The 143,434-nt window shown below is 44.7% G+C and overlaps 2 protein-coding genes across 2 annotated transcripts; one reads left to right on the top strand and one right to left on the bottom strand.

Moving 5' to 3' along the window:
• Nucleotides 1-30,496: 30,496 nt before the first annotated feature.
• On the top strand, nucleotides 30,497-126,981 carry MAML3 (mastermind like transcriptional coactivator 3; the record flags this gene model as incomplete). The annotated part of the gene is made up of 5 exons (XM_082051207.1): nucleotides 30,497-30,538; nucleotides 32,351-33,844; nucleotides 116,703-116,945; nucleotides 119,821-119,908; nucleotides 123,168-126,981. 5 exons carry the CDS (start codon nucleotides 30,497-30,499, stop codon nucleotides 124,157-124,159), a joined length of 2,859 nt encoding a protein of 952 aa, XP_081907333.1. The 3' UTR covers nucleotides 124,160-126,981.
• A 3,304-nt stretch (nucleotides 126,982-130,285) lies between these two features.
• On the bottom strand, nucleotides 130,286-141,513 carry MGST2 (microsomal glutathione S-transferase 2). The gene is made up of 5 exons (XM_082050559.1): nucleotides 141,443-141,513; nucleotides 136,529-136,628; nucleotides 135,296-135,366; nucleotides 133,355-133,436; nucleotides 130,286-130,653 (listed from the first exon to the last, which is right to left on the bottom strand). The coding sequence occupies exons 1-5, from the start codon at nucleotides 141,498-141,500 to the stop codon at nucleotides 130,521-130,523; spliced, it is 444 nt and encodes a 147-aa protein (XP_081906685.1). The 5' UTR covers nucleotides 141,501-141,513; the 3' UTR covers nucleotides 130,286-130,520.
• Nucleotides 141,514-143,434: the final 1,921 nt, after the last annotated feature.

Raw genomic sequence — 143,434 nt, 5'->3', positions numbered from 1 at the left:
ACTTCCACAGGCTACACAAAAATGTCCACCTGATTGCAGGGTGCTGGGAGGTCTGTCAAGCAAGTGCCAGGTTGCCCCTGTTGCTGTGCTAGAGCTTTACAAGCTTATTATCTTCATGATGGGTAAACTGAGTCCCCATGAAGAAGATCAGCATAAACCTGTTGGTCAGAGGCAAATTTCAGGTTCTGTAAAGAAAGGTGGATGTTTACACTGTAGCTGAGGTGTCAAAGAGAAGAGGCAGATTTGAAGTGGGAACCAAGTTAAAGGGTACCAGTACCTTTCTGGACAGCTTACTTATCCCTGTCCACTATACAGGGAGCTATATTCACTATACGTTGCTGCACCAATGCCTTGGTTAAGTGGTGATGGTGTTCACTGCAAAGCCATAATTTCTCATCTTTCTTTATCTTTAAAAAATATTTACATCCATGGCAAAGTGAAAGATTCACTATGTATTTTATTAGGTTTTGTGGGTATGTTTTGCTACATAAATAATTCTACCTTTCATAATTACAGAATTATGATTTTCAGCTGTGATGTGTACTTGCATTGAAGCTGGTCCAAATTTGCAATTCTTGGGATTAGGACAAAGGAAAATGGATAGGATTGGTTGTTTTTATGGTTATTTTTCTGGTATCTTGGACTGAAAGCAGCTGCAAGGAGGAAAAAAAACCCAACAATCTAAACTTGACTAATTTGATACAATTACTGGCCTTGTCTTTTAATAAATTAACTAATGGAAGCTTGTTTCTAATCCTCCAGCACTTCTATCAGAGTGCTGCATGGGCCAGGGGTTTCGGGGTGCGATAGGGGTTCCCCATGGGGGTCTGTCAGGGCCAGAGGTGTCGGAAGGAGCGGTATGGGCACTGCAGTGGATGTGCCAGTGGGGCACACCAGCCCTGCCGAGCAGCAGCCCCAAACTGGAGGGAATGGGGGGAGTGCTTACGCAGCTCGGCTGCTCAAGCCCAGGCTACGTGGGGTGGCCGCCCTTGCCTTGTTCCACTCCGGGTCTGGCATTTGTAAGCAGATGGTGGTGGATGTGCACAGTGTGGGACAGGGCTGGGTCTGAATGTCACTGCAGGAAACTCAGATCTTGCCTCCAGTCAGGAGAGCTCACGGCCCTGCTCTTAGCACAGCTTTTAAATCACCGCTGGGATTTGCAAGGAGCTCACAGCAGCACAGCTATCAAATCATGCCTCCGGATTGATCCTGTAGGCTGGGATGTCGGACCCTGGCCGGGGAAGCTATCGATTCTACGCAAACAGCCTGGCAGGACAGGGACGAGGTGTGATCTGTACTGTTGTGCTCTTTTCTCACTCGCACACGTTACGACCATCACGACACAGGCATCCAGCAGCTCCATGACATCAAATGCTTCATCATAGCTGGATGTGTTATTCAGCTCCCTGCACGGGGAGGCACACGCAGGGGTGAACTTTGGATGAGGAGAATCCGGTCAGTGAATGCCTGAGAGGCCGAGTCCTCTCTGTGAAAGCACCTGGGTACAGAGGAATGCGCTTCCCTCCTCTTCTTCCTCGCGCTCTGCTCTTCTGCAAGGATCTCTCTTGCAAAAATGCTGACACTTAAGCGTTCCTTGCCATTATTTATAGATTAAATCTGTAATTGGTTGCAGCTCTTTAGAGACACATTCAGGTGCCAGTGCTTTTTCAGTGTTCGTTATTTGGATGCTGTGTAGTGCCTACATTAATCTTAGATAAAGTGACCCCAGGACTTTTTGTTCTAATATACGTATGCCTACTAGCATTGGAAATACTACCCAAATAAGGAAAATCAGGGAAGTTTATTTAATTCCAAGCAAGGTTTCAAAGTATAATGAACAGCTTGTTTTGTAGGTTTTCTTTGAATTTGTGTCACTTAGCATCCATCACTGGTATTATAACTCAAATATTAAAATGGAAAAATACAACCTGAGGAGAAATGGAAACTTCTGCTACCTGGGCAACTTTTCACGTGCATTGTCACAAGTTACTGTAGAAAAGCTTTTCCAGAGAGATGGGCTTTTTCTGGTGGAGTGGTAAGAAAATCTTCATTTGGTTCTTTCAGTTTTCTAAAAAATGGTTCAGCATAATCTTGGGAGTTGGAGGAAACAACAACTCATGTGGCTTTGTTCTGTTTGTTTCAGCTGCTTATTCTAGACAGAAGGGCAACTTGGAGATGAGGGCTGGACAAGTTCTGCTTGTAAAACTGAAAGCAAGTTGTTATTACATAATCTCAGTTAAAGAGGTGCTTTTTATGCCTGTCCTGGTTCATTAATATTTTTGCTTTTGCACAGAGTGTTTTAAGAATCAGGTGTAGACATTTAAAATCTGCATGTATTAGTTTACATTCTGGTCCCTCAAAGGCCTGACAAGCTGGGGACCTGAAATTTGTGGTGGTGTTTCTAGTTCTATTAATAATTTCCAGGATATTTTCAGGCACTGCATTGTTCATCTAGCTTTAAATTGCTGCTCAGAAATAAACAAATACAAACCAAAAATTACTCTTGGAGTTAAACTGCGGAGAAGTCCACAAAGCTGCTGGAAGAACAGCCCAGCCACCCCGAATGAGCCAATAGCAGGGAAAGAAATCTCATACTTGTCGTGTGAAAGGCGCTCTCCTTCGCTCTTCGCATGCGTCAGCCACAAAAATAGCAACATCGGGAACAAAGCTCTATTGGTTAATGAAAAAGGAGGAAAAAGGTGAGGCTGCTCCAAGTTGTGCTAATCACGTTCTTTCCCATGATAGCCGGGTTACCTTGGTAGTTGTTGCTGCAGAAATGCAAAGTTTGAGTCTGCACCTCCTGATGTTTCTGTGTCTGTTTCTTCTCATTGCCTGCTTGCATTGGCTTTGTGGTCACTTTTAGCCATGTCAGCACATCGAAAATTGCTGACAGTAAACACCGAAGGCATGCATGCATGCTACTGAAAAAAACCACAAGGAAAACAGCCCTGGGTAAATGGTGGATTTGCTCACTGTTACATGTTCACAGCTTCCTGGCACAGCCTCTTACAAAATACAGGGTTTGAAATTTTGTTTTTAAAGGGAATTGATACAGGCTATGAAGTTACTCACTTTTCCATGTGAGTTTTGGTATGTGCAGTAGGAGAGAGGTTTGTCGTGCATCATACTGTACAGAACAGAGAAATATTAAGGCTTCCAAGCACAGCAGCAGCCATAGGCGTGCAGGGTCCTGGGGTATGAGTCAGGTAACTCAGCTGTCCCTGAAACAGTGTGAGGATCAAAGAGGGGACTCACAGGTCCAACGTTATGTGTCATTGTTGCCATGTCCTCCTTTAGGAAGGCAAACGCTGTAGAAACTGTGCAGTGTGCTGATCAGTAAGTACTGTGTACTGCAGCAGGCTTGCATTTTACACAGATTAAAAGAGGGCAGAGAAAAGTACAGTGTTGGGGTCATCTGGGGCTGGATTTTCCTGGGAGCCTGTTGCTATTTTTATAGTTTACCCAGCTGCTTGGGAGCTGTCACAGCCGTCTGAAGCAGTTGTAGTGCACACCTTGCTGGAAACGCTCATCCTGCCCAGTGGTGTGCTACCTCGGGGCCAAGTACACCTCTCCAGCTGCTCTCGCCCAAAAGAAGCCGCTGCACCGGGAGCCCCGCAATGGAGGGTGGCCCAGGAGCTTCCTTCCTCTGCCCTTTCCGCTGCAGAGGTGGAGCACAAACACAAAGATAAAAAACACAGGCCAGAATCTCCTTGCTCTGGAGTAACAGGACAATTTCTTTGTGGAAATTATTAATTATTCTGCCTTCAACTAATGTGGTTAAGATCATAACTTGGAACTGATATATTTTAAGAATGTCTATTTAAGAAGACCATTTCAAAACTCAGTTTAAACTTGGTGTGGTGTCATTCATGCCAGCCAGGCTGCATTTTAGTATGAGCTAGCATGAGCTGGCTTAAATCTCCGCTTTAGACCGAATTAAACAAAGACAACCCAAAGCTGATGGGAGTCTTTACTGCTTTGGCAGCTCAAGGTAAAATGCCACAAGAAACAGCTGCTGAAAGCTGGGAAAGAGATGGATGTTGGGGTAAAAGTCAAGGGATTTGTCTACCCTTTGTGCTGAGTGTGTGCTGCTGCCTGCTCAAGCCGTGGGGCCTGGCAGAGGCTGCATCTTCCTGCCAGAGTGCAGGGCCTGCCCTGCTCCGAGCGCCGTGTAGGCAATAAGTAAACAAACCAAAATTGATTGTTTCTTGACACCAGAGATTTCACCGAATCCCTGTTGTAAAGCTCCCTGCATTAAAACCCAAAATATTTTTAAAGAATTCCTAGGAGGGTGCTGGCATATAATGACTAATTTTGTAAAACTTGCATTAAAAAGGGGGTTGTACATTGGAGAGATTTCTGCTATATTTAGAATAAAACTTCATGCTCCTGCTGTCAGGATGTGAGCTTAATTACAGCATGCTGCAAACTTTGCTTTTGTGAAGGATATTTTTCTGCACTGCTTGCTTCAAAAAGCAGAGTTTTGCTGCTATTTTTATGATGCTTTTGTAACAGCGGCAGGAGTTGAAATGGGTTCGGTGAAACCTGAGAAGGATTCTCTGACAAAACCAGTGATAGTAGTTTTGCAGTTCCCAGCTCATAACTTCTCACCAGCTGAAATGAATCAATGTCAGGAGAAAGGCAGAGCTGGGTGCTGTTGGTTTTTTCTCTTTCTGTCTTTCTTTCTGTCTTTCTTTCTTTCTTTACTGCTATCTTCTTACAGGACTTGCCAAGCTGTAAGGAGACTTTCACCTTTATCATGGGATCAGGATGTGGTTTGCAGAGGCTGGCACGCTCTGCTCCAGAGAACAGCAGAGGTGTGGTGGCAGAGAGCTTGTGGTGTGGCTGTGTCGTACCTGAACAGCAAAGGGTCTAAAGGCTGCAAAGGAAAATGTTTAGAAATCGGAAAACTTCAAATATTTGGGGGCTGGTGGTGCGTGTGTGTTTTCTTAAGGCCTGTTTCCCTCATTCAGTGGAGTGGTTTTCTGTTCCCTTGCACTTTGTGTGCATAGAAGGTAACTCATGTGGTACGTGTAGGGAAAGAATTTTAATTTAGGCAGCGTAAAAAACCTTGACCTGTCCCCAGACTGTGTTATGTGGAGGGATATACGTTTCTTATTCAGGTGGCACAACTCGCATATCCTGAACATTGTTGATTACACTCTGAAATACCTCTGTTGCTGCGAAGGGCAGCTGGCACCTTTCAGAAAGTTCCCACGTGCACTGCAGGACTGAGTTCCCACTAAAGTTACTCTGAGAAAACTGCATTGCTGTAAACATTCTGCTCCAGGAGAGGGTTTTGGTGCTTTGCACCGGCCAGATGGTGGATGCTTCTCACTAAGTCACTAAGTCCTGAAGACTTGAGCCCTTGGTACCTCTGAGTAGTTTGCTCTCTGTGAAGTCCTCAACCATAGGGCACCTACAGAGATGTGAAAAATTCCTTAAAGAATCGAAGTAATTCAAAGTAAGCAGCATCTGCCTTTTTTTTTTTTTTTAAAGATTGATTGGAGCTGTCATAAAGTGGGAAAAAACCCAACGCCACATTTTTTTTTTTAATAGTAGTGGAGAAGTTTTCTGTAAAATATTTAATTTGTCAACACGTTACACTAGAAAGTAAATATGACATAACTTGTGGGAAGAAACATTATTTCCACTTTCGCAAACAGTAATGTAATTGTTAAATTTGCTTTTATTTCCCTACCTTGCTTTTTAAAAGGAAAATAAAATAATTGGCCAGATGTCTTTGAGATTTGATGATAGATTACACAGTACAGAAGCTTGACACCTGGTAGAAAGTCTTCTTTCTGCAAAGCTTTTCTAATGTAACAATATAAATTCATGTATCTAAAGTAAACTGTTTTCCTACCCCATGGGACTCACATGAATTTCTCCTATTAGCGCAGTGCAAGGATTCTACTGAGACTGCTCACCTGATGAGCAGAAATTTACACAAGTGGCATTTGCAAAATCCCAACAGAGATAAGCTCTCATTGGAAATAATAATAATTGAAAACATTTTTAATTTAGACAGGACCATGCTCAAAGACATTCCAGCATCTTACTAGGAAATTACTGCTACAATAGTAAACAACCTGATGGCTGGGGGTGGATACAATAATTCTAGAACATGAGGTGGTATTTTGCCCATGTGCAGTGTTTCTTGGCTTTGTTTTAACAGTATGGTGGCAGCCCTGCCCTGAGGAGGGTGCCCGTTTCCAATGTAAAGGATGAAAAGCTCCCTGACTTTCTGAAACGCTGCAGGTCATTCTGTTTACAGAAACTTGCTGGAGTAGCACTGCTATCTGAGAGCTGAGCAAATAAACCTCACTTGTCCCCACTCTCCCTGGGATTTTGAACTGTTGGCTCAAACCATACTTACCACTGTGAAGAAAGAATTTGTTGAGCTGAATTTATTAATTATGGGCCCAATATCTGTGCTCCGATTCTGAACTTGCCTATTCTAAGACAATGTAAAAACAGAGTCAAGACCTTTGTAATTCTGGTTTTACTTTATTGACAATGTGCCAGAACAACAACAACAACAGAATATTTTGCCTACAACAACTTAGGTATGTTTATCTGTTTCTTTAAACGTAATCCAAGACATTTAAAAAAACCCCTTTGTCACTGAGAACTAAGCATTAGTCTCTGGGCAATTCTTACTGCAATTAAGAATTACATAACAATCTGATTGTTATGAGTCAAAATAATAAACTAGTAAGGATTGATAGAGTATTTGGCTAGGAAAAAAAGAGAGACTGAGAGTCTTGTCTTTCTGTGGGCTGTGTAGAGTAAAGCTCTTCCACGGAGGACCAAAGCGTTTGGAAGAGAAGGAACTGAGATGGATGATTTAAGATACCTTCATGGAAGAAGTGTTTTGACTAATACCTTGCTCAGAACATTAGCAAGAAAATTATCTGCTTTGCCGTTTACTTAAACATTGTCCTATTTGCATGAAGGTCCTTCTTCTATGAACTGAGCTGGTTGATGCTGAGAAATATTGACTTACGGATACAGACTGGGCAGAGGGTTTCATAGCAGAACGTTTTAACATCCTGTTGGTCTCTTTCCATCCCTTCTCCACTATTTAAAGGCTTCTGTAGCATCTCTGCATAAGAGATAGTTTTAAGTGAGAATGCTGTGGGTTTTTTCCTGAAAGAAATAAAATTTCCTTACTCCTAGTCCCAGTATCAGTGCATGGTGCTTCAAGTAGAGTTGTATTAATGCTACTCGTTGTCTCTTTAATGTATTGCTCCTTCATTGCAAGGTTACTGCTGGCACCTCAGAGCAGGAATGGCCAAGTGGAAAAGAGGCACCTTGGGACTTTCTGTCCTCTGGCTCCCTGGAGAAGCATAGGTGTGTGGAGAGGAAGAACAGGGAAGCACTGGAGAGAACGATGGTCCCTCTGCCTCCTTCCTGCTGTAAGCGATAGTGCTGGAAGCTTCAGGCTGTTTAGGGCGTAAGTCTTCCCATCAGAGACCAAAATCTAAAGTCAGAAGTCACTTCTGTAGCCTTCTCTCCTCAGACCCTAATGCAGGGACAGCAAGGCTCTGGTTTCACCGCACACCCAGGATGGACCTTGGGAAGCAGAGAAGTGTGAAAGGTCAAGAGCCACCGGTTCCAATAATACATTTATCAGACCCAAAGTCTGATTGGGCAAATTAAATCAAGCAAATGTTTACCAGGCGTAGGGTGCCTGGCCTGTAAACATCCAGGAGTATATGATATATGACAGGGTAAACCACCTATAGCTGGCCAAAGGCCCAGCAAATGCAAGTGCAACAGTGCAGGGCATTCACTCCTCTGACCTGGGTACTGTCTCCTTGGCACAGCCCCAGTGGGCGAGGGGCAGCCAGGATGGGGAGGTCCCTGGCCTCGTGAACTACATGGGGAAGAGAAGACAAGGACATTCCCATTTCTGTGCTGCCTTAAAATCAACACTGGGTGATGTTTCTGTTACTTCTGACATGTTTCAGAAATAAACATCAGTAGGGGCTAGAGAAGCAGAGCTAGCACCGGCACAGTCTTTGTGTGCTTTTGCTCCATGGGGTTTCCTCTTCCCTCCTGTCAGTTATTCTTTTGAGGAGACTTTTTCTGACTAAAACAATAGCAGCCTCCTTTGCTACTGGCTCTCTTTGTGTCAGCTCAACAGCAGGGGATGCTTTGTAAGCCAGAATGAAGATAAAGTCCCGGAAGACCAAGTAATCAAAATGAGGCAAGGGATGGGGCGGGGGTGGTGCTACCCACAAAGTACAACTCAAGTTTTCTCTAATTTTGTGGCATTCGCAGCTGGGTTGTGGTCACGGCTGACACAAGACGACTGGTTCCTGGTGGATCTGAGTTTTCACCACTGCGTGTGACTTGCAAAATCTGCCAACTTCCTGAGGTCATTCTGACCGGCAAGGAGTGCATAGGCAGGGGCTGCCCTAGGAATTGGTTGCCAAAATCAGGCAGCCCAAAAGCTGCCTCCTTGGCTTACCTATTATGCCTGTCTTGGTTTTGATTTGCAGCTGTTACCCAGGTAGGGGATATATGTGACGTGCAGATCAGAATCTAGAATTATATTCAGCACAGGAATATTTCAATTCTGGGAGTTCTGGTTCAGAGCGATCAGTCGTTCAAATTGCAAAAAAATAATCCTGCAGCTTTCATTGGAAGGACTTCCAGGGAAGGCCTTGAACAGATTTATACTGTTTCTTTCAATCTGTACAACAGTGCTGCTGCTAGAATCTGTGTGCTTGCTTCCAAAGGAGAATGGGAGGCAACACAACACCTACATACAATGCAAAACTTGTCACTTCCATAGGCAGAACTATCAACCTGGCTGCTAATATATAAGTGCCAAGAGAAACATTATTTTTGTCTGGATTTTTTTTTTCCTTGAATCTTTCTACCTTATCTCCTTGCGCAGAACAGATGCAAAGCAAATGTACAGCTGAACAGATGCGAATCAGGTAACTAGCAGAGATATGGAATGTGTTGTGAACTTTCTCACACTTCCATATACTTCACTCTGCACTGAGAGGGACGAGACTGTTAGGAATGAAGATATATGTGATGGTGTTTCCTATATAAAAAGAGCATCCTGGCAGCGTTTGCTGGGAAGCTTAAGTTGGAGTTCTCTCAGCCACTGTGGGGCCTGAGTGACTGGAAGGGAGTTGGATACCTGTATGAAAGCTGGGATAGGTTTGCCGAGAGCATCACTGTTAGTTGTCTGAGAATAGCACAGCCTTCAAACAATGATTTTGAGATCTGAGTTTCAGGCTGGTATCTGAATTTTGATCCCAAAGAAGTTACCATTGCCAGTTCATGAAATTGCATTACTCTGAGCAGTTCAGTAGTATTGATATAGTGTTCAACGTTGATAACAATTTCTCTGATCGTCTACACGTGAAGTAGAGAAAAGAGAAAGTATGTGCTTCTAGATGACCTTAAATTTACATTGCAGGATTGATAAAGCCTGGTGTCTCAGGTCAAGCAGGACAGTTGTTCCATTCAGTAGGTAGAAAAATGCCTGGTACCCTGATCAGCCACAATCCTTTTCATAACTGCCAGTCCTATCAATCAACTATCAGTTCTCCAAACACCAGGAATATGCTGAAAATACCGCATACCTAGTAATTTGTTAGTCCTGCTGACAAGGGCACCAAGGAAAACACCTTGCGGGACACATCCAGTCCTTATGCCATGAACTGGCCATCCCCAGTCCCTAGAGTCACTGCAAGTGAAACATTTTGGCTCTGTCACCCACACTTCATTTGGGGAAGCACCAGAATCCATTTTGGAAATGAGGCTGAGGACTGTGCTAGAGAAGCAAAGGTCTCTTGTTTTTGAAATGGCTGACAGAGCTGTCACAGAGGCACCTGACAGCCTTGTCAGTCAGGCCCTCAGCTACTTCCAGAGAGCCACTTTAAGGTAAACCTAGCACAGCTTTTGGTTAAACACTGTACCGTGAATTATGGGGATCTTAGGAGGTGGTTGAGGCGCAGCACAAAGGTTCCAGTGTGGGACACAGCAAATGACCAAAAGTGGGATGTTTTCAGCTCTGAAACCTAACTAACGTCCCTTGTGTGTCAGTGTCCCGAAGCCCCTCAGTCCCTTGTGTGCTTTCCAAATTCTGCCCTATGGGTCACTATCAGGGTGTTCTGCAAAGTGCTTTCTGCTACAAACAGCATCCAATTTGACCCTGTTCTTCAGGCTTCCTGAAGAGCCCAACTGAAAGCAAATGTAGTCAGCAGCTTCTGGTGTAAGTTTATTAATGTTTGGGCATATAACAATATTACCATTATGTACCTTCCTTGAAATAAAGTTCACCTGATGACTGTTCTGCCATTTTTGTGCACTGTTTTGTGGTAGATTTGTGTGGTTAGTGATAGTAAATGCCAGTCTGAGACTGCAGATTTCAAGGCAATGACTGTTTATGTGAACTGATAGAACAGAAAATATTGTGTCTTTCAGTTTTGGGGTACCTGTATGTGCCAAAGGCCTGATATTCAGAGATCCAATGCTTGACATTTTTCAAAATCTGGGTCCTTTATATGTGCAATTGAGGCACCCTTAGTATTTGTACTGTTTTGGAAATGAAAAGATGGTGGGTCTTTTGTTTGTTTGGGGTTTTTTGTTTGTTTGGGTCGATTTTCTTGGTTTCCCCTCTCCTGTTTCTGTGACTGACAACCTGAAATTCCACCCCCAGTAGTGAGAGCCACCAGTCCTCACTCTTCATGTCACCAGTTCCTCTTGCTCCTCTTCCACTTTCTGCTGCTGCTTCAGGGAGGCAGAGCCAACCCACTGCTGCTGGTAGCAGGGTACTGCCCTTGGAGGCCCGGAACTGCAAACAAAACATTTAGTCTACATTTGGTTGTTGGGATTTCTAATCTGATGGAACCTTGCTTCAGATTCTCCCTAGAGGAAATGAAGCAGGAAATGGCATTTTCTCCGTTTCCTGTACCTCAGCGTCACCCTGTGCATCAGCTGATGCGATGATACTATGCTTGAGAAACACGGTTTGTTGGGGGGTGTGTGTGTTGTTTGCCTTTTCTTTTTCTCCACCCTAAGTTTTTCTCCTGACAAATGTATGCTCTGTCAATCCTTCCATTTATTTCTCTTGAAAGTATGAATTATAAGAATGTTCAGGGGTTTTTTAATCTAAGAAGATTACAGACATTGGATGTACAGACATCAATTTATTACGCTTTTCTTCCACAATATTGATTAATAGGAAACTATCTCCATTGTGTAGACCTAGGTTCTGCAAAAGGCTGTTTTAATCTCAGGAATGATCCACTCAAACTGTAAATGCATAACTATCCTATCATGGTGCATTTTAGTCAAAGAGGATAGGAAGGAGGAAAATCTTGCTGCTTAAAACCTTACTGTGTTTTTTTGCGTATCTCCTTTAGTCAGATCTCAAAGACAGAAACAAATTGGTCCCTTCTGAGGTACCATTTTAAATCAAAGAGTTAAATATGTTTTAAACAAGTAGAAGGTGTGTAATGTATGTCTTCAAGTAACTGAATATTAAAAAATGGGTAATTATTTCATCCTGAAATGAAAATTTCACTATGAGTAGATCTTCAGGGTCCCTGTCTACACATCTGATTTGTTTCTTGTCTTGGCCCGTGGCAGGGTCCAGGGGTGCCCAAGTTGATTCTGGTCTGAAGGGAACAAGCAAGAACTGGAAGTCCCTGAACTCAATAGAGAGCTGGGAGGAGATAGACCTTGAAGAAGCTGAAGGAACCATTGGGTCCCTTCCCTGAGTCCTAAAATATCAGCTTAGTCATTCCCCACCAACAGGTGGGAAGACAATGGGTGGCAGATCCTCTACTCACTGTGCTGGAGTCAAGAGTGAAAATAATATCTGAGCCACCTTCCACTGTTTAAAAGTCTAGTCTGTCTTTTATGGTATAGCTCTCTGTGCATCTCAAAGCTGAGTGTATGGGTTGTGTCAGGACTTGAAGGCTGTCAGCTCACCAGCCTGGTGGGATCAGGAGAAAGGAAAGTCTGTTATGGTGTTCAGGAATGAACAATATATGCTAGGATGTAAAAGAAGAAACAAAAGAGCCTTGTTCCACCTATAGGTGATTGGAAGAGCACGAAGCCCTTCTCTGGCTGGAGCAAATGCTGATACTCCTTGTGGGATGCTGTGGCTGGACCTTCCTACGGGAGTCTCTCTGCAACTTCCTCTTGTTACTGAATGGAAGTGGGAAATCTACCTTTCTTGTCAATCAGAGCTTCCCCAAGTAACAGCAGAGGGACAAAATTGGCAGGATTCTTGTCAGTTTTGCTGCTACCCATAGGGTACTGATTATCATTAATGAGTCTTATTGATTTCACTGTGCTGCTTCTTGGGAACAACAGGAGAAGCCTGTCTGCAGACTCAGAAACACAGCACTGCAGTGGGTCGTATTTGGAAAGTTATCTGTGCAATCGCAAGGGCTGGATATTTTTTTTTTCCTCCTTCAAATTAAAGGCTAGATTCTGCAGAAGCTGATGATTTTGAGAGCCACATCCTTCCCCAGTGTCATTGGGAAATCATTCCACTTACCGCTGGTGAGTAGGTGAGTGGGTTTCTTGAGGCCTCACAGAAGCCGTATTCTCAGCTTCAAGAGAGGGAAGGAGTTATAATGTGATGAGAGTCTTTTGGGGATCTCTAGGTTGGATGCTTTCAAGACAGCCCAGTTTTTGTTTGGTTTGGTATTGGTTAGCTCCGGCTGCTGCACTGCTCCACCCATGAGGATGGTGCTCTTTGCCCCGTCTTCTTAGTAGTGATCCTTGTTGTGAGGTGCTTTCTGTGGAAATTAAATCTCCAGATTCAAAGCCCTGACTGAAGGGCAGTGTGTGTGTGTGGAAGGATTCCCCCTTTACCTAGACATTATGTCTCCAGCTCATCCTTCCCCTGCCCCCCAGCCCTGGCAAGGAATGCCAGCAAAAACAAGTGCTGTTTGTTTGTTTGCATTTTTCTAAAACTGAAAATAGGAAAGTTACTGTGCCTTTTTTTTTTTTTTTTTTTTTTTTTTTGACAAAACAGATGTTTCACAACAATTTTTCCCTCTTGGTTGAAAGCCCCTATTTCTGTCAAAACACCCGTCAGCGGTCACTCCTTAACTAGCTGTATTCCACCCACCAGTGGCATCCTGTTGCCTGCACCAAGTTTTGCATCCACAGGGGGTTTGCAGCTTGAAGAGTAACTCCAGCATGCAGAAGGTGAGATCTTGGGATTAACTCCATCCTCTCCCACATGTTGTTCTCTTAAATTGTAAAAAAAATCAGACAGTGGTACTGTGCTTCCTCTCCCTGCCCTCTGTGTAGTTGCAAATGGCAGCGTCTCCAGACAGGAGTGATGGCAGCCCGGTGACATTTATCCTTCAGTAATCAGTTAATTGGCACAGCCCTCTACCTTTCAGCCTGCACTTCTTAGGATCACACTGGATTTCTGACCTGTGATAACTGTGCTGTGAAGGGACAGCTTGATCCTTAAGCCCATTAGCCAGATGCCAGCCCTGGCTGGGGCGATGACGGGTGGCTCTGGCCATGGGCAGCTGCCAGGTGTGCACTGGTGCCTGCAGCCTTCCGTGGGACTGGGGACTGGGCTCTGAGGAGGGCAGGTTCCCCCTCGAAGATATCTCCTCTAATTCCCAGCTGTACCCGCAATCCTGCACAGAGGAGGAGGGAGCGGGGTTTTAGCCCCCGCCACAGCCAGAGGTGTGGGACAGGGCTGGGGGCACGGTGATGGCCAGATCTGGTGCAGAACATCCCCTTCTGGGTTCCTGGTGGTAGCTGTGGCCATGGCAAGTGCTCAGAGAACTTTCCACGTTATTAGCAAAGCTTCCCTCGGAGTGAGGTCATCTTGTAGAATCTGTTTAAAATTTAGAAAAAAAAAAGCATAAAATGGAAACAGCCCCTCACTCCCCCATCTCCCTGTCTCTCACTTAAAAGTAAAGGAAGTAGAACATTTTAAAGCAGCTTTGTTTCTATGGATTAAATGAATTGAAATACAGCTTCTTTCTCCCTTGATTTTTTTGCCCTTGGCCAGGTAAAGAGCTGGTCTGTTGAAATATTGACTATCATTAGTCTGAGATTTGGATTTTTTTCTCTCTCGATGAAGCACACAGATCTTTTTTTGGTTACCATAACCCCCCTGTCATAGATGTTCTCGTGTAATGCTTCTCCTTTGATATGACAATGACTTTGTACAGAGGAAGGACCTTTACCAGAAGAAGAATTGTTTCAAGAATTGATGAAGGGTGAAAAGAAATTGGTAGCATATCATTTAAAAAAGAAAGAAGGGGAAAAAAAAGACAGCCTTGTCTTGCACACCTTGGCATGGAGAAGCCGGGGAGGGAGGCGGCTCTGAAGGCAGCAGCAGAGCATTGCTAAGAGGCCGACTTAAAGCCTTCCTGACAACGCGCAGTTGCTCTCTCCAGCTCGTCCATTGATTTCCTCCTGCCCTCCGCAGGCCTGGCTGCAGCTAAACCTTCTGTCCTCCACGTGATGCTGAACCGAATCAGATTTTGCTTTTAGTTGTTCGATCAAATTTTCCTTCCTTGAGCTTAGAAGGCACACTTGGGACTTTATCGTAATTGCCTCCCCACGCTGAACTGCTGATACCTTTATTGGATTGGCGTAGGGTTTCAGAGGACTGTGTTTAACATGCAGTGAGCCGCAGCAATGCAAACAGCTCCGGTGTTTAAACAAGCATCCATTAGGCCAGGAAACAAGACAGTGCCAGCCCATTTGGTGCTCTTTAGTGCTGGCAGCTGAAGGGGAATGGTGCAGCAGGGCTTGCTGGGCTGGGGGGGCACGGTGGGGGAGACACAAACGCAGTGTCAGGAAAACAAGCAAAGCATCTCTGTAGGTTTGTGAGAAATGAGCTGGGGGGTGGGAGCAGGGACTGTTGCGACAGGGGACATGTGCAAAGCTCATTAATATCTCATTATGTTCGAATTGCAGTCTCCCAGCAGATTGGCATTAACATGTGATGTGTTAGAGGAAGGGGCTACAGGAGAGCAGCAGGGATATTTTAAGCAAGCTATTTTTTTTTTCTTTTTTCCTTTACATTGAAGAAGCGGAAAAAATAGCATGCGAGGGCAAGGTGCCAGCAAACCATGATGTTTTGTGCATCAACCCAATACAGTACGCTTCATCAAACAAGAACAGGGCTCAGTTAGGCTTATCATAGTACCCACTACTATCTTTCAGTATGTCTAATAAACCTCCTTTATTTTCAGGAGTACTTAACTCAGCTGTAAAATTTGGCTGAGTGTGAAACTTCCAATATTCAGGATCTCAGCTCAGGATGAATTCCCCCCATCCCCAGCTGGACAGGGGTTGCTTCGACATTTTGCTCCCTTCTGTAAGTTTGTAGGTAGAATGATGTCTGAAATACTTTTTCTCATGCTCCTACACTGAAAAAGCTTTTGTTTTATCCCTTACTGGAGCATTGCAGTCGTTAGCTTATCAGCTGATAAGCTGCAGTCATTAGTTTATCAGCTGACATCAGTGCCCTTACTGGCTTCTGCAGGGCCACGTACATTTTTTGATAAAATCTTGGCTGCCATGTTACTGGGAAAATACTCATTAGTTTTAGGGCTGGTTATTCCTTGCCTTCCTATACCTGAATATATAAATCCTCTTAGAAAAGGAAAGGCACCTCCCAACAATGGCTTATCCAAAAAAGAACAATCAAGGACTTTCTGTATCAGGCTCTCCTCCCAGTGCTCCTGGTTGCTGAGTTGCATGATTTATCTCAGAGAAACTTTTACTGAGAAGACTGGAGTCATGAGAGGGACAGAGGACGTGCTGCTGTTGTACTCCACAGCCCTGGGCTTTCATGCAGAAGTGCTTCACTGGCATGTACCAATGAAACCTATGGCATTTGCTTTTCTGCAGACACTTGGCCATTCTACTATGGCATACAAAAATAATTTTAATAGATGCTCTATTTGAGGAGACATTTATAGCCAAACTGTAAGAAAATCATTCTCCTTCAACTCCTTTTGTGCTACAAGAGCAAAACAATGGTTAAATTAGCTCTGACTCTTATGAAATGCTTGCAAGCCCATAGATCTTGGTTCAGATTGCTTATTATGTTTGAACTTTATCACCCAGGCTATTTGTTATGTGTTCATCCTTCGTAGTAAACTTTCTTTTACTTTTATGGAGCAATATTGGAGCCCTCCAGTGGCCAAACTAATCATTCTGAGGAATGGAGTTCAAGTTCTGCCAAGGAGGATGTTTTTTTTTCTCTATTAAAAATTAATTTTGCGAGCTTTTTATATTCAGAATTTATGTAGAGTTTATTTGAGTCGCAGCATCATATGTGAAAAGAAAGGAAAGCTAGGAAAAAGAATAAATAGCCTCTGTGCATATCAAGGATCACCATGTATTTATTCTTATATATTTTCAATAATTTAATTAGTTAAATGTTTAAATAAATTCAATTAGATTACATTTTCTGAGAGGATCCCTTTATGCATATGAAGCGGAGAAAATATATTTGGAATATCATGACAACTCAGATTTCCTGAAGTGACTGTCAATACTGTGACTTTTTATCCATGGTGCAGCTGGTCTGTTCTCTAGCAAGGCCCGGTTTTTGTACACGACATTGTCATTCATATCAGGGGCCTCTGCAAGCTGAAGATTTTGGCTTCAAGGCTCCCTTGTCTGCTGCTCCCACTGGTGTCTTTCGCTTTCTATGGCCTTTCCACTGCGATACCCACTTGTGTATGAAAAAATATCTTTTATTGATACTGTATGCCCTGGATGTTAGTAAGAGAATTATTTTATGACTTCTCTTTGTAAAGAATGTTGAGATTTCCTAGAAAAACTGACAGCTAAAATTGCTTACTTATGCCTCCTCAGTTACCACAGTTCTTCTTTTTAGATACCGAACTTCAAGAATGGTCTTTAGGAACACAAAATCAGATAGGTAGGTCATGATTATGTTGGACCTAGGTGTTTTTGGAGGAATTATAGGTTGATGGAGAAAGAGGAGAACGTATGGTCATTTGTTTATTGTTTAATAGGATGATCGTAGTCCGGCATTCAATCCATGGTCAAAAAGCAGTTAAGTGAGTGCTTAAGGTTGTTATTTCTGCACTGACTCCTCTTTATTGATGGGTCAGTGGAAATTAGTTTGTACGATGTTGCATTATATAGCTGCAGCTTTATAAAATCATGTGTTATCATCAAAATGCTTCAGAACTAGAACATTCAAAAACTTGCAGAGGAGGGTTTCTGTTTGTTTCATTCTAGTAAAAAGCTTCTAAGTAGCTTTTCTTCTGTAGGCACTGTGCATATAGGGGCAATTGTACTGGGTCATCTCAAAGGTGCATTTAGATTCTGTTTACTGGCTTATGTTGCGGACAGGACACTGGGCTAAGAAATGGAGCGGGCACAGAGTCAGCCTTCCTGGGTGCATTTTCCCATCTCCCAGCCATCACAGGTGTAAGAACCACTTTCTGAGCCCACTTGTAAGCAGTTTGCTTTTGCAGCCCTCTGCACATATGAAGACTTCTTGTAGAGTGGGGTGAAAATAAGGAAAGCCAAGAAAGTGAGTTGCAGCAGAAACTTCTTGCTTGCACTGCAGATGGGAGTAAGTTTTGCAAATTGCTGTCATTAACCGGTAGCTGGAATTCCTGGAGCAACCCCAGGCATCATTTTCTTTCATCGTTTTTATATGAGTTTGGGAATTGCTGGAGAGGATGGATGCCCAGCTCCAACAGCCTTTTTGAAGAAACTGCTAATGAGGTCAGTTTTTCTCATGGCTTTTTCCAAGACCTGTAAACACCAGTAGAGCTGGGAAGAAAGCAGCCAGATAGATGGGGAGAGGCTGATGGCAGAATATGAATATGCACTGAGGGCAGGAATAAGAAGAGGCCTTGTAAATATCAGAAGGAAGGCTACTGCTCTAGAGCAACTTTGGCTTCTGCAGCCACATAACTCATGTGTGAGGCTGTGAGATCTGAACTGTGAAGGTATGGGCAATGGTGACAGGAGAAGGGAAAAAGATGGAACTGTGCAAGGGGAAAGCAAATGTTTCCCACCTGCCTGATGCACATTTCATACCTAGCTCCCCGAAGCCTCCCATGACCATATGGAGCTGCTTCCACCCCTTGATCTGCTAGCTCACTCCTTGTTTGTCATAGCTTCCTCTGCTGGCTGCTGCCACCCCAATGGGAGCTTCAGGGGTCAGGCAGAGCTATGGGAAAGGGGAGGATGTGGGGACCAGTTGTTGTTCTTGGCCCCTCATGAGGCAGCAGCACCACGGCAGCTTTGTCCCCAGGGACCCCTGCCTACCTTTACTAAGAGACATCGGTGTGGAAGCCGGGAATGCCAGAGGGCACAAGCTGTCCGGTAACTCTGCTTTGCTTCGGACCAAGAAGCAAATCCGTATGGTTCTGTGGTTTAGTCTGAATCCTTGTGGTTTGAACCTTGGCTAGAGAGTGGCTGATTGGAGAGACGGCGTTCCCAAGAAGGGCACCATGTCCCGCTCTCTTCCCCCTGCAGCTCCTTAGGGGGCCTTTCACCCAGTGCCCATTTAGTTATTTTGCTGTGTGGTGATGTTTCCAGGCCCTGTACGGAGAGAACATCCTTGGGTAGTTCATGCTGCTGTACAGAGGCACAGGCATTGCAGTCCTTTCTCGTTAGCAGGGAGAGGAGAAGGCTGTCACTACTTTACTAATGAGTCAGGAAAATCCTCTATGTTTGCAGTGTTGAATGCTTCTAATATGATTATTGCAGGTCTGAGTTTGGAGTTTGCCAATATCAGACAGCTTCGCTTCTGGCCAAAAACCCCCCCAAAACAGTAGTGGCTAGGTCCCCAGACCACCGTCTCCTGCAAATCCTTCCTACAGCCACCAGGACCCAGAATATTCAAGGTTGGTTCTTGGCCTCTTGTCTTCCACCTGGCATTGAAAAAAGTCAGTCTCAGGCAGCTGTGCATTTTAAAGCTGGGCCTTAATGTAATTCTCAAATATGCTAATTGACAGGCTTTTGTTTTCATTTGACAGTTTTGAAAAGCTTAGAAGAAAGGAGGAAAAATAAAAGAGTATTGTAAATAGCTGTAGGAAAAACCTCAACCCGCTGGCCATGTAATTTCTTTTTAAAACAAGCTTTCATACTATGGGAAGCTTTATCACACAGCAGATTTGCACACAATCTTATATGCCCGATATCTACACAATTTCCATAGTTTCTTAAGCATGCTTGCTCATTGTTAAAGTTGTTACTAAGGTTACTACAACTGTTGTTTAATAAGGAAGAAGCGCTTGCTTACCCCAAAGCTCGTCTATATTTTCCTGCTATCTGTGTATCTAATTAAAAGTACTTTTATTTTCTCTCTACAGACTTTGCTTAGACAGTGCCTTGACCCATCAGGGTTGTAACATTGCTATTTATCTGGAATTTAAACTCATAGCCCCTCCTACTACTTCTCCCCTTACTCTTGCCTCTTTTAAATAAACCAGAAGCGATTAAGCATGTAGGAACTAAGCAAAAACTTGGAGCGGCACAACTTTCCTTCTCTTGGCGCTACAAGAAAGTAAGACGCTTTCCAAGAGCAAATGTAATATCATAATTATAGGCCAAACGATGAAAATTTCAAGCTTTTTTTCCTTAGAGTTTAGTGGGACAAAACTGAAGCCTCTGGAAATGAAACTGGGGGGAGGACCTGACCCAAGCAGACAGAAATCTTTATTAAACACAGATGTCAAAAGCAGTAGCATGTAATTAGTGCCCTAATTGTGACTGGGCAAATAACGTTGGTGGCTTGGGGAGGGTCCAGATGCAGACATCTGACTGTGGATACCTCCCTTTGAGCTGGTTACCGAGGCCCGCTTTAAGGTCAGTGAAAAGAAAAAGACACTTCTGTAGTCTGTTTTATGTCATTCCTATCTCAGCCTGGTATAGGGGATACAAATTGCATCTTTAAGACTGGAATGAATTGACTTGTTCTTGCCTGCAACTTTCTTATGGTGCCTACCGGAGTTCCCAGGTTCTTTCTGTCTTGCTTGGGGTTTTTGCTTTGCTTTTTTTTAAAGAAAAAAAAAATTGTTTTTTTGTTTTTTTGTTTTCCAAATAAGAAAGAAAGAGAAGCAAAAACGCTTATTGATCTGAGAAGCTATAAGGTATTTTATATTCCCATTGGCTGGGCACAGGATTTGGAATATTTGAGTCCAATTCTAACCTTGACACTGACTTCATATACAGCTTTAGGCAAGCTTCCTGCTTGAAATGCAGAGGTTTAATATATGTTTGCATCTGAATGACAAACACCATTTAAGTGATATGTGGTGGTTTGTATTTTTTTTGAAGCACAAGTAGGTGTGTTTTTTTGTTTGGTGGGTTTTTTTTTTGTTTTGTTTTTGTTTTTTTTTCATTTTAGATTCAGCCCAGCTCTGGTTTTCTCCAAGATCAAAATCCACATAATTCTGGTAGTAGCCCAAGAGTACTTTATCTGCAGAATAACAAATTAAAAGTGCCTCAGTACAAGGTGGCTCATCACTCATAGTACAAGAGCAAAAGGTGGGAATGAGAAGCCTTTAAGCAGGAAAATAAGATTAGTGGAAGCCCGTTATATGAATTCACAGCTGGCTTATAGTGCATTTCTATGGTTTATCTAACTGTAAACTATAGCATCTTGTGCTTTGTCTCTCCAAGGGTTTAGGAAAGACTGTAGTGTTCTCAGTTGTACCTACACCATCCAACAATAGCAAATGTTCTTTTGTCTTCTTGTGTTTATTTGACACTGTTAAAGGCACAAACTCTCAGTAGTGAATGGGACTTGAAGTCTAAATTTAATTTGGATTAGCTGCTAATATATGCTTAGTTTGCATAGGTTGCTTGCAATGAAAATCCATGTGAGTATCGTGGGCAACAACTATGCATGCATATGTGCAAGTGTGAAAAATGCAGACCATTTTTTATTGCCAGAAAAAGGAAAAGGTAAAGAAACTTTATGCACAATGGGCATGCACAGATGTATATAGCATTATGAGCTCTAGCCTTCCTTTGAAGGGCTGTTTGCAAAATACACAAGAAGATTAAAGTGCCTGATAATATTCTGATGCATGGCTATGACTAACTGGGAGTTTAACCTCTTTAGCAGAGCGCAGACCACCTTTCCTGCTGGTCATCTTTTTGGTTTGTGTGGGGACACTGTGAAGCCTTCACACCTTTGGGATTTCGGCAAACTTCTCCCGCCATTGCTACAATGAGTTCAACCCTGCAGCAGCTGGCAACTTGGGGAAATTGCCTGCAGGCAAGATTTGCTGCTGTACTCAGGGACACCGTGTTGCTTTAGACAAGCTCTGAGTAGAACTAAGCACCTTTAATAGATAGCTTAAGAAGGCAGAGATGTGGTTTCCCCCTAACAGTAGCTAACACTTTTCTAAAAGCATTCACTGATAAGATCCTCTGGTGATAAGGTAACTGCAAACTTCATGTAACAGCTTGAGAAGGAGGGCAGAGCAGGCTGGTGTGGAACGTCTGTTCACAAGACCCTGGTTACTGCTGAGGTGGGCCCTTCCACACCTGTCAGTGCAGTTCCTGTAGACTGAGCACAGGCACCTCTTTTTTTCTTGATGTCACTCAGATATCAACAGCAGGAAGGCTCTAGGGCAGATAGTTTTACTGTTACTACTGACATTTGCTCCTGGCAGCCATCTTTCCCAGGTGTCTCACAGCCCGTTCCCCAACACTGGACACATACACACCTGTGCCCATGCTGGGCACTGTTATTGTGTACTCACACTGTGGAGAAAGATAAGGAGACACTGGGAGAAATGGTCCACGCTGTCCACTGGAAGGGCCTGAAAGCCAGGAGCAAAGAGCTTGTGTTGCTTGGGCAGGTTTCCCACAGCCGCTGTCTTTCCCAGGTGCTCCAGGTATGTGCATGGAGTGAAAAGATTCACCAGATCACAACACAGTACATCCTTTGGGGGAGCATGAAGTCAGTGCATGTGTCCAAATCAACGACACTCTGTGTGTATATTCAGATTAGTGATGGGAGAGAGGAAGAGATTTATTCTGGTTTGGAGACAGCTGCTATGGGTGAAATAAGGAAGGAAAGACCTGAGTGAAGGTCTTGGTCTGATGTTGTTGTTTGCTTCATAAACCATTATTTGTATTTTAGGTTGCTTAGGGTAATGTGCTTAAATATTGTGCTGAATCAGGACCTTGATTTGCTTTAAAATCTCTTTTTTTCTTCTTTATACTTAATCGGTAGACTTAAATAGTACATTTGCAGTTCACCCCACACACCAAGCCCAGCCTTGGGACTCTGTGACTCTGATCATTACTGGGATATGGGAGACCAGACAAGTACTTTTCCATTAGCTGTTGCATGCCTTTGTGGGACCCAAGGGCAGCTTGAGGTGAATGTACTGAGGCAACAAAGAGGTAAAGTTTATATGGTTTGCTTGCCCATATTTAGGGCAAAACTGCTATTCAGTACTGTCTGGCCTTTACCCCATGGCAAATAACTCTCAAACTGTGCTCGGAATAATTCAGAACATGTCTGGGGTATCCTGTATGATTCTTTGACTCTTTTATTCTTCACATATCTTCAAGAATCCTGCAATACTTTTTACAGTGCTGGCTATAACGTGTACTGAAAGCAAAAAAGGAATGTAAAGAAGAGTTGTTCCATCTGATTTGGTGCCCATCTCTGAAGAAATTTTGGTGCAGAAGTAATCTTATCAATGGATCCCTAATTCCCAGTGAACTTAACAGGAACTGAAGGCTTCAGCACTGCTCACGCCTGGGCTATGGGTTTTGTACAGCAGTTTTACAAAACTGCTGCTGCATGCATTCTTTTAAATAGACATGCAAAGGCAAGGCAAACAAGCAGTTCTTGCATTGCTCTTCTTTCCTAGACATGGATCAAGTTGATTGTGCTGATCAGGGAACTGTTTGGATGAAGGAAAAAGCCAGATCCATTTTGGATGTTTCTGATATCTTCTCTCTTTTAGAGTTTTCATTTAGTTGTTTGGGGTTTGTAAAGGTCTATAGCCTAACACAATTCTACTTCTAAACTCATCTGTCCCCTGCTTATTTTTTTTTATTTCCTTTCACTAAAATGGCTCGTGAGCATAGTGAGAATTAGGACTTGAAAAAATACGAGTATTAACTCATTAGCATCCAAAAGATGTATTTGCCTCTTCTTTACCTCCCATGCTTGTGTCTCCTTTGCAGTGCCTACTGCACTGTTTAACCTGTACTTAGATAACCTACACTCCTTTAAAAGTATGTGTCCTTGCAAAGAAATCATTGGGTCACCTACATCTTCAGAGAAGCTGCACAGTTGGGCACAGGGGACATCTGGGGACAAGGAGGCAGGCTTACAGAGGCAAGCTCTGGGATAAATTCACCATTTTGTTTGTAGCACAGTACAACTTGTCCTGTTGTTGATTCACAAGATTTTTCTTCTTTTTTGTATTAGTAGTGGAAATCTGTTAATTCTGATCTTAAGCTATTTTCAAAGGGAAATTTCATTTATGGTGATATTATCCCAAGAGGGTGACTAAAATGTGTGGGCTCAAACTGATACAGTGTGTATAGGCTGTCTCTTATTTCTTTCCTTTTCTGATTGCACCAAACACTTTGCTTTGAAAAGCAGCAACTTTAATGTAGTCATGTGGGAGAATATCTGAAATTACTTACCACGTTGTTTTGAGGAACTGGAAGGTGCTGTTTCATGCAACTGTGGAATAAGTAACTACGTTGATGTGAGGTGGTGTTTGTTGGAAGATTACACCTGTGACATGAATGGGAGATGACCATACTATTTCTGAGTTCAGCCTTCTGACAGCTTGCCATCAGTCTTGTAGAGATCATACGCTAGACAGGCTTTGGTAATAAAAGATGTTGAATAGAAGCTCATAGTCCATGGAAACCAACACTGTGATCGGGAGAGTGCCAGCATGCCTCTGCCATCCCTTGTCTCTTTGGGTTCCGTCTTCAAATTTTCTCTGAGTTTATTCTTGAGTACTACATTATTTAAGTACGTGATTTGTGCCATGGCAGTACTTTGCCTGCAACTGGAAGGTAAATTGCTTGCTCTAAGCATAGGAAGAGCTCTTCCCTTGCAGCAGCTAGACAAGATTTTTAGTCTGTCAGTTCTGAAGTCATAACCAGAGCTCATATCCTACCGGTGCCTTAATGCTGAAGGAAAGCAGAGGCTGCATCAGAGATTGCTCCTTTGCAGAGCACAAGAACGCTTTCCTCTCCCAAATGCCCCTTCAGTAGGCAGGCAGGGTGGCATGAGTGTGCTTCACTGGCTTGCTATGACTTGTGCTCGTCCAAAGATGAATCAGGTCAAGATTTTCCCCAGGAGACCATTCCTAGTGTCACATATGCAGTTTAAGGAACTAGTAAGTAGTGAATGAGTAGTTACGGTGCATGTGTAACGACACTGGGTATGTCGCTTTGCTGCTTAGTTTAAAACACAAGAGGTTCCTGCATTTCTTTTCTACCCTGATTTGACTTATTCAGGAGATACAGCTTTAATAATCTGCAGTGTCTGCTTTTTATCATTAGTTTCTCGCCTGCCCAGATACAAAGCAGATTGGGAATGTTTTCAGAGGGTGAAGATTTATCAGCACAGCTCCCAGACAAGTCAATTAGAGGCTGCCTGACTAAATCCTCATAACGCGGTTTGAAAATGTAGCTCCTGCTGTCTGCGAGGACCATTGCAGGGAGAGCGTAGTTCAGCTTTTCCATGTGAGAGACAGGAGTAGGCATTGCCAGCTAAGTAGTTTAGCTCTAGGGCTCTTAGCACCTTCGTTAAGGCTTTTACACAAGCAGAGGAATGCTGGCACTCCGTACGTGATGAGCAGCGTTACTGCTTTGCCAGTGTTTGTTGGGCTGAAGTGGGATTAAATTTGATGGACCTGGAGAGGAGGAAGCCATGTAGATCATACACTTGGGCAGGAAGGCTGGCTGACAGTGATTTCATCCATGAAATAATTTGTGCTCTGAAGTCCAGTTAAACTTGCCAATAATTTTGTATTGAGAAAATTAATTGCATCCTTTGCCTGTGTTTTACTCAACAGCTTCCCCAGGGACCCTGCATGCCAGATCTCCTCAGAAGTGTGCCATTTAGTGTCTTTTCATTCATATTTAAGTTTGGGTTGTGTAGAGGGAGAGACAGAAATTATGTAAGAAAAACATTTTAAAGGCAAGCTGGAAGTGATCTATAAGATATATGCACATGTGCTTCAGAGGGATCACTTTTTTTCCCCCAGTCTGTTCTAGACACACACAGTTTGAGCAGCATAGTTGGTTTTTTAATATATTTTTCCACTACTTTTTGTATAGATTTCTTCACTTCTGCATCCCTCACTAGCTAGGTGTTCTCCAAAGTGTCCATTTCAACAGCAAAAAGTGTCTTTCTTGCAGCAATGCAATGGGGTGGTGTAAAAGAGTGCAATAAACACCAGTAAAGATATACATCGTTATCTTCTTTATTTTGATGAAATTAATACACACGGAGCCGCCAGTCCTCTTTTACCACACAGCTGGAGCAATGGAAGTACAAAACTTCAGTCTGTGATGGAAATCCGTCTCCACTGTGGTCGGGCAGAGTTGATACATGGGAGAAGCCACAGATGATGTGACCCCTCTCTCTCTTCAGCAATGTGTCCTTCTCTCATCTGCTCATCCTTCTCTCAAAGCTTTGATGAAAGCTCATACCGGTTCTTGATTTTTCTCTAGGTTCTTTAGCCCACATCAGTGTCATTACCTGGCTGTAGGGTCATGCTATTTGCCTGCTTTGACTTCACCAGCGCTGTTACTGTTTTACTCTAATCCACTGCCTTTTTTGTTACCCTTCTTCCCTGTCCTCCACTTCACCTCCCAGTGTGATGCCATTCCCGCTGGTGGCTGGGAGCCTGACAGCTGGCCAGGGCAGGCCGCTCTGGCCAGGGCCATGGCTGCCTGCTTTGCATCCAGGCAGCAAGAGTAACTCTTTCTGTCCGGCCAGCCTGGCTAAAATGCGAGCAAGCTGATCGTTTTCCTCACTGTTAGCTCCTTCAGATTTAACTGATGCCCTGAGCAGCTTGTACTTCTTATCCTTAACAGGAATTGTTTCTTCTTCTGATGACTGTTCGCAAAAACAAGGGTGATGACAGACTCCCCAGCCGCCCTTAGCAGCGTGGGTAAGAGGCAAAGGTTTGACCTCCTTCATGAGGCAGAGGTTCCTCTGTGAGCCTGCAGAGTTGAATGGGTTACTGGCTAGATTGGCAGATCAAGATTTTACCAACTTCAAACAGATTTCACAATGTGAATTTCCTGTGTATTTGAAACACTGCCCTGGCCAAGAAGAACTGGGCAGGCAGGCGCAGCATGGAAGAGCACAGCATGCGCTTTAAGTGAGCAATTGCGATCCAAAATCAATTTGCTATGTCAGGCTTCATCCTGTGAGTTAGCAGGCGCTGGTGCAGTGCTTTCAGCAGTGTGAGAAAATCGGAGTAGTAGGGGAGTGGTTTGATGCATGAAATACTTTCATTTGTTGGAAGCAGTCGCATGTAACTCACCTCGCTTTGCTTGGCTACGTGTCTGAGTTCAGCTCCGACTCGGCTTTTGAAGGGCTGTCTTGCTCTCCCCACTGTCTCTGCATGACAACTGCAGAAAGTGTCATTAAGAGGCCACTGTGGAGCCTATGGACTTTAGACACTGGTCACAAGATGTGGTTGTACCTCAGGCAGTGATGCCCTTTGTCGCTGTTGACTTCTAATGGCAGTCTTAGAAGTGGTACAACAAGGAAAAGGATGTGCAAGAAGTGAGGAATCTTTTCAAATGTTGAAGCTGCATTGCTGCAATGCAAATGGCAATAGTAGTTATTCCATATTGATCTCAGGTTGAGCTGGTTATGGCCATTTATGTCTTTGCTTAGGAGAGGTGTCACATCAAATCAAATTGCTTCGTGTCACTTCACAGCAACCCTTGGGGTGCTTGCTAAGTTGCTGGTAGGATTTGATTACAGCCCAAGAAGTTCAGGAGTGAATGTCACTGAGTCTTCAGCTTTCAGACTGGAGATGGCTGAGTTGGGGTGGCATTTGGCAGAGCTCATGGTGAGCACTCCCTGTCAGAGGTGGGGGGGATCAAGATCTATCTGGAGAAGTTCAAGGAGAGGGAGGGAGAAGAAAGGTGGGGCAAGCTCAGGAACACCTGGAAGAAGAGGTGCTAAATCAGACTGAGAGGGAGAGAAGATGACCTGCAGGAATGGCCAAAACTGAGTCATTCCTGTGGAAGAGAACTGAGACCCATTTGAACACAGACAGCTGGTGGGTCAGACCATGTTTCAATGTGAGGAACAGAAAAGATGAATTTTTATTTTTAACAGACTCACAGAAGAGCAATGTGGAGAATATGGTGACCCTTGTTTTGTGTAAATGTGCATCTTCGCTGAGGAAGATGGATATTGGGCTTTGGCTGGTTTCTCTGCTTTCCCCTGGGGAGCAAAGACAGCTCTGGAGTGAGACATGTCCCAGCACAGCTGTGGAACAAGCATGTCAGAGTCTTGCAGTTGTTGCCCTTGCCTTGTACTTAAGTGGCTGGAGGAAAGCCAGCGACAATGTGTCCACTATGTACCTGACAGATGAAAGCATCTGTAAAAGCAACCCCAGCCTCCTTGTCGGTGGGCTCACAGATCATCTGGCCACCGAGTGGAAGTGGACTTGTGTTAGACACTGCAAATCATGCTCAGCCTCTGCAGGCAGAAAAAGAATTTAGTCTCTCAGCTTCCTGCCCAGGTTTTTCATTTTTTCAAAAGAGCAATGAGAAGACTAAGCCGCTGCTGCAGCCCTGGTCATTCCCTGTGGATGACTGGAACAGCCACCCACCGAAGGCAGCGCGACGGTGGAGGATGGGCTGGCGAGTGGCTCGGCTGTTGCTATAACAACAGCACCTTGGTCTCATTTATTTTGAAAAATGAATTGCGGCTGGTGGGATAAAGCAGAACAGCTTCTCTCTGCAGAGGAAAGTGCTGCCAACAGCTTCAGTGCTCTCTTGTTTATGTCTCGGGTCTGTCATGGCATATCCCAGCAGCTCTGCCGAAAATTTCAGAATGGGTTGGATTAGACCATTCGGATCCACGTGTGTCTGCATGTTTGCATGTGCAGCTTCTGTCCCCCCCACCTCTCCCCTAATCAAGAGTTACTTATAAAGTCAACCCACTAAAGTTTGACCTTTTCTTGCTCTGCAACTAGAGTTTCTCTAAAGGCACATAAATAATAACAAGTCCTGCTTCACTCTGTCTTCTGCCTTGGGGTAGAAACCTGCTGTGAAATGCAGGTCCATGAGCCAAATACTTTGTGTGAATAAAGCTAAAGGCCTATGAACCTGGCAAGGATTTTTGTTTGTTTTATTTTTTTATTTTATGCATCAAGAGTTTTCTGTTCCTAGACATAAATCTCTAAGCTGCTGCTAATGTCTTCATGATGCATACTGTAAATCACATACACAAGCTATGTACTGCTACTTACATGAGATAAAAGACACTTTACGTGAGAATATTTTACTTCAGGCATTGTTTTTACAGAGGGAAGGGCAAGTGCTGAGATTTTAGTCTAGGGAGGCCTGCTGGTAGTAAACTGTTTGCCAGCATATGGTCAGTGTATGATATTCAAGCCATCTAATAGTTGACATGGTGATTTGGAATGAAATCAAGATTTGAAAATGAATGTTTGCGTTGAAATAATTTGATAAGAATGTTTCTGTGTTGTACCCCCAGAAGAGATCCATCTATTGTTATGGCTTCCAAGCCCTCCAAAATGCCAGAGCTAAGGTTCTTCCTCACCTGCAATGGTTGTATCCAGCATGTTCCCTTCAAATAAACCTTTCATGTTGTCTGTCTACCTACAGTTGTTCAGAGCAAAGAAAGAAAATAAAGATTAGTTTTTTTCTGGTGCCTATTAATCCCCCAACTCCTAAAGCCTCTGAAAGAGAATAATGTGGAGCCACAAATTATAGAATGGGCTTCATTTTATTTTAATTTGCAACAAGACATGATTTCTGTACATTTGCTATTTGGAAAATAGCTTCTGTGTTAAAGCTACTTTTTGTTGTGATGCATGATAAACTTGATTCTTTATATACTGGGCCTACTTTTACTTTCATTGTGGTCACTGTATACTTGTACATGGGACATCCAAGTTTCAGCACATGATGAAATCTTTAGGAGCTGGTTATTTGCTACTAGATAGTTTTCATTCTTTTGGTAGACATTCACGTACAAATAAGGTGATGGATTCAGGAGAAATTAGTAAACAATGTGAAATATGAAAGTGTATTGCTCTAACTGATATTCTGTAAGGGATGGCTTCAAACCGTTGTGAAATGTGTGCAGTCAGTTCTTTTGTATTTCTCAGGAAATAATCACTCTCACTCATCACTGACTTGTTATTAACACAAATTAAGATTTTTTTTTTTTTTTTCCCTGTCTCTCCTTTGTATGAACTTTTCTTTACGACTAGAGTCCTTCACCAGGTCCTTTGGTATGACTCTTCTTATTTTAATTCTGCATTTTAGCAAATATAGCCTCAGGACAAATGGCCATTGCAAATTTTAGACAATTCTTTGAACTCTGTTTTTCTGTTTGTGCCCATTGAACTTAGTCTTGAGTCACTTGCTGTTCGGTGACTGTTTTTCTGATGTGGAAGGCAAAGAGGGATAGTGACTTTGTAGTGAGGTGGCTGAGGAGCTGAAATGGGGATAAAGCAATATTGTAAGTTGTCTGAGCGGCCCATCAGGAACAACATTTAAATATGCTATTTTAAGCCATAATATCAACTGTGTTATTGACCACCTGCACTTGAGGCCAGATTGTACTCTTTCTTTTCTTGCTCTGAAGAAAGGAAATGTGGAAGTGACTGTGCTCCTGTACTTGTGAACTGGTGCCATTACCACATCCACATCATCCTTTCCTCATCTCCAGGATCTAAACCAGGGTATATATAAAGTTCAGTAAAACAAGCTTAGAGGCTCAGCAGTAGTCTTCTGCCACACACCAGTTACACTGGTTGAAAAGCAGCAGGGAACTGTAATGCCCTGCGATAGTGTTCAGTTTAACATAGGTTTTTAGGGGCGGGAAGCAGCGGAGGTAAGAGCCATATCATAAGCCTCCTTGTGGCATCTGATTTTTCTCCTTCACACTAGACCCAGGTGTTGACTTACCTTCCACATCACTGTTAACTGGCACAGACGAGGCAATTACCAGCCCTGGGCAAGCGCCTCTTGCTAGAGCTTGCTGCTGCCATGGCCCGGGGAGATGAAAAGTTGATGCTTCTGCAGTCAGGTGTGCTCCTGCAGACCGTGGCTGATGAACATGACTGTGCATGGCTTGAATTGAGAGGGTGCCAGCATGGTGTGTGCTCCTGCCTGCAGCTGCCACCACGTGCAGGACCCCATCCCCAGGCATCAGCAGTTGAGTGAGGGAAGAGGAGCAGGAGCCCAGTGATGGGGACCCTGCGCGTGGAATGGGGAGGCCCAAAACATGCCCCACCTTACAGCCTTCTTGACCATTGCCTTGCCTTTGGTGGGTTCCCCATCACAACCTGTGGCACAGGGGGAGGAATATCTTGGTGTGAACAGCTGGCATTGCTGTTCCCAGACTCCCAGGAGCCAGGGGTGGGGAAGGACTCAGGGCAGGGGCAAGCAGTGGTCCACGTGGCAGAGGCTGCGGTCACAGAGCAGCCCTTCTCCGTGCCGCACCACAGAAGCTGAGAGGAGAAGGAATTTCAGTCTCTGGGAGGCTTGGAACACACTGGCGTTGTGCAGGGGGAGCAGCCAGCTCAGGCACATACGCCAGCAGGGACCCACTGGTGACTCTTAGCCATGTGCTAATCATCTTCCCACATGAAAAAGCTCTTCTGCTCCAGTACAAATCAAGGAGTTGATGGTCGTCTTGAGGACTTATTGACTTTGCCTTTCTGCTTTGTTATGAAGGTCACAGCTCTGCAGAGGTCCAGCATGTGGCTTAGTGTCCCACACATGTTCAGCTGGGACCGCAACAAACACACACACTGGCCGTGTCCTCCTGCATTGCATGCCCAAGAGGCCACCCAGGCCTGAGGGCAAGAGAAGGACACAGCCTCCTGGGAACCGCTCCCTCTAAAATGGGGATGAGATACGGATTTGCTTGTCCGTCTTACACATGGGATGAAAGGGTAGCTGGCCCTCTGGGATGGGAGAAATAAATGGGACCTGGATTGTGGGAAGAAAGAAGGTTGAGGACCTCTAAGTTAGGGAAGGGGTGGGAGCTGGGTGTCTGGGATTTTCATACCAGTAAAAATACTTTAAAATTGATAAAATCTTTCAGTATTTTGTCTTCTATTGTTCTAGTATCAAGGATCCAAGTGTGTCCTGAAGGCGTTCGCTAGAGTTGTGACCTCTTTGCTTCCTCCCCTCCCCACTATTGTTTTTTGCTATAGCCAGAGGGATGCTTTTTTTAGCCTGGTACATAAGCGGAGGTGTGGTAGGAGAGGACTGTATGTTGTTACAGTGCTTGCTATACTACTTTTAACTTGAATTAAAGCTTACATTAATACATTTCTTTATAACATTTTCACAGCTAATTTAGTTGTTTTCCTGGAGACTGGTCTGGCTGTCATTTCTTACAATACCTCCTGGCACACAGGTTATTTCCTTTTTTTTTGTGATTTGATTGAGTTAACATCAAGCAAAGTGCCTTCTATTTTTTAGGGTAAATATATTTTTTTCCTCATTTAAAACTGATCCTCAGTGTGTTTTGCAGTCGGGAACAGAGGGCTAATCAAATGAAACCATGTTAATGAATTTTCTCAAAAAAATGTTAGTGTCAACAACACATTTCAATACAAGTAGTCAATCAATTATATTGCAGGTATTTTTAAAATAAACTTATAGGAACTTCAAACAAAGAGATTTTCAGAGTAAATAATAAATTTTATTGATTCCTCTTCCCCCCTCCTTGATTTCAGACTCCTTAAAGAGTTGAACTTTCAGTAGACATTGCTGAGTGTTTTCTGAAAACCAAAGTCTAAACACTGTGTTAGGCACCAAAAAGTTGAATTACTCTACTTGTGCCATAAAATTGAGGTAGCTTGGACAGCACAGGCCTATTTTACAGTTCTGCAACTGTGAACCTCTGCTGTCCTATTCAGTGGCAGGTTTGGGTTTTTTTGTTTGGTTGGTTTACCCTGTCTTCTCAAATTGATCAAGGCATAAGAACAAAATCAAAGAAAATTCCTAATCAGAGTTTTTAAAACTTATTGTCACTAGGAGGCTTAGTATCTGTCACAAGGCTCATCGGCACTTTGTCTTTGCAACTGGTTAATATTATTTTTTTTCCCTCTTGTTTTGCTTTCAGCTTCAAGAGACGGTCAAAAGGAAGTTGGAAGGAGCACGTTCACCTCTCAATGGAGAGCAGCAGAATGGAGTTTGCGATGGGAGCTTTTCTCCAACCAGCAAGCGGATACGGAAGGATGTACCAGGCATCGAGGCAATCAACAGCTTGCCCAATAATTTGCCTTTGCCCGCTGTTTCTCCTCTTCAACAGCTTGACATGAAAGCTCCCCTGCCCCTGCAGAACAGTGGAACTCATGGTAGTGGTCTAGATGACTTGGGTAAAAATGGTGGGCTTGCTGAGATAAAGCTCCCTGTTAACGGTTGCAATGAGTTAGATGACAGTTTTAATATCCTGCAGAACAAGGAACTAAAGCAAGAGCCTTTGGATGACCCCAGCTGCATAGACACTTCTGAAACATCTCTTTCAAATCAGAACAAGCTCTTCTCAGACATTAACCTGAATGACCAGGAGTGGCAGGAGCTAATAGATGAACTAGCAAACACTGTTCCAGAAGATGATATACAAGATTTGTTCAATGAGGACTTTGAAGAGAAGAAGGAGCCGGAATTTCCCAGGCCTGCAACAGACACGCAAGAGAATGCAAGTGTGAAAAGCGATCCATCTCATTCTCCATTTGCTCATGTCCCGCTAGGGTCTCCTCAGGTGAGACCTTCTTCTTCAGGTCCTCCATTTTCAAATGTTTCCACAGCTTCTAGCATAGCTTCTGCGTCCAGCGCCCCGTCAGCTCCAGTCCCTGCCGGCTCACCAGCCAACTGTGTTGTTCAGTCCCCACAAACGCCCAGCCAGGCCCATACTCCTGGCCAGACACAGAACCGGTCTGGAAATGGCTATCTCATTAATCCAGCAGCAGCAACTGTGGCAGGATCAGGGCCTGGGCCAGTGAATATACCCAGTGCTGACTTGTCTCCAGCCGAGCAGCTCAAGCAAATGGCGGCACAGCAGCAGCAAAGAGCTAAGCTCATGCAGCAGAAGCAGCAGCAGCAACAGCATCCAAATCAAGCCTCAAGCTGGTCACCTGTGGGCCCTCCATCTAGTCCATATGGAGGACCCTTCAGTGCAGACAAACCAAATAGCCCCATGATGTATCCCCAAGCCTTTAACAACCAAAACCCAATAGTGCCTCCAATGGCAAACAATCCACAGAAGACCACAATTAATAACTACCTCCCTCAAAATCACATGAATATGATCAGTCAACAGCCAAATAACCTGGGCACAAACTCCTTAAGCAAACAGCCCAACATGCTTTCTTACGGCAACACCAAACCTCTAACCCACTTTAATGCTGAGCTGAGTCAGAGGATGACCCCACCAATGGCAAACCCCGGCAAGAACCCCATGATGCCGTACCTTCAGCAGCAGCAGTCCCAGCAGCCGCAGATGCAAGCTCAGATGGCGCACCTGAGCGAGGAACAGAAGCGCATGCTCATCATGAAGCAGAAAGGCATGATGAACCAGTCCATGGCATATGCAGCACTTCCTTCCCTTGGTCAGGTAAGTGCGAGTGCACAATACGCTGGCAACCAAAAAGAAGCTAATACAAAGACTTAGTAACTCTCTGTATGGTCTCCTTTTTCTCCTGGAAAGTAGGGAATGTCATTGCAGATGTTTCTTGGACTTTTCATGTGGCATTGGAGCTTGACCATTTTATGAAATGACTGAAATGACATTGTATTGTGGTTTAGAAATGTTGTTAAATGGCTCTTTTTCTGAACTAGCGCTCTTTCCCGGTGCTTGTGCTGATGAGTGCTCTAGGGCTACTCTGGGAAGTTTTGGGTAGGAGTTACTTCTCCTTTGAGGGTTCATTTCCTTTTTTCTTCATTGTGTAAGACTTGATGCTTTTGGATCCCAAACCACTGCATGGCTTAGTTTCCTCAGAGTAATTAGCATTATAACAAAAAGACGGAGTGGTTGCCCCCTCTTCTTGGGGCAGGGATCCAGGCAGCTTTAACCAGCATGTTTCGCATATTGGCTCAGGGGGAAAGAAGGAAGGACATTTTGGGTGATGAGTGCCTTTGATTTCCCCTGGAAGAAGTAAACACAATTGAATTTTAGTGGTACTTGAACCATGCATGAAATAAGACAGTTTATTCCAGGACTTTCAAGCAGTCTTTAGGAACCTCAAGTATTTTATTATTGTGAATCTGTAGAGTCTTCTAGCTTACATTCGGCAAGAGGCTAAAGCTATGTGGGCTTGAGTGACTCTGCATTGCTGTCTCATGTATTTTCCATGCTAACCTCTGGAATGATAGCTGCCAGGCTTGGGGAATGCTTTGGAATAAATTAATAACTGGTTTGAATTATGGTTATAGCAATGCCGAGCAGCCCTGTCGTCTCCTAGGTCAACTGGGTGGTTTTGGTTGTGCAGCCTGTGTAAAGATCTGCACATAAGTGTCATGGAAAAGCTCAAGAGTAAATTTTCTGAATGTTGTTTTAAGGGTTTTAAAACAATTAAAGTTAATAATTAGCTCACGAAGTGGGTGGTGCCTTCATAGGAGTTATGTGCCACCAAAACATGTCAGGAATTCTGATATAATAGTACACTAATAGAATTTTATGGTTATAGCGTAACAGCTTTTCACCAAATTTGCTGTTTCCACACCACCTACAAGGAGTATTTCCGAGTATGGTTTAACTGTGACTCACACTGTAATGCATACAAAAATGCAGCAAAACTTGTCATTTCTGCAGCCTGTGGAGTCTGAGGATCTACCAATAGGAGGAGTAGAAGCTTTACCAGGTCAGAGCCCATCGTGTTGTTTAAAACTAATTGCAAAACAAAAAGAAATATTCATCTGCCTCCTGCGTTTGGTTCAGGACGTATCTCTATTGTAGTTCTGTGCGCATATTGCATTTGAAATAACTAGTCTAAAGCCTTTTCTTTTTGTGAAGACTTAGCTAGAGAAATAGTGTGATAATGACACTAATGATTAACCTGAGCTACAGAACTTGTCAGATTGTAACTGAGGGGCAGAGGATGTTTGGTCAAGCTGTCTGATGCTTTATCATTTCTTTGTTTTTGTTAAAATTGCTGAACTTGATGACCCATCAAACAGTTGATAGGACAAACTGCTTATCTGAAAGAGTTAACGTCATCTCCTCCATTTCACAAGTTGAGAAATTCACGTTAATATCTCACTGTGGTTCTCTAGTGTGAACAGGAAGCCAAGATTCCATATATCTGATCTCCTTTTTTTTTTCCTGTAGGAAAAACTAGATATTTGGATACAACTAGACATTCTTCAAAACCAAGTTCAGATATTAAGTAATTTCTATATCTTACAAAGAAGAAACTTAAGGCAAAGCTATACTTTGTTACATAATATGTGCAATTCACATTTAATGACCCAGTCGGGATGAGGCACCTCTCTTGCTTGTGTGTAGACATAGAAAGGTCTCTTTAGTACTTGTGAAGCCCACTTACCTACAGCAAAGGGATTTTGTTTGGTGAGGAAGGTTGAAATAATGGACTTGTAAGTGTAATGTATTTCTTCATTTCTCCCCTTCCTGCTTCCCTGAAAAGCATTATTCTGTGGAAAATTGGAAAGCTTATTATTGTGAGATGTGGTTGGTAGAAACAGATTGTTTTTGCAAAGGTGATAAAAATGATATGTTGATATTGTTGAGTTAAATCCTGACTGATGCAGATGATCTGATTCTGCTGCTTTCTGCAGGATGTAGATGGTCAGACTTGCCAGATTGTATATGGAAAATAAGGAGATGGCATTCTTCAGTTTGAAACACATTTCTGAAAGTAAAGCGAATATATTTTTCAGTCAGTTTGTAGTTTCAATTCCATTGTAGTTTTGGTCTTTGATACAGAATTGTAAAAGTATAGGTGTGTGCTAAATAATAATGAGAATTTAACAAATGGCATTTAAGGGAAAATAAAATTCTAACTGTTGCATTCCATGATTAGTACTGACCATATATTTTTGTCAGGTGGCTACTAGGCCCTCCTCTTGTTGGTAACGTATTTATAGAAACATTTATTGTTGCCTTTCACAGCAGTGGCCAGGCTCAGCTCTAGTTGGGCTTTGGCTGTTCTAATTTTCTCCCTGCATAACCTTCTTGGACTCCTTTGTTCTTCAGGACTGCCTCCCAAGGGACTCTGCCAACCAGCCTTCTGAACAGGTCAAAGTCTGCCCTTCAGAAGTCTGAGGTAGCAGTTCTGCTGACCACCCCTCTAACTTCTCCAAGGACAGTAAACTCAGTCATTTCATGATCACTTTGCCCAAGGTGACCTCCAACTGACACATTGCCCGTGAGCCCTTTTCTATTTACAAATAACAGATCCAGTGGGGCTTCTTCCCTGGTAGGCTCACTAACCGGATGGAAAGCTGCCTGGCACAAAGAGATCTGAGAGTGTTGATTGACAGCTGGCTGAACACAAGCCAGCAGTGTGCCCAGGTGGCCAAAAAGGCCAATAGCATCCTGCCTTGTATCAGGAATAGTGTGGCCAGCAGGACTACAGAAGTGATTGTGCCACTGTACTCGGCACTGGTGAGGCCCCACCTTGAATCCTGTGTTCAGTTTTGGGCCCTTCATCATTAGAAGGACATTGAGATGCTGGAGAGAAGCAGAGGAGGTGATGAAACTGGCGAGGAGCCTGGAGCACAAGTCTGATGGGGAACGACTGAGGGAACTGGGACTGTTTGGCCTGGAGAACAGGAGGCTGAGGGGAGACCTTATCGCTGTCTACAGCTACCTGAAAGGAGGTTGTAGCATGGAGGGTGTCAGTCTCTTCTCCCAAGTAGCAAGTGATAGGACAGGAGGAAATGGCCTCAAGTTGTGCCAGGGGATATTTAGATTGGATATTAGGAAAACAAAAGGGTTGTCAGGCATTGGAACAGGCTGCTCAGGGAACTGGTGGAGTCACCATCCCTGGAGGTGTTTAAAAAGTGTTTAGATGAGGTTCTTAGGAACATGGTTTAGTGCTAGAGTTAGGTTATGGTTGGACTTGATGATCCTGAGGGTCTCTTCCAACTGAAATGATTCTATGATTCTACAAGGGCACATCTGAGAACCAAAAGATTATTTATGGAACATCAGGCATGTACAAAAACTCCTGGTCTGATATTCTGTGTACTACTGTAAAATTCAATCATGGCTAGTTGTGTGCATGTGTGTATACATATACATGCACCATCTACACTAATTAAACCTATGTCCATTTGGGCCTAAGGTATTAATGTTGTTAATAAGCACAAGTTTTGCATGTACTCATTACTTTGGTCACTGAGCATACTTTAGAGAGACACACCAGTTTTTCAGTTCATCTGAGACCTTGCAAGGGCTCTGTGGAGGTCACAGTGACTGTCCTATCAATGTGTCAGTGACTGGCTAGTGCTCTGGGCTGGTGTCTTGGGCTTGCTGTGCTACAAACTCCTGTAAAGAGAGGTGAGCAGAGCAAGAGGAAGCCGTGCAGCTCCATATCTGTGTGTCTGGACAGGCAGAGTGCTAAATTAGTAGGTTAGCTAGCAAAACTAGTATCCACCTAAGGCAGGATTTCTGTAAAGGCTTTCTATGCTGTTGGTGTTGAAACTTCTTTTGTCAGATGCTTTAGTCCTTGGCTTTGCTGTGCAGATCCAGGACTGGTACTGGCACTGTGGCTGGAACCTCTGATGCACTATTGCTGAACAACCTGTACAACCTGAAGCACGATGTCCTCTATTTTATACTATAGCTTGTTCTCTTCGGAGGAGCACTGGGTGGGGTATTTTTGTTTTTCCAAGAAACAGATACTGATTTTGATTTCTGAGTTGGGGATTTTTCCAGGGTTAGCCTGAAGGTAATTCAGACTCATTCTGCAGAATTAACTGTTACAGCCGTGGCTGGATCGTTACCCATCTACATTCAGCAAAATCTGTGGTTGAATCCTGATCCATCTACATTCAGCAAGGCTCTGTTCTCCTACTGGTGTCCCCTCATGCCTGACTTCTCTTCACTTGGTCAAGCTTGTAATTAGAAATCCCTGCTCTTAGCTTTGCCCCATGTAGCCTAATCTGCCCTAAAACCAGTTGTTTATTTGTGAGTATGTGGCAGGTGTTGCCCTTCAGCCTCTTGCTTTTCCTGGGTGGTTCTTTCAGTTTTGCTTATCTGTGGATATAGGCTAAACCAGCATGTTCCATTTTTCACTGGGGCTGATTCCTTGTTAGGTGTTTGAGGACTAGAGATCCTCTGTTATTCTGGTTACCATGTGATAATAAAAAAGAATTGGTTTCACACCCAGATGCAACAGGGGCTTTCTTTAGACTTCTTATGTGATTTAAAAAACAAAAGCAAGCAAGCCTAAGCCACCGTGCTCTGTCAAAAATTAGATTTTTGTTTAACCTAAAAAGTTTAATTTAGTTTTTGAAGGTGTGTGTAAGGTTTTATGGGAGGTGCCTTGTCTCTTTTTTTTTTTTTTTTTAAGTAATTTTAAATTGGGGAAAAGCAAAAACATTTTCTATGGAAAATTTCAGAATCATTAACTGTGCCTTTTGTTGGTTCCAGCTGTTCAATATGTATGCATAAGTGTAAGATAAAAAAGCAGCCCAATGGAACAGAAGTTGAATGGCTGAGACAGAATTTGATGTTTGGAGCCAAGTGAGTGAGGGAGAATAATGAGAGGTTGAAACAAAACAAAATTCTCTGTGGGTTCAAGAAAAATAAAAGTAGACTGCAGCTCTTTGCCTGCATGGGACTGTGAGGATGCTGCAATTATAGTTCCTATCGAAACCACTAGTTACATTGAAACTGGAGTGATGTGAACGAAGAGAAGAAATGACATTGTACTGAAAGAATATCTTCAATTTCTCTTTTCTGTCCTTTGTTTTAATCTTATAAATTCAAGATGCATCATCTGCTCAGTCTGGCTTTGCATGTGAAGGATAAAGGGAGATCTCTGTCCTGAGAATGTTTCCAAAATGTAATTGTCTTTGCCCTTTTTAAGTGAAAACGTGTATTTCTTACTGGACTTGTAAAAGAGACTTTCTACTTTTTGAAGGTTATCTTTGGGATAGTCAGAAGAAGAGATTGTTGATGTTGTGGGATTTGGCTTTTTTTTGGCTTTTTTCTACCTGAAAGTAAAGACGTAAGTTTATAGATCTCTACTCATTGCGTTAAAGTGTGGCAGAAACACAAATGTCTTACCAGATTTTTTGTGGAGACAAGCTGGAATGGAAATGATGACCAAGACTGTGAGGATCTCTTGCTGAACAACCTGTAGAGATGCAGTGAATGCCCATTTATCCTATGTTTGAATTGTGACTGCTGTTTCCCGTGAAAGGTTTGCCCTGGAGGTCAGATGCAGTACCTGCCTTTTACAAATCCCAAAATGTGCTCCCTAGAAGTCGGTCTCCCATAGACTGACAGAAGGGTAAATGATATGTGCTCAGATGCATTCTGACCGTCTCAACAGGCAGTTTGTAAACAGTAGCCCAGCCTTCTTACCACTCCTGCTGTCATCTGCCTGTTTGTTTGAGAAGGAGGTCATGTTAACATAAATCACTAGAAATAAATGTTCCGAAATGAATTGTTCCATTGTTTTGCTGGAGAGCATGTCAGAATAACTGTTTTTTTCCTCTTTTTAAATACCAGAATTGTAGTGGTAAGTCTCTGACTCGTAGAAACTTCTCCACTTTTACAAGATTTGTTTAAATACATTGTTGTGCGGTGTGCTTCTGGTCTAGTTTCTTGAAAACTCTTGACCGTGAGTTATTCTCATCTATAAAGAAATTGTCTTATGTTACTCTCAGAAGCAGAAAATTTGTATTACTGGGTGCTTGAAGTGTATATTAAATGTCCCTTATTTTGAAGTCACCATGATAGGATACTTTTTCTTCCTACACAATCTAGTTTGCTGTGCAAAGAGCAGTTTGTCCTGTTATTTAGTGAGGCCTGCTAGTCTGATGATATAACATATGCCAACCAAGTCTCCTTTAGTTTTATTAGTTACAGCTGTAATCGTGAAGCACTGTGATTTTGAAATGTCTATAGCCAGAAGCAGAATATTTTTACATGAAGTGCCACCTTTTCCTCTCTTTTTTTTTCCCCCCCCCAATTTTCTCCTTAAAGTGCAAGTTATCATCATCGATTTTGATTTTTCAGTCTCATGACCCATTCCACCTGCTTTCAGCAATACCAGCCATAATCCATTTCTTATTGTTCATGAGCCTCTCTAACTCTTCTTGTTTATTGTACATGCTCTTAATGTTAATATATAGATGGTGTAAAACTGTGTTCTTTCCACCTGCTTTTATGGTTGGATCTGTCATAAGCTAACAACACAGCACTGCTGAACATACTGGGATGTTCATACCATGCTCTCCCCAATGCTGTGCTCTTTTGCAGGCTAGTTTGCTGCCCTCTGAGCAGCAACATAACTAATTTAGCAGGAAAAGGCCAATGCTTTCAATGCTCGATGGTGGCTGAAAGATCCACGTAGCCTTTTCTTCACATAACAGTATTCTAGCGTTCTCTGGAAAATCAAAAGCCCTCCTTCTGTCCTGCTTCCTCCACCTGGGCAGTCGCCTCCAAGAGCCAGCGCGTTCTCTGCGGCACAGCCACAGGGGTTACCCTGCTCATCCTTCGATGCCTTGACTTTTTGTGGATCCAGAAAAGCGTTCATTGCAAAATGGTACCTGTTGTGTTTTGATGTAGACAGTGGGTTCAGCCTCATGAGTTGGATTCTATTATTTTGTGGTTTTATTTTGATAGAAGACTTAATCTAGAGACTAGGAATAAAGTTCCCATCCTCGGCAGCACCTATATGCTGTTGCAGTGCCTCACAGTTGACAGCCGGAGCTACAGAGCGCTTGTCCCAGCGTTCTGTGTGACCTGGTGTGATCTCTTTCTCTCCAGTCTGTGATCTTGCATGGCCCAAGCAGGATGTAGATTTGATCACAGCTTTCAGTTAGATAAGTTTTTTGAGTTTTAAATTTGTCCTTGTGTAATTTCTCTAAGACCATGGCCATCCTTAACTTTACATTTTTCTGGAGGCTCGACATTTAGAGTACTTCTTGCCCCTGTATTTTAATTTTTTCTTCCATAATTCCCAAGTTTGCTAGTTCACTTCTTAACATCTCAGAAACCTTGATTTTAGATTAATCTATATTATTATGTTAATTTAATTAATATATACATCCATGTGATAACATATTCACAACAGTCAATTGTTGTGCCCTGTAACAAAGCTAGGTCTTAAACACTCTGAAATTCTAAAATTGCATTAAAATAATGAGCTCATATAAATAATATATATTTGGGATAATGGTGGTAGCTGTCTTCCTGTTTTCTGAGCCACTAGTATTCTTGTTTTGCAGTTCTTCTTTATCCATCTGGGACAGAAGTATACTTTAATTAAAGCTTTGATTCTCCCTTACCACCTTGACTTGAGAAAATCAAACTGAAAGAAAAGCATGTCAAATTATAAATCTTACAGTAGCATTGCAGGATAATGTAATACTGGTGATTTTCATTACCCCCATTTCAGTGTCACCTGTTGTCATGCTAACTGGCTGCACGACTGAGGTTACCGTGTCCATTTCTTGCTTTCACTCAATTTAACCTGCCTGCACATTTTTACCCCTTTTTCACCTCCCCCACTCTTTTTGTCCTATTCCATGATCCCCAGCTCCAAACCTTTCTTGGAAGTTTCTCTTGCGTTTGTATTTCTAACATGCCACATGGTCCTTTTAGAACAGACACCTCACAGAAACAAACGTCTGTACTGAGGACAGGGCTGAACTCATTGGTCAGTGTGTACCTAAACTGATTTGTCTGCCACCAAGAAGGAGACTGGGTGTGCATTTGCTGTGTGGATTTACTAGACCTTGCAGCTAACAGCAGTAAGGAAATCACTGGCGGGCCCTGACCAGATTTAGCAGTACGGATCTAAGGAGGCCTGTCTGAGGCATGTCTGTTCCAGAGGCACAAGGAAGATCTCTTCTTCCTTCTCCACCTGACCTTCCAGGTCTCATGCTAACCCATGCCGAGGTCTGTGGTCACCTTTCCCTGCCCATTACAGAGAGTGAGGCAAGCCTTGTAACTAATTTTGGAAGAGAAGAGGCTTTGCTGGAAGGGTCAAGGAAGGCTTTACAGCTGCCCACCTGTTTCCTGTGGGCAGTTCTGCAGGGGACACCTTCCAAGTCAGCAAGGTGGCGGGGGCTGTTTCACAGTGGCCTTCTGCTGTGTTTTGGATCTGAAGATACTCACACCTACCATGTTTCCACAGAAGAACCACTTAAAGTGTCTTTTTTCCTATAATTTTTTAAAGATCCTTTTATAAATAAATTATTATTCTTCATCAGGCGTATAACAATGTACTTTAGATTAATGGGAACAGGACCCTTACTGCTTGCTGTACTGATTGTAAGAGATGAACCAGGCTGCATCCTTTCAGGCTGCATTTCTACCCTTAGCAGTGCTTCTAAGCCCGAGTGCTGTTCCATGTATCTCTGCTGACATTAGATTTAAAACTGCCTTTTAACTATTCTGTTCTGGAGGGAAGAAGCTGAAAATTCCTTTGCTAGGAAAGCCTCTTCCAGGTAGTCTGGGAGTTTATTTGTCAATTTAAGCATATTCTCATTGTCTTTCTCAACCTTTGTAAAGAAAACTGGAGACTGGATTAGAAACTCTCTCCTTCTTTTCCTCTCCCCACCCCATCTCTTTTTCCATTTCTCTTCTATAGTAGTGGTGCTTATACAAACTGTGCTTTGATACCAAGCAAACTTGTAAATTTTTTGTTAGTATTTTAAGAAAAGTTTTATTTTATTTATAGAAATATTCTTGCAACAATAGTTACTTCTGAATAGGCAGGCCCCTCCCCCTGTGCTCCCTTTACTCTGGGAGGGATGGAGTGAGGAGTTTCTGCTCCCACCACAGGCTATGGTCATCACCCAGCCTGCTCTGCCAAGGACCTCCTTTCCTTTCCTGCATTCTCACTCTGCTTTGATTTCTATCTGTTATGGAGCTTACAGCAAGCAAAACTGCTATCAGATAATCAGTCAAGGCTAAAGGTTATAGGGTATCCTGCAATTAAAAAGCCTATTTTGAACTATTAATAGATTGTGGTTACTTTAAAAGCAAGCTCAATCCTGTTCTCTCTCTCCTCCTTTTTTTTAATTTCCCCTCAGTCTTCCTTTTTTTCCCTGTGACTTGCAGGTGGCTCCTTCTCTGCCAATAGCTCTATACTCAGGTAAACAGAAAAAGAGGCACCAATAGGGTGAATTATGGAAAGTCAGGTTAATTTCAGGTCCATGTGATTGAGCAAACATTGTGAAGAAAGAAAATCTTAGTACTTCTGCAGTGATGGTTCTCAGTCTTGGGCCTTTGTGTGACGTGTAGCAGTCACGTGCCAGAAGAGATAGTGGCCGCCTCAGGGATCTTGCAGCCAATTAAAGGTTACACACGGTAACAGCTTCATTTTGGGTAGCACCGTGAAGAGCTCAAAAAATAAATGCCACAACTGAAGTTGTCTGCAACTATTTGGGCTACTCCTCAAGGTGCAAGAAATGGCAGAAGGAGGACACATGGAGAAAAGCTAAAGCATACAGATATCTTATGGGAGGTCACATGCTGCCAGAAAGAGAAAATCCCCTGCCCTGTCATGATCCTGGTGTTCCTTAAACATCTCCCCCAGCTCAGTAGTGTTTCAAAAGCACTGAAAGAGGCTGCGTGTTTATCCTAAGAGCACGAATACATCTCAGCTATTTTGCTTGAGGAGAACATCAATAAGTACCACTTCATGTTCTAACTAGGAACTTGGAGCCAAATGAGACTCTCATATTTTTCAGGGGAAAAGTAAAAGTAATAATCCCATCTTTAGTGGTTCATTTTCACTCATCTTTGCTTACTATAGTTCATGACTTGTAGCTTAGGAGTGTGAGCAGATTATGTCACTGTGTTTTGTGGAGTTACATGTGGAGCCCAACAGCTCTTCTTAAATTTGGGTGCACATACTCCTTTGTGTCTAACATACCTTTTTGGACATATATATATTGCCAGGAGCTTTTCCATGCCTTCTCTAAGGCGGTGTGACTAACAGCCTGCTCCTGAGCCGTCAGCGGAGGGCTTGGCCGCCAGATCCCAGAGCAGCCCAGCGCTGCGGTGCTGGGACTGGGCTGGATGTGCAATCGAAGCCTGGAGCTCCACTCCTGCTCTCTGTGTCTCTGCCTAATCGGTGTCTGTGTGAAGGAGTGCTCTTTGATGAACAAACGAGGCTACCCGCCTGTCTGTGATGTTCCAGCTCAAGAGTGAGCTATACCTCGCACTTCTGAATTCCTATTTTGTCTTTTATTTTACCTACGTAAATCTTTATTCTGGTGCTTTCAACAGCATTTCTGGATGTTCAAGCCTAGTGGTACCTAGAAGTGTTATACTATCAGCATGTGTGTTCCCCCCAGAAAGATTTCCTGATGTCTGGGATGTGTATGTGCCCATAGTGGGAACGCTTAATACCTCCGGTAAGACTGTCCCAGTAAGTGGTTAAGTGCAGATTTGGAGTCCTGCATGCAAGAGGTTCTGCCAAATCCCAGCTGATGCATCTAATTTGCTAAAGAATGTGGCTAAAGAATGAAATCAGCAAAGATTTCATTCCTCATGGGCAATGGGAAACCTGCCCTTTTAATGTTATTGTTCAGCAACTCCAGTATTAAGCCTGAGACAGCCAACGTGGTTACAAAGGAGAGAAGCCAGTCTGTTGGTCCCTCTGTTCTTCATTCTCATGTGGTGCATGCATCCTTGTATTCTTGAGTCCTCTCACCTTTATTTAGCCCCTTTTTGTGTGTGTGAGGAATGTTTTGCATGCATTAGCCTGCAAGCATATCTTACACATGATGAGGAAACCACCCATTCTGTGTCAACACATCTTCCCAACAGGTGGCTTCCTCATTTACACCCAGTGGGAGCTTGTTAGCAGTTCTTGCTCTACAGTCAGAGTGGGAGCTGTCTAGACAGGGTCAAGTACCTCGTAAGAAAACAAGCCTAAGTCCAGCAGCACTGTCACGAGATCATGTTTTTACATTTTCTCTGTCTCTTTTTCACTTCTGTTTCACATTTGTGCCATATTAAAGTCTATTGCTCACTCCAGAAGCTCAGTCTTTCGCTGCTCATGCTGCCATCCTTCTGTAAAATCTGTTCTGCCAGGTTCCTTGCTGATAGCTAGAAATATCCATTTTTGAAAAACAGAGGTATACCTGTAAGCTGTCTTTTATTTCCTTATGCTCTTTGGAGAAACTGAGGGAAAGACATTGCCTTTAAAAAAACAAAAAGAAAAATAGTTTGAAAGGGTCAGCCTAGAAAGAGTTTGTCTGCCCTGAGAAGACGTCTCCTTTTCTGATACGATGTCCTTTACAGCCTTGAGAGTTAACATCTTCAAAACAATCTGCATTGTAAATTATTTTTGTACATAGTAATGCCCAGAGAAAGCAAAATGCCAGAGACTGCCCAGTATACACTTTCCAGGGAACTGTTTTTCCAGCGTGTACTTCTTTGCTTCTAAGTCCAGAAGGTTACATTTTTAAATTTTTTTCAAAATCTGCCCTTATACTGGTTGTTGGTTCCTTTTCTCTCCCCTGCTACTCCATGAGCCATTTTTCTTTCCCTCCGTCTAAGCTCCCTGTGCAAGTTTACCCTCTGTTTCCCAGCTTTTGTTTCTCAGCCTCTGCTTCTTGCCCATTTAATAGCACAGGACTGGTTTTTGGTATTGTCACAGCGTGCAGGAAATCAGTGTAGACACCACAGCTTTCTGCGGTCTCTGTACCTCCAGCAGATGGAAATAGTATGAAATATTTGTTGTCATATTCAATGTTTTTTTAACTAGTCATGAGACAGATGAAGGACTAGGAGATCTTAGCTATAATCTCACTAATGTTGTGGCACCGTTCATGTGATAAATTTGGCCACTCCACCTTCAGTCAGCCCACTAATCCATCTCAACCAGGACTTTAGTGTTCCAATCTATGGAGCAGCTTCACTGGATCAAGACTGTTTGTAGTGTACCCTTATCACAGGTGGCTAAAACAAACAAAACCAACCAACAAAACCACAACCCAAAAACCAACAACTAAAAAAGAAAGAGTAGGAGTTTTCTTTGGTTAAATTGCCAGTGACATGTAGTTTCCCACAACATAAGGATTTTTCTCTAGCAGCATGAGGCAGTAAATTAGTTTTACAAGCTCTTGCATTCTTAGAGATGGAAAAGCAATTTTAAGTTATTTTTAGGTGATTTTTAAGCTGTATTGATGATACCTTCTCTTGCCTTTCATGTTCTATGAAACGGATCTCATCATTTGAAGACGGCTTCACTGTTCCCACAGAGAGATGCAAAGAACAAAAATATGTAAAACCTTTTAAGACATTTTTAGATAGTTACTATATACATCACAAACTACACAATGCATATGGACGTATAGTAAAATTTAATGTATGCGGTTGCTCAGAGGCAGCATGTACCTCATTCATCTTATCACATGAGGGTTGCTAGTCCAGGATCAAGAAGAAATATTTCTGTGTTTCTGGGTGGTACCAATGGCTTCACCAAGTGCCTGCTCAAGTCCACTAACCTTACTCTATGCAGTAAGAGAGCATGGTGGGGGAAATGTACGGGACTGGACCAGAAAGCTTGCATGGCTGAAGCAGATGAAGCTCTGAGTTTCATTTGGAGATGTCAGCGATTTCGCACCATGACACAAGAAAAGCCATGGGCTGCGTGGCGGCGGAAGTTTCTGTTTGTGCTTGCCCGGTTCCTGCACCTGGTTTGCAGACGGTGCAGGGATTACATCCTCGGTACTTCCCAGGCCACGGATAAGAGCAAAAATCACTACCAAAAAAAATAATCCTCAACTCGGGTTACATAAACGGCAGGCTGTTTTCCAAGGGCCCTGCTGAAAGGGACACAGGTGTCACCTGCAGACGCGCTCACAGCTTGAGGGAGGCTGTTTTGGCCAGGGATGGCCGGCTCGCCAGGTGCACTGCCAACACATTATTTTAACGCTAATGAAGCAGGGGAAAAGGCTCTGGTTAGTCACAGTACAGAGGTGGCAGTGACTGGGCGTCAGGGAGGGGGGTAAAACCTGCCACCCAGCACAAGAGTGCCAGTGCAACCCTTCAGGAGAGAGATCATGGAAAGAGCAGGGCCTCTGAGCTCTGCTGTGTTTAAAAGACGTGTAGATGAGGTTCTTTGGGACCTGCTTTAGAGGTGGATGTGGCAGCATTAGGTTAACAGTTGGACTCGATGATCTTAGAGGTCTTTTCCACCCAAAATGATTCTAGTACCTTCGAGTGACAAGGTGTGCTGCTCGCACCCCGGACTCCTCTGTGCCCATCGCTGTCTGTCTGTGGCCATGCACGCCCGTGTGCGCCTTGCTCTGAGCAGGATGTTCCCCACCGCTGCTGGGCGGGGGAAGCTGAATCAAGGCCAGCAGAACCCAAATCTCTTATGGCCCATTGTCCACTCCCCTGTCTGCAGTATCCTGCTTACCCACTCTGCCTCCCAGCTGCCCCGCAAAACCTCGTGTCAGTGTTTCCAGTCTTTGGCCTGTGTGTTGTAGGTCAGAGCGGAGTGTTGGGGCTGTCACCTCAGCAGAGCTCCCAGCATTGCCACCACTAGAGCGAACAGCAGCTCTGGGGTGATCAGCGTGGACTGGGTGTACTCCAGCACTGCTGCTGTCACCAGGAACAGCTCGGGGGTCCACTTTCCTCTGCTTCTGCTCAGGTCCTCTGCTCTAGGTATAGTGTGCGGTGTGAAAAAAACCCAAAACATTAATATAGGTAAATGAATGGTTGTGTTCATGCTCCTGAGAAGCACGTTCCTCTGGAAAAAAAAGCATGCATATTTGCAAAATTCTCCTGTGGACGTTTGAAATCCATTTACTGTTGAAGGCACTGAGCATCAAGGAACTGTTTTGTTTTTAAGGTGGTCTTTAATCACCTCTCAGATTTTTCAAAGCTAAAAGTGCAGGTTGTTGTGATTGATTTTCAATTAATTGAGAATCTTATGGTCTCCTTCTCCTCCACTTTCTTACTTATTCCACCATTTTTATTTTCATATTACTGGACGGTGCTTTGCCTTTTCAACTTCGTGCCTTCTCACCTACCCAGCCCTAGTCAATGGGAGCGCTTATGTAGGGATTGCACAGTGTGCCCCTGTGCATCTTAATGAAATTGGAGAAACATTTTGGTTTTGGTGTAGGTTTTTTGGTTTTGTTTTTTGTTTTTTTCTCTCTCCCCAGTTTTTTAGGGTTAGATTCTTCTGTCTCAAAGGCTTTCTTTGGCCTCACAAAATTAGATCACCACTATGTGAAAAAACAACCCACTGTGATCACAGCTTAATTGCACACTGCCTGCAGTTTCTTGAATGTTGTTCCCATCTCTTCAAGATTAAGAAAGATCCAGTGGGTTGGACCTTTGATCTGCATAACAAAGGACAAGGAGGCAGTTTGTAAATCCTTTATTCTTTGCAGTTTGGGACCTGGAGGCTTGAAATAATTTTTGCTTGCTAAGAGGAAACTTTATGTAATGTATGTGGAGATGCCATTATGCTAATTAATGTTGTTAGGAAAAATCAATGTATGTATGTCATCTAACAGCAAGCAATGATCTTCTCACAATCAGCAATTTATCATACATTGCCAATGCAGTAGGGCTAGGACTATTTTATTCAGATAAATTTCTCATTCATTTAGTCAGTAAATCATGGTGCACTTCATGAGAGTCATTTTTAATGTGATTGCATTTTGTTAAGTTTTAATCACGCATAATGGATTTTGTCTGGCAATGAGGTCAACCTGTAGTTTCTTCCTCTGTCATTTGTATCTTACCATCCCAGCGTGGACAAGATCATGACCATACCCAGATGTGCCAGACAGGGAGGAGATGGGGAAATACAGAAGAAACGGGAGGATGAAATGTTAAGATTTGTTTTAAGCATCTGATGCTTAGGTGAAGATTTACCCTAGGTGGACGTTTACCGTAGGTGGAACAACAACAGATTATACTTGCTGTATCTTTGCCCCTGAGTGTGACCGAATTTTCTTGAAAACTGTGCTTGCAGGAGCTTTCCTATTATATTTTTGAGCTGACCAGTCTGACTCAGGGCTGTGGGAGCACCAGGTATTCCCTTGGATACCCGATGGGGATGCAGCTGGTGCTGCTCTGTTGTCTACAGTCCATGCTGAACTTTTTCATTAGCAAAGCAGTGGAAGGTGAGGTGTGGAAGTCAGGCAGGGAACCATGGTGGTTTTCAATGAAAGACTCATTGTTTTGGTGACTTCTTCTTGAGTCCAAACTCTGCTGTGACTTGCTTGTTCTTAAGTTGCTAGAAATTTTCCTGTTGTCTTCTGCTACAATGGGAATTTGCCCTGAATCTCCCTTGCAGCTTCAATATGATACTGCTGTTCTTGCTTATGTTTCTGAACCTCTGTTGAGTGTTTCCATATTTGTATGTGGTTTAACTTGATGTTCTGCCCTGAAGAAGCAGCTCATGAATGTCTTTTTTCTGGTGGCTTGCCTAGGTTTTGTTCATCTCCTGTCTGTACCCCTTTGCAGACATTGACTATTCTCCTTTCACTCTTGCCTTCACACTTTTTTCCTTTCTTCCTTTTTATCAACAAAAGAGACCTTTCTCTTGATTCACCTCTCCCTGTAAAGTACACGAAGCTCTCTCAGCATTATGTCCACTGAGAGGAGAAAAGGGAATACATGGTGGGTGTTACAGAGCACTGGAGATGCTCTTCTGCCTCAGACTCTAGTGCTGTGCCCTTGGCGTGGGGGTCAAGCAGCCTCCGATCAGCTCCTCAGGTTGGATTGCTTGTCCAGGTAACACTATGAGCCCTCAACGGCTGCTTTAGCAGCCCCCCGTGACAGAGAAAACATCACATCGCTCTTCTGGGATGCACAAGGCTGTAGTTACACAGTCAGGGTACTGGTTTGTTAAACCCCAGGGCATGGACACAAATCTCCTGTAGGTGCTCTCCTGTGCCCCTCGCAGCACTGTGCCTGCCCCTTGCTGACACACCGCCATGTGCGTGGATGTGGTTTTCTTGGCTTCCTTTCAACAGATGTAGTCTTCATGCAAGACCAGTATATCATTTAGAAAGGTGTTTGAGTTCCTTTGGAATGAAAGGTACTATACGAGTATTAAATCCTTTCAATGTCCCAGAAGGCTGGTCATTGATCTTGGAACAGCCATTTCTATTCTCTGATTTCTTTCTTTTGTTGTTCTACTGAGAGAGTGACAATTTGGAGACTGATGACCCTTTCTCTTACCACAGTACCGGAGTGGGGAGAGAGAGAATTAATTGTCTGAAGGTTTCTCCTGCTGTATCAAATGATCAGGACACCCTGTGTATACTGATGCTGTGACTCCCCACCCTGCTATGACTTCCACGCAAAGCCTGACATGTTCTTTCTAGGTCAGACTCTCTCTAATGACGCTGATGCAAGTCAGGAATATTCATCGAAGTTACTGAAGTTATGCAGAAGCCATTTTAGAAAAGAGCTGGGTCTTTTGTTTGGTAAATTGAAATTGAGTAAACCTTCTCTGTTTTTTTTTTTGTTAATATTTAAGAGCAGAACACCCTGAAGACATTTTGTATCTTAACAGGTTTTTAGTATCTCTCTCTCTGTGTCTTTCTATGTCTCTCTAATGCAACTTTGCCTACAGCCCCATGCATTAGCAATGCAAAGCAGATTTTGAAAGCCAAGGGAATCCAGGCTCTTCCAGATGAACACTGTGATTTAAAAAAAAAATCTAGGAAGAATAAAGGTTGTCCAAGTGGCATATGGCATGACAGTGACCCTGCTGTAAGGACAGACCTACAGAGCTAATGGTAATCCTATACTGGAGGTTAGGAAATCAAAGCCCCATGCTTTGGCTTAGCGGAGAATTAGCATGTGGAGCTTGTCTTAGCTCTGGAAACAGGGCAGTTCAGATTTTAGTCATCTTGCATTTGGGGCTTGCAGATTGGGTAGCAGCAAGATCTTGCCTTATCCTGTGCAGGGAAATCAGACCCATGTAGGTTGACCAGGAAACGGAGTATGTTTAGTAGAGCCTCAGTGTCTAGATGGATTTGGGGAGAAGGTGTATACTGTTTCTGATAATTAGTTCAGAGAAGTTAATGTCTGTTCTGGCCGAAACAGGTCATAACCTGTTTGGTCATCTGCTGCTTAAAAGCTGTGTGAACTTGGGGAATAAGGGCTAATATTCAGAGCAGAGTACAAGAAACGCAATAAATAGAGTACAATAAATACAATGAACTGGGACAGACCAGTTGCAGCAGCTGATATCCAAGGGATTTTTCAGGGTTTCTTCACATGGAGACCCCAGGAAGTAAACTGCAGCCAACTAAGCCTCAGGCTTGTACAAGAGGCACTTCCACACATGAGAGTTTAATGTCCTTTAATGGTGCATCTGAGTCCCAAGGCTTGTTACTGGAGCTGTGGGTGCTGCAAGAGAAAGGGAAGTATATGTGGTGTCATCATTTCACTTTCCAGTAGTACACAGGCATGGCTTGGCATCAATTGAGTGAACCCCTTGTTACATAAGGGCTGTGCCCTTGTCAAAAAAACAAACAAAACCACCAACAACAAACCAACACAAAACCAATAAACAAACACACAAACCCCAACAACAACAACAAAACAAACAGAAAACAAACAAACAAAACAACAAAAAAAACACAAACAAAACAAAAAAACCCAAATCAAAATCAAACCAACAAAAACAACACCACCACCCTCCCCTCTCTTCCCTTCCCCCCCCACCCAGTTATGGTCAAACAGTAATGAAAACCAAAAAATTTTACATGCTCTAAAAAACTGCCTCAATCTCACCTGAGCCCACCTCTCTGCCCTATTGCTTGTGATTTCCCTCTCATTCTTCTAGTTTTTAAATATCTTTAGCAAGGAGATCTTTCTTATGGTTATTTTCTGAAAGAAAGTAGACTGTGTCTTCCAATACACAATATCAATGGCAATTAATGGAAAACAGAAACAGAAATTAGTAGGGTAGGACCACCCTTTTTTGGTGCAGTTTTGAATGTCTTGGTGGCATTTGGTTAGGCTTGGTTTTAATAAATGGCAAAATGATCCCTGTTATAACCAGTATCAACAAAAGAGGTGATCACCTCTGAAATGTTTTGAGCATACTCATAACATTTCTCTTTATATCTACTCTTATTTTCTCACAAAGGAAGAATTTGGGTACAGGAGAAGAGCACAAATCTCAGTCTAAAAGCAGCATATGACTTTTTTCTTAAAGTGTTTTCAGGCATAATTTGGAAGGAGATCTCCTGGCTCAGTTGCAGAAGTTAGACAAGGATTTGAAGAATTTGTTGTCGTTGATCTTAAAAGCGTGTGTACATGCTTTGTATTGGATGATTATTGGTCAGGAATGGGGATCTGTCCTATTTCATATAAAATGATTTCTAGTGAGCTTGTCACCACAGTATCTGGATCCAAGTATCAAATTAATGTTATGACAAATTTAAAGTATCCGAGTCACTCCAAAGTTGAACTGCTTTATCTATTTAAAAGGCACATACCAGATCTTTTAATATGAGCTTTTTTGAAGGAATTTGGCGCTTATTCCTTCTTTTATAAAGAAGATTGAGTATTTATTGTTGTTTCTCTTTGCATTTGGCATTCAAATGGTGGTGTTCTTAAAAATATATATATTTTAAATTGTCCTCTGTGCATATCTGTCTCTCCTTTTCTGTTGCATCATCTGCTCATTTTTCTCCCCTGCAAGTACAATTACATACTCTTCCCTAGGATAATGTGTGATAGGGGAAAAAGATGAAACTCATTAAAATACTTAACCAGGGAAACTACTTATACAGTCCTGTCTTGTTTTTGATGGCATCCTTGGAAGCTGGAGAGCTGGGTTAGTAATTTCTGCACACACAGGCAAACAGCCACAGTCAGTGTCTAAAATCCAGTCTGTTACCAGAGTAGCTGCATTGGTTTTATTGCAAGTGATGGATCACTAATAGTTTAAAACTCAGAGATTGGGAGCTTTATTTGTAAATTTGCAGAGGATTACTTCATGCTATTGAGCATCCCTGTCAGAATATGAAAGTCTATTAGCAGAGATGGGATTGCACACCCAAGGGTTGCTTGCAATATGTGATTAGTTGCTGAACACATGTATGTAGCAAAAATCAGACCCAAAACCCAAGATTTTAGCTCTGTGCTGCTGCTTTTGGATCAAGTACATGAACAGAAAAAACTGCATCATATTCGCCTTGCCACTATGGTCTCTGATCAGGTTTTTGCCTTGTGAAATATGTTTTGGTTGGGCAACTGATAAAGTTGTTTGTAATACAAACAGCTTGCTCACTAATGGCATTGTGAAAACTCAATTATTTTACATAGTTGTTTATCCATGTTCATGTCAAAGGTCTTTCCTGAACTTCACAGTATTTCTGCTGGGAGCACTGAAAATGAATTCAGTAAAGTTGTAAGAATTGAGTCATTACGTCTGTTCTTTGCTGTAGGTGTGGTGTCTTGATGCACACTATGGTGTTCTTCACATGCAAAGGCAAGTTTTCAGAAGGGCAGTTGATGCCCCCAAATCCCCTGGAAAGTGAGTGCAGGTTGGGTCTCTAATTCTCATTTCTTATTTTAAAAATTTCTCCCTGCATCTTTATTATTTTTCTCTGACTAGACAAGAATGCCCACACATCTTCCCAGAGTTTGTCAATCTCATCAGAAACACTGACAGATAAATATAATTCCTGCTACCCTTCCCATATTCCTGGTTTCATAGATATTGGCTGTTGTACTGCCCAACTGCCCCTAAGATTATCAGACCCAAATACAGAATAGGAAGAGAAAATTTCACCTGTTTGTCACCTTGTATGATTCTATCAGAATTGTGCCAAAGGGGCTTTTATTCCCCATGCCACCTTTCCATAGCTTGTGTCAGGACTTGATGTAGCACTGGCATATTGGGAAATCCCTGTAGTTCTGAGGACCTAAAGATGGGGCCTAGGAATTTTAGCACTTTGGCTTAAATTAGTGGTCTTACTAGGGAAACCTAGATACTCTCAGAAATGAGAATGCAACTTCCTAGAGAAAGATGGGCAACCAGCAGAGAGTTGCAGTTGGAGAGCACCGTTCTTTCCCTAGAACAGATAAGAATTTATTGGTCATTAGGGCAGAGAAAGAAGGCTCCTGAGTGGCAGTGATGTCTTGGCAAATGCATTGTCTGTCATGGTAGAACTGCTGAGGATCCTTCTGAAACAGGTCAAGTGTTTTGTCAGCAACTCAGTCTTTGACATACTCAAATCTTATCCTACTTTTGTGCAAATACGCTTCTCCTTCTTTCAACATCCCTCTGTTTCTTTGAAACTTTGAAAGGGTGAAGGAGTCTGCTGTTAAATATTACTTTCTGCTGAATGATGCCTGTGAGCATCTTGAGAAAGAGACACACACACAGAGCATTTCTCAGTCATATCACCCTCTCAGTTTGGAAGGCTCTTTTGTTCCCCGATGGATTGGTCAGGGAGGTATAAATGTCCTTGGGCCTCTTGCCTCTCAGCCTTTGCTCTGTCCCTCTGTCTGACAAAAGCACGGGGAATGGAGGGGAGGCTGAGGTATGCACAGCTGACAAAGAAACTCTGCGAAATAGCAAAGCTTCCTTGAATATGGAGTTACTGGGTTCTCCACAGTTCTCACACCAATACTGAGTCAGTTTCCCTCTTGTTGAGCAGGTAGATTAATGCTAAGCAGAAGTCTGCCTTGCCACAGTCCCTCTTGGGATGCTCAGCCCTCACTCCCCATACAGCTGCTTTGGACCTTTCTTAAACCAGAGATCTTCCTTCCCCTCCACACACTAGGTCATTTTTGCAAGGAATTAAGCAAAGATGAGATAGGTAAATGAGCTGAGTATCAGACATCATCATCTTACAAGGTGGTGAATACTGCAGTCCTCATCAAACCCATTTCTTGCCTCATCTGTGGATGTTCAAGGCCTGATGCCTCCAGTCTTCTTGACCTTACTTATGACGACTGCACATCTTTTTCATTTCCAGAACTGCCTCACTTTAAGAAAGACAAGTTTTGGTTCTGACTAACTGTGAGACTGGCAAATAGCAGAGAGCATATAAGGGGTACAGAGACAGGGAACTTCTTCTGAGCTTTATTATTTGTGAGCAAGGATAATGCATAGCATTCCTGACAACCCCCTATCAAAATATATTAAAATACAGAGCTTCCTATTGGGCTGCATTGGTCTCCACACACCCCCAATAAACAGCCACCCCCAAACAAAGCACCAACAGCTTAGCTGAACGCTTTTAAATTTAGCAATAAAGCTTTTGTGAAAACTTCCAGGAGAGTGTATGTTTTCCTGGACTCATGTACTCCATTTTTCTGTGTAAAGAAGAGAGGCTGCTCTGTGCAGCACAGACAGGAGAGTGGAGCAGCAACAGGAATTAGAGTGAATTTTCCCCCATCAGTGGAGAGATCGCTTTAGAATTCCACCTTGTTAAATGGCTGGCTGAAGTCATGCATGATTAATGGACAAAATGAAAATTAGATTATGTGTCTTTACTCTTCCTGTGACCTCTACTTTCTCTGATATCAATTGCAAGCAGTCTGGAAAAAAATAAAAATCCTGTATAAATAACCAGAAGAGAAGGGGTGCAAGAGAAGAAAGGTGCAGAGCCCCACTGTAAATTGTACGCTGTCCCCAGAACTCACAGCTTCTGAGATCTGAATCCTACAGTACTGAAGTCTGAGGAAGTTAAATGTGGAACAAATCCCGAAGTTTGTTGCTGCCTGTCAATGGTCAGCATATATGCCAATCACCCACGTGGACTGCATTCTATGGGGAATTTGTTTTCCCTGCTGCAGCTGCACACAGGAGACAACCCGTGTTTCAGACACAGTCAGGCTATTGGAACAATTGCTCTCCTCATCTCGGAGGGAGATGTTAGTGTGCTGCTCATCTTTGGACTCTTGCTTGGGCGGTAAATTTGAAGATACAAGTCTCAAAGGCAGAGGCACATCACTGCTTATGGGCAGGCCTGGGATTCTTTGGCAGTTCTGACATCCTTCAGTGCTGCCTTGTGATCAGAGCATGGATCTGTGCTCCCACTCATGGGCACCAGTGTGTGCGGAGGCACCAAGAGCCTGTCCTCCTTTCAGCCCACAACATCCTTCAGCCTGTAAAGCAAAGGTTTTTCATTTTTGTTACAGACCATTTTGACAGAAGAAAATGAGTCTTGCTGTGCACTCTACATCTACATTCTCAGAGGGAAAAATGTACATATAAATCCTATATTCACTTAAGCTGACTAAAAGTGAACATGTTACATGAATTGCTACCCCAATGACGTTAACAGGAAAGGCCTGAAGAGATGTATATCTTCTTGCTACCAACAGAATAAAACTAAGAACAGGAACATAATACCAGACTCTATGCAACTGCTAATTCCCTTCTGGTTTTTCCATGTGTGGCAATTGGCTTTGGCAAATCAGGCAATGTGGTTTCATTTGAAGCGACCTCGGTGCAAAACACCCACAATGGCTTCTGCCTATTCTGAGGTTCAGAAGATTGCTTTGAGCTGCAAAGGACAATCCATGTTTTCCAGCTCACGTGTTAGCATGGAGTTATCTGGTATCTTCTTTGGAAGCCCTTAGATCCTAGAGGCTCAGTTTATGTGAAAATCTTAGTTTTTGTGTTTTGAAAAAAGCCTCGTGTAGCAAAGGAAAGCTTGGACCTGGTACCTGCAAGAGCAGGCAAATGGCCAAAACCACAAGACTTAATGGTACTAAGCAGGAATATGAAGGTCACTGCCATGATTTTAGGGGTTCTCTTCTTGATTTTCAAGCATTCAGGGTTGGCTGCTCTGTAATCATCTTGCAGTCTCCCTAGCATAGGAGTAAGAAAAATTCTATAAGAGGCCTCGGGATTTCCCATGGGAAATGGTAACTAGGTCATGGGTATGCTTGCTGTGCAGGTACGTATAGTTTCCTTTAAACTGATCTGAAAATCTGAGGCATAAAGGAAGAGGAGATGGTTCTGAGCAGAAGCTCTTTTTCAGGATCGGTACATTTTTTCCTTGCTTTTATCAAGTTGTTTGTCCAGTCTTGAGAGAAATGAACCATTTGTGCTGATTCTGTTCCTTTTTTTGTTGTCGTTTGGCACTGACCCAAAGTTGGGCAGTACAACATCAAGGTAGGCAATGACACCCTTAATGAGGACCTTACATGACCTCCTTATGCCTCACATTATATAATTCTCAATGTGTTTGTTTGGTCACCTTCTCTCTAGTTAATAAATCCAAGACCTCTCTCCAAAGGCTTCTGTGTTGCTTATGCAAGCCGTAGCAGGAGGTCCCCTCTCCATGGCACGGCTCTGCAGGGCCGCGCAGCCACACTGAGGGACAGAGGACATGATGCACCCTTGTTCTTTGTCTCGTTCAGGCCTTTTTTTTTCTCCACTTCCACATTGGAGTCTTCTGTGCGCATCTTATCATCTGCTAATGGTTCCTTTTGTAAAGGGGGGAGCCCTCTGAGAGGATCTCATCTCTGCTGAAGCTGTTTGTTTCTACAGCAAGGGATGTAACTGAAGTGACTCACCTCTGCAAAATCATAGTGGAAGACCAAGCACTATAGCTTTTTTCTTGATATTGTTCATCAAGGTCAGCCTGGTCCCTGAGAAAACTACCTGTCTCCTGTTTCTACTGCCATTTTACAGTGAGCTTGCAATCTGTAGTTCAGTTTGCGTTCTGTAAAAAACACCCTCTTCTTTAGAGGGGGAAGGTGGAGCCTTAAAGAATTGTAGAAAACAGCAACCCACATCTTAAATGAGGTTTCTGAAGCCCCTTTGTAAAGGCGACGATTTTTGTATGAAACCTGTTGACTTGAGTGCTTTAAACGGCAAGTTAAGGACCATGTTCTTTGTAGAGGTGTAGGTGGTCTTGAATGAGAGTTGAATATATATATAATGGGGCATACATTTCTGCGCAGGTATTTTGACCCAACAGTCAGCTAATAGCTCCAAATAAGATACTCTGCCATCTTATATCAGTGCATCTGCCACTCAGACATGCTTAGTAAGATATATGCTGCTTTTTATGCATATAGCTCTTGTTAATGTTAAGGATCGTTATGAGTGTGTGTGGAGAGGTGTCCTTGCTACATCCTTTCAGGATATCGTCTCTAAGGAGAGGGAGTAACTGTTCGTAGGACATGGCCATCCAGAAATGCTTGCAAATCAAATGCTTTCATTTGCTTTTTAAGCAGGGTGGGAGGAGGAGGGCTGCACACCTTAAAAAACTCTCTCGCCCAGCATCTCGCTTTAAAGAACAAAGTCCTTTTAGATTTACAGGAGCTCAAAAAGGCATTCAATCACATTTATGTGGAATAATTTTGTATGAACATGTCAGTTATATACTTGTCTGCACAGTCTATTTTTAAAAAATTACTTTTGATTTGACACCGTCTCTTCTCTAAAAAGGGAGGGGGTGTCAGGAAACCCTAAGTTTGTTTCCAGCCTCTAACACAGCTGGCTGCATGACATACAGTGAATCACTTCTCTCTTTCTTCTGCTCTTACTGGTAGAACAGTTTCTCAGTGTATCTTGTCTTTTATGTTGCCCATCTGTTCAGTTTTGTGCTTTTTTGGACAAGAATTTCCATTATTCCTCCAGCAAGGCATGTAGTCGGGCATAAGGCATAGCAAGTGGTGGTTGCCTGTTCAATGTATAGCAAATGCAAGCAAAGAAAAGCAGAGCTTTATTTACACAACAGTTTCAGTCTGTGCCATGGCACTACATTAAATGCACAGGAGGCTCTCAGCAACACAGCTACACATGTTCTGTAATATGCGTACTCCATGTGTTGTTTTTCAGCCTCCTGGGAGAGCCTGCCTGCTGAAGTTCTGCAGTCTGGATCTGCTATGGATTCAGTGTTATTTTGGTACCAGCTGATAGCATAAAGGCTGAATAAATTTACTTCATGTTAGTTGTGACCCTCTGCAAATAAATGTGCATGTTAAGAAACCCCTCCATGACATAATTAGTTGTCTGTAAGCCACGGTGTCATTGTGCGGAGTAATTAGTTCTATTTATTTAAAGGAGCCCTGGAAAGCTATTAGCAGTTGCCAGTAGACCAACAACGAGAAAAAGAAAAGATAAAAACCCGTATGTGGTGGTTATTAGTCTCTTCATCATACTAATGGACAGCTTGTAAGGAACGGGACTTGCTGTCAGTGGCACGGGTAGCAGCCATCGTGCGGGGCATTGTTTCTTCTGGCTGGCGATAAGCGCGACTTGCAGCAGGCTTTGATAGGATGCTCATTTTTATCTGCTAAGTGCACGGTGCTTGTAAAAACAGCAGTGGCCTTGTTACCACTTGACATGACACTAGTTTTAGCTGTTTGCATTGACAAGCCACTACACTCTTTCTAAAGCTTCAGCCTGGGGTCAGATTCGTTAAGAGTACTTCAGAAATTACACCAGTGCAGCGTCTGGCCTGATTTCTTTATGCTTCCTTCTTCGAGCAAGGGGGAGAGAGTCAGTGTGACCCAGTGGATGGTCTTCACTTGCTTGCCAGATTTACTTTCTGTGGTGAAGCAGTCCAAGGCTTTTGGAAAAGCGAACAGAGTACTTCATTTGTCTGTAGGGGTGCTTACATGAGGAGAGGAAAGGAAACCCCATCTGCAGCCCTTGTGGAAGGAGGTGGAAACTGGCTCCAGCATGGGTTGTGTGCAGCTGGCTGCTGGCTCCAGCTCTCCGCAGGAATGTTTCCGAGAGAAGAGCTCTAGAGGTGGCTATGCTCAAATAGATCTTGCGCAGATCTAGGCCTGCTGAACTCGATAGTGTTAAAAAGAATGGCACCTAGAGCAGTTACTTCTGAAACATGTGGCATTTAGTATATTTGGGTTCTTTCCTACAAGATTTCTAAACCTTATAGGCTATTAGTGAATTATTCCCCTATTCTGTAGTTCTCTAACTTGGCTTATAAATTTTACAGAATGGTTATTAGCTGTAAAGGGTTGTGACAAATGACCTGGGAGAGGGAGGGAAACTTAGTTAAACTTTTCTTCCCCACCCCCAGCCCTAGATTTAGCAGCTGTGCGAAGTCTAGATGTGCTCCCAGTCTTTGTAAAGATGGGTACCTGTGAGGTCAGTGGGTGATCCCAGGCTCCAAGGAAAGGGTCTCTCCCGTGAGGGGGAGAAAATCTTCTGGAGTTCCCCACTGAGACTGCAGTAACTCTTAGCGATGAGGCACCCCAGTCAGCTGAAATACAGACTATGGGTCATAGTAGGAGCCCTGGCCTGAGGCGCTGTCCTGAGAATGTCTGAATTTGCTACTCTAAGTCTACACACAAGTGAGAGTAGTTTTGATGGAAGCAAAGCTGCATCTCCTAAGCCCTGTCAGCTCTTGCAAGAGGATGCTTCTGCCTGCAAAAAGGGACAGTCTTCAGAAAGTGTTAGGGAACCTCTGGCAGTGGTGTGTAACTATAATCCATCTAATATCTGTCAGGGCTCCTTTGTCTGAGCTTCTACAGAAGCTCATTTTCAGATCTCTGTTCTTCAAGGTGTCCTGGGTAATTTCTATGTATAAAGCAAACCAAAATCTCCTTAGATAACTAAGTAAATCCCATCTCCTCAGTACCCTCAGATTTGGATAACAGGTCACAATCTGTATTAGGGGCTGCCCCTTAGATCTTTTTATACTTCTGGATGCTGTCACTTCTATGTTATCACGTTTTACAAATAGTACTGCTAGGAGTCTGAAAGCTGCAGCTTTTTATGGCCAAATTGCTGTATTATTCTCCAAATTCATGCTGCCGATTTTGTGATGTGTGGCTCCCATCCTGCCCGTCTTTACGTGTGGCCATCCTGTCCTGTTCCACAATCAGCTGTGCTTGAGGATTGCTGCATGTGTAATGCATCTGTAATCATTCAACCTGAAGGTGTGGGGGAAGGTAGCCAGCAAAACATATGAGTAAGATTTTTTGCAAGCATGTTTGAGTCATTTGTTGTGAGTTGCTTGTTTCCATGGGAATTAGCAAGTGAGAGAAGACATAAGTGAATCTTATTCCTGGCTTCAGCCTCCTCTTGCCTCAAGTCTGGCCGCATCAACCTGCAGGACCTATAATTTAGACCCAGGGGCAACTGGGAGAGCTCGTTTTCCTTTTTAATTATTATTGCAGTGAATAAATGGTGACCTATCAAGGGAGGAGGGGAACTATGTGCCTACTTGTTAGAACAGCCCAACACTGTAGCCCAAACTTCCTCGCCTGGCTGTAAATATACCAGGCTTGTATTTGTGGTGAACCACAAATGCTCTCAGACTTTTGAGGAGCCTAGGGAGGCGATTCCAGATCCTAAGGAAGAACAATTCATCTCTTTCCCCATCCCCCTATCCACACATACACCATCCCCTTGTCTCTTTTTAGGTCATTTATAATCAGCAGTCATGGAGCACTGGCCTCATTAGTGATATAGCCATTCCTTCAGTGCTTCAGAAATAATCATTTAGAAAAAATGCGCAGTTTTCTTCCCTTGAGAGCCCGTGAGTGATGAATTTATTTCAGTCTGGCTGTCTTGGCTGTCTTGCTCAGCCTTATTTCCATATTTATTTCAACAAATAATGTACTATGGGAACAACAAAACACACTTTGCAAGGCAGAGAGGATAGCTTGGGCAGGGAGGGGTTAACTGGAGAGATGGCATTCAAAAGCCAGGGCTCAGGGGGAGACATTTTTATTCTGAATAATTTTTTAATGTATATACTTTCCGAGTGTTTTTGTTTGTAGAGGTTTAGAAGCCCTGGGATTTGGACATTGATTTATTCATAGGGCACCATTTAGAGAACAGACATTGTCCCCTGAGTGGTCCCAGCCACCGACCTTTCTCCTGAAGGGACCATCCCTTTTGTAATGGTGGACAGGTGATTAACTTTCTGTGCCAGCTAATGACTGGGGTCTCTTGCTAGCAAGCACCGCTAATTGTGATGGACCGGGAAGGCCGTTGCACTGGGACCCTTGTACACACCAAACGAGGCGCTGAGCAAGCCCAGCACACTCATGGTCCAGGTGCATATTTGCTCCATCTCCAGAAAGTGGCACTTGCAGCTACTGTAAACCAGCCTCATGCAGGGACTTAAACTCATGATTTTTATTCTGCCAGCAACCATCTCAGTAATTGAGTGCTATGCTCGGGAAGCCTGAATGCCAAGGTCAGCAGCCAAGGACTGGGTGTCAGAGCTCCCATCTCTTCCTCCCCGAGCTTCTTCAGACATCCCAACTGTGCCGCCACTTCCCAGGGTGCAGATCAGAAAGAAACGCAGCCCTTTCCTCCAAGCTGCCACAGTGACACTAGGTTTATTTGGATAACACTACTCTGGATTCCTTGAAATATGCTTTCTAAGGACTGATCTTCCCCATGGGTAGTAAGCTCTTCCCGTTAGACCATGTAGCACCTCTGCTTTGCCCTGACACTGGCCAAATAAATCTAAGTACATGGCATCACTTCGTGCCATGCGTTCACAGGCACAAATCAGAGCTGCATGCCACGTGTTATATTTGCAGTTTGGTTTGATGGGTACCTATGAAAAGGATGGCTGAGCCTGTCCTCTGTCAAAATAGAGCCCCTCAACTCCCCTCCTCCCTTCTCCTCCTGCTCAGGACATGCAGGTTCACAGGTAAAGTGGTATTTCTGCTATGGCTTGTGTCTGTGTTTTATTTGTTTCCTGGGATGGCTTTTCTGAAGCATCCGGAACTTGTCGATTTTGCAAAGTATGTGTAATTCGCCTTGCTCTACATTTTCAAAAGCAGCTCCTATTAAGATTTACTTACAGGTAGCATTTGTGCACAGAAGACCTGGCATTTAATTGCAGAGATCCAAGCAGTTATGCATGTAGCAGCGCTGTATGTTTTGTGTACGTGCACACATGTTCTTAATTCCTCTTCCAGGTTTTTGTTTTTCTTAGTTAGCATGGCATTCATTTACCTAAACCTCTTACCCTGGTGGCTTGTTAATTAACAGATATTTCCAAAGTTTTATTTCCTTCTCTATCCCTTTTATACTTAACTTTCAAATGCTGAAGCTAACCAGTTTTCTACTGATGTAACTCTGATAGGCGAGAGACTAATATTTTAAAGCTACTTCAAATGCCGCTTGTGTCTGCCTTCAAATTTAGAGACAAATGTCCCCCTCCAGTCTTTTCCTTTAAGGCAAAGTGATTGTTTCCTTCTTTTCAGCTGTTTTTCTAATGTACTGCTGTCTAATCACCTTGATAGCAGCTCTGTAACCAGGTAATAGAGGGACAAGTAGCAGCTGGCTTACTGGCTTCTCCCATAAGAAAAATCAGTGCATGCATCTGCCCTACTTTAGGGATAAGCGTCATCAGCTCAGGAAACCCAAGGGGGTATAAGCAGGAAGGCTCCTAACAGTGGCATCTCTCTGTGAACAGGGAAGGCTCTCAGGGGATGAATTTAGCACTTTGCTCTTTCCAGCTGCTGGCTGGGAATGCTTTCAGCTTTTGCAAAGTCATGCCTCCCTTGCCTTTGAAGAATTTACCTAAGAGGAGGCATAGAGCCCAAGCTTTGAAACCCTGTGCTGGCCAACTTTAGTTTACAGTTGGGGAAAATGCCTTGAAAAGGCTTTCACATCAGGCAACAGTAGGCGGAGAAGGGACAGATTCTGAAAGAGAGCAGATAGATTTCTCTTTGCCTTATTGGCCTCAAGGATAGCTCTGCTTTCTGACAGAGAAACTCCTGAAAGTCTCAAAGATATTTTTTTAATCTTTATTGAAGAGCTGGAAGCTTTGCAGTTCAGAACAGATACCCTTTGTTACAAATTCTTCATTCCTTATTGAAATAGATACGAACAAGAATCCACACCATACAAACTCGGGGGGAAGCAGCATTTTAAATGGAATTATTAGAAAGCCTGGCTTCTCCCCCTGCTTCATTTTTCGCTTTTGACTCTTGTGATGTCATGCATTTGCTTGTCAGAGCTTTTGCTGGAGAAGAGAGGAAAAACTCACCTTGGGTGTCCATATACAATGTGAAAGGCAAGTGAAAAATAGAAGAGGGGGAATATATCTTTTAATCTTTTCAGGTCACAATGAACTCAGGATCAGCCCTGGATCTGTACCTGATATGCTTTCTCGATTCTCGTTAAGGTGAACTTCTGATAACCTACTGTGGAACATTTAGGTTTCAGACACAAGAGCAGGCTAAGGCGCTGTGCAGGTGATCAGAAGTGATGGGTCAATATGTACAACAAAATATGGCTGTAACTTGGGTTCATCATTAAGGCAGCGTGGGGAGGAGGTTCCCTCTGCACAGCCAGGGGATGAAGAGCGTAATTGAGGTTGCTGGATCTTACGCCTAATGTGTTAGCCAACTAAATCACAGTTTACACTGAAAGGCTGTGAGATTCTGTGAACTATATGGTTGCTGATGATATTAATTTACTACAAATCCTTCCTGTAAGCTCTTTGTAGAGTTACATACTGTGAGCTTCTTTTTTTGTTAATCTTTTCTTTTGTGAGACTAGGTTTAGGGCTGGTGAGGAAAGGCAGCCTGATGTCCATGGAAAATGAAATCCTGTATTTATCCATAGACTAAGCGCCAGCTGTTCCAGCAGAGGAACCCACCGCAAGATTGAATTCAGCTAACTCAGCCCTCTCCTTCCCCTTGGTTTGCCTTCTCCGATTGCCTGCTGTGCAGTGAAATGGGTAAGATGGGTGTATCATCCGTCCTGAGTTAGACTGACACCGTTCAGTTGCCCAAGTGCTTTTGCAATAGCTTTTTGGGTTTTGTCAAGTACAGTGATATTGAGCCCCGTGCTTTAAATCTGCCAGTCAAAGCAGGTGCTTTGGAAGAGCTGTGCTTTAGTTGAGCTTCACAGACTCTGGTAATATGCCAACCCAATAGCAGAGCTTAAAGGTGTAGGGGTTTCTTCATCTGCCCATGGAGAAACCCTTCAAAACCCCAGCCAGTCACCCTGTCTGTTACCAAGACACCTCTGTACTCCACACAGAGCTAAGGTGCTGCTGCCTTCACGCAGGAGGAGGTTGGCCTGGGGACACTGCTCTTGCAGCATCTTCACCTCCCAGCAGCTGGAGCTGCCCCAGGCAGAGCACAGGGCTCTCTGCAGGGCTGCGCCAGGGGATCTCTGCTTGACCACAAGCTTCATACGCAGGCTACTGCCGGCGAGTCTGTGACCTGCGTTTCACATGTGAGTTGACTGTCAATAATTCATTCTGGCCTTAAGAAGTCTTTGGAGCCTTTGTCAGAAAAGAAAAATTAAAACAGAAACTACAGAACGCAGACCAAAAGTTGAAGGAAGTGGTGAGCATTTTAATGAAAATAATCTATTTAAATTTTCCAGTTGCTTTTACTTCTAACCTGGCAGGAACACAAGGTCCCGATTCTTTTTTCCCAGTTATATTGGTTTGCCAACAGCTACAGAGGCCATTTTTAAAGTTGGAGCAAAACTATCACACACACACTATTTTTCCTGATGCCTCAGGTGGTTTTGCTTTAAGCTGTGAACACAAACCAGGCATCTACATTACTTCCATTTTTCTGCATGTTTGTGTATCATGGAAGTGAACACAGATTAATTGTATTTTTCTTCCCCTCTGGATGTGACCATCTTGAATGGCCATAACACCTGCAGGATGCAGTGAAGTCAGGGATTCCGATGGATTAATATGTCCCTTTAACCCCACAGCAAGAAGAAACCCCATCCCAAAACATCCTAGCTTTCTTTAGTTTGGCTGTTGCAATGGTGTTTTTAGACCTTGTCAGATTTCTACAGGTTTGGCTAGATGATATGAGCAATCCTCCTTACCCTCCTTCCTGGTGCGCTTGGTTTTGCTTATATTTCACGAGCAAGTAGTTTATCACACTGAGCAAACTCTGCCCAAATCCACGAGCTGTGGCTGCATTAGTGGAAAAGGGATGCTTTCAACCAGAAATCCTGGAACAAAAGCAGTGCCCTGGTTACAGAGCTGGTCATTTGTCATTGAGCAGCCAGTCTTTGTTTCTAGTCTGTCCCCTGCTCTTAACCACATAGCTATGTTTTTTTTAATTGGCATCTTAATGGTTTGACCAGTTACTTAACATCACTTCAGCGCTCTGTTCACCAGAGCCATCAGAATGTGAAGTTTTGCTGATTTTTTTTGTGCAGCAGGGATTGTGGCTGGACGCGGCATTTGAAGTCACCAGCCGATGGCTGCTGGTGGAGCCACTGCCCGGAGAGCTCTGCACTAGCACCAAGACAGCCACTATTCCCCCCACAAAAGTTACTGTCAAACCTTTGCAGCCTTTGGCTCATTTAATGTTTAACCCAGTTTTACTGAAAGGTTTGCAGTTTTCTTGACAGATGTACTAGCACGAGGATTTAACCCTTCTTAGCTGGTATGGTGCTGAATGCCATACCTTTGCTTATATACTTTAGGTCTGGAAATAAGATTTGCCTTGTATTGCCTGACTCGGTGGCTTGCAATCACGCTTGAACACAAGGCCCATTTTGTTATGTAGGAAAGTTGAGGCAAGATTCATTTTCTTGAAGCTTCCTTCAGATTTCTAAAAATCCATGAGGGGTGGTGGAAGATGCAATGTCCTTGTTTTTATTCCTTTAGGTCTTAAATTAAATTGGTGTATAGGAAAATAACCTCTAACAAAGCTGCAAGACTGTCAGGTAAAGAAGATATAAACAGCAGTGGCAGAAATGCTGTGGAAATCTGCAAGTAAAGAACAGGGATGCAGATCTGGTGTAATTTCTGCTGCTGGCACCATCTCAGTCCCTCCCTGAAGGTAAAGATGAGGAGTGAGGAGCTTTGGGTTATTGCAGCCCAGCATCAAAATGGCAGTGCTTTGTTAGGGCCTTTCTTCCAGAGCGGCTGGCTTTCTCTTGCCCTTTCCCCACCCTGATACCAAACCAGTAGGAGAGATGCGGTACGTTTTTCCCAGTGCTTCGCCTGTGCTGTTCTCCCATCCTTCCCCCTCCATCCTCCCTACTCCCCTGCACTCCTCTTACTCCCCGCTGCCCACATCGAACATGTACAGATTTTACGGTTCACTGGAGAATAAGTGGCTGTCATTTCACAGACGGGCCAGGATGTAATTAGCCACAATGCATCGAAGTAATGGAACAGATGTCTCTTTGTAAACTGAGTTTGCTGTTGCACACTCTGTGTGTGTGACCTGCCGACTGCTCCGGGCGATTCCTCCCAGCCCCCTCAGCCCCCTCCCCGCTCTCTGTTGCTGAGCCAAGGACTTAGCTCACATCAAGTGTTTGTGTGTTTGCTGGTTTGTTTTTCCTCTCTTTCTCCTGCACTCCTCTTTCCTGCTGTAAGGCCACTGATTATATGACGGAGTGTTAGCAAGCAGAACCTGCATTTATCGATGGAGTCATTCAAAATAGAAAAGGTGATACCCCTCTTATGAGATAATTGGCAGTTTCGAGTTGCTCTTATTACCCGATGATAATACACTAGTAAAATCATAAATTACTGTTATGATGCCAGGCCTCCTCCTCTCTCTCTCTCTCTCTCTGTTTTTTTAACTGAAAATGGAATAGCTGTGTTCTCCATGAGCCCTTAAATTAGTATTTACGTTTTAGATAAGAGATGGGCTATTGGACTGATTACAATGTGATAATGCACACAAGCTAACAGCAAACCAGGCACTCTCAGAAAGATGTCCATCTGACTCAGCTAGGAGCTGCAATCCAAACACCAGTCCAAACTTAAAAGGGGCAAAAATGACACCTGACTTCCATATTCTCATTTTGTAGAGCAAGCGTGTATCTGTTGGGTACAGAAACTGGATAACTCTCTAATTCTCAGAATTTTCCCCCCTTAATATTCTTGAGATGTGTTTTCAGGCTATATTTATGCAGGTTTTTCCATTCCTTTAGTTCACTGTGTCTGTGCAGCTCCTGAACCCTCTGCACTTCATCCCTCACAACTCTCGAGCCGTGTTGCTTTAGCTGCTTCTGCTGAGGGTTTCCTGTCAGTTCCTTGCACCACAGGTGGGAGAAAAGAGTTCTGCTGGGGCAGGCTGGCTCTTGGCCTCCAGCGCTGAATTCAGCTCCACTCACAGCTCAGCCAGGCCATGGAGGAGCAAAACACCACAACCAGGCACCAGCTACTAGTGGCAGAAACCTAATGGTGGCACAGACAGGGAGGACATTTAAAGAATGCTTGTGTTACTGGTGCCTCTGGGTGTTTTCATCATACAAACAAGTCTGTGTGTCATGGCACTCATAGTCAAATTGTGTATGCAGTCCCTCTGTGTGGGTGTGGGTGTGTGTTTGAATGCTTGTCTGCATTTATGGTTTATTTTCACACAAATTTCCCGAAGATCTGCATTGTTTCCCCAGGGCAGTTTTGGTGACTAGGTTCCCATTAGTTCCCCTGTTTTGACCTAGCAAGCTTAACTTCAGATTGCACATCTTCTGAATCTTAACAGTGGTGAGATTCATTCAAAAATGATGGTAAAAAGTAGGTCTTTTGTGTAGGGAGGAGTAAGTTTTTACCTCGAGCTAAAATGATAAAGAAGCTAAGCAGCATGCTAATGGAGAGCAGAGTGTAAATACGCTGGATGTCTTAAAACTCAGAGAATAGTATCGTACCTCAGAATAATCCTCTGCAATGTTAATACTATGTACAAGACATTGGCCTGGTGTTGTCTTCAGCTCTTCAACCAGTGGAGTGGTTGATTAGAGATTTCAAAGGACAGGGGCACATGGAGTTGGTCTGGAGCTTCACATATACGTCTTAGAAAGAAGAGCCATAGTGAAACATGAGAGAGAACTAGCAAGCAGTCCAGCTGGTGCCACCCTCAGAAACCAATCCCTCATGCGGTGCCTTCCTCTACCCCGCCACATGCTCGTGAAACTCTTTCCATCTATGTGGACACATGCACTGAGCAACTCCCATGCTGGCTTGAAAGTCAGGAAGCACAGAACCTACAAGCCCTGCAAGTGCCTGTCGTGAAGGGCACCTCAGCTTTTTTAGCTGCCTTTACATTCCTGTCAGCTGGGAATGTGCACAGGATTGACAGTATTGCAGAAGTTTCTGAGGTGTATCAGACTGGCAGTGAATTTTACAAGTAAGGTTACTGCATGGATTCCTCTGTGTCAAAGACCACTTTTTGAAGCATGAGAAGTAGCTTGAACTGCAAGAATATCTACGCATTTCCCAAGAAAAAATAAATAAAGCAAATTTTGTCAAGTAGTTGAGAGAGTGGTTTTTTGTTTCCTCTGATGGTTTAAGCGGTAGGTGTTTTGTAGAAGGAATATGGGGTTTCAGCACTCTGTGTAGCCTTCACCTCTTATTTGAAATGGTGGCTGAAAGTGGCATCAGAAAGAGAAATGGTAGTTGAGAGTCTCTTCACTAAATGCGTGTCCTCCACAGAAGAGGCCCGGTGATTTCCAGGATTTCCCACACTTACAATGCAGAGTATTTGATATTCTGTAGTGATGTTGTAAAGTTCCACAAAACCATTTAATATGTTTCCATTCTTGTATGCAGCACTTAGGAAACTGGGGGACAAGAATGGCTCTGGGCAGCTAAACTGCAAGGAACCGCTTGGTCACCTTCTCTCCAGCTCTGGGGACCCAGCAAACCTGGGGGGTACAGCAGGAGACACCTACATCTCCTTTTGGCCAGGGGCCCTGGGAAGGATGCCAGTCCCAGCTGAGACTGCTTCTGGGCCCTTTTGGACAAAACAAGACCGGAATAAAACATTGGCTTCAATTTCAACTGTGGCACAATTCACATTCACACTGATGTCCTGAGGAGAGAGATTTGTGCAGTTACCACAGGTGACTTGCTGTCTGATGCCACGTTGGTTTTGTTGTGCTGCTATTTTTGGTCGCTGCTTATTCCTGCATAGCAAATGGACAGTCAGGAGTGGGAGGCACGAGAGTGCAGCCCAGCCTGTGACCTCGCTAAACCGACTGACCCGCAGATCTGCAAACGGGCTTGAGCATCAGTCTCTGGTGGAAACGCTGATGCCTGCAGACAGACTTCCATTAAGTGATGTCAGGGCTGGTTCCCAGCAAACCTCTTGTCTGCTAGGGAGGACTTTCCTAAGCCATCCGCTGCCAGCTTCTTTTTTGGGGGGTTGTTTGTTTGTTTTCCTCTTTTGACACCCAAATCCACATGTTGATCTCACCTGAATTGATGGAAATGCCTCTTAACCTATGTTAATGGGAGAGAGAAATTTGTCATTTGTTACGATTTTTCAGCCTTGGATTTTAATCAACATTGTAGTCTGCATGGTTGGCCTGTGATGAGGTTGACTCGTGCGTGGTATTTTTGGCTGGTTTCATCTGGTCCCCACCTTTCAAGAGAAAAAACTTTGGCCTTTTTAACTATTTCCAATACAGCTTTCAAAAGAAAGATGTCAAAGCAGGTCCAATAGACTGAGCTTTTCTTGTGCCTTGTCTCAGAAGAATCAAGCATAGTGCTGCAAATGATGGATGGTCTCTCATTTGGGAGCATGAGGGGTTTGGGTCTAAATGAAGGCGGTTTCTGGCAGCCTAAACTCAAAGTAGCTTGTCCATCCCTGAGCAGCAGGCAATTGCACAACACTTGGGAAGATGCTGTACAGCAACGAAAGCTTACAACACTGAGGTATCCCTAGTAAAAGCTTTTTTAAAGTATATCCAGTTTATTTGACAAGAAGAATTTTCTACTGTGTAAACAATAGCTTCTTGCTCCCGAAGTCCTTTCTTAGGCAAAGCTCCTGCTGATCCAGCAGAATGAAGACTGAGTTGAAACTGTGACAACAGCTATGACTCATAGTATTTAAGCGTATGTTACTTGATGTTAAATTAACAGTAGGTTATCACCAATATGCACGAATGTCTTTGCAAACTCCTATGACTTATTTCACACGCCGTCCCAAGATGGTAGTATTTCTGTATACGCTACTTATGTACCATTTATGCACGGGGGTAAACTGAGGCAGGGGGCAATTAAGGACCTAATTCTGTCCCCAGCACATACCAGTGAGGGACACAAAGTGTGGTTCCATGGTTTTGAAGGGTAGGATGTGTGCCAAATGTGGGGGACCGTGACTTGTCACTGATACTTAATATTTGGTTTGTGTTATTGGGAAGGGCTTGCCTGCATATCCCCATGTATGTGTGTTTATATACAGGGACTCTCTGGCTTGTTAGTTAGTGGTGGGGTCCCTGGCACTGTGGTGTCGGGGACAGCTGCCACGAGCTGGCATTGGTACTGTGAGCAAAAACACCCTCGACAAGAGGAGTGCAACCTTACTCGGCTGTGAGGGTGACCCAGGAGCAAAGTGCTCTTAGTTACACTGGTGCTCAAGTGCTGCTGAAGGCCAGCACAACTCGGGCTCCTGTGTAGCTTTGACACATTTAAAAGTGTGGCCCTATATTTGAGGGCAGCTTTATGACCCTTTGAAAAACGTGCCTGATCCGTGAGGGCAGCAGAGTGGCCTGTCTAAGGTGGGGTTAATGTTAATCTGAACTCTGGAGGCTCCATGCCAAAGCAAAGGTCCTTCGTGCTGCCATGTGCTGGCAGGGAGAAGGGTGAGGGTGCCAGTGCCAGGAGGAGGCAGCCCAGGAGCACAGGGAGGCCTGTGTCGGACGGACAGATGGATGCTGGGCGCAGGATAATGGTCCATCAGAACAATCATTTGAGAACATGCATTTCTCTCTCTCTCTTCACATTTGACTGGTTATCTATTGCTCCTCTTACTGCAGTCTGCTTGTAGGGCTTCATAGCTTTTGAAGGTATAACAATAGGGCTCTTTTTTCCTCCTATTTTTTTTTTTTTTCCACTTGCCTTGAAGTAATCATCTATATTTAGGACAGTGACATGATGAAAGATGTTTATGTGTTTTTACCTAAAGCTGGAAATTGCCTTTCCGGATATCACTGAACGGAAAAAAGCTAATGGAGCCTTGTTGTGCTTTCATTGCTTTTGCAGGAGTGTTCTTGTTTTAGGACTATAGCACGCAAAGCATCCTTCCCCACTGCATGGCTCTCGCCTTTCAGGTCCCTCTGCATCGGGCTCGGAGAAGGGCATGGGGAAGGTTGCAGGAAGTTGTTTAATTCTCTGGCTACCTGGAGCAGGCATCGCTGGCTCTGCCCTATCGAATAGAAAACGTGGCACTGATAAATCCTGCCCGCTAAGGAGCCCAGCCTTCTTAATGTGCAAGTGCTCAGTGCAAGAAAGTAAACAGACATCTCCTTCTGTAGGGAATTACTAGACAAACGTCTCCCTCCCCTTACCCTCCTTCTTTCCTCCTCCCTTCCATTTAAGTGTAGGAAATTCTGCTTGCTTTATTTGATAAAGAGGAGGAGGGGAAAGGACATGTACTGAATCACGGTTAAGCTGCTGTCTTCTACCCCAAGACCTTTCAGTCTAGATGTGCTTCATTAGTTTGATAAGCAGACACCAAAAAGGGGGAGGAGTGTGGGGGTTTGCATGAGGGGATCTGCCTAGGGGCTGCCCGGAGGTTTAAGCAGATGAACTGCTAATGATGTTGAAGCTGTACCTTTTTGGGACCCTGGCTCCTGGAGGAAAAATGGGCCCTTTTCACTAATTGTGTTGTGCTCTGTAGTGTGATGGAAAGGGACTCACAGGGGAGTGAGAGGGAATGAATGTTGGCTGGGCTCTTCCCTTGAGCAGCCTCTCTCTGCTCCTCTCCTAGCCTAACTCGCATGTTTTAGCAGGGTCTCTGGCATGAAGTCATCCTAAATATCGGGAGATAACATTAGGAAAAGAGATTAATTTGGTGGGTCATTTATTTGGACAGTCTGGCGTGAGCCTTGCAAACTAAACATAGATTTTAACGAATGTCCCAATTGGCAATGCAAATGTTTTGATTAATAGCTACCAGAAAGACTGTGAACCTTGGAGCTGGCCCTGTGCGTGTGCAAATACAGGATCTAAGGACTTTCAAACTTCACTTGCTCTAATCCCATGCCAGCCCTTTTCCTCTCTGGCAGGTTCATGTCTCAGAAGCAGATGACTGTGTCCCTACCATGCAGCAGGATAGGCAGTTTTTCACCCTAGATGCTACTGTGTGTTTCCAGGTGTACTAATTTTCCTTTCAGCAGCTCCCTCTCACTCAGATGGTGCTCCTGTTAAGAAGGTAAAGTGCAGTTCCCAGGTGCACTTGTGGAATGCTCCAGCTCACAATAGACTGGCATTTCCTTTTTCTTGCACCATCATCTAGCCCGCCTCAGCTAAGTCTGGTGTTAAACTGTGTTCCAGCTCAAGAAGCCTGGCAGGCTCTGCGTGTGTTTTGGGGTGGGGGTGGTTGGTGATGGGCAGGCTGTGCCACGCTGGGCCTGGGAGCCCCTTTCCACACTCTTGCCAAATGCCACCCCAATCAACCCCACATCCAGCTGGGTACCCCATCGAGCCCAAATTCGGATGGACACCTCCTCCCCTGGGCAAAGGAGCCAACAGCAGCTGGACGTGCTGCTTGGTGTTTTTCTTTCTCAAATATCACCAGGTACAGCAAGCCCAAACCATGCAAATTAATGGACCTCTAGGCTCAAAAGGGACCTTTGTAACCTAAGCATAACATCATCTTAAAATTGTATATCTGTGCCATAATTAATGACTAGCTAGCCACCTACAGACAGGAGGGAATCCCTTGAAAAGCTGTTCAGAAAAGGAGACACAGGTGGAACTTCAGGAGGCAGCCAGATACCCAGGGAATTGCCCCAAATGTGAGGTCTCCCCACCATCAAAGAGAAAGAGCACAAAATTTGTAGTGTCTCTGGAGCACTCCAGCAACACAGGTGTGGGGAGCAGGTTTAAAGCAAAAGGTTGGTTTGGTTTGGTTTTTGGCACAGCATCTAGTTCACATCCAGAATTCCTTACTGCAGACTCTTGTGAAGGCTGCACATAAAAAAAACTTAGATAAATGCATGAAGGAGAGGTTTGCAGTTGAGTATGAGAGTGTGCTAGATCAACACAGTCTCCAGCACAAGATGCTCCTAATCCTCTGCTGGGAGCCAGGAGGGTTCCCAGGGAAAATCTCACTGCATATTCATCATTGTTCCTTTTACACTTTCCCTAAGCATTCATGGCTGGCTGCTGCAAGAGACAGGATACTGGGCTGGGAAAACCTGTGTGTGTAAGACCTTTATGTTACACTGACAGGACAGGGGTGGGCTGAACGCCTGTGTTGGGACATGGTGGGATAACCTGGGCAGCCCAGGCTGTGGACCAGAGCTTTATGGAACTGCTGCTGGGCCTAAGCAGCCCCATATGTGACTTCCTCAGCATCCTTTTGATGGGAATGTTCGAAGGAGGAGTGCTGACAGACAGTGCAATAAATGCTGATGTTACCTGCATTGTAAACCACTTCACAGAGAGAGGTGAACGTTTTCCAGGTTATGACGTGGCAAGGCTGAGAGACAGACTGTTTGAAGTTGTAACCAACTGCTTCTCTTCCTTTCTTTTTGGAGATGACTTTACGTAGTGGGTGACACAGAAAACTCCACCAGTAATTTCTTAGTCTGAAGGTGATCTGAGAGTTTTTGCCCACCTTCCACCCCACTGCCTTCCGCCTCAGCCCGGTGCCTGTCCTCTGCCACTCAGAGCCAGAGAAAGGGACAGATCGGGGCAGCTGGCGGCTGCTGCCAGCCAGCCACAGTGCCCTGCCACAGAAACGGCTCTTCCATCAGCGCTGCTGGCCCTTCTCGCTCAGCACATGTTGCATTTGTGCCTCTGTGTTGATCAGAATCCCTGCTCTGTCAGCTCCCAGCAGTGGGGATGGTGTGGTCAGGGGGGTAAGATCTGTCCTGCTCATGAGGGGCACAAGGCAGTCTATTCCTGTAGAGAAAATGGGCATTGCACAGAGTGGCAGAGAGAGGACTGTGCCTTGGTCCCTGTAATTATACCCATCTGTTACTTTTCTGTCTCCTCTGCCACCGAAGAAACACACAAAGCATCACAAGTGTGATTTAAGCCCCTGGAGAATACAATGGCTTCATTTGAACAAGCCGAGCTGGCCCTTCATGCCCCGCTTTTACTGCCCCTCTGCTGCATGCTGGGCTGTTGAGGGCCGCTCTTTTACAGAGCCATCGGCTCTCACTGCTGGGTCATTATTAACTCTGTGCCTTTTTGTTGTTTCTGCTGCTGTTGTCAGACTTGTGCGGAGCCGCCAATGCCAGAGCTGTTCCTCCTTTTGCTATCAAAGTGACTGGTTTGGGAGTTTAGTGCCTTCCACATTAATGGGACTAGTAAACTGGTTTTGCATTGCAGTTGCTCTTGTTTTCTGTGCCCTCTTGTCATTGCTGTTGACTCATCAGGCTGAAGTGTCTGAGTTTAATTGAAGCAGTAACAATGCAATCAACATTTCTCTCTATTTTTATCTGCATCTCCCCCTCCTCTCTGTTTTTTCTGCTGCCTGACATGCTGTTTCTGGAACTGAGAGCTTGGCAGCCTTGCAGAGGGTTGTACTGGGAAGGGAATGAGCCACAAACGGAGGAAAGTCCGCCAAAGTTAACAGGGATTTGTTCTTTCGGTGATGCTGGATTCCTCACATTACACTCGGCATCCTTGCTGTGCTCCCCTTGTCACCTCTCCGTGTCATCCTTCCTGTGGCGTGGAGAAGGCTTGGGCACAGGGAAGTAATTCTACAGTAGGGCAGTGTGGATGTACCTAATTAGCATAAAATTAACATAACCTTCTTTGTTTAACAGAGAGTATCCAGTTCTCCTCCTGTATTTAAGTGATGTGACCAGGGAGAAGGAGGAGTGACTGGTCCTGGTGAGATCTCTAAGAGGTGGGTGGTGAAGATACTAGTTTGGTCTTTGAATGCCAAAGCATTCACCCTTGACTTCAGGAGGGGAGCACAGTGTCCCTGCCATCCCCGTGCTTAGGTGGCAATTGCTCCGCCGCAGATGACTGATACTCACAGGTCTCCAATGTTAGATAGCCGTCTGTAAGTATCCTGATTTGTCAGGCATGCAAGTCCTGGGAGCAGCAGTACCTTATCAGTCAGAGATGTTAACAGCTTGGAAAAATCCACTGCTTTTCCTTGGGTGCTTAATTACAGGCTCCGAGATGTGACTGCTCTTGTGTTGGCTTTGTGAGCAGGGTGAGGATTTGGGCACTGCTTTGACCATGAGAACAGTGCTCCCAGCATCTCACATGGCCGACCAAAGGGCCTGGTGCGCCAAACGTGTTTACTGAGAGTGCAATAAGGGACAGATCTGCAGCCGTCAACTTCCACTGGCTTCTTACATCGATTTTATTTTTCTCTTCTCTCTTGAAGTGCAAAGAACATCCTGCCTGTGTCAGCCTTTATTTTCCCCCAGCAACAGCCAAAGAAGATGCATCCGCACGTCATCCAGCATCACATACAGCTGGAGCTGCACCGTTCGTTTCCATATCATCGGGAAGCGAGAGAAGCCAGCACAGCTGAGTCAGGGACTTCTCGAAGGCACATTGCCACTTCACAGCCAGGCTGTGCTCTCTCTTGCTTTCTCAGTCCTTTTTCCATAGCGTTTCTCCAGAGCCAGGTTTGCCCAGGGACAGGAAGCCTATACCTAGGAGGGTAAAGCCACGGCATAGGAGGTGGAAGATCTTAAGTTTCTGTAAACGTGCCCACTTAGGGGAAAAGTGGTGATGTGAGGCAGGAAGGAGTAAGTAAGAATATGTGACCATTTTGTAGTATGTGAAGCAGCAACATCAAGTGCAGCTCTTTTGGCTTCGGTGTTAAGTGTTGTGATTCATCCTGGGCCCACTGTGGAGAATTTCTGATCCATGGCCACTTTCTTGTTAAGGAGGTGCATTAGCAGGGTTTTAACATGCTTTGCTCTATGACCATTAAAATACAATATTAGTTTTTCCCGAATGCTCCTGAGCGTCCCTAAATAGGCAGGTGCCCAAGCAAGTAGGCCCAACCAAGACAGTTTGCATTGAAGTGGGTGGTTGTAGCAGTCTGATGATCTCTGGTAGAAGCTGAAGAGCAAAAGATCTCTGAAAGGAAACATGATCTTGGACCAGTCTGGCCCTGTCTAGCTGGGCCGTGCTTGTGGAGCCTGTGCCTGGAGGGTCGGAGCGGTGATGGTGGGCTGAGTAGCAGGAAACAAATGGATCTTAAAGGGATGCCACCTGGCTTTTAGATGCCTTTAGTTCTGACATCGAATAGAGTCGCTGTTGTTGATGAAAATGCCTAAGGTGTTGAGAAGAGAAAGTATGAGGGAGAACAGTGCTTTTTCTTTGTCTTCTAGTGTCGTGGTGCACTTAGCAGCACGTGCATGTGTGATAGTTGGTGTCCACATTGTTTCTGTGTAGTTAGTTTGCTCCCCCAAATGCATGTTTAGCCCTTCCGTGAAGTGACGGCAGGCAGACAATAATCTGAAAATATGAAAATGTCAGTAGAAAAAAAAAACAAACCAAAACAGAAGCTAGAGCAGGCATCTGGGTAGGTGAATTTGTTGGAAATACTTTAAACTTGTGTCTGGCAATGCCCATATTTCAGGTTGACAGAGTCCTTTGCAGTGAGACACGCCTCTCCTTTGTGCAAACTCTACTGCCCTGCATCCGCTTTCTGTCACCTTTTTAGTGTTGTTATTGGACTGCTCATCTCTATTTCGTAATCCTTTTCACTTTTTTTTTAAGACAAAATTAACATATTCTTCTGCCCCCACCCACTCTGCAGTACAGAGAAAGACCGCTTCTTTGTGTCAAAACCAGAATTGTTTTTAAGGCACTGCATGCAGATCTAGACCTCTTAGCACTGATGCTGTAATCTCCGCTGGCATCTTCAATAATTTTATGTCCTCGTTTTAGACTTTGCCTCACTAATATGTATATGTACAAAGCCCAAATTGTGTTATCTAGAGAACAAATGCTTTCAAATATGTTCAAAGGGGGTGCAAGAACTAGCCACTAAGGGAAGGAAGGGAAGAAGGCAGCTGACTTTGTTAAATACTTGTTATTATAATACCTCTCGCTATTGGCAGAACCTGAAGTTTTAAACAGCTCTGTCTGTGTGTGTGTGTCTGTCTCTGCCTTCTGCATTTGCCTTTGCTGGCATGATTTTGGGCTGTGTGATTTCTGCCTGTTGGCGTGTCTCTCTCCCATGCCTCGGCTCGGCTGGTGTTTGCCGGCGTGCTCCGTAGGGACTCTGCTCCGGTGTGTCCCAGCATGTCTGCCTGCGCCGTGCTGGCTGCACAGAGCTTTCTGAGTCAGCCGACGTGCCGGCATCTGCCCCCCTGCGCAGTCCTGCCTTTCAGCATCTGCGTCTCCCACCGCGTCTGCCTGTCTGTCCGCACGCACCTTCCCCACGCGTCCGTGTGCCTCCATGTGTTTGCACGCCCGGCCGCAGGACGGTATGCAGGAGGCTTTGTGTGCTGTGGGGCTGGCAGCGCTGCACGCTGAATTTCATGATTGTGCTCTTGTGGAGATGGAGGCTGCATGGTTTCCCTCTCATGGCTTAACAGACACTTGTACTGGGGAGGAGAAGCTGTTGCCTTGGTGGCTTCAGTGAAGTGAAATAAAATGCTGCTTCAAGTCGGTGGGAGTTGGGATCATTCTCAGATGTCAGCTCCTTAAAAACAGCCTCACTTAAATGTATATGAAGAGCAGAAAATGGATTTTTCTCTTACAGGAGGGGTTTGTAGCCTTTGCATGGTGTTGGATTTCCTCCCCAGATTCAGGCAGAATGCCTCACTCCAAAGGGAAGGTCTTTAAAAACAAAACAAAAGGCAGCTGTCAATTTAATCCAAGCTCCCTGATAAAATTCCAGCAGAGTCCCTTTTTTCAGAGGTGAAATAAGAACCCTGGCAGGCCCTCTTGACTGGCCACATAAATCATTCGTGGTAATTGCTCTGAGAAAAGACGAGTGCCTCTTAGGTGCAGGGAGGGGGGAAGGCATCCGCTGCAGCTGCGCACCCCCACCCCAGGTACCCCAGCTGGTGGGGACCATCGCCCCCGCGCCTGGGGGGCAGCTACCTGCAGCAGGGGTGGGTGCTGCAAGCCCCAAGGGAGAATGTGCTGCAGAAGATAAATCACAGGGTTTCCTGTCGCCTTCCCTTTGTTGTTGGTCCTGCTTTAATCGCCCTGGAGGGATTAGGAGTCAGACTGGGGATTTTGGGAAAGGGAGGGCTGAGAAGGAGGGGAGGGGGAAGGGAAGGATGGAGGCACGGAGAAGATGAAGAGAATGAGATGGAGGTGAGAGGAAGAAGCGAGAGATTGATTTAAGTGACTAGCATTTAGTGCGCTGGCGGCACAATTTCAATTAGCTAATATCTCCTTGGGTCGGTGCATGACTCTGCATGCTCCTTGTCGCTCCGATTAGAAGTGGAATGGCCATAAAAAGCACAGCGCCAGGTCTGGTGTCAGCTTGCCGGCTGCAGTGGTGCAGGAGGACAGCTGCTCTGGGAAGCCGCAAAGCTGCGATTGCTCTTTCCCTGGGCAGTCATAAAGATGGTGATAAAAAAATAACAGGGCTCCAAAGCAGCACTACAGGAGCAGCCACCAGCCGCAAAAAAAAAATGAAGAAAGCGCTTCCTAATTCACCCCTTCTCTTTCATGGTAGAAACAGTGGGGTGTAGTTCTTATTGTATTTAGCATCTATCTGTAGCTGCTGCTATCAAAATGACATTTTCTTAGCTGTTTGTTGAACCCCAGTGGCCCAAATAGTTTTGGGGGCATAGCCACAACTAAGAATAAATATGTGAGTTATATATAAAGGAAAATCAGTGCATAAGAACAAGGGGTGTAAAGGCGAGAGAGATGGACAACCAGAGTGCTAGATTAGGAGCCTGGAGGTCCGTCTCGTGTTCCTGCTTGCCACAGGGCCACGAGGAGCCAGGCTTTTCTCTCCTGAGCCCCGTTTCCTCTGGAGCAGCCTCTAGAACCCAGGTTACGCACGAGGGGTTATGTGAGCTGGGCAGCAGAGCTGCGTGGTGGCTCACAGCACCTCACCGGGTGCTGCTGGCTCTCTGTGTGAGCCTGTGCCTGCTGCCTTGCTGGTGAGTCATGTAGTGCTGTTAAGGGCTCTTCAGTAGTGATTTCTTTTTTTAGTTTTGAAATACAACCCGCACTACTGGGTTCTGCAGCACCCACTTATTTTGCTGGTCTCCGCAGGGGAAGTCCACTTCCATTTCCAGTGCAGCACCAGAGCTGACGTTGCCTCTTTTCCTCGCTGCAAACAAGCTGCTCTACCACTATTTCAGACATCTTCCCTTCTTTCTTTGTGGGCATGGAGCCCAGCTGCTGAGCACACGCGTCAGCCTCCCTCTGTGCACCGCCCTAAGAGAAAGACTTAGAAACAAAGGAGTGCAGCCAGCGTGGCCGACTGGCAGCTGGAGTCTCCCAGACAAGTTGCTTTCACCGTTTCCAGCAGTTTCTGGGCTGAGAAGAGGGGATACACGTGTGTACTCTCCTGCTGCTGGCTCCCGGGTGCTGCTATGCCAGGCCCTGGGCATGGCACTGGGAATCAGCAGCATCCTTCCCTCTCTGGTTTGCCCTTGCCACAGTACACAGGCACTCTTCCCTCTCTCTAAAAAATTGCAGTGAAAACACAAGCATTTGCAACAGCAAGAAAAAACAACACATTATGGGCTATGAGCCCTGGACGTGGGTGGGAACAGAGTAAGGTGTATGTCAACAAAGCCCCCAGAGAGATGGCACATGGCCATACACATGTGCCACACACATGTATGTACCTGATGGGGTCTGTATTAAAATAGACTGTGACCCACAGAGTCCCTGTGACCCTCTTTCTTCTCAAGGCATAGCCCACAGATATCTGGGAGTTAAGGTGTAGCGGTTGAGGAGGTCGCTGTGCCTGGTTGTCATCTGCCTCTGGTCCCAGAGTAGCTGCCCTCGCAGTGAGAGTGGATTAATCATTTTTGAATCAGGTCCTGAGCTGCCATATCTCGCAGCCCAGCGTGTTAAGGTGAACTGGCATAGGTTGCAGTTTGCCTTAATAGACTGCAGCCGTGCAAGAGAGGCTTTTCCAGCAGAGAAACCACACAGGTAGCCCACTGAGGGATGGACACAGCCCCAGCTTCATCCGTCAGTGCCTGAGAGCTCAGTGTCAAACTGAAGATGAGTGCGTTTGCATGCTGCAGGGAGGCACAAGGATTTTGGCATGCCTCCTACACAGCAGAGCCGAGCTTGGGGAGCCCTCCTGGCCCTGATCCCCCACTGCAGTCAGCCATAACTGTGCTGACACTGCAAGTTACTGATGGGGGGTTGCCCTCCTAATTATTAGGAAGGAAGCAGTTGTGATTTTCCTTTTAGGAAAAGCAAAAGACAAAGAGGTAAAAGGCCAAGGGTCAGGAAGAAGGGGTGTGAAGTGCTAGGGATAAAGACCTTTGTGTAAGCAATGGCCTCCTGCTCTCTATGGTACCGAGCTTCTTGCTTTCTGAAACCCTTTGGTTCATGCTAATCAGCTCTGCATGAAAAGTACATGCTGCTTTGAAGATACAATGTTCAGTTTCCCATTCCATTTATTCTACCAATTGCCTATATTTTCCCCTTTCTGTTCTTACCACTTTTGAAAAAACATATTAAACTACATTTCCTGCTGTTTAAAAATGAACCAGAGTTAAAAAGCACCTTGCCTTTGAGGTGAAGATGTTAAGAATCATAAAATGGAATTAAAATATCTGCATCTGCACCCTATTTCATGGTGAGTCTCCGTTCTAAGGAAGGTGCTGACTTGGTGGAAAAAATGGCAGTTCCCGTGCAGATTGATAGGGGAGGGATGATTTCCTGCACTGAAGCACTTGGCAGAAGAGGCGATGAAGCCTTTGCGTGGCAGAGCAAGGACTGTCACCTCGAGAGCTGCACTCTCACGCTGCAAAGCGGTTCATCGACCTGGCGGGCTGGCAGAGGCCAGCAGCCCCACGAGCAGGAGGAAGGTGAGCTGTCCCCCTCACTGACACAGCTCCGGTGTTGAAAGCCTTCACCACAATGGATGCTGTGTAGACCTGCAGGCATCAGAGGCAACTCCTTAGATAGCCTCATCGAATGCCATATTGCGCCATTTATCCTTGGCATCCCTCACCGGCTCTGACTGATGGTTTGGGAGTGGTTCTGTTTGCACTGGAGAGAAAGTTTGGAGGGTGAGGGACTATGGGAGTCCCCAGGCAGAGGGGAAAGGAAGACAGCCTGGAGAAAGGGCCTCACTCTTCCTCCTGGCCATTCCAGCACATGACCCACACAGCATACAACCCTGGGGCCATCTGCCAAGAGTTTCTTTTTTCATGTGTTACATCTGCTGAATACAGGGATGCTGCTTCCTAGGATGGCTGTCCAGAAGGTTGGACCAGATTCCCACTTCAGACCTTGATTGCTCAAGTCAGCATTCCTGGTACCTCCCAGAGAGCTAAATGAGTAGTCCTTTGTGCGTGCAGCTCTGGGAAACCTTGGTTGAAAGTATCAAAGAATCTGCATTTTTTTTTGCAGGTAAATGTGTGGACATCTTTCTGTTAACTGTTTGATTGTGGCCCCTTAAAGCGCTTCTGAATCATGGTAAAGTTGTTTCATTAATTGCTTGATTTTAAACTAATCTTCCTATGTAATTTACTGGGGTTCTAGTTTGCACATAAACACTTCTCTGAGGGATGCACTAGGAAATATATGGGTAGAGAGATTTCAATGAAATATTAACAGATAAAGGCAGCATTGTAGGTGTGATAGATGTGTGGCACTGAAGGGGTTAATACAATGCTGCACATATGTCACATATAATGGATAGTCTTGTGTGAGCAGTGACATTGCTGAGGCACCAGAAATAATTCCCTTTCTCCTTTTGTTCCTTTTGGGGAGGAGAAACATGGATTAATAAACCTGTGTAGTCAAGGGCTCATCTCACAGGTTTTCAAGTACTGCTCTTGCCTGAGAAATAACTTGGGAAAGAAGAAAAGAAGGCCTTGGTGGCTTGACTTCTCTGTCAAAGATGCTCCAGATCATTAGAAGTATGCAATTTTTCTCATTTCAACTCCACTTTTTCTACCCAAAATTTAAAATTAATTCTTTCTTACACACTGTAACTAGAAATTAAGGTTCAGGTGGTGCAGTCCAGCTGAATCCTGCTGCTTCGGGCAAGGATGAAGGTAGGAGCTCAGTCTGCTAATGCTGTGCTGAAGCTATGCTAAGAGCTCATTGCTGCTCTCCTCAAGTGAGCCGACATTGCTGCTCTTATGAGTATTCCCTGACCTGCTTCAGCTACAAGGAGCAGGTTATGAAAGACTTGCTGTTTGTACTGTTTAACCCTTTTCATTTGGACTGCAGTGGAGTAGAAAGCTCTCATGCAAGTTTCTGCACAAGATGATTTGAGTGAGTTGTCACTTCTCAGCAGAAGACAATGGAAAACAGCGTGGGGACGGTGTTGGGAGAGGGAGCTTTTCAGTCAGAGCAGCTGGGTATGGGGGAAGGTGCCTGCTTGCTGGCAGAGAGAGCAAGGATGTGTGTCCCATGCTCCAAAGTGAGCAAAATCTGCACCAGTTCCAGTTGCATTTTGATAGCTCGTTGGCCCATTTCTAGGGCCAGATCAGAAAAGGGCACAGCTCTTTAAGTTCCCTGGGAAGTTGGGGCTTCAGTACATTGAGAATAGCCTTCCTTATCCATTACCCATTAAGTGGTCTGTTACCTGTCAGCTGTTGATGATGCAGGGCGTTTGAGATGGCCCAGGTAGAGTTTGTTTGAGAAACACATCTGTTTCTACTCAGCTATTCGAAATGTCTACCCAACTGCTGTCTTTTTAGGTGAAACATATGTTTTCAATTCCTGAGCCCTAGAGGTAAATATTCGCAAGGGCTGGTAGGACCTCGTAGGGTGCTTAGATACCTGTGTATCAGTTGCAGTGGCAGTTGTTGAAATGATATAAAAGCGAGCAAGAACACATGCCCAGGCAGAAGCTGGAAGCTACCCACAGAGAGTAGGACAGGATTTCTGAGTGTGAAAGCTGACTTCTTGTGGATCTACAAGCTGTGCAGGTGAGTCCCAGTTGCACTGGGGGCTCTCTCTTCTTTTTCCTGGATAGCACAGAAGGTGGGACTGAGAGGAAACACTACTAAAGGCAACATTACGTGTGCTCAGGGTCAGGCAGAAACATCGTACTGGCATTAACCCAAACCCCAGTCTCGCTTTTAACCTCTGCTCTGTGAAATGCATAATCCAGGGTTATCTTTTACTTAAATGTGAGCAATTGCTAAGCTAAGTTTCCAGCTGTGATACAGCTTACTCTGTGACTGCAGCACTTGGATGCTGACAGATGTGTGTGTTACCAGCTGACACTTGGAGAGCTGTATTGATTGGTTCAAATAGGAATGCAGAGATTTTTTTGAAGCATCATGTAGGTTCTTCAGAGCATCTCCTCAGTTCAGGCTATCAGTTCTGCCGTATGAGCACCTCTGAAAGGTGGTTTACAGGTGCTGTTTGGATACAAGAGGGCCGAATTACAGTTTATCTCTGATTATTTTTTTTTTTTTACAGATATATTAAAGTTTAAGGTTTGTGTGAATTCATTATATGAGGTCATCTGTAAGCTACAGATCAGAGAAGGGCTTGGTTAGTTCAGGGGGATATGCTGGCACTTCTAGCCCTTCCTGTACAAGGCTATACAAGGTATTAAAGCAGAAAGCCTCAGAATCTAAATGGTATCTTAGCACAATATATTTAATTCACAGGAATGTCTCTTCAATGACAGTACAGAAATCTCTGTAAGGTGTACTTTCACCTGCATCTCCATACGCAAGTTTTGTACATTTTTACTCATGAGGCACATCCACTTTGTTCTTTCCAGCTTAGATCAAGCAGATTTTATTTAAGCACATCTTTGCCTGTGTTATGCCTTCTACCTGAATAATCATGAGTTGAATTCCCAATTAGCTTGCCTTTTGCAACTAAAATCCTGTTGCTTTCAACAGTATAGTCTGGTTTAGAATACACAGTGAAACTGCTCTCCCAGGACGTCCCAGGGGGACCTTGTAATCTTATTAGATGCACCTGCTGCCATTTTATTTTAACCTCTCAGTTTTTCCCCACTGTATAATGAATTCAATATTCCTCTGCCACAGAAAGCCATCCCGTATGAGCTTTACCATCACTGCTAGGAGGAGCGGCCGTGCCTCTGAGCAGCACTTCCACCCTCTGCTGCCTGGCCCAGGGCAGCCAGGGATTGTCTCCACCCTCTGCAGCTGCCAGCAGACCTTTGCCGGACCCCATGCACACAGGTGGTCACACCAGTGTCCCCTGTGTCTGCCCCAGCCTGGGCCACCGGGGGCACGGATCCCCTTGGCTGGGCAGCTGGCACTGCAGGTGGTTTCGCAGAGCAACACCGCCCTCGCAGGCTGCAGAAACTTGGCTCTAAATCTTTTCTTGTGGCTGCTAAATCAGTAATGAAGCAGGATATAAAGTGCTTTTGCAGCTTCTGGGATATCGGGCCTCTCCACTGCTGGCTTCACAGCTGTTACTTCTAATCAGCTGGGCAGGCACCATAGAAATGTCAATTTTAATAAACAGTCTTTCATTTCAAATTGGGTTTAGATTTTACTGGTGGTGAGGGGAGCTGCTGACCTTGTGATCTCCTGTGTCAGGGCTGTTCACTGAACACATGTAACTTCCTCCCTCACCACCCTCCCGCACACACTGCTGGAAACAGGGGGTGGGACAGGACATGAAGGACCATGGTGACCAGCCTGAGTCCATGGACTGAACGGTGGGTGTGAGCTGATGCCCAGGAGGAGCATAAGGGCAGGAGAGGGCTGTGGAGGTTTCCCCCAAGAGAATCTCTGAGGTTTCAGCACTCCACAGCTCGAGGTCTTCCAGAACCACTGGTCGTGTCTCTGTGTTTAATTAGATGTATTTAATTAGCAGTGGCTCCACTTGGATTACACTCTGCTCTGAACCCAGACTGTACCAAACTTGAGCAGGCTCAGTACTGTAGTGCAACCTCTTGAAGCCTGGGAATAAAGGGCAGAGTCGGCAACTCAGATCTCTGCTAGGAGCCTGGCATGGTGGGACCAAGGTGGGCTGAGACCTGGGTTCTGGCCTCTGGGGCTCAGGTCCCTCTCCACATCTGCCAGGTCTGTGCCAGCCGTGAGCTCTCAAAGCAGGGGACCTGGTTCCCGTACTGCTCTCCTGCCTCGTGGCCTCACCGCCCACCTCCTACCCTGCTCTCTGCCTTCTCTGGCACCAGTGTCCCTCACCATCTCCAGCCAGGTCCCCCATTCCTGCTCTGTTAGCAAGAGAACCTGTAACATTTTTGTTGCTTTGTTAGTCTTGCGAGGTCCAGGAAAAGTCCAAGGTGTCACATGAGGCTTAGGGAGAGCAGCTTCTTGCAGGTGCCATGTTTTGTCAAAGCTGTGTGGATTAAGGGAAGAAAAAGAAGAGGAAGAATACTAATTTTTACATTCTTCAGTCACTGCTGTGGAGTTGCAGGCATGGGCATGAATCCATTCCCAGGAAGCCACCAGCAGAATTTGTTAAAGGGCACGAGATGAAGTATTTGCAGCAAGTGGAAGTAAATCACACCGGGAAGGAGACAGAGAGAGAGAGGGAAGGGCCCCCTGAGCCTCATTGCAGATGCTGCCTGCTCAGCCCGGGAGGGACCCGCAGCATCTTGGGCGGACACTGCTGCGGTTCGGCTCACCGGGGCAGCTCGCGAGGCTGCGGGGGATCCGTGTGCCGTGCTCCTAACACCATTTTAGACACAGGAAAAACATGCTCCTCACAATGTGCTGTCAGAAGCGGTTGTGCCAGAGACGGCGCGTGTCTGTGTGCATGTTGGTGCGTGCACACCGCCGCGCAGAGGGAGAGCGGGGAGTGTTTCATGCTGATCCTGGGGAATTTGGCTTCCTTTTAACTGAGGATCTCTACTTGAACGCATTTTTCCCCTAGCAATCCCTCATTGTCGGGACTTCAATATTTTCTGGAAACGTGTAATATGTCTGGCCATTTCTGTCTGTTGAGGAGAATCGACGTGTGGGTTGTAATATATATGAATTCCCCAGAGGGACATTGAACTGTTTCCTCTGCCCAGGTGGAAAGGGATAAACACAGCCACTGACATGCTGTTTAGTCTGAAAATAGCCCACTGAATGCATAATGAAGAGCCTCCTGAGGAGTTACTCTGCATGTTAAAATGGTGTTCAGCAGCCTGTGCTGTCACACAACATAATTTGAAGATGAATGTGCATCCAATCAGCCTACCAATAGCTGACTGTCACCGTCTGGCCATTAGTATAACCTGCCTGTTCAGTGGCAGCAGCATCTCCAGGAAGCAAGAAGTTAGTCAGTCCCAAAATATGTTTTATGCGTGAACAAGGCAAATGAGGAACTCTGTCTTGGCTTTGTGCTCAGCACCCATTTCACGCTGAACAGCCACTTGGCTTTAGCTAGTGAGGACAAAGGGAAATGAACATTTTTCTTCAGTGGGAGGATTTCTGAGTGATCAGGGTAAAGAGCACCCTGCATCTTTTGTAAGCCTAATGGAGGCAGAGAGGCTGAGGGTCCTTCAGTGAAAGATGCTGCATCTTATGGTGCATGCGGTCCCTGCCTGCGCTGAAATAAAAATTGTCAGCCTTGGTCCCTTAAAATGCAACCCAGCGTTTGAGCAAAACGGCTCGCATTGGAGTCAATTGACAAGTGGCTTCTGCTGTTTAATTCATGCCCTGGTAACAACAGTTGCATGAATGATATGTAGGCACCACTTTTGTCTCTGAACGTTTGACAGCAATTAGGGCTTCACTCCGGGGGCAGAACATCATACTAACACTGGAGAGCTGGAGGAGGAGGTGAGGGTAAAGAAATTAGCCATCTGTCTGGTGGAGACTGTATCCTCCAGGAGGCAGTTAGATGCCAACAACAGGCAAAATGTTTCCATTCTTGTTGTCCTGCACTTCAGTTGTACACAATAGTCTGAAAGGCGCAGAGAAGCCCTATTCACTTTGAGTTTATATAGAAGTCTGCCACCAGCCACCCTGATGAGTGGCAGCTGAGAGCTGCTCCCCTTCGCGCCGCTTGCAGAGATGCCTGTCAATTTTGCATGTCCCGTTGCAGAAAGCCAGGAGGGTGGGATGTAGGTGTTTAGCCATGTAAAAGCAGAGCCTGACTGCAAACGAGGAGCCAAAGTGGTTTTTACTGCCCTTGGCTTCAGTCGGTGCCAGGACAGGCTTAGGCTCTGCAGCACGTTCCTGGGCTGTGAACCTTGAATGTGGCACCGCGTCCTGAGAGGCAGAGGAGCGGGTAGATCTAATCGGCACAGCGTGGCTGTTTATCAGCTCACCCAGCGTGGTCGTGCTCCACACTGCTTGGAGCAGAGCATCCATCAAGTTGCTGCTTGGAACTTCGATTTAAGAAACTCACCGTCACCAGGAACAGCTACTACTAGATTAGTTTGGGCAAGGGTTTAGGGAGCCTGTGTTGACATTTGGTTGTGTTAGTCACACTGAGCTACACAGCCAGAGAGAGCTGCCAGGTCTCTCACTGTCTGCTCTGAAGGACTGTCTATAATTTCTACTGCACAGGCATGTTACGTTTGTTGTTGTTTTTTTTTTTTTTTTAATAAAAATGAAACAGCTATAGCATTTTTCTGTCAGGAATCTAGATCTGATAAACAGAGTGCCCTTGGACGATTCCCCTAGCATGATGGTTAAAAATATTCAAGTTTAAGAGCATTTTTGTTGCTTTATTTTCTTTCTTTCTTTCTTTCTTTCTTTCTTTCTTTCTTTCTTTCTTTCTTTCTTTCTTTCTTTCTTTCTTTCTTTCTTTCTTTCTTTCTTTCTTTCTTTCTTTCTTTCTTTCTTTCTTTCTTATCTATCTATCTATCTATCTATCTATCTCTATAGAGAAGAGCGCTTGTGGGAGAGCAAAGGTCAGTGTAACATGTGTTTGCATTGTCTATATTGTTTGGCTTCAAATGGTAAATTATCAGTACCCTAGCTTGATTCCAGACTACTGTCTTTGTAAAAAATAGTTCTGTATCTAGAAAAGGAAACACCTCTATGAGCCTTCTTAGTATGCAAAGAATGCCACATGCAAGGGCAAAGACAGGACTCTGGTCTCCTGATGTGCCCCGGAAGGCAGCCGATATCTCCCTTCCTCCAGGTTCTTCAGACTAATTCTGTACATTTATTAAGTGGAATACTGTCATGAAATTCAACTTTTTGAAGCTTCCAACTGTCCAGTGAGGCATGACACAGCAACAGAGCTAGTAACTGCTCTGCTCCCTTCCTGGGCTATCCAAGTCTGTCTTGCAAGGCTTGAGCATCAAGCTTTTATCTTTCTCATGACTCATGTCTGAAACCCTCCCGCTCTCACCCTGGGACCATCTTGTGGTCAGCTGGACTGAGTTTTGACAAATTTGGTTCTTCCTTGTAGGAGCACATGGCCAGTGGCAAACAAAATTTTCTTTATTTTAACAGTAGGAACAGATCCTGTGGATAAAACATTTTAAATCAGTGGTGCACATGCTCATCTACCTGACCAGCAGATGTTATCTTAGGTAGACTTTTCAGGACACCCCCAGCAGATGTCCTTCCCAGTCTTCTTCCCTAGCAAGTCCTGTTCACTTTCATAGAGTCCCTTTCTGAACTTCATCAGTTTTTGTTCTTGTTCACAACCAATTAGTGTGGAGTCCTTTCCAAATAATTTGTTAGCTGGCTAAAGGCAGGAGGTAGGATCTTCAGCGCCAATAATGCAAGTTTCATCTCTCAGCAGACCTGTGATTACTAATCCATGGCTTGCTGGGACTACTTGTTTTCTTCCTGGTTGCTTTTTTTGGTAGCCTTTAATGAAATTAAATGAGTACAACTATATAGTAAGCATTACAATAAGCAGGTCAAGTTATACTATCCATTCATTGTTACAGAACAGATCCACTTCTGTCACAAAATGAATCAACTTTTGCAAAGAAGTGTTGGAATTTACCTTCTAGAAATGGTCTCCACATGCTCTTTAATTTGTGCTGGGGTATTTTTTGTTGTTTGCTTTTGTATACAGCGATGTATCAAGTTAAATGCTGAGCCGTCGTCAAAGCCATTCATCTGACTGTGGTTAGAAGGTTGCCTTTAGAGGAGTGTCACTGGACAAAAATTGCCATTGAGTACTGCTGGATAGAATATCAGTTTTTCTGCTGTAGAAACTATTGAAACTCTTGAAAAAATGTGGAAGTGTTTTGCTGAAAATTGGAAGATTTGTCTGAAGTGTTCTGTTTTCTAAGCACTTTTTTCCTCAGTATTTGGCAAAACTTTTTATTTTTTCCCTTGAAAACAGGAACCTGTTGTGATGAATGTTATGCAGTTGCAATGATAATTTTCCAGGGAAAAGAAGACTCAAAAGAAACTTTTTACCCAGTCCCAGTATTTAAGTAAATCTCTGCATTCCTGTTCTGCCCATCTGTGAAAGCACTTTGTGAGGCCACAGTTTAGAAATAATGTCACTGTTTTCCCAGCCAACAAGATTGTGCATTGCCTTTTTAGTGGTGTCCATTTAGTGGTGAGAGTGAATCACCCATTTTCCTCTGAGATGTGAGCTCGCAGCCTTTGTAGTGTTCCTCACTGGGGCTGCTTTAGGGAACAAAGATCTGGTAATCAGCCTGGTGTACAGATCACACAGGACTGTTCCTGCATCTTGTATGGAAGTCCCAGATTTAGTATTTCAGTGGCTAAAAGCCCCTGCTGAGCTGTTCTCTTGAAATGCACTTTTTAAGTCAAATTTGGAGAGGGGGCAAGCAGACAGATGGCTGTTTTTCAGAGCTGGAGCAGGTTCTGATCACAGAGGGATACATCTTTCTTACGCTTTCTTTTGCTCTTGCACCAGCATTTTCAGACCTATTAAGTATTTTGTCTTGCCTCCGCAGGCTGTAATTCTCTCTGAGAGCTCTAACGCGCACGTACATGGGGTTTTTTATTAGCTTGGTAGGAGCCATTCGGTCCTGTCATGGTGTGAGGGATGAGTCAGCCAGAAGAGACCACAATGCAACCTTGGTGGTTTCCCGTGTGACGAGCCAAGGAAAAGCGACTTGTCAGCAGACCGAGCACGTTGGGGAACAGACCCAGTGCTCCTGGGAAGAGAAATCAGATGGCATCGTGTGTGTTCATCCTTTGGGCCCTGTTTTACTTGTGTTTTCCGTTTCAACAGCGTCTGAGGTGATGGAGGGAAGAATAATAAACTAAATGGGTGTCCAGTGGTATAGGTATGCTGACTAATATTTGTCTGAATAGACATACATCATCTCTATCCTGGATGGGCCACAAAGGCATAAGATCTAGAGAAAAGTAAGAGCAAAGGTTGTTAGGGGCACCTTCTATTAGATTTACCCACTTATTAATATTTAGTTGTGTATTCCAGTAACAGTATGTAATATAAGCAGATGTTGTGAAGTCTTCTGACCTCAGAGACCTCTACATTCCTTTGTAGAAAGAAGCAGGGGAAACAAAAGACAGAGTGGACAATAACAACAGCAGAGCCCATCGTAAAAAATGGGAAAATAAATTAAAAGAGAAAGAGAGAAACAGATATTATTCGTTTCCTTTTGTAGTGTGGGTTTGGTTTAGATGTCTCTCTGCAGCTGCTGCTATTGCTGCTGCTACCATTATTTATTATTCATTATTTATTATTCATTATTTTAGCACAGTGAAGGAGCGGTAGTTGAAGTAAACTCAAGAGCATGACATTTGGTAACAAATTATTTTGAAGACTGTCCCCCAAAATAAAGTTACAAATTCATATTTCAAAGGCTACATACATGGAAGATCCCACTGCGGCTGAAAATAAAATCCAGCCGGTGGGTATGTGGATCTGTAAATAAATGCTGGTGTTTGTTTTTCGTAACCACTCTGTCTGCTGAACCTTTGAGTAATCTCAGCCTGACCACACTGCTGTCCAGGTCTGTCTTCTGACATGTGCACTTTTTTAAAGGCCTTAATACTGTACCCAGTGATTAAGTATGTGCGCAAACTTGAATAATGAGTGAGACTTTTATTTCCAAATGGGTAGGTCAGAGATGACCCCAGTACTGCGACAGGACTCTGAACTGTCCTGTCCTTCCTGCCACCCCACATTCTGAAATGTTTTTTTCTGGAAAACTGCATTTTCTAGAGAAAAAGGTGTTAGTCACTGGTATAGAAGATTTAGAAATGCTGAGCATCAGAAACCTACTTAAGCAATTTTCACAGTGTGTCAAAGTGACATGAGTTGAGATTTTCTGAGGACAGTCAAGACTATTTGGTGACAGCAATAGTTGTGTGCTATTGGGTCATCTGTCGTGTTCATTCTAGTTGAGATCTCCAGTGTCTAACATTGTTGGCTTTTGTCTGGACTGATTTGTACAGTACAAATTTCATTAGGGTCAGCAGACAAGATGCCATTGCAGCACTGGTGTGAGGGACAGGGCCACATGCGTGTCTGCATGCTGAGTCCCCAAAACCAGATGTTTCTGTTGCAAAAGGATCCGTGTTGCAGCTGAGAATCCTGGAGCACTTTATGAGCTGCTGCAAGCTAATATTGGAAAGTAGAAGAGGGCAAGGATGGGCCATGCATTAAAACAAGGAGCTGTTGAGAGTGGGTAGAAAGTAGTCAGCATAAAGAAGCAGCTTTCTTGTAGAAGATGTGAACAGAAGGTTACTGTGACTTTGCTGCCCCAGAAAGTATAAATTTGTTCTTCTCCGCTCCTTCAGCTGGCTGCCCCTGTACTTTCTTTGCATGGGAAGTGGGCACAGCAGTAAAATCCCGCACAAGCACCATTTCTTTGTGGAGGGTTACTGCTGACTGCACATCCCCTGGGGTCCCATATGGCCTGAGAAGTCTGGGGTTTGCTACGTGGGGTGAGGTAGCCACGTGAACCTCGCAAGCAGAGATGCGTCTGGACAGCAATTAAAGCTAAAGCTATGCCACATGTATTGTGGTCTGGAGGTGAGGCAGATTATTTAACAACGAGAAAAAGAAATAGAACCTTCCTCCCAGAGTTTGGTGCAGTCCTTCCCTGCTTTCCCAGATGAATACTCTTAAGTTTCCATAGAGTGCGTGTGTGGCTGAGGGAAACACGAGTAATTTGTTGTTTTGCAGGAGGGTGGTTCCCTGTGCCCTTGGAAAGAGGCCCATGCTGCAAACCAAACAACAACAAAAACTTTCCCTTCAGGAAGCCAAAGCCTGTTTTTTGAAAGCGTACGTGCACGTCCATTGCTTTTGGCATGGTCTTTGTGCAAGCGTCCAAGAACAGATTTTGCCCTCAGATGAAATGCATGTGGAAGAAGCAATAGGACTTTGCACATGTGTCTCATGTCTCAACACACTGGAAATGTCATCCCCACTGGATAGATATGCTCGGGATCTGATAGTGGATTCTGTGCCAGCAAAGGGCTGCATCTTGGATTTCTTGACTTCTAGTGCTGCAGATAACTACTTAAACATTTGGGGGAAAAGGTCTTAAGAAATGTTATTAAATAAACAGCAAAACCTATCTTCTGTTTCTAAACATAGCTAAATACCATCATAACATTTAGTTATGTCAGCAACACTAGAAATAAATTTAATAGCTTTCCTACATCATTTGCTTTTAAGTTTCTGCCTTCTTGGGCTTCTTCACAGAAAACGGAGTCTCTTCTGTTTACCCTTTCTGAACCCGGCCATGTGTAAGTAGAGTAGTAATGTTGTCATATTTGGGGATTTTATCCATTGATTTTTCTTCCAAGACTTTCGTTCCTGGAGTCAGGTGATTGAATGTCTCCCTCAGCTCTTGTGTTTTTTAAGCAAGTTTCTGTACTCCTTGGATGTAAGGTTTTAAGTCTGGAGCAGAACCAGCTGCAGGTGTATTATTTTATATCCTTAACTGTCTGATGGAGGAAGGAGGGACCAGGTCCCGATTTTGAAACATGAGAGAGCTACAGCACTGAGATTTGCAGCACTTCAGAAACCAGGAGCATCCTGTCCTTTCAAGATTTTCTTGCAGAAGCAGTAATCTCCACAATGCCATATCTTTTCCAGTGGTACCTATAGCTTGGTGTTGTTTGGTACATTACAAGCTATTAGAAGCCTGACTATTTTCTCTGCTTTTTTAATAGCACGAGAATGGCATTTCACTCCCAAAAGCTTTCAGACCTCTTTCTTACCTGTCTTTCACCTTGCCATTGAGAGATATTTGCCGTGTCTCAGTGGTGCTTTAGAGTTGAACAAAACTCAGAGGAATCTTGTGCATGTGAACAGACTCTTTTGGTTAAAGGTAGGATCCTGGTTGCCCTCTCTTGGTGCCCAGTGTGAGCTTCAAGGAGTGCATCAAGGAAGGAGGGCGAAGCAGCAGCACGTGGCTGCACATGCAGGGATGTGGTTTCTAGGGTGGTGAAGCTGCCTTGGACACAGAGCTGGCAGGCTTGTGGATGGTGTGACGGTGGCTCTGCTGGAACCTTGCTTGGGAAACTTCTGAGGGATCTCATCAGGAGGAGGCTTGTGGGAAAGGCACCGTTTTCCCTTCATCAAATGGCAAAACAGCTCTACCCCAGAGTTTCTGAGCGGGCTCTTCTCACAGCAGCCAGGTGAATGAAAGACTGCAGGTAAAGGCTGCTGTGAAAAACACCCACCATGTTTTCCCTTTGTAACTACTTTGGCTTACTTCTTTCAGATGTGAAAAATGTGACAGAGAATGCTTCCCCTTCTCATAACTACAGTTTCAGTACTCAAAGAAGTTGACAGTGTCCCTCTATATCTCATATTCTGGCATTGTGGAAGGCTTCAACTTAACCCTGGTAGTTAAGCTGTAATTGTCTGAACTGAGCCAGGGGGAAGCTGGTGTAAAGTGACACACGTATCTTTTTTTCTTTAAAATGTCAGTCATCCAATTGGCTTTTAACAAGAACACTCTTCAGGCCATCTCTAGAAGGACCTGTCTGCTAACGGGCATATATCACAAAGTTCTTGATCACCTCCTCTTCCCAGGCTTTTCATTGTTTGTTAAGGAGCATTGATGTGCTGTGAGATTCTCTCGTTACGGTAATTCCTGTGTGTTGGACTAAAAAGTCCTCCTGGGAGCAACCCCATATAAGCTGAGAAGATGGGTTAGGTAATCTTCTCCATCTCTGCCTTCTGTGATTCTGTCGTTCAGACACGACACTTCTCTAAACAGTGTCCTTAGAGACCACTCCTGGCGGTAAAGCTCTAAAACACCAGGATTATCCAAGGAGAGCCTTTTTAGCTCAAAGTACATCACATAATAGAAAGCATAGGCAGCTTAACCAAAGCAGCAGTTTTGCAGTCTAAGCATCTGGTGCATACACAGGAGACTGTGACTTGCCTCCCATCATCTGCCAATCAGGTCATGACTTGGCACAGCAAGTTTTTGGGATCGCAGCGCCTTTCTCTGCAGAGCTGTCACCATCCTGAAGAGCAGCCCCAGGAGAGCAAGCTGCTGGGCAGCCTTCCACCACCCCGGCATGCACCCAGGTGGCTGCACCAGTGCAGAGAAGCTCCACACCTTCTCGAGTTTCCACTCGTGGAAAATCTGCGGGGTTTCTCCCTGCTGGGGGGTCTCCTGTTTACTGCTGAAGTTTCCTTCCTTTTGGGGCCCCAGCAATAAGCCAGTGCTGGTGGCACAACACGCTGGTACAGCCCCTGAGAGGCAAAACGTCTCCTCAAACAAGCAGAGCTGTGGTGGGAGCAGCCAAAAGCAGCTGGGCATGGCCAGCCTTGGCCCCTGCCTCAGCATCCTCCCTTAAATCCCCTGGCGGCCTCCAAGCCTTGCTCTGGCACGGCAAAGGCGCCTGTAACGATGGGCTGAATGTGTGCCCGGTGGTGTGTAGCACTCAAATTGCACCTGACAAGGAGGAAACAGCTTGCTGAAGGGGGAATGCGCAGCTGTCAGCACCCGACAGCCGTGACAGGTTCACGGGTCTCTGCCGCTCCGTCTCACCCAGCTCTGGAAATAAGGAGAGGCTTGTCTTGGGATCCAGAAAAGCTGGCACTGTCTGGGCCACAGCAAAACCCTCGGTTTTAGCCAAGCAGCCTGCTCTCATTCTCCTGCCTGCTCCTTAACCTGTGCTTTTAGCACATTGCTCAAAGGAAGCAGGAGTTAAATAGAATAGAGAAATTTCTTTTTTCCCTTGTTCTGTTCTGAGTAAGATTTTTGCCGGTTGGTTTGTTTGGCTGCATGCAGACAAGGAATGCAATTCTGGGCTTTTTTGGAGAAATTAGTCTGTTCTCACGAGGCCAGTCAGCTGTAGGCAGGGTGGCACCAGCAGCTTTTAGCTTGCAAGAAAACAGGTTAATCCTATTTAGATTAACAGAGTTGCTTTTTTGGTATCATACAAGACTCAAAGGCCACAGTACTTCCTTAAACAGCTATTGACAGAACACTTCGTATCCCAAGGAGCTCTTCAAAAAGGGTCTGCTTGTTTACATTTACTGCTTTTTGATTTTGCTTCATAAACATACATATCTGTCCTGTCACTGAGCAGAGAGAGGTGTGCTCTGGTTTACTTGGATTACTTGGACTGTACAAAGCATTCCCAAAGCTGAGATGAAATGCAAACAGTCAGATAACCATCACTTGGGAAAAAAATGATAAGATAGAGAAAGAAAGCACTTGTTAACAGAAAACAAGAGCTGTTTTTACATCCTGCTTTTCATTATCTCAGGAGAGAATGGTTGTGGGTCACATTCATGCTTTTCTATAACTGTGGCATGATGTGCTCGGGCACATGGCTGACATCATCTCACGGTACCACAGGCCTCTTTGGGTGCTGTGGGACATCCACCAGGATAACATCACTGGCTTAATGAGAGAGACCTTAGAAATGTGAGTTTCAGGTTACTGTTTTAACCATTTCAACTTTTAGCACAAAAGTCATCTCAGTAGATTCTTCCCTTGAGTAATGTAAGCGATAGGACAAGAGGAAGTGGCCTCAAGTTGCACCAGCGAAAGTTCAGATTGGATATTAGGAAAAAATTCTTCATGGAAAGGCTTGTCAGGCATTGGAACAGGCTGCTCAGGGAACTGGTGGAGTCACCATTGCTGGAAGTGTTTAAAAGACACGTAGATGAGGTTCTTAGGGACATGGTTTAGAGGTGGACTTGGCAGTGCTAGGTTAATGGTTGGACTCAGTGATCTTAAAGGTCTTTTGCAACCAAAATGATTCTATGATTTAGTTGGATGTATTTCTCTGAGACTGAGTCACTAGGTGAGGCTGCAGCTGAAGTGCCCTGTGCTTGCCCAGTGCTGGAGGGATGTGCTTAGGAGCCACTGGAGCATCAGGCAAAACGGTGCTTAGAAACATCGAGGACAGGCAAGACCAAAAGAAATGGATTCTCTCTCTGTTCGTTTGCCCTGGAATTGTTGCCACAGCCCATCTCTAGATTTTTTCAATAGAAAGGAAAACCTGTGTGGAATGCATGTTCTTTTTTATGGTTTATCTCTTTTCATATCTGTCTGACAACTGTTAAAACTTCTGAAGGCTTCAGAGGAGGAGATCTCTGTGCCCCTCCAGCAACCCTTCATGCGTGTGTGGTGCCCAACATTCACCCCTCAGATTTCTCCCCCTCCCACCTACTACTCGTGAGCACGAGCTTGGGAATGGGAACGGGATGTATCAATTCAGTATTATCTCAGCAAGAGAAGAGCCTCCTCTATTGCTATTTTTAGCTTGACGGGTGCACCCTGCCTGCCACGAACTCGGTACAGTGAAGTGTTTAATTCAGCCTCCTCGCTCATTTAAAAGGCGGCTGTTGAGCACTCTGACCACCAGAGCTCCACTTTTACAGCTGGCCGTAAATTTCCAAGCGTGCAGTGATATCTTTAGCTTTGACTCCAGAGATTTCCTGTTGAGCTGCAAGATGCAATCCTGCAAGCGCGCTAAAGCTAAATATACCCTTTTGGGCTGACACACAGCCAAATAAACAAGGGCAGTGTCAACATGAGTTTTTTTCCAGTGCTGAACTGGCTGAGTTATTCTGAAGGAGGCAGGGCATCGTTCGATTAGTTAGGCAATTAAGTTTGTTTTGGCATTTAAATAATCTTTGGACCTCTTTCTGCACTTATCTTGTTTGTATTCTGGTGGAACCAGACCATGCAACCTCCGTTGCAGCACTGCACTCTGCATTCAGCTTCAACTACCGAGCCGGTTGTGGATGACGGTTTTCATCTTGTGGGCAATGACTTTGGCTTCAGAAAAATGTTGTAGCTTTTCACATGTACTAGTCGGCATGGCCACAGCCTTTTAAGAAAGAACAGATTATTAGTTTTGAAGCAGTCTAAGATCAGTGAGTGGAATAACAGTAAAAACACACAACACTGCCTTGTTTCTCTGCCTAGCACTGGTGCCAAACTGGTGCCAAGCACTCAGAGGAGCTTCGTGATTCTTCTGAGTACAAGCCTGGGAATGGGACATCTTTGCTTCCTGCATTTTCAGAGGTGATTTTATTATGATGTGGCTATTTACAGTCAATGCACGTTTCTTCATTCCATGTAAGATATAGGATGTATTTTTAGGCCATAAGAAAATGTTTTGGAGGGAGAGGAAAAGCTAATTAGTCTTTCTATTTGTATACCTTGCTTTTGTAGTTGTAAATCTTAGGTCATTTCCTCTTGAAAGCAGACATGTCTATGCCCAGCACCTGCTGAAGATGCTGCAGGTCTTGCTTATCTAGCTGTGATTTGCATGAGCTTGGTGCTGTTTGGTTTTCAGAAGGGAGGCTGGTACCGGCTGAGCTGTAGCTGAAGCTGTCTCTGCACTTACAGTGGCTGCCAAGAGCTGCGGGACAGAGGTTCCCACTCTGCTGGGATGGGGAACAACAGCAAGCAGGGGCACTCAAGGAGCTCTCTATTCCTTCCCCCAGCAGCTTTTGAAGGCTTGGGGCTCTGCCTCAGCTCACCTCTTTGCTGGTTTTAGTGCCTAGCCAAGGGAGCTGGAGTTTGCTGCACAATTGTTTCTGAAAAGCCACAGAGAGGAAGAATGGGTTTTATTTACGGTTGTCTGTTTTTCCTGAGCATCGTCACAACATCATTCTTCAGGTGGTGGTGTGTTTATGCTTTTAGAAAGAGAAATGTCTCATCATAAGCAGTGAGAACACATACTACTGCCTCAGCTCAGAGTAACAGATGATTTTGGACTGAAGCCAGCAAAGAAAACACGCCACTTAGAGTTAAATAAAGATAGTAAAGCTAATTGATGAGTGAATATAGGGCAACAATGCACATTGCTAATGTGTTGTGCTTGTTAACGAGCTGATTTTTTTTTGCACTGACAAACTGAATGCTGAAATCTGCTGATTCTCTTACAATTTGGAGCTGTCTGACAGAGTTAGGCATATATCACTCTGCTGGCTAAGAATCACAAACCTCTTTTATAAAGCTGAACTGCCTCGTTAGGGTGCACAGTTGCTCAGATACAGCACATGGAAGCGTGAGCACCGCGGTTACGTTGCCAGAGATGCCCGTGAGGTGTAAGCAGCAGAGCACTCAGAGTCCTGATGCTTCTGCCCATGGTGTGGCCTTCCTGCCCTGGCGCTGTTGGCCATCTCTAGCAGCCCCCAAGCTGTCTTGGAGAAGAGGTCTGACAACTTTGGGAAGAAGTGGAGTCAGCCCACTGAAGCTTTGCGTTTTTCTAAATGACCCCCCCCCCCACTGCATTTCATTCACAGACTAATGGGTGTTGGGACAGGAGTAAAGTCTTTCTGTCTTCGTGCCTATCTGTGATAACATTTGCTTACCAGCATCTTCTGCTACCTGTTTCCCAGAACTTAGTTGGTAACTGGTACCTTTTGGTGAAGTCCAGGAAGATGCCAGCACTGGGAAGGACAGTGAATCTAGTGGACACCACAGTTGCCAGTCTGTTGCAGATGTCGCATGTGTTTTCATGCATAATATCTATGAAATCAGGTTTGAGGTCGTTAGGTTGAAGTCCAGTGAAAATTTCCACACAAAATATATAGCTCAACGTTTCAGTGGGCTGCCATGGAAGGGCCTGAATGTTGATTTTTGGACGCTGAGAAGCAGACAGGAGTCTGCAGAGACTCACAGAAATTGTGACACTCCGAGGGCTCCTAGCAGGAATGAATGCATCTTTTATTTGAAACGTTAGGAACCTAGCTTAACAGCTGGAATATGGCACAGGAATGTCACCTCACCTGGGTTTTAGGGGAATATTTGATTACCAGGTTTGCTAACTAAGCAACAGTGCTGCTGAAAATAGCAACCCCGACCTGTTAAACCTGTCTTAAGTAAGAATCTTGATTCATTTAGATGCTTCCTAGTATGTTCCCAGCTTATTGCAGTGTTGTAGGTAGTTTTGGAGGAAAAGATTTTTAAGATGCTAATGACAGTGTTACAGCTACAACCTAAGGGGAGGGGGAGCTAAACAAAAGAAGGATTCATTAGAGAACAAAAGAAACACTGGAGGCTTTGAACCTAGGAGTCTCCCACACATTAACTAGGTGTACTGCCAATGTGCTACAGATGCGCATTACATGAACACATAAGGTAATGATATGTCTACAAAGCGCTGAATGCATCTGTTTGATGTTTTGTAGTGAATTACATTTAAGCAGGTGGGAAACTGCAAACTCCCCAGTCCCTCCATATGTCAGAAATAAGATATTAAGAGGTCCAAAGGTGTCTTCTGCTCTTTTTGTAGAATCACAGCTGACAGCCGCACCATGTGCTGGTAAATTGGAGCCCTGCTCTTCTACCCTTAGGAAGTACAGCCTGTGGTTTCAGAGGCACTGTTTGCTTTTCTTTGTGTAGGGTTTGAGGTATCAGCTCTTTGTCTTCTGAATAGAAGCAGAGGATAAAGTAGCTGGGAGGAAGGAGGCAACCCATATCCCTGGGCATTTCAGAGGCTCTCCATTTTACTGCTGCATATTGGTGAGCATGGTAATGAGGACCCAAAACTCATTTTCAGTACCTGGAGGCCCCTCACCCAGGTTCAGGTCTGGAAGAATCTGCAAATTGTGAAACTGGGGAGATATTGTTTACCAGATAAAAGCTTGGAGGTTTCCAAGACTGTTTACCTGCATGGTTTTTAAACGTCTTACTGTTTGCTCCGTGTATATTCTTGAGATGCCTAGAGGTTGCAGTGATGATCCAGACTCTTGTTGTGCGAGCTGCTGTTCAAACAAAGGGAAGCTTTCAAAAAACCCCCGCCTTTCCCACTTTACAGCCTGTCCCACCTCGCTGCACAAGTACGGACAGATGGGAAGCAGTGGGAGAGCTTTCACAAGCTGCTCTCCCTCAGCTGCCTGCTGAGGAAAGAGAGAGGCTCCCCTGGAGAGGAATTTGGGGCCAGAGCCTGAGCTCAGCCCAGTGCTTCACTGAAGGGATGCTTGGAGGGAGGCCAAGAGAGGAGAGCCCTGCTGGGCTGGAGTGCCCTCTGGAGCAGCCCTGCAGAACCCCCCATGTTCGGGACAGGGCACACACCGAGCTAACAGCCTCCATTTCCCTGAAAACCATGGGATCAGCCTGGGGAGCCTCAGGTGTACAGAGCACCGATTTCCAAACAAGGAGAAGACTGTGCAGTCGTACTCAAAATAATTGGTCCTGCAAATCAAGATTTAGTCACTGAAATGTGACTGCTGTGCCTATAACCTAGGGTGTGGCAGAAGGAAGCCCAAACTGAATTATTTATACCACAAAGATGTTATTACAGGAGTTTGCCCAACAGTCTGGTGTTTGCTTCACTGCAGAAAATGAAATCACGTCCATATCCAGGATTCAGACCCACTCATGATCAGGATTGGGAATTACAGTAGCTTAACTGTAGTTTCTCTTGGGTTGTTGTTTGGTTTGGTTCTTTTCTTTCTGAGGAGAGCACTGTGGGGAGCCATGGATAAGATGTGGCTTCGCTAGTGACTTCCACAACAGTGAGGCTGGGCCCTTAGTAGGATGGGGCCAAGGAGAATGCAAGGGCAGCAAGAAAGGGGATGGGATTTTTGTAGCTGCAGAAAGATCAGGGACAGAATGAAAGAACATTACAGATACCTGTTTGTCTGTAGAGATGCAGCTAAAATACTCAATTAAAAATCAAGTTCTTCAGGTTTAGATTTACTTAGATTTAGGTATCTGTATAGTGTGAGGTTTTTGTTGGTTCTGTTTTTGTTTTTTTCCTTGTACTGTTCCATTTTTAGCTATTGCACATTGGTGCCTCATTGAGCATTTGAATATGAAAGGTATTGAGGCTGGCTAGGACAATCTTTAATTTTAGGCTTTCCCTTTTTCACTGTGCATTATGAAAAAAATGTAGTAAGGAAACATGAACGCTGGGCTAGAGGAGGTCACCAATAATCTATGCACCTGCCAATCTCATTAGCTCCTTTGGATTTTGCGCTGTAGGGGACTAAAGGAAATACGGCCTAAAAATAGCCATCCAACTTTATGAAAAAGAGTTCAGCAAAACCTTCCTTCAGCTGAGCTGCAGCTGCCTGAGCATTTGAGCAGCGGTGATAGAAAGCTGCAGCATGGAAGCTCTTTCCTTTTCTCAGAGGACTCGATTTTACAGAAGATAAAGAATGATGGATGAGAGATCTGCCCTGTTTTCAGTTCAATAACTTCTAATACCACCTAAGAGGAAGCAGAGAGACTCTGTCATCCCATCAGCCTTTTAGATATGTGCAGAGCACAGCCTTAGCTAGGTGGCTGGCATTTTCAGTCACCAGTACTTTGCCACTTACTGTTATTTTTTCAGGTTGGCACTCTGGGATGCAGTCAAATTCATGGTGACGGCAGGACTAATGGTTATTTTAATGAAGAACGTCTTTCTTTGCAAACAGTTGAGGGTTTTTTTGTTTGTGATTTTTTTGTTTCTTAATAACTTCAACGAGAGTTTTCTGAGGTTTGTATTTTTCTATTCCAGGTCCTTTTTTAAGGTATTGAGATAATGAAATTATAAGGATGAAAGTGGGGGCAGGGAGAACCCATCTCAAAGCCTGCAAAATAATTACTGCATTTTTTAAAGTAAAGTCTGTAGTCTTCATTCGCTTTAGTGATAGCTCAAACAAGGCACTGCAGTTGAGTGGCAACTGCACCAATTAGCAGTGCTGCTGTTGGTTTGTGAATTGCATGTGAAATGTAGAATTTGTCCAGAAGTGCTAATGCAAATTGCTCAACAAAAATGTGCCCTCTGTGTCAAGTCTTTTCACTTGTTCTGACACACTGATGTCTTCCCAGATTTCTCTGATCGGCAGATCCCTCTCTCAGTTGACAGTTACCAGAGCTCATAAAGCAGTGGAAATATTTCTTGTTGCCATTAGCTGTGTTTCTGCAAAGAGGGCTACAAGCTACTGCTGGGACTGGTTACTTGCTATGCAACATAATTTTGACTTTTATTTATAGGGTGTAGGACTTCACATTTCTAGAATTAAATGCTAAAAGCCCAGTAAATATCTCAGATTTTACCTGCATGGAAGTTCAAAGACCTGGTGTCTGCCACAGCAGTAATTTGGTCACTTTGCATGTGTTCAGCATCCTCTGTTATTGTATATGGTGATAACCTTTGTGCCTTACCGTGTGAGGCTGAGTTACAATTGCCGTGGGAACCGTAACTTAGCATTTCCTGACTTTTTCAGCATACGATATCTCATCATAATACTGTGTCCTTTAAAAGAGAAAGAAGTGGAGCAAGGGCACATTGAAATGTTGCTGTTCTCACATTTACAGAATATGAAATAGTATATTTAGCTGTACACAGATTTAAGTCATATTTGCAACTGCTTGCACTACAATGGGTGGCACCTCGGAGTTGTAGTCCCAGTGTCAGAATCCCATTGTGCTCAGCTCTCTGCAGATGCAGGATGTAAATATATTTCCTTCCCCCCAAATAATTCCAACCTAAGTGTAAGATAAGAGATAACACAGGGAGACAAACACACCAGAGAGTACAAGGAAACAGAAGAGACTGCTGGACATCATGGAGACAGGAATTTTTACAAACTTCTACAAATGTAACTATACTAGGGGCAGAGTTCAGGGTGAGATTTGTATGGTTTTGAGAATCTCCTCCCCAAAATGAAGTCCAGCAGAGAGGAAAGCGTGAAGGCACTTCTAGCTAAAATGTACCATGTAGAAAAGAGTGGGTCAGGATAGGGTGATGGAAAAGTCTCAGCAGTGAATGAAAGATGGTGCGTGAGGTGGCATATGCTGCAGCTGGATTTGAGAGCAAGGGAGGGAGCTGAAATCCAAAAGCAGGGGAAGCCAAGAGGGGCTGCAAAGAGGGAGACTGGCACAATCAAGATGACACGCAAAGAAAAGGACCTGGGCAGCAGCACGCTGGCTGTCTGCAAGCAGCGTTCAGACTGCAGCCGTCAGGGTGCGAGGCGATGGGGCCTGGCTGTGGGACTCTGCAGGGAGGTTTGAGGCAAGGATGACAACCAGGTTATGGGCTGAGTGACAGGCAGGCGATAGTGTTGTCCACGGGGACTGAAGAAACAGGAAGGAGAGGAGACCTAGGGAGTAGGTCTTTGAGCTTGAGCTGACAGATATCCACAAGATGATCTCAGAGATGGCATGAATTTAGTTGGAACAGACAGGAACTGGCCTGGGACAGAGAGGTAAGCCTGCAAGCCGCTGCCGTAGAGAAAGTCCTTGAGCATGTTATGGAGGGTGAGCTTGCTCAGAGGCACGGGGAGAGGGAAAGGAGGTGAGGGATGAGGGGGCAGAGCCACAGAACAGCAGCGGGTGGGAGGGTGGGTAGTGACCAACTGGTCCAAGAAACAATGAGGAAGCAAGTGAAGGTGTTGGAGTCAAGCAGGAGCATTGGGAAAGGAGGGCCAGGCTTTGCTAGCAGAGTGTGGTCAGCGGCACCAGAAGGAGCTGAAAGGCTACGGCAGCGAGCCTGGCGCAATAGGGCAGAGCTGCAGCCAGACCAAGGACATCAGAGATGCTGTTATAATGGTTTCTGTGACAGACAAGGAGTGAAAGCCTGTTTGAAAAATAATTTTATGTTTGAGATGGAGGCTAAATTCAGCCTAAATCATTTAAATCATAGGCAGCACACTCAATAACCTCAGAGATGACAGTGAGAAGAGGATGAGAGCTGGAGAGTCATTTGGAGTCAAGGGCTGCTTGGATTTTTTTTTTTTAAAGCATGAAGTTACAACATGCTTGTGCTGCAAAGGGAGAGCAAGATAAAAAGAAGGAGGCAGATGGAGGCAAGGGGATGAGAAGACAGGACGCAGCGAAGTTGCCAGGACAAGCAGAAGGGCTGGGGACAAGTGATGAGGCCATCGCCTCTGTGGCCAGGTGGGGAGAGACGGCCCGAGACAAAGGGGAGAGGGACATCACAGCTTGCTTTGTTCATGGGAGACATTAACAGTCCTGTGCAGACATCAAGAGACCTGTCTCTTCAGTGAAGGCAGGCCTTGAGGAGCGAGTCAAAGGCTGCAAAAAGACAGCTGGGATTGCGGCTGTGAGAGCTAGCTAAGCTGGTGAACACGAGTATGCATTAGGAAGATGGCAGAATAGAAGGAGGCAAAAAAGCATTTGTGGTGTGGAGGAAGTAAAAAGTGACAAAAAAAGACAGTTTAAAGCTTAAGAGATAAGTAATTGTCTCAGAAGAGGTATAAAGGATATCCAGAAAGCCTCAGAAGGACTTGATCACCAAAGGATGAGACCTGGAAGTCTAGAGATAAAGTCTTATTGCCAAAAGCTGAGCTGAGTTAGGCCTTGCAAGAGAAATTAAATCAATAGTGGAGTTTTCCTTAGCCACACAAATAAAGGAGACCTCAGAGAAAAGGGAGGAACCATGCAGTGAAAAGCATGTCAAGGTTAAAGACAGCCTAGGCATAGCCCAAATCAGAACGCCTTGTCTTAGTTTTCACTAGGGCTAGTAAGATTGAATGTCAAAACAAAGGCCAGCTGGCTAATAGAAACACAAAAACTATGTCCAAGGTGAGAGAAAAATCGAAAGAGTTCCAAGTACTCTAACTAGGTGATCTGGGTAGCCTGGATTCAAGGATGTCAGAAGAACTAGCTCATGAAATCATAGACCTGGTGTGCCAACCCAGCCAGTTTATCAGTTATTTGAAACCACAGTGTGGCTTTGCTGGGCAGCTGCAGCAGAAGACCACTTCCCTTGGTCTTGCTGGCTACCGTTTGGCTCTTGATTTCAGACTGAAATAGCACCTGCAGAGAGGCTGCACGGACAAGTGCCTTTAACCAAAGACAAGAGAGTCATTCATATTCTTTGAAGTCAGTGTCAGACAGGGCAAGATCATGGAATGTATGCTTGAATTTGTACAGATGACTGTTCATCATAAGCACCAATGTGTCTGCTTTGGTGCTTTTATCAGTCACACTCATCATCTGCCAGAGCCCACCAGAAAACTGAGGTACTGCACGTTCCCTCTGTGTTTCTTATGGGCACAGCAATTCCCGTAGTCATTTGGTGAGGCAAAGGGGGGAGAAAGAAGTCCTCACTTCACCCAAGTCCTTCTGGTGTGTGATCTTCCTCCCATGAGGGCACGATGTGAACAAGCTGGAAAAGAGTAGTATTCAGAACAGTCGTGCTATGCGGATCGTTCACTTGCAAAGCAAGCTGTGCCAGGAAATACTGATAAAGATAACGCAACTTTGCTGTGAGCACATGCGCTCCTTGACCCCTTGCTGCATTGCTGCCGGGCCAAAAGCCAGCGACAGTGTCAGTGACAATGCAGGGGGAGGTCCCTGGAGGCATGCAGAGAGATTTGTGAGAACCCCAAACATTTGCGTTATTTTTTTCTCATGGAATTTTTTTGCCTTGACAGAAGCAATGACATGGGGCAATTGAAGCCTCTTCCCAGTTTTTGAGGTAAGGTGCCTTCTGCATATAGGAAAGGGAGCATATGGCCCACTGTGTTTATTTCTCAGCCAGGATTCTTTCAGGCTTGGCAAATTACATGCTGCTTGCTGAGGAGCAACCCGAGTGCCAAGTTTGAATTTCTGAAAATGAAAGGGATTTCATTTATCATAGCACAGAGAAAAGGATCTGAAAAATGCCCTTAAGTGTGAAAAATACCTTTTGTTTATGCTCAAACAAAACAACCAAGAGGAAATTTAGCAAAATTTCACCTAGAGTAAAAACAAAAAAAATCTCTGCAAGTGTCCACAGGAGATTTCAGGCAGCCTCTGCCAGGCGTGAGCTAGAGCCAGGCTCTGTGAAATACCTCAACGACCAGCAAACTCCATGGGGTACAAGGTGATAATGTGGTACAGGCTCCAGCTATTAGAAGGAAAGGGGCTGCTGGTAATGGGTTAGTGCTTGCTGCTAGAGAACTCCATTAGAGCATCTTTGCCTCATACTTTTGCTTTTCCAGGCCCACATTTTTCCCTGTGTGTGCTAGAAGCTTTTATTTCTCTTATAGCATTTATTTTTACTGTGTCATTTTCCCTCTGTTCCCCTTTTTCATTGGCCCTGTGTGACTGTTTGTTTAAGCTACTTGCCTGCTTTCACCTTCCATTTTTCTTCTCTCCCCTTTCCTGGGGGCTCGCTAGCTGTGATTATCCTTTACTTGAGTTTTCCGCCCTCCTGCTCCAAGATGGACTCGAGGAGGGCATTGATTAAAGCGAACACCTTTAGCAGGAGAATTTCTAACAGGCTTCAGGGTCCAGCAGCCTCCCTGAGCTCAGTTCTTGCTCTGCTTTGCTCCTGGACCAGTTTCCAAAGCCCCAGAGGAATTTGACAAGGCAGGATCAAGCTGGCACCGAGAGGGAAATTGCATCTCCTCTGGAGTGGCCTGATTTGTCCCTTTGAAAGGCCTCAGCTATGCCTGTGGTGGAAGGCAGTGGGGACAGGGTGTGGAAAAGCCACAGTGTGGGCTAGTTTTTCAGTTCTCTCCTCCTGCTGCTTGCACCCCGAAGGCGGCTGCTTGCTTTCAGCGGTGGGGCACGCTGTGAAATGTCATGATGGCACAGCTTCACGCAGCAGTCTTTGAGGGAAGTAATTACAGCCTTCATAATATGTACAAAATATAAGGTTGGGCACTCCGGTGTTTCTTCAAATCCTTACCCTTCTTCCCCTCCCTGCCGCCAGCCCTGCTCAGGGGCCAGAGCTCAGCAATCAGCGCTGCGGGTTGGAGAGCAGGGCTGCAGAGCTGGTGCCAAGAGGCCAGTTAAGGTCTGGCTTTGTGGCACATCACAGCCCCTTCCGACCTCTTGCCCAAGACAGAAATGCCAGGTGGCTGCTCTTCAGGGAAAGGAGGGCTGCTCCGTACTCCTGTGGAGCGGGAGCTGTATGTGGGAGTAACCTCTGAGTAAGTGATGCGCTGTAAAACCACACCCGGGCTTGCCTCACAGGAACTTGTCTGTTCCCTCTGTGGGTCAAATTAATGGCTTGATTAACCCCATTAGTTCACTCCTGCAAGAAAATTATGTAAAATACCATTTCACGGAGCATGAGCGCGGGTGCAAACAACTCAAGAGCAGGTGAGATTGTAGAGCACTCTTGTGGCAGGGGCTGGGTGGGAGCGTCAGAAGCTGCCCTGGCCGCCTCACAGATGTGCCAGAGTTGCAAGGGCTCGGTACCTGCTCAGTTCTTGGCTCCTTCTGGCAAGCTGGTAGCTCAGTTACTAGCCCCTGCCATACACAGTGTGTATGGGGCATATCCGTGGCGACTGGCCCAGGACCACCACGAGGTTCATGTCCCACAGCTGACTGAGCAGGTACTGGTTGATAACCACAGCCCTGCCAGAGGTTCTGCTTGAGCCAGGTTTGTAACTCATTAAAGCAAAGAAGAAGAGCTTGACTTAATTTACTTAATTTTACACTCCACAAATATTTTTATATTTGTATATTTATTTCTCGGCCTTTTTTTTTTTTTTTTTTTTAAGAGATGTATGTAAAGAGGCTATTTTGTGTTTAATTTGGGCTGACCCTTTTTTTTTTCTCCTAGAAATAATAGGACCACAAAAATTGCCATTATAAGGAAACTAGTTATTCGAGATAAATGAACACTTCTTCCTCAGCGCACAAACCAAACCATTATATCGTTACGCACCATACCTTGGAACTCGCTGGTGAAACTGAGGATAAACAAAACTCAAAAGCAGGAGTGATTTCCCCTGCAGAGGTTCCAAAGGGGGAGGGGAGAAAACACCAGAGTTGTTATTTGTAAAAGAGGAAATGAGCCTGTTCTAATTATGCTGGTGGAAGTTCAGCAGCCTTCTGTGGAAATGCTGCATTTCTGAATCCCACCAACACCGCTCAGGATTTGGGGAGTCAGCCCCCTGTGCTGAGGCAGAAGTGGGTGCTAAAAGCAACAGCATGGGGAGGCAGGGCTTCTGGTGCCAACCAGAAAAATGACAGGCCCTTTGGCCTTACAGTCTTTGAGATGAACTTCTGATGGTCTTTACTGTTTAAATGGCATTAGAAAAACAGTTGCTCATTTTAGAACCCTTTGTTATATACTTGAGACCAGAAATGAAGAAATTAGTCCCTCCGATGAACGAACAAAAATACACAGAAATAATAGTCTGACAGATCCTGTTTGTTCTGTGGAAAGAATAAACTGTATTGAAAACACGGGGAGGAGAGATGGAGGCGAAGGGAGGTGAAAGGAAAACAAATGGGCTGCGTGCAGCAGTCTGGTGTCAAACGTCAGAGGGATGGTGTTCACTCAGATACTGTATGAAAGACCATGGCAACCAGGCCCGGAGAGAGGAGAGGTTTGTAAGCCCTCCCGGAGGAGGGATGGCAGAGGAAACAGGTGAAGCGATGGGCTCTGCAGAGCCGGCTGCCAGGCTCCCAGTTGCAAACCAGCGCAGTCTCTCCTTTCGTCTTGTGTGCTGGCTCTTTCGGGGCACACACACACATACACACACACAAAGTCTGAAATTAGTGGATTTGTAATTCCCTTTGTCTGTCAGATGGTACCATTCTGCGAAAGGTGGCTTTGCTTTGGGCAGCCTGAGAGAGAGGGATTAAGATCCCTCCAGACACAATAAGTAACAACATTACAAGGAATTTAATAGAAATATTTCTGAGGGAATATAGGAATGTGCTTTCAGGCTGCTCTGAAAACACTGGGTAGAGATGGTGTTTCACTGTGACACAGTATATGAAAATAGAGCCATACTTTTGATCCCAATATTAGCTTGAAGAGTCCCTTTTTTAACATACGCACACACACACAGGCAGCAGCTGGGAGCCCCAGGATGAAGAAGCAGGGGCAGCAGCAGCTCAGAGCTGGGCAGAGGTGAGGGCAGACAGCGCTGCTCCATCTCATACATTGCAGGACATCCGATCACACCACTAAGTTGAGTTTATCCAGAAAGGCCGTCATCTTTGAAGACGTCAAATTGTGGAGATCTGCCATTTCTGATGGGTAATGAAACCGTGGGGTAAAAATTTGTTTCTGCTTTCTGATTTGAATCTGTCTTCAGCTTGTATCTGGTTTTGCCTTCCTCACCAGATAAAATAACTCTTTACAGGATTTTTTTCCCTCATGAACGTATTTTTATATGCCATGGTCAAGGCATCCCTCAGTTTTCTTTGTGGTAAGCTAAATGGATTGAGCTGTTTAAGACACTTGCTGGCAGACACTTTCTGCCTCAAATCATTTGTGTATCTTCTTTTTCTGATCTGACTCTAAAATATATACATCTGCTTGTATGTGTTTTTCTAGTATCATCCTTCTAATGCAGTGTGCAGTACAAGCCACCTCCTGGCTTCTGTTTGCTCTTCCACTCTTTGTATATTCAAGGATTGCATTAGTTCACGTGCCACAGAAAGGCACAGCGAGCTCATGCCTGATTGTCCATTTTGCACATTAATATTCTACTTCGAAGCCTCTCCTTTCCTCAGCTTTTTGGGAAATGCTTTGTTTCCAGATGTGAAATACCCAACCTCCATGGATTCCTGCCAGCAGTTGTATGGAACAGCCCCCTTCTCCCCAGCATCCCGCTCTGCCTCCCTGCCCTTCAGCCGGAGCAGAGCCGGCTTGCCACGTGCGAGGGCTCTGGCTGTCAGACGGTGCACGGAGGGACGATGAGCAGGCTTGGCTGGTCCCTGCCTGCACTTACCTGCACCCCACTGCCCGGCTCTCAGGGCATCCTCTGGTGGTCATTCTGCTTGTTCTGAAAGAAAACTGTGTGATTGCTTTTAGCTGTAGTTGGGAGATTGAATGACATAGAGATGGAATGAATCACTGTGTGATAAGGAAGAAGCATATAAAATTTGAGACAAAGAGGGAAATACCTCTTCTACTCCCCTTTGTTCTCTTTTTAAAGTGACCTATGTTTAATGTGTATAACTATACATATATGTGGACAAATCACCTCTGAACTCCTGCGGAGGTTCTCCTCGCTCCAGAAGATCCCTGGAAATATGCTGGGATGGTACAGGAGTTATGCTCCTGTTGCTTAACTAAGGATCAGATTATCAACAGAGAGAAACTCCTGTGTAGACATTAACTAAGCAGCCAGGTCCCTATAACAGCCCATCTTACTGGGTGCTCTGCAGCTATACAAACCAGTCCAGATATGTTATGCTGACCATTTGGAAACTGACATTCTTTTTTGGCTTTGAGAACAGCAGCTTGGCTCTTTCAATATCTAGTTTTGCTCCCAGGGGTCGAGCACTTCATTCTAACCCTGGGCTGCTGTAAAAGTGGGTGCCTGAGGCTGTGGAGACGGGGGGTGGGGGCCAGCAATATCCCTGGGAGACTTAGCCAGGCCCAGTGTGTACATTCAAACTTACTCTGTGGCATGGCTGGGTCAGGGGAAGAGGCTTTGAAACCATCCCCCTGGCTTCTTGGCTTCTCCTGCCCCTTGGTGAGGACCTCACAGTGAAGCTGCAGCTTCACTGTTCCTGGCTTGAGCATGTGTAATTCTGCACAAGCCACTGTTATCAGGAGAGAGCCGTTTGCAGCCTGAGAGTAGTACCAAGTGGCATTGGGTGTTGTTGAAAATAGCCAGAGCGAAAATGAGAAGTCACGCTATACCATCTCCCCAGATATAACAGACTGATGAGAGACGGGCTGAGAATACAGGATGCGTTTTCCATTCCAGGATATCTTGTCTCTCTTTTCAGGGATACCGTGCCTACACCCAGACAGGGCACAGCTCTGTGCCCGTGCCCACGCGAGCACAGGGCCCTGGGGGAACGAGCTGGGTGGATCCTTGCTGCTGTGGATCCCCAGGGATCCGTCCGAGCGGCGGCAGCCTGAGTCACAGGGTGAGTCAGGCTGTGGGCATGGGCTGCTGGGTACCCCCACTGTCAGCTGCCACGGTGATGTGCAGTTCGTTCACTAGGGTGATGATGAGCATGTCTGGAGAGCAAAGAGGCAGCTGTGCCAGTTGGTGGAGAAAGGGGAAAAGTACAGAGGCAGGGCAGAGGGTGTAGGAAGGAGAAAAGGCAAGGAATGAGGAGGAGGAGCAGGAAGGCTAAGGGTGCAGCAGGAGGATGAGGGAGCTTGGAGGCAGCACTGGAGCAAAGAGAGTTGTTGGGGAAGCTTGGATTAGTTTGCGTTTGGAGCTTTATAACTGTAAGTGTTGCATGTCGCCTGAATTTCTTTCCTGGGTGCTCAGCTCCTGCATCTGGGCCTGGTGCAGGCATGGTTTGTAAGATGCAGCCACATAGAGCTCAGCCTTGCCTCTTTCATCACCAGTTTCCAGATACATGCATGCACCCCGCAGCCCACTTCCAGGTTTCTCCTCTGTGCCAGACCTCCGGAGGGAACAGTGGAGGAAGGGTGTATGTGCACCCCTGTGGCCGGGTAGCTGGGGTGACCCAGAAGGCCACGTGGGCCCACGCTGCTGCTAGGACTGTGCATGGCCTTAGAACTCCCCTTCAGAGGTTAACAGTGCTGGACAGCAGAGGTGCTGGGGAGCATTTTTCTGCCTGCAGAGACTTTATGCCTGGGCTATGCTCCTGTTTTCAGGACATACAACCCAGGGCTGCTCCCAGTGACGTCAGTAGGGCCTTTCATCGTTTGTTGGGAAGAGCCTTGGCCAAAAAAAATGGAAAGAAAAAATATTCTGGGTGGGAAGGTGGTGTTCTGTCTTGATGAAGAAGGCCTGGCTTTAAACCTGTTATTAAAACTGGAAACAGGAAGTTTTCACTATGAGTAGGTAAAACTCTTGTGCCTTGAAATGACTAATGACACAAGACTGGAAGTTAACACCTTTGTGCTAATCTTTGTATTTCCTCCAGCTGCTGCACAGTGCTTGGGGCTCATGTCAGCTAGCAGGGCTCCTTTCAAAGCTTTCTTTAAAAAAAAAAACTCTGGAATTAATTTGAAACATAATATGATACAGAATGGAGTGCCTTCTGCAGCATTACCATGGGGTGAGCCTGTCCCTCTGCCATACATGTGCATGCGTAAGAGCCAGGACAGTAGTTCTGTAATAAGATTTATTTTTAGGTGATTCGGCAAGGACTTGGGCTGCAGCCCCAGAGGCATCTGTGCGCTGAGGCTGGGTGGAGGAAGCTCCGGGTGATGTCTCTTCACAGCATGCCCTCTGGCTCCTGTTCCATCGCCCTCCCACGCCCCCCCCCCCTTTTCTTTTTCCTAGTAGTGGCTGCAGCAAAGGCTCCATTATTTGGCACTGTGGCGTTGCTTTTGTCTATAAATGGAAGCAGTTGGCGCATCTCCCAGTATAACACAACATAGTCCTGTGCATCAGTTATGCAATCTGTAGCTTGATGACTTCATCAGAAGTCGGGGGAGGGCCAGGGGGTGGTAGGAAAAAGCCTTTACCACCAGCTTTGCTGGAGACGATGTGTGCGTGTGTCCCCCAAGCAGAGAAAGCAGGGGCTCATCCACAGGGATGGGTGAAAGAACTCAATGCACGATCGGCTGAGGGCTGGTTAGCGAGTGTGTTTCCCTGTCCCCAACTCGGGGAAGCCACAGCAGCTGCCACCTTCCCCAGGCTGGAGACACAGCCCTCGCCCTCACTGTGCTGCAGGGACCACACTTGACCAGGCTGTGAAGTGCAGCATAAGATGGGATCGGGGGAGAAGTAGAAAGAGTATCAGAGTGGGAATGTTCACACCAGGGCAGATGTTAAAAAGAGAAACTAAATATCAGAGTACTGCCTTTCAGCAGGAGAGGAATATCTGTGTGAAGCAGAGATGAGGACAAATTGTATTTTCTGGTGATTTCCTCAGAAGGGTCCTTGAAAACCTGACCTTCATGCAGAAAGGCTGATCCTAATTTCCCAAGCTACACTCAAGCATTGATTTTTAACCCTTTTCTTGACTGGCTTGGGAGGGTGTCACAAGGTTACTTTTCTCTATGTTTCCAAACACACAGTTGTTGACGTAACTCAAACTGTCCATGCAGCAGATGAATCTAAACTCACTCTGGAATGTTTTGCACAAAGGTTCCTGAAGTGATATAGGACCTTTCCATCAAGTTAGTGTTTTTGAATGAGTACCCATCTCTGTAAAACAATTAAAGAGGTTATAACGAGCAAATGTTAAAGCTGGTCCTGCCAAGCAAGCAGCTCTCTGGGTGCTTACTCTGCCTTACTTCACCCAGGAGGAGGTGAAGAGCACTGGTATCACCACAAGCTGGTATGTGCTAGTGGCTTTCCAAATACTTGTAAAAGGGGGTCCTGCCTTGTGGAGCGACTCTTGCACAGGTTTGATTTGGGTTATTTTTTTGTCTTACTGGAAGCCAGCCTGAGCTAACCTCAACATTACTCATCTCTCCCTCACCACTGAGCAGTCACGATGCAGAGCTGGGTGCTAGTGAGGTGCTTGGTGCAGGATGGGTGACAATAGGGTTCCTGGTGGCGTGGGGGTAAGTGTTTATAAAAGGTGTCACGAGGATGGAGCCAGGCTCTTCTCGGTGACAACCACTGGTAAAAAAAGGGGTAATGGGTGCAAACTGGAACACAAGAGGTTCCAGTTGAATGTGAGAAGAAACTTCTTCTCAGTGAGGGTGACAGAACACTGGAACAGGCTGCCCAGGGAGGTTGTGGAGTCTCCTGCTCTGGAGACATTCAAAACCCACCTGGACACATTCCTGTGTAACCTCATCTGGGTGTTTGTGCTCCAGCAGGGGGATTGGACTGGATGATCTTTTGAGGTCCCTTCCAATCCCTGACATTCTGTGATTCTGTGAGGTGGTGCCCAGGTGAGTCAGAGCACACGGAGCCAGCCCTGTGGCGAGGGGTGCTGGCTCCAGGGCCCCCATGCAGGCTGCACACAGGCTGTGAGCATCACCCAGTGCTGCTCTGTCACAGGGGTAACACATGTGGGGGACTGTGAGGTGCTCAGTACTGTCACGTGGAAGGTAGATGGGACAGTACAGAAAATCACACCCAGGAGAATGCAGAACAAGCACTGAGGAAACAACACTACACCTGCCGCTTCGTAATCAACCCTCCAAATCGTCGTCTTTTTACATATGGCCCTAGCTGGCCATCTTCTTTTCAGGAAAGCTCCCTCCTTATATGCCAAAGGGAGGCACCGGGTCGTTGTAAACTTCATTTTTCCCCGGTAGCGGGGAGCCTCATGTCACAGCCTTGCTGACCCCGCCGGGAGGAGCAGCGGGATCCGCCCGGGTCGGACTTGCGGGAGGGGGCAGTTTTTAACCCGCAAGCTCCGGTCACCGCTGCAGACCCCGTGGGGCTGGGTCCCTGCGCTCCCCCGGGGAGAGGCCGGTCCCGCTCCGCCGGGCCGCGGGCGGCAGCGACACCTGCCGGCGGCGCTGGCGGGCGTGGCGGCAGCGCCGGGACCGGGCGCGACACGGGGCTCCGCGGGGAGAGCGGTGCGAGGGCTCCCGGGTGGCGCCCCGTGAAGAGCGGTGTGCCCTCGGCCTTCTACCGCTTCATTCGCCCAGCGCTAAAAGGCAGCAAATTGGATTAGAAACATCATGAGAAAGCAGGGTCGTTTGGGGAGAAGGTGTTTGTGGCGTTGCATGCGCTGCTTCCTTTCAGCTGCGTGGTTTTGGTCCACAGCTGCAGGATGGAAGTCTTAAATAAAGATATTACGTGGTTAAATGATGAAATTCAAGTGCAATATTGGGGGGATTAATGCTGCTAGCTGCCGCTGTTTATCGTGTGCAACTAAAACCTTGTCTCCTGTATCTAGAGGACTGTGTAAAACTGCTGGTATGGAGAAAGAGCAATGGAGAGGGAGAGAAAATACTTTTCTTGTTTCCATGATGAGGGAGGAAAAGTTTGGAAAAACACAACTCTGAAGTTATGTATCCCAGATGAAAACAAACCTAGCACACAACTTCATTGTTTTATTATTAACGAATTGTGAAGTGCTCTTGCTTTATTTGAGGAGGCTTTGAACTCTGGGAGAGAAAAGAAACCAGCCACCTGCTCCCTGCGGGAAACAGGCCATGGTCTGGTCACAAGCCACGAGCAGCTTTCCAAGGACTCTTTCTTTCTTCAAGTTCCCGTCCTCACCCACAGACTCAACATTTCACGTTAATGAGCAATCATTTCCTTTGCCCATGGAGCACCCTGAGTAATAAGGCCTTCTTTCTCTCTTTGCACAGGAGCAGCATCAAGTGGGAATGTCTCGGACCACAGGACCTATGCAGCCTTCTGTCCCACCAGGCTCCAGCAGCGTGGTCACCGGCACAAGCTCTGGGGGTCCCTTCCTGGGAAACCAACCGCAAGCAGCCATCATGAAGCAGATGCTGATTGAGCAGAGAGCCCAGCTCCATGTGATAGAGCAGCAGAAACAACAATTTCTAAGAGAGCAAAGGCAGCAGCAGCAGCAGATCCTAGCAGAGCAGGTACAGTATCCGTCTGTCTCGGGCACTGCAGTGGCTGCTGGTGTGAGAGCAGGAGCGCCAGAGGCAGCGCAACACAATCACAGACTGGAAGGGGCCTCAAAAGATCATCCAGTCCAATCCCCCTGCCGGAGCAGGAACACCTAGATGAGGTTACACAGGAAGGTGTCCAGGCAGGTTTTGAATGTCTCCAGAGTAGGAGACGCCACAACCTCCCTGGGCAGCCTGTTCCAGTGCTCTGTCACCCTCACTGTGAAGAAGTTTCTTCTCAAATTTAAGTGGAACTTCTTGTGTTCCAGTTTGAACCCATTACCCCTTGTCCTATCATTGGTTGTCACCAAGAAGAGCCTGGCTCCATCCTCGTGACACTCACCCTTTACATATTTATAAACATTAATGAGGTCACCCCTCAGTCTCCTCCAAGCTAAAGAGACCCAGCTCCCTCAGCCTTTCCTCATAAGGGAGGTGCTCCACTCCCTTAATCATCTTCGTTGCTCTGTGCTGGACTCTCTCCAGCAGTTCCCTGTCTTTCTTGAACTGAGGGGCCCAGAACTGGACACAATATTCCAGGTGCGGTCTCACCAGGGCGGAGTAGAGGGGCAGGAGAACCTCTCTCAACTTACTGACCACCCCACTTCTCATCCACCCCAGTATGCCATTGGCCTTCCTGGCCACAAGGGCACAGTGCTGGCTCATGGTCATCCTGCTGTCCACCAGGACCCCCAGGTCCCTTTCCCCTACACTGCTCTCTAATAGGTCGTTCCCTGACTTATACTGGAACCTGGGGATTGTTCTTGCCCGGATATAAGACTCTACATTTGTCCTTAACAACAACAGCCCTTAGCAACACCAGCCCTTCCTTTTATATTTGGTAATTCTCTCTGTGTGGCTTATATTGTGGTATTTCAGCAATGGTTATCAAAGAAGCATCTACCTCAGTCTTACTCTTAGCTTGGCAAATATTGCTCATGTTCCCATCAGTGGGCCTAACAGCTGTGTGGGATTTTAGACACTGGAAAAATTAGCTCTTAACCTGCTATCTCACGGTGAGTTTACTCTAGCAGAAGCAGACTCTTCTACAGTGACAGTTGCTGGTGCTCTCCCCTACCTCTGACGATGGTCTCGCACTGGCAAAATCTCTGTACAGCTGTGCAGGGATCTAGACAAAACGTTGACAGGTTAAAAGTAACCTAGCAAAAGCCAAAATTTAGTATTTACATAGATAATTCCTTAATCTGGTTTATTACACAACAGCTCGAGCAATTATGTTAGCACATGGGAGAGGCAGCATCAAGGGGGGAACCAGAGGCTGAAGTGGGAGAACAGTAAAACCACCTCTCACAGTGGCAGTGTGGAACTGCTGCATGGGAGCCTGTCACCCTGCTTTGCAATACAGATGTTAAATACCTGGTCTGAATGGGAATGTCTTGTGCATGTTTAACTGAGCTGTAGTTTAAAAGCAGCCCAGGAGAAAGTCAGTGGAAAGTCACACTGTTCCGTTCCTGTAAGCTCATACCTAAGTTTAAGCTTGCAGTCCCCTAACGTTACCTAGATAATGTTCTTATAGGTAGCTAGCTCCTTTAAGCTCAGTTTCATCTCTCTTGGTGTGGAAATAGAGTTTAAGACCTGGGGTCTGCTTTAATTTGCATTAGAACTTGTGTGTGTGGTATGACCACATAAACATTGATAGCCGCCTTCTCTTCTCATGATCCTCCTGAGAAACAGAAAAATTCACCCCAATGAACAGGAAGGATGTTCCATGAAAAATTCAGGAAAAAGATGCTTGATTTTATTCAGAGGTGAACAAGTCCAAAAGAGTGAGGATGCAGTAATGCTCCCCCAGTGTGGATTAGGCCAATTCAAGTGCATAAACCCGAAAGCCAGTCACTGACTTGGCTGCTGAAGGCAAATCTAAAAGTGGTGAAAAACCACAAGACTGTGGTTGTCAAGTTGGTGGCATAGATGAAAAGTGATGAAGTCACAGTCCTCAGGCTCCTAGCTTTTGGGTGTTTTATGCCTAACAAGGTTCCATTTATCTTTTTGATCGTTTGTAACATGTATTTACAAACACAGGGATTAGTACTTGCTTCTTTCCCATCTTTGCCATTTTCTTACTTCTGTTATCATACACATCCTTGTTTTAGGACACAGCATTTTTGCAGCTGCAGATGAAGCACCAAGACATATGTCCTTTTAGTAACTGCTTAGTCGAGTATACCCTAGGCTTTGAAAGCTCTGGTAAACACACTCTCTCTTTTTATAATCAGCCCTTGATTCTATTTTAGATGTGTGAGTATTCATAGAAAATAACCACAGAGTAGTAGCATGGGCTGATTCAATGGAGGGAGGCATTTTGCATTCACCTGCTCCCCAAATACCATTCGCTGCAGCACAAGAGGAAATATGCTTTAGTAGCCATGGAATGGTCCTGGCAGCTGAGTGTTCTGGGTGCAGAGGTGAAGTCTGGTGCCAGGAACACGGAACTCTGGACCTTGGTAGGGCTGAGGGAAGTAAATGGTGTGTGCCTACAGTTGTCCTTAGACCTAGGTGGGCATTTCATATCCCTCCCTCTCCTTTCAGCCTGAAGACAGTTAAGTTTGCACTGTAGAGGTCGAGATGAAGTGGTTATAAGTAAGGAGAGATGATGTTAGCCTCAGTGCTTATTCCTTTTTTGAACCAAAAGGAGTCTGTGTGCTGAGTAGCTCAAGTGCTCTCAGGAGGGCTCTTCAAATGACTCTGCTTGTCTCTCCGGAACGGCTTGCTAGATAAGAAACACTGCAGTTCTGCTGCAGTGCTTTTGCCACCAGCCCCTTTCTCAGCTCACTAATTAATTAATCATCTTTTTCTTTTCTGCTTTCTTTCCCTCATTCATTTTCAGCAGTTGCAGCAGCAGTCACATTTGCCTCGGCAGCATCTGCAGCAACAGCGGAGCCCATATCCAGTGCAACAGGTCAATCAGTTCCAAGGTAAAAGTCAAATTCTTTTTCCTGTATTGGAGTCAGTGTATGCCCATGTAGTGGGCATATGAAAGCTGATGCATTTTGTGAAACCCAGGGTTTAAGCAGTGTGCCAGAATAGGAAGTCTGTCTGTTGCGCACTTGCACAGACTGCATATTTCACCAAAAGGAATGCCCAGGTTTGTGTATTTAGTTAAGTTTCTAATTTTGTTTCTGCTTTCCTCAGCAAAAGCTGCATTTTTTATTTGACATTTGTTTTGCCTCTTTGACATCTGTAATCTATGGATTTATCTTGTTTGCCTCTACTCCCACTATGCTTTTTTTTCAGCTAGTGTCTCTCACTGTATCTTGGTTTTACTTTTCTTCATTCCCCACCTTATCTAATTTGATGAGCAGGGAATTTCAGAGTTCATCTTTATCTGGAGAAGTGTCTGATGAATGTCAGGTGTGGGAAACAGTGAAATATCTGAGATGTAAATGGAGTTTTTTTAATGATCTCAAAAAAAAACAAGTATTATTTCAATGTCCTTGCAGATAACTGAAGAATGTAGATACAAACACTTTGGCTTAGGAAAAAAGTTTATTCTGAGCTTTTTAGGTGTAAAGCATCAGCCGAATGTCTTCGCTTACTATAAACGTGCTGTAAATTCATGACAGTGTTGTGTAACTGCAATAGAAAACAAGGGAGGCAAGTGTATTGCACTTCTCATACCCAGGAAGTGAACAGGCAGACAAATCTTCTGCTGGTTTATATCAGGGTGGATCCTTTTAATCACCTTGTTCTTATCTTTGGTAGTGTAAGTTCTATATGAAATTATTGTTTCCCCCAATAGTTCATTTGCAAAATGAAAATGTATGTGTGCACAGCCATGCATTACTTGAGATGCCTTCATATGTATTATTTAAAAGGAACGCAGAAGAGAGTTTAGGCTAACATGACAGAGCAAGGAATTATTTTTCATAAATGAGCTAATTTAAATATCAGCATTTCACCCTTTTTCCTACTTAGTCACAAGAATGTAATCCAGTGCAGTAGGTTATGTGTGTGTGAGACCAGAAGGTGGCCCAAAGTCTTAAAATCTGTTGCATGTCTCTTTTAACTACTTCGTGTCTGAACTCCTGTCTCTTATGCCAAGCACAATAGTTCACGAAAGTAGTATGTGAACCACTTGCTGGTAGTGACTCCTTTGGAGGTTTTCGGCTGCTGGTTGTGACTAAAAAATAGCTCAAGATGCATTAAGTAAGTTTTAAACGTCTGTATCTTGAGCACTTGCTGGAGTAATCGCAAAAGGAGACTACTTCTAATCATGGAAGTAAGAGGTCATCTAAATTAAGAAAAATCAAGAGGACCCCACTGACAATCATTAAGAAAATGATTTAATTGGTAGCATAGATAAAGTAAAAGCTGCCATTACATTTGCCCTGTGCAAGCGAGATCCAGATGGTCTCTCTTCATGCTACAAAATGTTTCATTGATTTGTATGTTGGAGCTGAAAGCATCTTCCAAAACCTTATCCTGCTGCAGCAAAAAGGAGACATAGCCATCCTCTACGTCATGTGTACAAAACTGTTGAAATGACACTTTCTTTATTCACACCCATTTCTCATGGAAACCAAGTCAACACAAATGGCATTGCTCAGTATTCTTTATTCTATACAGATGCTCAGGTACCTTGTCTGAGGGACAACAGGTAGGGGCTGATTTAAGAACACTCAGATTTTGTTGCACAGTTCCTGACTCTTAAAGCAAATTTTTATATTTGCATCTTGCATTTAATGATGTTTGAGCCAGGAGTAATGGCATCCCCCATACTCTGGCAGCTTCACCTGCAGAGCCTTTCATTTAGTTTGGTATGGTAGCGACTCAAAACCACAGTGAACCCATGGCATAATCAGAGCTCTGGTAATTGTTTTTAAATAAAGATAGTAAATACAGAAGCACATTGAGTTCCCAGAAATCGATAGCTTCCCCCACCCCTGAAAGGAAGACACAAGCATGGCTCAGTTATCTACCACGGTGTGAAATTTAACAAGATTAGGATTTTCTGGTTTCCCATCACTGGCCTAAGGTAGAGTAAAATGTGCTTATAATATCGATTCACTAATACACTCTCCTTACTTTAAACATCCACAAAAAACAATTTTTCTTCTTTCCATAGACTTAATCAGTAACAATGATACAGAAAATCCATTCATTTATGCCTCATGAGCTATTAAAAAATTGATTGGCCTTCTGAGCCTGACATTTCCATTTTCAAGGCTTACTTTTGAAAGACAATGGAGATATTTAGAAGAGAGCTTCAGATGGTTAACTGAAGCTCAGCTGCTTTGCTGCCATTGAAGAAGGCCAGTGGAAGCTTTCTCATTTGCTTGCTAGAAGCTGAATTATGCCTTTCTCAAGAAAAGTGCTACAAAATCACAGAGTGTATGCAACTTTGAAGTCTTAGGAACTAATATTTTTCTTGGAGAAGGGTACACATTGTCACTGGTCCTGGGGAAAAAATACACACAAAGGCTTGCATTTACTTTTAAAAGAGGGCTTTGACTCCTATGTCACTTCTTAAAAATGTAATGTCTGTTCCCCGTAAAGTAACAGAAAGGCAGGTCTGTTTTAGCCCTGCAGCTCCCATGGCTGTGTGGCTTAGGTACCCGAGTAGGTTATTATCAGGGAGGTAACCATCGCTGTAATCACGCATCATGCATGCAATTGAGTTGCCTCGACTCTTCAAAAATCCGAAGCCATGGGTACATATCCCAAAATTGTCGTAATTGAGAATTACTTAGTGAGTAAATCATCAGCCTTTTAACTTTGCCAGCCTCATTTTAGGCCATAAGGGAAATTAAGCTGCTCATCTGTATCGATGGTATTCTCTGCTGAACAGTGTCCCGCTTTACAAACTGAATATATAACACAGTCAGAGATTCCTGTTTAGGGTAGCACTAGAGCTGCCTTGACTCTCACCTTCAAGAAGAGGGAGCTTGGCAGGTCAGGACAGAGGCTGCAGCCAGAGTGATGTGGGGAGCACATAGTCTCTGAAACGCAACTAACATTAGGCTGCAAGTGCATCGCCCAAGGAAGGATAACCTTCTAGCTCTCTGCTCATCTTCACGTGAAACAATAATTTATTAGCTCAGAAAGAACAGGAATATGAAATCCTACTGTGATGCAGGATTCTCCTACAGGTTCTATCTTATGCAAAGATGTGTTAATTAAGATTTACAGCGTTGTGTTTTTTTCTTAACCTTCCTCCTTCCCTTTTTGGTGTAGGTTCTCCCCAGGATATAGCAGCTGTGAGAAACCAAGCAGCACTTCAGAGCATGAGGACGTCCCGAATGATGGCCCAGAATGCGAGCATGATGGCAATGGGTCCCTCCCAGAACCCGAGCACACTGCCCACGACCGCAGGCCAGTCAGACATGGGCATGGCTCCTTACAGCAACACCTCTTCCAGCCAGCCGGGAATGTACAGTATGAGCACAGGGATGAGCCAAATGTTGCAGCACCCAAACCAAAGCGGCATGAACATGGCACATAACGCAGGCCAGGGAACAAGGCAGCCTGCCTCAGGACAAGCGGTGGGAATGGTCAGCAATTTTGGTCAGAACATGCTGGTAAACTCTGCTCTTCCCCAGCATCAGCAGCAGATGAAAGGACCTGTGGGCCAGGTGTTACCTAGGCCACAGGCACCACGACTTCAAAACCTCATGGGGACTGTCCCTCAAGGAACACAAAACTGGCAGCAGCGAGGCTTACAAGGTATACCTGGAAGGACTAGCAGTGAAATGGCGCCCTTCAATAATGGCACAACGTACCCATTGCAGTCTGGGCAGCCACGACTGTCCAAGCAACACTTCCCACAGGGGCTTAATCAGACAGTTGTGGATACAAGTGGAACAGTAAGAGCCCTGAACCCAGCGATGGGGAGACAGTTGCTGCAACCACTACCCGGGCAACAAGCAGCCAGCCAGGCCAGGCCGATTGTAATGCCTGCAATAAACCAAGGGGTCCCCGCAATGGCTGGCTTTAGTCAGCCTCCAACACAGCAAATGCCAGGGGGTAACTTTGCTCAGAGCAGCCAAGGCCAGGCTTACGAGAGGAATCCCACTCAGGACATATCTTACAACTACAGTAATGAAGGAGCAGGGGGGTCGTTCTCGAGTTTAGCAGAGAGCGCAGACCTTGTGGACTCCATCATTAAGAGTGGACCAGGGGATGAGTGGATACAAGAACTTGATGAGTTGTTTGGAAACCCCCAGTGAATGGGCTTGTATAGTCTGGAGCTTTGGTTGTTACATTTGAAAAAAGAAAAGAGAGAGTTGGATGTTCTCCCCATGCTTGGATTGCTGGGTTTTTTGTTTGAATTGGTTTGGGGTTATTGTTTTCTTTTGTTTTCAATCATGCAAACTGATCTGATCTGTAGCCAACTTTGGAAGACTCAGGTGACGATGAAAACATCGGCATCCCAAGACTTCCACCGAGCAATCTCCATTGCATAGCAGCACCTGCTGTGGGGGCGGGGGCTGGAGGGGGAAACTGTAAAAGCCAGCTGATGCCTCGGGTTGGGAAAATTTGGCCTTTCCCCACTGAAACAAGGCTTCATTGCACAGTGGTGTGGGGTGATCCTGATATCTCCTGCCTCATGTAACTGTAAACACTGCAGCTTTCAGGGGAGCAGATGAAAACAGCTGGGAGCAAAGCCTAAAGATGTCCCTGGGTGATCGCACAGGCCCTGGTGGGAAATGGGTTTAACCCTGGGATTAAGCAGGTCTCAGTGAGCCACAGCAAGGCCACAGGGCTGGCTCTAGGCTGTCACAGGGGAATGTGTAGCACACACCTGACAAACCTAAACAGTCACAGGGAGGTCACTATTTTCACTGCAGAGGGATAAAAATCCAATAAAAGTGTAGGAGAATATAAATATGGCTGTGCGGTGGGGACAGTTTGATTATGGGACTACTGCTGGAGATGGCTTAGGTGGGAGGGATATCTTAATGAGCTATTTTAGTCCCTTCGGGACTTGCAGTAGCACTTCCCCTGTCAGAGCAGTTTGGTGTGTATCTGCTGCCTGGGGTGCAGAACAACAGCTACAAATGGTGTTAAAAAGCTGAGAGGTACCAAGAGACATCAGCGTAGGTCCTAAGCAGGTCCCTCTGTCTCCTTACTCCTCAGTATGTTTCCAGTTCACTGCCTTCCCCTCCTCTCCTTCAGTGTAAAGCAAGGCAAGCTCGCTGGGCTTTGCTTCAGGTGAGCAAAAACTGCCACAAAGGGGCAGGCAGGAGAGGAGAAAACAGGCATGAGAAAACGTACAGGGAGGGTTTGGCATGCACAATGCATTTCTTCTCTCCTCCTGAAAAGTGCGGGGTTGGCAGCTAGTATTACCCTGGAGCGTCTGGGCTCTCTGTGTGACATTATATGCAACCTGATCCTCAGTTTTAAACAGATGTTTGGTCTAATCTCTCTGGTTTGCTGGGACAAAATTCACTGCAGTATCTGAAGCACAGGAAGCAGTGAAGGACTACTGTAAAGATCATTCACGAATGGGTAAAATAGTTGATGTACTTATTACAAACATGGGGTCTGCCCAAATAAGCTTTTAGGTAATAGCGACATATCAGTATCTCCACTGTGTGGACCAGTGCTGAGCAGCACTGTAATGAAGTTGTGATACATCTTGCACAATATTGAGATGCCAGCCATTCTGAATGTCTAAAGCAGTGGTTCCCAAGCTGCAATCTGAGGCCGAGGTAAGCTGTCCTCTGAAACCTATCGCCTTTCTAGTGTTTTCAGCTGAGAGCTGCTTATCAGGGTATACAGTGGTGCATTAAAAAAATGTTAACATGATCCACAGTCCAAAATGTTTGGGAGCCTCTGGCCTAATGCTAGCCTCTGTGAGCCATAAGAAGTGCTCTGTAGCGAAAGTATCTCTAGTGTACACGTACCAGCTACCCAAGTACAGATTACCTCCTTGTGCACTGCTTTGCTTGGGCCTGCTGGTGTGGAGTGCTGAGCTGCTGAAACCCACGGGAGCTGAGGGGTTTGGCACCTTGCATTTTCAAGGCCTGCCTTTCCCTACGGAGCACAGATATGCACCGCATTAAGGAGTGGGAGCAAAATGGGCCTGCGAGCGTGTCAGTACCCGATTATGGTTCCCTCTTGTGCAGTTAAGCCCTTGCAGGACTTACCTAGACCAGGGAAAGTACCTGTTTGAAATGCTATCATGTAGGGAGGACAAGGTGCATTTTTAACCTGCAATAGTTGCTCAAGGTGAGCTATCAATCCAGTTCACCCTGACTCCTGATTTTTTTTTTTTTTAAATGCTTTAGTTACACCTCTTTTAGCCAATCCCTTATTTTAAAATACGCTGCAAGGACCTATTCCCATTCCTACTGAAGACAATAAGGGTTTGCCTGCTCGCTGCTTCAGCAGGAGCCGGGTTGGGCCCTAATTCAGTGGCAGGGAGCACCAGCCAAAGTTTTCAGTCTGTCTTGTGGGTAAGCGGTTCTTGGCCGGACCAGCCTGAACAGAAGGGATAGGCAAACAGTGGACAAATGGTACCCCGAAGGGACGAGGGTGTCGTGCGTATGCGTGTCTGTGTGAGCATGTCTGAGAGCACCGGTTGGTCAGGCGGCGACGAGCTGGTGCAGCATGTACCTGTCCTGCCCCACACCGCAGAGCCACACGGGGCTGGGGACAGTGGTGCAGCCACCCCTGCCTCGGGTGCCAGGGACCGGGCATCACCTGCCAGCGCAGGGCTGGGAACCACCGCGCAGCCACCAAGTGCAAGTCCATCTGCGTGAGGTGGATAAATGGTGACGAAGACCGAGTCTCTCTTGTCTTTGTAAAGCTTCCTCCAAATCCTCCATACTGGGACCAAGTACTAGAGAGGTAGATTTTAATAGTTTTGGGGTTGGGGGTTTTTTGTGTGTTTTTGTTTTTGTTTTTTTTCTTTCTTTCTTACTATGGTGCTGATGTATATGTAATGTTAAAAAAAAAGTTATTTGTAAATATGTTTTTACGATTCTACAGATATCACTGGGTCTACTATCTGTAAAATATATACATATAAAAATATATATATATATACTGTTTGTTTAAAATAGAGTATTTTTATTTCATTCCTTAACTCATCCTTACTGCAGTGGTATTGCACTTCAGATGACATCTGATTACTAATTTGTACTGTATCCCTGACAGCGACTTGCTCCATTTTATTCAGATTTTTCTAGTTTTCTGGTTTTACTTTGTACATTAAGCATTGCTTATTTCCTTTTAAGACCTGTACAGAGCTCTGAAAATGTAGAAAAAGTCCTGATGTTAACACACCACTTTTAAAGAAAAACAAAAGCAAACAAACAAACAAACAAAAAAACCCAAATAAAAGATGGTTATCTGAGTCATATACCGGGCTGGTTTATAGGATCACCTCTCATGTTTATAGGATCACCTCTTGGAGCTGGGGCGTTACGGGCAGGGTGTAGCCAGAACCAGGCCACACCTCTTGCACAACTGAGTAGCTGCCCCTGCATCCCGCTGTGATGAGCTGCTGGGTGGGAGGGACTTACTCAGGTGTCTGCCTGCCTTTGGGGTCCTTTCGCCCCTTTCGTGGAGCAAGGTGAGTTATCAAACCCGCCTGTGTGCTGAGGGAAGGTCTGCACTCAGGCAGTTGCTAAGGGGAGTTGGTCTGCAACTGGACCCATTAGAGGTGGCAGCCCCAAACTTGAGTGTTTACTCCATGTGTGCTGAGCAGGGAGTAGGGAAGTGCCTTTAGGGGAGCAGAGAAGATGGAGAGCCTGGGATGTACGTAGGAGTCCTGTGGCTAAGAGCTGGGGTGGCGAGGTGGGGTGGAAGAAGGGAGATGTGGGGTTGGACATAGAAGTTACAAAGAAAAGTTGAGGAAACTGGGGAAGCATGAAGATAAATATTTAGAGTAGCTCCCCAGCCTATTACTGTCACCTGCTATTACTACAGTGTGAGAGTTGTGTTGTCAGAAGCCTTTTGGAAAGTGCATGTAGACTTCTTGAATTGGTATGACCTGTTCAAGATAAATATGCCATGTAGCCTTCAAAGCTCGACAGTGATGTCTCCATGTCTGCAGCCTACTGGGGAGCTGTGTGGGATCAGACATGGGACGTCTGTTTGCACTGCTTGCTGTTCAGGGTGTCATGTGGCTCAGCTCCACATACCACCTTTAAGGTGAGGTTCCCCTTCTCTCCTTAATGTTAGTCCTTTACCATTTTAAATGTGGATAATAGGGCATAAAGAAGGAGATGGGGCCAGATCAGAGCAGGCTGCCAAAGTTACTCCTCAGCATGTGCTGGATGTGAGCTTGCTGAGAAAAGGTGCTTTCAGCAAGAGGCTCCGAGGTACCAACTGGCTTTGGAGCTGCAGCAGGGACCATCGTCATTTCTGATTGTGACCGGCAGATGAACATTTGCATCGATTCACTGCGTATGCTGAACATGCAGCCTGGTACTAACTCCTCGATCAGCAGGCAGGAAATTGTGTGGTTCTCACTAAACTAAATACTCCTACTGACAGTGTACATCTGTTATAGGTATATTTTGTTTTTAATTATGGAAGACTCAGGTGTTAACACTTTTCAATCATAGGCATTCTGTCCTGGCTTACTGGGGAAAAAGCAGTGACTCAGAAGACAGGTGGCATCCTCAGCTCTAGGCCTCTTCTTAGCTGGTGCACCTCCTAAAAGTTTGGGTTTATGTTTATCCGCTAGATGATGTTTTGCAGCCTCACAGCCGCATTTTTCAGCATGTGAGATTGTCCCTGTGCAAAAGCACTTTATCCCTTTCTGTGGAAAAGATGAGATATGGGAAGCTGTCTATAAAACACACCAGACCGTGACAACAGGTAAGCTTGGAATGGAATAATTTCAGACACGAAGACCTAGTTGAACACAGCTAGTGACCTTTCAGCCTTCTCCTTTGTCTGTTTCAAGTCTCAGCCCTTTGTCTCTGGTTTCCTTCTGGCGGCAGCACTTCCCGCTGCCCATGGCTGTCTCGAGGCATCACTGGCAGGTGGGTAGGTGGATTTTCTGTCTTTCAGCCCACAGAAGGAAAGCTGGTGGAAGGATTCCCGGTGATTCCTGTGGTTGTTAAACCTGGCCCTGTTGTTCTTTCTCCCTGGAGGCAAGTGCCAGAGTTGCCCTTCCCGCAGCTGTGTCAGCTCCAGCCTGTTTGCCGTCACAATCTGTCCTTCTCCCTTTGGCAGCCATTAGCAGACCCAAGACTTGCGCTCTTGTACTTGTTTCGGTTCTTGTTCAAATGACATTTCAGCTTTTGCTGCTTGCAGGCGGTAAGTTGTGTCTTTTAATCACAAGCTAACTTATGCACATGTGTCTGCCTTTTTTCATATGAAAGGTTATTATGAACCTGAGCCAGCACTCAATTATTTTGTGCTCAGGTTATAAACCTTAGTGCACCTTTAGACCATAAACTTGTTCATTATATAGACCCGACTAAACACCACTGTAAATCTGCAGTACTTTTGGCCAGATCGTGTCTTCAGAGGCATGAGAAAGAAAACTTCTGCCTGCTGGCTCCAGCATGAGTATATTCAGCATTGCCTAAATAATTTGAATAATCAGGAGTTATCAAAATAGGCATGGCCTTGCTTCTCTGTTCTACACAGTTTAAACTGACCACCAGCACGCTTGGAGCTCATGGTGCTAATCCATTGGTTTTCCCCCATTTTAGCAGAAAACTGTTTTCATAGTCAGTTTGCTTTTCATTGTCTTTCTGTGATTCCCAGAGCTGTGGCCATGCTGAGATGTTTGTTTCGTCTCTCTCACACTCACTCCAGCCATCTGTGCCTTGCCGGGACACAATGCAATAGACCCAATTGTTAGACGAGCATCTGTGCCTTCTCTTTGTCTAGGCTGACTCTCCCTCTCGCAAGTTCTGCGTTGTGGGGACAGCCTGTTTTCAAGAGGATTTGTGTAAGGACTGGGATCTGCCTACAGGAGGGTCCCACTTCTACGAGAAGAGTGTTTGAGCATGTGTCGAATTGTAAACACGTGTATAAAATCAAGAGGCCTTCACAGAAATGTAGGGTCAAGAGCAGCTTTAAATGTTTTCCTGAAGAAAGCAGTGTTTCCAGATACGCTTAAGCAGCCTCATGCAGTGTGATTGGATATTCCTGGAAAACTGGGACCCCGCAACAGTGTATTGCATGGAAGGTTTTTTTTACATTGGTGCAGAATGAATGACGCTGCTGGGGGAGATGAAGAGGAGTGAAGGAAGACTACAGAGGCATTGGCAAAGCTGAAGGACATTGGGTGAGATGGGCTGTTGCTTGCAGTGCAAGTTGCAACTAAATCAGTGAATTAATGGGTTTAGTTTTATGTAATTTGTTTAGGATTTACAATACTGTACTGAAAAGAGAATATTTAATTGCAAACGCAGGTGACATGACATTCTGTCTTACCGACTCTTCTTCAAGCAGGGAAATGAGAAAGTGTAAACAGCTCAGGAGAAGCATGCATTTTATATTGCAATGGGCTGTTAGTAAAGAGCTCTGTTGCTTTATTCACATGCATCTTCTGTTGTTCAGGGAAAGCATCCATGTTATTTTATTTTATTTTAAAAAACCCAAACAAAACAGTCTTCAGAATAATTTGCGTAATTTCTTCATAATGCTGAAGTCCAGGTATTCATCCAGAAAGCTGTTAACAATGCCAGCTGCACCCAGGGTTATCAAGCAAATCAGAATCATCAAATTCAAATAAAAACCTATTAACCTAAAAGTGAAGAGCAGAAAAATACTGTTACAAGCTGGACGTGGTGTGTTTACAGTGAAACTGCTTGTCCACACCAGTTAAGAAGAGGTGCATAGAATCAGGAAGGATCACTTCTGTGATGCTGCCTTGGGGTTTTTTGGTAATAAACCATCCCCACACGTGACTTTTGCAGGGGGGGAAGAGAGATTTCTAATAGCCTCTCTGTGGGAAAACTCCCCCAACGTTTCTAAATTTTCATGTGGAAGTTAGGAAATTCCTCCAGGATGAGCTACCTCATCCCATGACATGAAGACCTGTAGGTAACGCCACAGACAAGCTTGAGCACCTCACTGCAACTTCAGGTGTAGGAGTTTGGGAGAGAAGCCCTCAGGACTGGGGGAGAGCTGTGTGTCTCACATCCACACCTCTTGGTCAGGTACTCTGCGCTGAGCTGGGAGATCTGCTTCTGCTTATCACTTTGGCTTGGAGATGGATTTTTGGACTGGAAAGAAAGAGTGTCGATCCTAAAAATCAGTGATTAGGGCACTTGCTGGGGATGGGAGAGGATCAGGTTATTTTAATTGTACAAAATGGAAAGCTCCCACAGAAGAGGCTGGGAGAGCCCTTCAGCTTGGGAACACAGCCTCGCTGTTTGGGCAGTGTGAGCAGGGAGCTGCCCATCCACGCTCTCCTGGGGCTGTTCTCAGTTGCCTTGGTGCAGATTCTGGTGTGATAGGGAGTTGCTGCTGGGTTGGCCTCTGCCAGCAAAGCAAGCAATGAAATGTCTCTTTGGAGAATCCCATCATGCTAGTGTTGGAGGGGAGCTTGTCAGCTCAAGTGGTACCTTGCTTAGGCACCTCTGGGGGTGAGGGGAGCATGAGAATCAACTGATGCTTAAGAATTATCGAAGTAGCCTTTCTGCGCATGCCCCATCTAGGTGTGGATTTGAAAATGGTGAAGTATGAGATTTCCTCCATTTCAGGAGAGCAGGAGAAGCCTTGAGCTTAGCCCTTCTAAGTATCAGTCAGAGCCAGGTGGAGGAGACAGCTAAAGGATACAGCTCACTTACAAAGACCTCTCCAGCACAGAGACCAAGTAGAAGGCACATGTTCCTGTTGTGTTCTTAAAAAATCTAGCCTTAGCAAATCTGAACTGCAATTCATGTAGTCAAGTGCACTAGTATGTTGTAACCAGCTCTTTGAGCACGCAGACCAGGTTTGTCTATATAACTAGCACAGATGTAATCGGTGATGACAGCTGGGAATCAGTGTGAAGACTAATTACCTCCTTGCTACTCGGGCAGCTGGGGATGTACTTACTGTATGTTTTGGCGCTGGGTTCTGCATGCCCAGCTTGCGCTGAGCTGGAGGGAGGTCAGCACCAGCCAGGCCTGCAGGGGCAGGTCTCCCCAGCAAAGCCATTGCCCAGGGCTGCCAGGCTGTCTCAGCACCCTCTTCAAGGCAAAGAAATCAGAGTTTCCCCAGAGTGTAAAGCTCTGTCTGGCAGTGAAGCCAGCCACTGTTCTTAGGCTGCCTTGAGAGGCTGAACCCATTGGTCTAAGAGTGCTGAAGTAAAGCATGGGGAAGATTTCTGAGACAAAGGACTTTTTAGTTTGTTGATTAAATAAAAGTTCATTATGCTATGCTTGTTCATTTATTTAGACTGGTTTGCTTCCTTAATAATTGCTAGTCTGGTTGGTGTTCACTGCATCATTTGAATTACTGCATCTCTTACTGGGACATATAATATTATCTCCATATATTTGCTCTGGAAAAAAACATAGCTTCTCCCTTCTCTTAAGCAACGACTCTTCCAAAGAGGGCAACGGATTGGTGGAGACTGCAGTGAAGGAGAATGACAATAACAGTACACAAGCTATGGAAAATAGTATGCCCTTTTGCTGCTGCAGGATTATTCACTGCAAAAATGGTCTGATTGTTTTGTATCTTCCTCTAGAAATATACATTTCAAGTCTTTTAATTTTATGACAAGCATATATCATGCTATTTTTTTTCCGAGACTGATAAGTGTGCTGGAAGAGGAGCCTTAGGTCAGGACACAGAAAACAGTGCAGTGACTTCAGTGAAACAAGAAATAAACTGTGTGTTTAAGTGTGTATAGTGGAGGGGTGTTTCACCAGTATGCATGTTTGTTGAAGCAGAATTTGCATTACGAGATGCTGTGCACTTAATGTTCGCTAATGTATGCTTGTCTGAAGCTGTGTTCTCTTATCTGTTGGGTGAAAGTTCATCAGCCTACAAGGCTGGATTTGCTTGCTTCCTTTAGTGCATTTCGTATGGCTAGAGTAAAGGTCTTAATGTGACAAACTGAGGAGAAATGAAAACAGCAGACAGGCAGGCACTGCACAAGCCTTGCCCGAGCGGTCTCCCATCCCGCAGCAGACCTGAGCTGCAAAACTGTGCTGCTGCTTTCAGACCTCCCCAGCTCTGCTTGCCAACATGCTCAGAACAAAGCGAGCACCCACAAGGTGAGCATCAAACCTTTTCTCTCTCGTGACCTGTAGCATGTGCACATCTCAACCCAGGCTCCCGCTGTCACAGCCAGCTCTCTTCCCTGAGGGTTTCTGCTTCGACCTCTTGCTGACACTTTACACATGTTGGATTCAATTATAGTCACTTCCCACTGCCAGTCCTTGGCTCTCAGCCCGGCTTCAGACCACAGCCTGGAGCTTTCCACCTGCCCCCAGCTGGTAACTCCTTACCTTCCTTTCACAGACTGTACGTAACCATGGAAGTACTTGTAGCGGGCAAACATGTACAGCACACCCAGGAAGGAAGCTAATTCTAAGAAAGAAAATATTAATGGCGGTGAAAAACAGAAAACTAAAAAATTAGGATCACAGTCAGTTAACCATGTTAGTTATGTCCTCTAGTTATATGGCTCTGGGGATCTTCATACCTACCCATATCCTGGGAAGTTATCCTGGGAAAGAATCATTCAAAGGAGATGGATGTATTCATGAACATTCACTACGGGATGCTCTTGATATGGGTTTACAGGTAGGGGTGGACATAGGACTATCCAAAAAGACCTTAAAAGCATTCCCTGAAAAGGAGATCTCAAGAACTGACAGGAATCTGTACCCCCTCCCCACAGGACAGTGGGATGGAGCATTGTGGCTTGTGAACTGTTATGGCAGTTTGTGTTAAAGGAGAGTGCTTGTTTCAGAAGGAGAACCTTATTTATGTTGTTAATAACCTGCTTTGCATTTATATAGCAGCTTTTATCCAAAGACAGGAGAGAAACCTGTAGTGAAGTTAGCTTTCTGACCTCCCCGTGGGAAGCGTATAAAGTTATCTCCATTTGATAGATGGAGCAGGGTGCATAGGTCAGTCATATTATCCAGGACTAAGCAGTGCTAGTTAATTTTGTGTTCTTTCAAACTGTGCAAGGGAGGATTACAGAGGACAGCTTTTACTGTGTTCTGGATTAACTCCTGTAACATACCTATGGGACATGCTCAGCTGAAAAAATGACTTAAAGGGGAGGTTAACATAATCCTTTATTTCATACATGTGACAGCAGGTGTCCATGGTGCTTGTTAGTAACTGTGGTTTTCCTCAATTCAAGTGTCTGTCTATGAGCACATGTACTATCTTATACCCAAATTGTTGACTCATGTGGTGCTACTTTGGACCTACACTGGATTTATAATGGAGGTAGAAGTCTGGCTGTAAGAGAGCCCCAAACCAAAGTTACTGTTTTGGAGCAAACTTATTATAGAACATGTAGAAGAAAGCTAGTCACTCAGGAAGGAGAAGTATAGCAGGCATGACCTAGTTATCTGTTCTGCAGCCCTCAGACTTAATGCTTCTAAAATTACAGCTGGGGAAGGGTTAGGAAAGCCGAATGCAAGAGTTAGGCTCTGTCACGAGTTCTAGTCCTACGAGTGTTCACCCCATTGCTGTTAGCAGACATCACAGACCCGTCTTGGAAAGCCCAACAGAGTGAGAGGTATGAAAGCTCTGTGGCATCTGAGTTCAGAACGTTTGGCCAAAAACTGACCCCCTGCCAGATGCCTGAGAAAGCGTAACAGGTTTTCACGAGTCCTCACTGCCCACCTGAAGTACAATACCTATGACTGGAGATACCCGTGTTAAGACTGCGTTTCAGTGCTATGTTCCCAAACAAACAACTGAGTCGTAGCCCAGTGGTGGTGTCACTCATCTGAGACGTAAAAACCTGAAGGTTTGATGGTTTGAGCTCCATCTCCCTTGGCTGGGGGTCCAGTCCCAGGAATGAGTGCTCTACTTGAGCCTTTTCAGGCTGCCTGCTCCCCAGGGATGACAGCTGTGCTTGGTGTCCTGTCACAATCATCCCGTGATGTGCAAATAATTGTTAGTGGGAAGCATCCAGGAGCTGCTTTCCTGAATGATTCACCCCGAAAAATAATAAATGTGCCATGTAGTGGCTCCTTGGTTGACAGAGAGAAGCAAAAGCTGGAAGGGCTATGTGAAATGCCATGACTAAGTAGGGATTTCAGTGTCACTGAGCATTCCTCTAGGAAGGCTATGCAATTAAAGGTAATGCAATTAAAAGAAGGGGAAAAGATGTCTACTGTGATCTGCCTCCTGAAAAAACAAAGCATTTTAAAAACTTATGTAAAACTTCTCAGCCCAAGATAAAAACGAAAAGTGTTTACCTTGATTAAAAAACCATCCTGCAGTCCAGAGGACAGTAAGGAATATTGGGTAAAACTCCACACAGTTTTGTCTGCAGAATAAATTTGTAAGAATGTCAGTCTGGAAAGGAAAAGAACTATGGGGTGGATTTTAAAGGAGAATTAGCTTTGGCCTCATTTTGTTTCCACTGAAGTTGATGCTACTGAATCCAGTGGGAGCACACTCAAGGCAGAATTAGGCACTCTTAAAAACTCTCTCTTTGTAATCTCAAATACAAACTATTTCAAATATTTTCCTGGTATTTAAACTTAGAAAAGGATCTGGATCCCAACCGCATGGAAATAAATGGGACAAATAATCTTAAATCAAGTGCAGCAGAAGGAGGCAGGAATTCCAGCACATGGACGTGATGTTAATCACTCATCTCCATACTCCGTAACTCTGCAAGTTTTGTGGGTCAGCATTCCCAGGACTGCAAGAGGAAGCGCAGAGCATTGCGCAGGCAGCGTGGATCGCTCTGCTGAGGCCACAGGCAGCACGCGATACATCTTATGGTGAGGGCTGTAACACCTTTATTTGTGGACATCATGAGTTTTCCCACCCATGTTTTGTTGGGATATCTTTTCTGGGTTGTTCTGAATTAATTTCTTTTTAATGAATTAGGCAAACTGCTATATCTAGCATATTCTGTTATTTAATATATTGCTTAATATATTCTAGTCTCATTATTGTTATCTGTTACAATTACAGTTACAGCAGATGTGATTGTTTGAAATAAATATAAATACTTCTGCATAGGGTTGTTAGCTAATCACAAACTTCAGCCTGTTAGGAAAACATTGTCTTCTTAGACAGGCTATCCTGCAGTTATCCTCTGTGAAGAGAGATGTTTGCTCTTGTCTTCCATGTGTTCAGTGTTACCCGCAGTCCAAGAACTGCCAGCACAGCCCACTAGTTCCAGAACATCTGAATTCTCTAAGTTACAGTTACAGCTCTCAGCCCCTACTTAGATTTGGGTAATCTGCGTGCCCACTTTGATCAGAATTTGAGTGGTGACTGTTTCAAATGAGCTGAACTTGTCCCATTATCATGAAAATAATAGCTGAACCATTTGAAAAGTGTTTTGCTCATTATTTTTCTTTTGTTTGAGAAAAGGATGGAAAGAAGAAGGTAATGTCTTAGACAATGTTTTTGCTTAGCTTCTGGACTCAATTGTTATTCATTGCCACCATCTTAGTGATCTCTGAACTTACTGTGCATGAAACGTCCTCTCAAATTCTGGAGCTCCAGTGACAGCTGGGGGCATGATCTTGTGCTTCATTCTTGATTTCCCCACCAGCCAAGCAAAATAACCTGTAAGCAAAAATAAGGGCTCACAACTTACACCACTCCTCAGCTCAGCTGAGTCCCTTACATGTCAGTGATTTTTTTAAATAGAGATCATTGTTCTTCAGCCCTTTCCATTTTCTTTAATGGAAAGACACCAGTATCAGATAAAGTAGTTTTTCCTTACAAAAGTTTAGATCTAATCTTCAGGAGTGAGTTATGAGGAAGAGGAAAAACTGCTATTTCAGAAATATATTCTTTCTCTTTTTGCATTTTCTAAGCTAGCTATGACTTAAACATCCTCCCATCTCATCGGAATTGTAGAACTGCAGAGGTAGGAGCAGTCCAGTCACACTGCAATGGCCGAGCGCCGCCTTTGCGCTATCTCAGTAACCAAACTGCCCTGACGGAGGCTGCTTCCCGGCTTGTTTGAATAGCATGTGGTTATTTTGTCTTAATGACATTAAGACCTGTAATGCTCTAGAGTATGGGGCAGCGCTGCAATCATTGGAAACAAAAATCTGGTAGCCACCTTTTAAAAGTCATTTAGCCATGTCTTATAGCACATGCTTTTCCATCTGTTGTTATTGTCTGGGACTCTCAAAATTCTGCCTGTTGGAAAGAGCAGAGAGCTGCAACTGTTCGCTGCTCCCCACCTCATCTGCTGCAGAGCTGAGAGCTGCCTGTTGGAGCAGCTGTGCCGATTGGAGCTGCTGGTGCTTCCCTGTCTTGCAAAAAGCATTGTTTTAGGACTGATGCAGTGCCACCTAAAAGCTAGATTATATACTGTAGAGTGACAAAGTGTCAGGTACTTACCATAAAACCCCAAACTTATCAAACACTATCTCTGCATTTCTGACCTGAATTTCTAAGGTCACTTCTGATGTATCTACGTATACCTCATTTTACCGACATACTCATTGCAGAAGTCTGCCTTTAAAAGTTTGAGAGGCTCACAAGGACGAAAGGTGATATACAGACAGCACTTTCCTGTACACAGCAGAGCTATTGGCCAGCCACCTGTTTGACTTTAAAACTCTCAGGGTACCTGGAGTTATTTTCCTGGCCATGTCATATCCACCCTGTGATGGGCAGCTCGCTATCTACCCTTTACTTAAAGTTTATCTGGATCCAGAAGCCGGGCACCCCCCTGAGTTCACTAAAGAGACGTGGCTAATGGGCAAGCCTAGAGCACACCTTCTGTCCTCCCTTCTGGGAGCAGTTCCATCAAAATACAACTAGAGACATTAGTGGTGCTGCCCCCTGCACCTCATATGTCTCAGCCTTGTGGCCAAAGCCTTTTCCCAAAAAGGCCTTTTCCCATCTGTCTTCTCCCCATATAAGTAATTATGTGGTGTGTTCAAGCGACCTCTTAACCTTCCTCTCTGGAAAGCAGTCAAAGCATCTCAGATATCTCTCTGTAAGGTAGGTTTACAGGACTTTTCATTGTATTTGCATCCAGCAAGACGTCCTCCACTCCCACCCACATGTCTTGTTATGCCTGGTGATTCATCTGTTTATTTGCCACCTTGCAGCCCTTTCAGAAGGGCCAAATGGTAGCAGGGAGGGTTCAGGGAACGTGCCTCAGGGAGACTGGAGCTCATGGAAGCACAAGAGTTGTTTTTGAGAAATATTTTCCTGGAAAACTTAACTGAAAAGTTGCTTTTTGGCTTCTGTCACCCTCAAAATCTGGGACCATTTTGTTTTCTACTGAGAAATTAAGGCAAGCCAAGGCAAGTCACTGCACCTGAATTAGCTTCTTTTAGGAAAAAAAAAAAAAAAGATAGAGAGAAGCCTTGAACAGATGTGAACAAAATAAACTTACCAGGGGAAATACAAAGGTTAAGGCAATGTAGGGCCCAAATCATTCCTGTTTATTTATTATAGTGCAAACCAAATCATCAAGGCCACGGTACAACCCTGGCCTCAGCTGTAATGCTGTTCACACTCGGTACTGCTTGGTCAGCAAGGCTCTAGTTTAAGGGGCAGAGATCTGTACGTGGGAGACTCCAGTTAACCATACGCAAAAACAGCAATCAGGTTGTGATAGTACGGCCAACCATCATAAAATCCACTTCTTAAGTGGCTTCCACTGTGATCAATAGGAACTTTGCTTCAATTAGGGACAAGTGGGCCTTTACATGCCAATGAAAAACAAGCTGTGGCACTGTATATGGGGAGAATTCAAGTCATGTCTGTCACCTTAAAAGAAAATGTGAGCCCGGTGTGCAGAACAAGACAGGTGCCGACCAGGGACTTGGAAAGAGCTCAGGAGCGCAATAATTACTGTATTTTTTGTTAACTGTATAGAACTTGCCTTTCAATTCCTTGCCGATGAATGGAAAGTAGCAATGTAACTCCAAATTTAACTTTTGTGATTATGGTGTTAAGAGGGCTAAAGTAAATAATAAAGCAATGGGAGAGCTCTTCTGCCCCACGTACTGGAGGTGCGGTCGTGAGGGCTCCAGAAGGCACTGCAGCAGGAGTAAGTAAAGATTTCCATTGCCTTTTCTTCCCCCTGTATCAAGTCGTACAGTTCTAGCAGGCTAAATTACATGACTGAGGCTTGACTTGCCTTTGTTTGCCTTTTTTGCTTTTTTCGCTTTCATCTTCAGGTGGCATTTATGGTTACTGAGTTAATATCTTTACCCTGAAAACATGGGACAAAGCAGGCTTTCAAGGAACATTACTCTCAAACATTTTATTTGTGTTAAAAAGTCTGTAGAGAAGCTGATATCTGTATTGCAGTGTATGATAGTGTGTGCTAATTTGTGCAGCCTGGCCTAACAACCTTAAGAAAAAACCAAATACGTCTCAACAATGCCTTGCTGGATCATGGGATTATTAAGAATGATCTTTAAAAGGTGCTAGTTCAGAGAGATCCTTCAAAATAGACTATGTAGTTGGACTCCCGTCCTCCCTGTTCTCTCCTATATCAATGTCTGGGATTCTCTCTGTCTCTTCATTGGATTCCCTTGTTTTCCCATCAGTCTACAAAACACGAATCTCTCAAGCCAATCAGAGCTGCTTAAAGCAGGATTCGTGACTGGAAACCCCTTCTTGCATTGTTTCTGTTGGTTCTTTCTATCCCGCAGCACTTCTTGCACAGCTTAATCTTTGACTGACCTGATTCTTTGAACAACTCATGGCTTTGAGACACTAAGTCTTGTACCTCTGGTGACTGCAAAGCGAAACCTGACTTCCAGCATTGCTTCAGGGAGGTGGTATTGCCTGTTAGCACCTCCCTGACTCGGGACAGGAGGCTCAGCAGAATAAACAGAAGAGCAAACAGCATATTGTGTGTATTTTGTTCACAGCAATCGGTTCATGCTGGGCTGTTCCCCCGGCATGAACTGGTTATAACACACGCTTCCAGTGCCAGTGAACTCCCATAAATTAACCTCTGTTAGTTTGCCTGTGCTACCAAGTGTGCTGAAAGCAAGGCAAACCCTCATTTAAATCAGATCAGTAGATCAGATTCTTACACAGATTTCTCTTTGGGCTTGATGTCAGACTGCCAGTGTGTATTAAAACCCAGGTTATCTTGTATTTTCTGTGATTTTAACTAAGATCAACTAATATGGATTAACCATCACAAGAATGGTTGTGTTTTCTCCTCCCCTTTCCAGTTTCAGTATCTGTACAATTCCTTCAGTTTTCAAACTGCAGCACTTTTCCAGATAATGTATGTATGTATGTTTGGTTGGTTTTCAATCCTTCACACTTTTACATTAAAAATCAAGGCGGGCAAGTTGAACCTGCATAGAAGTTGATGGTAAAATTTGCCACCAGACAGAAATGTTCTGTGAAGATCACAAGGGTACGTTGCAGCTGATCTGATGACAGAAAAAGAAAATGTGAGTTTTAGGTGCTTTTAATTTGCCTTCTGTTGTGTTGGGCTTCTTTTAACTTGGAAGGGTCACATTCTCAAGCTTTTTCCTTTTTTTTTTTTCTGGGTACAAATGTTGTTTCAGTAGCTGAGGCTTTGGGAAAAAATAAACACTCATTCCGCATAGATAGGTTGCTAGATAAGTTGGCAGTGTTATAGATATTTGGAAAAAGGCAAAGTAATTATTTTTAACTTGCTCTTAATCTCATCCTCATATAGCACAAATGCATTAAAAAAATATATCTTGTTTCCTGGTGTAAACACAACTTCATGAATCAACATATTTCAAAGAAAATAATGATGAGCATTAAAAATGCCACTGCAGTTTTAGACTGATAAACAACAAAAAGAGCAGCTCACGCTTGCCCACCTTTTTCCCTTTCTCCTTTCTCTCGGCATGGGATAAAATAAATCCATTTCAATCTTAACGAAATGTAAGAGGAAATTATGAGAACATGATATGGAAAATACAATATTTTTGCTACCTGTGGTAACTTTCATTTCAGATATTTAGTATATATCTCCAATTCAGGAAACAGTTTTTAAAGCACTTTCATTCCAGCACTGGTGTATTTAATTTCACAAATTCACTCTCACTTTTGAGGTTTTCAGTTGTATAGGTGCCTAAATAAGAGTCAAAACCAAGACACAATGTGGCTTTGGGGTAACTTTACAGCTAGTTACAAGCTGTCACAATAGCACAATTCCAAAAAGTCAGCAAACAAAATAGAATTGAAAACAAATTGGTTTCTCCCACAGGGAAAAGTACTCTGCCCCACTGAGCCAGCGCCCTCTTAGACGATGGAGAGGGTAAACAATGCTTCGCTGAGAAAAATCTAACTTAGAAGTTCTCAGAAATTAAAGCTACGGAGCAGCCAGTTTGCCATAAAATAATTTGCAGTGCTCTAGAAGCGGTGGAAGCCTCCCCAAGCCCCAGCCCCGCGGCTCTTACATTGCTGGAAGGCGGAAAGCAGAGAGACGGCCGCAAGGAAAATGAGATCACCAGCCATGTTCCCAGCAGCTTCCGCGGGCGAGCAGGATGTGAGCGCAGCGCAGACAGCTTGAGGGAGCAATAAGGAAACACAACAGTTGGGAGAATTATAGTGCTTTTCAGCGTTGCCACAAAGGTCTGCCTTGGAAATAAAACAGCCTCGCTTTTTAAAACAAGAGTGCAAAATTATGGCCATTTTTCATCCCTGAAAAAGTTCAAATAGAGTCAGCCGGCTCTGCCTGCCTCTTGCCTGTGTGAAAACAAGGGAGAACAAAACCAGGCTTTCCTGCCTCTGTGGATTCAGCTGTTCTTTTATGTCTTAGATTTCAGTTGCAACCTCTTTGGGGGCGAAGACTTTTTGTTCTGTGTTTGTATGGGGTCCAGCGTGGCGAGGTTTGTATCCATCTCTAGCAGCACCATTCTAAAGCAGCAGGTGCAGGAGACGCGAGGGGGGAGCAGAGCTTTGTACTGTCCCTACACTTGATTTACTGGTTTTGCTGAACTTGTACAACTTAGGCTCTTACAGACAGCATGACAGCCATTTACAAGTAGTCAGCATGCAGAAAAGTATTGTTCAGGATAGTTCAAAGGGTGAAACAACTGAGAAAGAAAGAAAGAAAGAAATATGTCCATTTTACTGCCTGGAGTATATTTCCTATAGCCTATGCCTAGTCCTAAAGCTGGGAGAGATTCTCTCAAGGGACACTTTTTCATCAGCTAGCCCTAAGAGGAAGCTTAATGCCATTAGGCTTTATGATCCCATAAGACTGCTGGAACTAAGCCAGTGTAGTGTTTGTCGTGACTCCAGGATTATCTATCCACTTTGTCTCCAACTGACATTAAAGTGAGGTATTTCATTTACTTCAGTAAAATTTGCTAATTCTAAAGACTAACATGAAAAGGACTTTACATCAGTTATTTTACCTTGCCAAATTTTAAAGGTTATTTCTTGGGTATTAAGTCAGTATGTAGTTCTTTCTAAAGACTGGAAGAATAGATATATTGTAATAACAGTAGTTGGATGTTTCTGCTTAGTAGCTGTTTAATTGTTGATTTATGAGCTTTAATTGCGGTTCTTGCCATGGTATGGGTTTGGGTTTCTGACCACACAGTTTCTCTATGTTTTTAGGGGCTGGCTCAGAGGTGTTCAAAGCATTGTCCCCCTGCTCATCAGTCAAGTGAAGGAGAAGTCTGACAGAGCCAGTCACTGAAACGTTTGCAAAATCAGTTTGAAAAGTTAAAACCACAAGAGCTAAACATGTTAAGACCAGCTTAAACTGACTTACTGGAGTTTGTTTCTGACTTTATTCAAAGGATGTGAATTTCAAAATGACAATGGACATGCAAAATCCAAGAAAGATTGACTTAAAAGTGGGTAGGAATACAATCTAGGGCAGGGGGTTAAATCCACAGAAATGTCATGTTACATGGCCATTATGGCTGAGCTAGAGTCTGCTTAAGACTGTTCGCTTTCCACTTGTAGTATAGAGTTTGTAGTTGCCTACAGATTTATATTGCTTTTGGTCATATGTAGTCCACAGGCGACTTGATCTAGTGTTATGTATCCTCCCTATGTAACCCAGAATAGAAAGTCTGATGACACACAAAACGAGGTTGGCTTTATTTATGATTGTGGAAATACAGTAGTATCTCGGATGCCCAGAGCTTTTATGATGTGTATAAGCCTGAATATATAAATAGATGCCCAGATCAACTAAAGGTTTCTCCAGTTATGTCAGGACATATTGACAGCTTGTCTGTGGCTCATTCCTCAGCTTGCTCCAGAGGAATGTAATTTGATTTTTGCACTTTTTCCACTTGCATGTATTTCATATGTGCTTTGCTTATCTCTGTTGTTGTAAATGGATGTATTTTCTGCAGCTGTTCAAAGCAAGAATAGAGGTTCTGAGCTGTGAAATGTAATGTTAAGTCCGAGACAGCAGTGGTATCTTA

Source organism: Streptopelia decaocto (assembly GCF_964273445.1).
Source record: "Streptopelia decaocto genome assembly, chromosome: 4".
Lineage (NCBI taxonomy): Eukaryota > Metazoa > Chordata > Aves > Columbiformes > Columbidae > Streptopelia > Streptopelia decaocto.
This window is presented reverse-complemented; position numbering and strand designations above follow the sequence as displayed.

What these genes read in the sequence shown, in the direction of transcription:
- MGST2 (XM_082050559.1), bottom strand. Translation starts at nt 141,500, where the DNA reads ATGGCTGGTGATCTCATTTTCCTTGCGGCCGTCTCTCTGCTTTCCGCC. An exon ending in AGGATGGTTTTTTAATCAAG is followed by an intron (nt 133,437 to 135,295) that starts GTAAACACTTTT and finishes TTTCTTTCTTAG; the next exon opens with AATTAGCTTCCTTCCTGGGT. An exon ending in GTACAGTCTGTGAAAGGAAG is followed by an intron (nt 130,654 to 133,354) that starts GTAAGGAGTTAC and finishes CTTCACTTTTAG; the next exon opens with GTTAATAGGTTTTTATTTGA.